A 144,179-nucleotide genomic window follows, 5' to 3' on the forward strand; every position below is an offset into this window, starting at 1 on the left:
CTGAATGGGGAGCACAGAATGGAGGAGAGAATTTGCAGACTGGAAAATTGCAGAAGTCCAGGCATGGCAATGTAAATGGAAGTCAGGATGAGCATGGTATAGAAACTACAGGTGAATAGAAAGGCTTGCAACTATTAGGTGGGTGCAAAAGTAACATGTGGTTTTGCCTTTAAAAGTACTAGATTGAGAGCTTAGGAGAGCCACTGCATAATTTACTGTGACACACAATTCTATTAACAGGCCAGAACAACAAGAGAAAACCAGGACACTCCCACGGAAACTCAGATGTATGGTCACCGTGGATATGGGGTTCAAAGCACAGGAAGAGTCCAGGTGGATTTCGGGTTTGGTCAGCTCCTGGAAAACTTAAGTCCAGCCTACTTGGAAATAGAACAGTGCTCTCATACACTCCGTATGATATGACACAGGATCACAGGGTGTGATCAATCACCTAACTAGGTATTACTGTCTTTTTGTTTAGCCCTTTTTTTTTTGCTTTAGTTAATAAGTTAATAAGACTCAAATGTGAAGTATTAGCACTGTAATACCCCAGACTCCAGACTCTTACCAAAAGTAGTTTCAGAGTTTCCCAAACTATATTCTGAAAAATACTGCTGAAATGATGTGATGATTCAAAAATATATTCTCAAATTTTTTGGCATTCTTCCCATTAAGAGAAGCAGTCTAATTCGGGGGTCCCCAGCCCCGGGCTATGGACCATTACTGGCCTGTAGCTTGTTAGAAATAGGCTGCAGAGCAGGAGGTGAGCTGTGGGTGAGTGAGCACTACCACCTGAGCTGCACCTGCTATTTAAGACTCTAACGTAGCCACCGATCTTAGCATGGCAGGTCAATTCTCCCTGACAATCACACAGACAGGCCTGCATAGCACCCCGTTACACAAATTTCCCTAGTACTGCCTTAACATCGAGCAAATAGTTAAACCTAGGGAAACCGGTGCCCAGACATCAAAGCTAGAAATGAAACATATGGCCAGTAGGAACCTTGCATGGGCTTCTCCCCTTGCTGGAGCGAGTCAAAATAATAGAAACAGTTTTACATTCCTAATACCAGGACCCGTCTTAGGTCGACAAAATCTGACACAAGTCAAAGTAACAGAGACTGCTGTTTGAATAGATTCATTGGAGAGTCTAAGGCAGCCCTCAGGACCAAGCTGTAAAGGAGATACGATAGAAATAATCACTCCAGTACCACAGCAGACAGGCCTTGAAGGCAATGGAGCCCTTTTAATCGAACTTAGCATTTTTTTTTTTTTTTGCTTCTTACCTTCTACTTGAAACAAAATTAGTTACCAATAGACTTAGGCAAATGCTATACTGCAGGTAGGCACATAATCCCAACCTACATAAGCACTAACACAATTATGACACTTTGAGTTGGTCTGGTGGAATTATCTCCAGCCTTCTCCCTGTGTCTGGTTACAGTGGTTAATTTCCTTCTTTCCTAGTTTGTCTGCTTCTCGTTATTGGGCCTTGAGAAAATGCAGCTGAATCTGGCTTGGTTCAGGGAAGAACAGGAGTGTGAACCCTACTGTGAACTGTGCATGCGAAGGATCTAGGTTGTAGGCTCCTTATGAGAATCTAATGCCTGAAGTGGAAAAGTTTTATCCCAGAACTGTGCCCCCCACCTCCATGCCCCTGTTCCCCAGTGGAAAAATTGTCTTCCATGAAAGTGGTCTCTGGTACCAAAAAGGTTGGGAACCATTGGTCTAATTCCTCCTCCCTTCAGTGTGAACAAGAACAAGACTTAGTGTCTTGTTTCTAATGAATAGTATGTCGTGAGAATGAAACTGCAGAGCTTTTGTTTTGTTTTGTTTGAGACAGATTCTTGCTCTGTTGCCCATGCTGGAGTTCAGTGGTGCTATCTCAGCTCACTGCAACCTCCACCTCCTGGGTTCAGGCAATTCGCGATTCTCCTGCCTCAGCCTCCAGAGTAGCTGGGACTATAGGTGCATGCCACCACACCCAGCTAAGTTTTGTATTTTTAGTAGAGACTGGAATTCACCATGTTGGCTAGGATGGTCTCAATTTTTTGACCTCGTGATCTGCCCGCCTTGGCCTCCTCCCAAATTGCTGTAATTACAGGCCACTGTGCCTGGCTGACCCTGCATGGCTTTTGAGGGTAGAATATAAAAGACAACACAATTTCCACCTGGTCTGTCTTGGGACACTTGCCCTTAGAACTCAGATGCCAGGGTCTAAGGAGAGCCGAGGCCACATGGAGCGCTTTTGTGAGGGTGGCCCAGATGGTGCCTGGTTTGGCTTGGGTCCCAGGTAGCAGCCGCAGTAACCACCAGACATATGAGATGTTTCCAGACCCAACTACTAACTAATGACAATTGCATGAGAGGATCTAGGCAAGAAAGTCCTGGCTATACCCAGGCACATTCTGGAACTGTGGGAGATATAATACTCATAAATGTTTGTTTGATGAGTATTAAAGTGTGTGTGGTGGTTTGACCAGCTGTCATAAAGAATTAGAACAGATAGTAAACATTTTTCCACCAGAAATAGTTCTATGATCAAATATCTTCTGAAAATTCTATGTATTATTTTGGCATGTCACCAGGCAAGGTAACTGTCAACTGAAAAAATCATGATCTATAAATTTGGAAAGAAGACTTTATTTCTTGTCAAGAATTACAGCCTGCAAGGTGACCCTTCTGATAGGCCAGGAAGCGTAGCCTCCAGCAGAGACCCAAAGGCAGGCACTCTGAAGAAGGAGCTGGAACAGGGATTTGTGCTGAATAGGTTGGCCAAATATTCAGATTCAACAGCCTATAGGAGGAGTCATTAATATCCACGAAGGGGATCCTGCTGCGTGTGTATTGAATTACCTACCTCCCGTGTTCACTCTACAGTACAGACTTAACATTTAAATATATAATGTTACAATTAGGACCTACACATCACAAGGTGAAGCAAGGATATTATAAGTGCTCAACCTCTGTAAACTGGCTAGAGACAGTCCACGGTTGGTAATCATCTTATCAGAGGAAAGTGACTGAAATCACTCTCTTGTCTCATCAAAGCCCCTGGTGGAACAGGGGCTTATGAGTCAGGGTCTGATGGTTGGTGAGTTGCAAATGTTTTGATAATGCTTATCTCAAGGCTAGTGCTCCCTTAGCTGCTAGAGAAAAAGGAAAAACTTGTAGCAGTTACAACACAGTTTATTATTTAAGCGTAGAGGTACAGGATGTGACCCTTGCCTACGTGAGCTTAGGTCTTGTTTATAATTTAGTATCTTATTGCCACAAAGAGTCCATTCCGTCAGTCTTATAATCTCTATTTTAGCATTAATGCTGGTCAGTTGTTACGTCTAAGGCAAAAGGCTTAGACAACAAAGTGTGTCTGACCTTCCATCCCATTGTGACATAGGTTTTAAGGTTTCTCTGAGGTTCTCTTGGCCAACAGGGGATCTGTTCAGTCAGCTGTGGGGTTTAGCATTTTAGTTTTCAAAACACATTAAAGTTTCTGAGAATTTGTCATTGCTTAAATGGTGCTTTCAGTGACACCATCCTCCCCCACCCCTTGCCTTTTTTGGTAGCAATAACTCTTAATGTCTCAAAAATCACAATGTTTCACTCAGCACTGTGAAAATACTTAGAAACACTCTCTGTTTCAATGTGGTGTTGTACATTGTTTCTAGAATATCTCATTAGGGGCTAAGTTTATGATTTTGTGTGCATTGCTATCTTTCTAATTTTGCCAAAATAGATCCTCTGCAACTTAAATAAGAGGTTTTGATCCAAGCCACCAAACATCCTATCTGGACAGTAAAAACCTTTAAGAATGGGCTTGAGCTGAGCTAGACAGAACCCAGGAGTGATAGCACGGATTATTAGGCTTCGATGCAATAAAACTCAGGCCTCTAGTTAGCCTGAGCTCAAATGTTCTACCTGGAGGTCTCCTGAATATCTAATTCTCATGTAGAAGACAACGTTTGCTGAGGTGTCATCTGAAGTTCACCAAAAGTAAACCCTACAATTCTGCAACACAATAGATCAACAGTAAGGAGTACAGAACTGTGATTAATATGCATGTAGGGCTTTTGAAGAAAACATGAGTGTGATACACGATTGGCTCTGACGTCAGGCTTTGACAAGAAGTGATAAAGGAAAGTGTAAGTTGATCATGACTCACTTGGTAATCTGGTTCCAACCACTCCCTCCTGTGTACAAACATGGCAAGCTCTATCCTTCTTTCCTATCCAGAAATGGTGGGAACAGATGGCTTTGGAGAAATTTGTTTTGTAAGAGGAACTTCTGAATTGTCCAGCATGATATTTTTTTTTCTTTTAACATGAGCCTTAGCTCCAAACAGGCTTACTAGAGGCCAATCTTCTATCACATTGTTGGGAGATGCCACCTTCTCTCTGACTACACTAACAAATCTCTGGCCTTGGCCCTGGTACATTTCTGCCTAAATTTCACAAATGAGAAAAGCTATAACTGGAGCAGAGGTTTGTAGCAAAACAAAACAAAATAAAACCAAAATAATACAATTAAGAGACAGAACTGAGTTGATTTCCTGTTTTGGCATTAACTGGTAGTGGAAGTTTTTTCAAAAGTAACTTGGCCTCACTGATTTCGGGTTTCTTATTAGGAAAATGTGTGGGTTTGGCTCAGAGGTTAAGAATTCTTCTCACCTAACTGGTTATTCTGCAGCTCAAATCTCTGGCACATTCGGCAGCATCTCTGCTGGAGTCAATGGTGGTGTGCTGTAGAAAGCAGGTCTTTTTTTCATAACATCTATCTATACCTTCTCTGGTTCTGTCATCTTCCTTTTTTCCACCTATTTCAAAAAATCTTACACATGAAATGACCACACATTATTAGTGAACTTTGCCTCAAACAGCATCTCTAGCCTTCTCACCCCATGTAGTTTTCATTTGTTCTAAATGCTAACTACCCTTAAACTGTACATTCCGTCTCCTTATTTCCTGGTTGACTCTTCCCTCTCAGCCCTCAATCTTGTCTCCAAGTCACTGGCAATCAGTAAACTGTTCTCTTGTGTCTTCAACCAGCTTCTTCCCCTCTAAGCACAGTTTATTCTTATGAGAAGTCGTTCTTTCCAGGACAGAAAGACCAATTCAAGCCTCAAATGAAAATGTTGCCTGTCATCTGCCATCTTCTCCCATATATGTGCTACTGAATGTTTTATTTTCCAGTATTTTGGTTGCCAGTTCTTGACTGCAAAATTCACAGAGAATGTTCTGCACTTGAGCAGGGTTTATGAGATAACTGAATTCTCATGCTTACTTTGTTTTTTGCTATGTGTTCTTCTGCAAGGGATTGCTGTGTGGCTTATGCAAATTCATTCATTAGTAGAACCTGCCCCTCAGTCTTATGGTATCCTCATATTGTAAATTAGCTCTGTTCTTACCTTGCTCTACTTTTTTCTAAACTGTACACATTAGGAGCTTATGTGAACTTCACTGGCCATCAGAGAAATGCAAATCAAAACCACAGTGAGATACCATCTCACACCAGTTAGAATGGCAATCATTCAAAAGTCAGGAAACAACAGGTGCTGGAGAGGATGTGGAGAAATAGGAACACTTTTACACTGTTGGTGGGATTGTAAACTAGTTCAACCATTATGGAAAACAGTATGGCGATTCCTCAAGGATCTAGAACTAGAAGTACCATATGACCCAGCCATCCCATTACTGGGTATATACCCAAAGGATTATAAATCATGCTGCTATGAAGACACATGCACACGTATGTTTATTGCAACACTATTCACAATAGCAAAGACTTGGAATCAACCCAAATGTCCATCAGTGACAGACTGGATTAAGAAAATGTAGCACATATACACCATGGAATACTATGCAGCCATAAAAAAGGATGAGTTTGTGTCCTTTGTAGGGACATGGATGCAGCTGGAAACCATCATTCTCAGCAAACTATCGCAAGAACAGAAAACCAAACACCGCGTGTTCTCACTCATAGGTGGGAACTGAACAATGAGATCACTTGGACTCGGGAAGGGGAATATCACACACCGGGGCCTATCACGGGGAGTGGGGAGTGGGGAGGGATTGCATTGGGAGTTATACCTGATGTAAATGACGAGTTGATGGGTGCAGCACACCAACATGGCACAAGTATACATATGTAACAAACCTGCACGTTATGCACATGTACCCTAGAACTTAAAGTATTAAAAAAAAAAAATCTGGGGTGTGTGTATGTGTGTGTGTGTGTGTGTGTGTGTGTGTGTCAGAAAGAGAGGAAGAGAGAGAATATATGTGTGTTTTGGGTGTTTGGTTTTGCCATCTCCCTGCAGAGAGGAAGGTAATGAATAATCATTTATAGTATAAGTGGATAAAATTGGTTAAAAGATGTGAAGATTAGTGAGGTTATAGCAAGTATCATTTTCTATTAATAAATAGAACAGGGAAACATACCTACTAATTCACTTTACTTACCTAAAAAAGCCAAAGTTTTAAAAAATTCAACAGTATTTTTCTGTAACTTCTATTGTTCAAGGTTTAAGATTTGGAAAATTCCAAAAGAAATATGGAATGTTTACTTATGGGTTTAAAACGTAAGCAAAATAAATCCTGGCTTCTGGAAAATATTACTATGTGAAGAATTAGTTGATTTCAAATTCTCAGACAATTCTGTTAATTCTCAGTGGATGGTGACTGTGTGAACACACTGTACTCAGCGGGGTTAGATTTACCAACAAGAAAGACATTATTAGTTGCAGTACATTGTGCTGTCCACTTTGGCAAGAGTGAAATGAATTTATTACTAACTTACAGCACTGCTGTTTTGCATGTAGATCCCAGTAAAGAACCCAGCTAACCAAGACTGCAATCCAATTTGCCAGTATCAATAAAAATTGACTGAAAAAAAAATTCTCTTCTGAATTAAAAAAAATATTTTCAAGGGGACTATTTGCTTCTATTAATATATGTTAAGGGTCAAGGAAAATCATGCCCTCTGCATAAGAAAATGTGTATAGATAACCTGAGAAAATGATTCACGATGTAAGTGACATATATAAAAAATTGAGCTAATTTACCCTTTCTTCAGCAGTGGCATCCTTAGGAATACCTGTGAAAATATCATTTCATTACCATTTTTTAAATCTTTGCCAATTTGATGGATGAAAAATATGATTTATATTTTACATTTCAATCTTTAAGCAATCTGGAATGAGTGGATATAATATTTCAAGTTTACGTTTTTCTTTTCCATACATACCTATTAATTACTAAGCCTGCTAATTAATATCATGTTTTGAGCAATCTCGGCTCACTGCAATCTCCACCTCCCAGGTTCACGCTATTCTCCTGCCTCAGCCTCCTGAGTAGCTGGGACTACAGGCACCCGCCACTGCGCCCAACTAATTTTTTGTATTTTTAGTAGAGATGGGGTTATACCATGTTAGCCAGGATGGTCTCGATCTCCTGACCTCGTGATCTGCCTGCCTCGGCCTCCCAAAGTGCTGGAATTACAGGCTTGAGCCACTGCGCCCAGCCAGAAATTAAAAACTTTTGAAACTTTATTTCAAAGCTGGAGAATTTCAAGTGACAAGCAGGCCAAGAATGAAACCATTTCCGAATGGCTTGGGAAGTGATAAGAAAAATGCAACTCATTATCAAGGAACTGAGAGAGAAGCGTTTTCTATAGGATTGTATGGACATTGTTATCACTCAGGACGGTGACAGGAAGTGGGGATTAGAATAGGAAACTTGTGAAATGAGCAGTAAATCCTGGATGAATAGGGAGAAGTAGCTTGGAGGTTAAGCAAATGTAGAAGAGTGCCTAATAGAAAAACAGGTGCTTGCACACATGTAAAAAGTATAACAATAGAAGTGGGAAACTGAGAGAAACCAAACACTGGATCCTAGGCTTGTCGTTCTTATAAAGTGGTAGAATGAGGGTTGTCTACTAAAAGCCTGCAGGTGCATGTTATCCTTGGTGTACCCAAACAAGGTGAAATCATGCTAAAAGTGAGGCATGTATGGTAAACAAAGGAACAGTCCTTTCAGAAAGCACAGTGAAACATCTAGAAGAGAGAGCCATGGTGTGATGACAAATTCCCACAGGAAGCACAGGGAAATACTGAGGTAAAAGTATAGGAAAAGATCGATCAAAGTAGTTTCTATTTTGAAAGCTGATGAAGGCTGGCAGACTCTTGAGAGAAAAAGGTATAGTCCTAGGAGGAAATTCTTGGAAAAATAAGAGCACAGAAGTTGGAAGGTGGGAGTTTTATCTCCTCTATGCAGATCACAGAACCTTGCAGAAGCTCTCAAATGTCTACAACAAGCATTTCCTAATTATCCATTGCCCAGAGTTGCTTGGCATACCATACCTAGTGGGTACACTCTAGAAGGTATTATTATGGGAAAGTATTTATCAGAAACAGCGACATCTTGTGAACAGGCCCAGAGCAACAGAGTAAGTAGAACGAAACATGAACCACACGTTCCAAGAAGCTCCAGGGGTGCTCTCCATTGTTACTGCTTGTCCTTAGGAAATAAGGAAATAAGTCAGGGCAGGGAGTAAGGACATCTACAGCAGGGAAGCTGATCAGGAGAAATACTGGTCTGCAGAAGAAACATAGTCTAGAGATGTAAACAATTCGTCATGAAATTACTGACGCAGAGACCTAGAGAAATACATCAGTTTACCTGCCAAACCTTGTAAAGGGCCCAAGAGCGCTGTTATTCATGTTCTCAACTGTATTGATTAATAGTTCTCAATTCATTTTAGCAAACAATAAAAAGTGAGTCTAAGTGAGTGTACTTTTTTTTTTTTTTTTTTTACACCAGATGTTAAAATCGATCACGAAGCTACAAAATTTAAAGGTCTTCTACAGGCATAGTAATAGACAGATCAGTAGAGCAGAAGAGAAAGTCCAGAAATGCACCAAAATATACCTAAATATTTAATGTATGATAAGCTTATAGTTTCATATTAGAGGAGAAAGTTTAGAGGACTTAAAACATGATATTAATTAGCAGGCTTAGTAAACTAGGTATGTACGGAAAAGAAAAATATAAACTTAGAATATTCTATCTACTCATTCCAGATTATTTAAAGATTGAAATGTAAAATATAAATATAAATCATATTTTTCATCCATCAAATTGGCAAAGATTTAAAAAATGGTAATGAAATGGTATTTTCAAAGGTATTCCTAAGGATGCCAGTGCTGAAGAAAGGATAAATTAGCTCAATTTTTTATATATGTCACTTACATCATGAATCATTTTCTCAGGTTATCTATACACATTTTCTTATGCAGAGGGCATGATTTTCCTTGACCTTTAATGTATATTAACAGAAAAAAATAGCCCCCTTGAAAATATTTTTTTAATTCAGAAGAGAATTTTTTTTATTATTTTTTTCTTTATTTTACTTTAAGTTCTGGGATACAGAGAGGGAGAAGAGCGGTGATTTTCCCATTCTTGGAAAAAATATTTGCACAGCCATTTTCATCATTTCTTCCTCTATCACATCTTAAGTGGTAGAAAGGGGAAAAGGAGAATATGTTCAACTATAAGTGGAATGTTGTATCCAAAAAAACCTCATTCCCATAGGAAGCAAAGGGAAATGAATAGTTTGTATGCATCAGGGCTCTCCAGAGAAACAGAATCAACAGGGTGTGTGTGTGTTTGTGTGCATGTGTGTGTGTGTGGGTGTATGTATGTGTATGTGTGTGTGTGTGTATATATATATTTCTCACATATATATCTCTTTCCTATACATATGAAAGAGATTTACTTTAAGCACTTGGCTCACATAATTGTGGAAGCTTGGTAAATCAATATTTTGTTTTCCCTGGAGAACCAGAGAAGAGCTGCAGCTCAAGTCCAGAGGTGGTCTGCAGGCTAACTTCCTTCTTGTTCAGGTGAGGTCAGTGTTTGTTGTACTAAGGCCTTCAACTGATTGGTGAGGCCCACCTGTATTATGAAGTGCAATCTGATTTACTCATAGTCCTCTCATTTAAATGTTAATCTCATAAAAATATCTTCTCAGAAATGACCAAGAATAAGATCTGACCAAATATATGGACCTTCTGGCTCAGTCAAGTTGACATATAAAATTACCATCTACCTAATGCATATGGGGCTTAATGCCTGGATGTGGTTGATAGGTGCAGCAAAGCACTATGGTACATTTATACCTATGCAACAAACCTGCATATTATGTATACGTATCCCAGAACTTAAAGTAAAATAAAAATAATTCAATGCCAAAAAGGAAAACAAAATTAACCATCACATATTTATATGTTAAAATTCCAAATCTTAATTTCTTCAAACTCTTCTCTCTCAGTTAAATGACACTCCACTGAATTTATTTTCTCTCTTTTTAAGCTGTTCTCACAAATAACTTCCTTCTCGACCTATCCCCATCTGCTTAATACTAAATTAACAAAATACGAATATTTGAATGGTTGTCATTCATACACATTGTGCATAAATAATCACCCATTTTTAAGAGGATGGGTTAACAACTTTCTTTGCTTGCAAATTGAGAGAGAGATCAGAATTTCCCGGTCTTGTATTTTGATTCTCTCAGCTGAGCACCTCTTATCAATCCAGAAGCACATGACGAGAGCAGGTAAGATTGTAGAATGACTCATTCCTAAAGAGATCAACATGTTGAATATATTCTTGTCAGTGTTCTCCTACATTGCTTATTTAAAAGTGAGGATAGTGCTGTCAGTCTCAGAATCTGTTGGTCCTCGCTTGTAAGATTTTATCTGATCAAAAGATGAAGAATCAGTATATATGTGTGTGTGTATATGCACACACATATATACACACATATATATAATTTTCTGAATATACATAGTAGGTTCATATCTATATATACACATATATATTTTTATGTTTGATATATAGTACATTTGAGAGTATATATGCGTGTGTGTATATGTACAAATATATGCAAAATATATGTAAATATATATAGTACATCTGGGAGTTTGTATATATACACACATACATATACACACATATATATGTGTGTGCACGCACGCGTGTGTGTGTGTGTATATATATATGAATTTACATACTCCCAGATGTTTAAAGTACATTTTAATCCACTTGTGATACCTTTGGGCATTATTGTTCATGTGGGTGTCCATTACTTTGTAAAGTGGATCCAGGATTTTCTACCCAAAAAAGCTGATCCTCTTTGTCCTACAAAGGATCCACTGAAGGGCCTTCTTAGTTATGCAGAGGTAGTATGGTGAGCAGTCTTATCTGCTTTTATTTGCCCTGTTGGCTGGGGAAGGATTCCCATCCTAGGGTTATGGAGATGCTGAACACATGTTGCCTGGTCCGAGACAGATAAGGTTGACAAATGCTCATGTCACATACACTCATGGCTCAAGGAAGAGGACACTGCATGCCCTAAAGGCCACATGAGGAACATAAGTACAGGGAACAGGGAACAACCAGGGCTGTGGGAAGCAGGCTTTCTAATTAGTATCAAAGGGGTGAGGTGCTCTCTGGTTCCTGTGGGAGTATGTGATTGCCTTATATGAGTAATTCTGTAGCTGGCAGGGAACTGAAGCTCACTACTCAGGGTTAAGCAGGAACTTTGCCTAGTCCCTGCGATAAGGAGAGTTGTTTGACTAGTGGACATTATCCATGGGAGAAAGGTGAGGAGCAAGATTGGTGGTGAAGCCATTCCAGGCCCTACCAGTTTTCCCCAGATGTCATGTCATACATAACACTGAACCTTAATTTTAGTCCTTATATCTCATCATGCCAGTGGGGAGTGTGGGGAGAAGAAAGAAAACGTAGAAGAATTATAAAGATGGGTGGTCTCTATCCTCATTCTACTTGGAAGGCAGATTGTTCTGCCAAGCCCTGTCTGCTTGTTAAGTGCATCAAATTCTGCAAATGGTGCATCCGCTGACTGTCCACAATATATTAACATCTCTGCTGATTACCTATTGCTTTAAAACTTAGATATTGTACGATGAGAGGATGGGCTGTTTCATGTTACAAAGGACCTAATAGCATGTAGCATGTCTTAAATACACAGCTAGTAATTCAGGGCCTGAGAGGTTATTAACTCGTTATAAAATAGCAACCTAAGCAAGAGGGTAGAAACTTATGTAAATATAGTACCTGAAAGGTGATAACAAAATCTCTTGGCTTTCTTTTGTGGAAATGTATTTACTAATCTCAAAAGCAAATAGCTTTATTTTCTTTGTGCAACACTATCTACTTACCACAGGTGGGAACATAGCAAGTTAGACTACGACACCCTAATAGCTTTTTTCCCCCTCCTCTTCTAAGACTCAGCAGTTCATGACTTGTGGTTCTGAGGCTCTACTTGTTTTTGAAGAGTGATCCTCTTTCAATTATTAATTTAGTGTGCAAATATTTAGTAGCTACTATTTTCTAATCACTGTATTTGTGTCTTGGGGATTTAATGATGAATAACACATATATCTTTAAAAGAATCTTGGTTTAGAGGAGAAAAAGCTTGTTTTGTTAAATTTGGAAAATATTTATTTTTCATGCTTATTTTTACATAATTGTTAAGTTATAAAAGTGATACCAACCACTGCTTAAAAATTTATAAAAGTGATACCAACCACTACTTAAAAATTAAGAAATACAGAAAGAGAGGAGATAAAAATACTTATCTTCTTACCACACACACATGCACACGTCTCTAAATATTTTGGATTTCTTTTTCTGTTTTTGGTTTTTATTCTTAATGAATTCTTGATGTTTTTATTTAGTTTTGATCATTTTTCATATAACCGTATTACTTCATTTTTACCCTAACAGTATAAGGTAAACATTTTCTATAATATAAAAATTCATTATAATGCTAATTTTACATTATGGTTCAGTATTTTATTGAGCAAACAAGCATGAAACATTTACGTACCCATGTTCTTATTTTGGGACATTTAGTTTTGCTTTTATCCTGTTTCAATAATATAATTAATATCTTGATACATTCTACATTTCAGACAATTTCTTTAGAATGATTCTCAATGGTTGAAGTATTGTTTAATATATAAGAAAATATTTTAAAATCTTGTATTTGACACTGACCAGTCTGTTTTTCTCTTGGAGGTTACTCTCCAACTCTAAGTTTGCACTTTTATCTGTTTTGCTAAACTCAACAGAGGTACGGAAGAAATCAGATACATTTTCAGCACATATACAATATATGTAGTGAGCAGATAGAAGGAATGTGGTCAGTCATGTTAAAGTCCAATTTCCTGAAACCCCACCAAACATGTATTAAAAGCATCACCAAAGCATTCACTCAGTGCCAATTCTGTGCAGGTCATTTCTAGGTACTGGGAAACAAATACAGTGCCTTGGCACTACATGACTGTGGTCTGCCTTTGGGTTGAAGGAGTGGTACTTTTCTGTCCATTCCAGGAGCAATTGTAAGAACACAGCTGTTAGTCACTAATATTTTAACCGAATAAAAACATATGTTGAAGATCCCACACCCAGTGGCCCCCAAATTTGTCACACGTGATCAGAAAATGTCTATTGTCTTTGATATTTCCATGATATTTCCTTCTCAGCGTTATGGTGAAGATTGATATGTGCTAATATAAACCATCTGGCACATTCCAGCTGCCCAGTGAACATGTGATCCTGTCTTCTTTTGCCCTTACCAAGACTGTGCACCCCCTGACCTGAGGCTGGGGCTCAGTAGGTGTCATCCTTTTTCTCTCATTCCCAGCCTTCAATAAAAAAACCATTTACTCTTCTTGCTATATGGCCTTCTTTGAAATAATCCAACTGGCAAGCAGAAAGAAGGGAAAATTCTGGGCTGAAAAGAGGTGTTTGTGAAGTTCTTTGGAAAAGATATAATCTTTCACATGTACAGCCCTTCTTCTCCCCTAAGTGAATAGAGCACCTGGGAGCATAGCTATTTTGTTTCTGGGAGTAAAAGAGAGTTACAGTGAAGTCCTTCCGGTGCTTCAGTAGTAAATCCCCTTGTGTGGAGTTCAAGAGACTGTTTCTCCCACTCAAAACCACAGGACTACATGGAAATTGAACAACCTGCTCCTGAATAACTCCTGGGTAAATAATGAAAATAAGGCGGAAATCAAGAAGTTCTTTGAAACCAATGAGAATAAAGAGACAGTATACCAAAATTTCTGTGATGCAGCTAAAGCAGTGTTAAGAGGAAATTTAAAGCATGAAATGCCCACATCAGAAAGCTAGAAAGATCTCAAATTGACATCCTAGCATAACAACTAAAAGAACTAGAGAAGCAAGCAAGCAAATCCAAAAGCTACCAGAAGATAAGAAATAACTAAGATCAGAGCAGAACTGAAGGAGATAGAGACACAAAAAACCCTTCAAAAACTCAGTGAATCTAGAGCTGGTTTTTTGAAAAAAACAAGCAAACAAAAAATTGGTAGAACGCGAGCTAGAATAATCAAGAAGAAAAGAAAGAAGAATCAAATAGACACAATAAAAGACGATAAAAGGGATATCACCACTGACCCCACAGAAATACAAACAACCACCAGAGAATACTATAAACAACTGTATGTGACAAACTAGAAAATCAAGAAAAAAATGGATAAATTCCTGGACACATACACCCTATGAAGACTAAACCAGGAAGAAGTCGAATCCCTGAATAGACCGATAACAAGGTCTGAAATTGAGGTAGTAAGAAATAGCTTACCAACCAAAAAAAGCCCAGGACCACATGGATTTACAACTGAATTCTACCAGGGGCACAAAGAGGAGCTGGTACCATTTCTTCTGAAACTATTCCAAACAATTGAAAAGGAGGGACTTCTCCCTAACTCATTTTATGAGGCCAGCATCATCCTGATACCAAAGCCTAGCAGAGATACAACAAGAAAAGAAAACTTCAGGCCAATATCCCTGATGAACATCAATGTAAAAATCCTCAGTAAAACACCAGCAAACCAAATCCAGCAGCACATCAAAAAGTTTATCCACCACGATCAAATCAGCTTCATCCCTGGGATGCAAGGCTGGTTCAACATATGCAAATCAGTAAACATAATTATCGCATAAACAGAACTAATGACAAAAAACACAATTATCTCGATAAATTCAGAAAAAGCCTTGATAAAATTCAACATCCCTTCATGTTAAAACCTTTCCATAAACTATGTATTAATGGAACATATCTCAAAATAGTAAGAGCCATTTATGACAAACCTACTGAATGGGCAAAAACTGGAAGCATTCCCTTTGAAAACCGGTGTAGGCAAGGACGCCCTCTCTCACCACTCCTATTCAACATAGTATTGGATGTTCTAGCCAGGGCAATCAGGCAAGAGAAAGAAATAAAGGGTATTCAAGTAGGAAAAGAGGAAGTCAAATTGTCTCTGTTTGCAGATGACATGATCCTATATCTAGAAAACCCAATCATCTCAGCCAAAAAGCTTCTTAAGCTGAGAAGCAACTTCAGCAAAGTCTCAGGATACAGAATACATGTGCAAAATTTACAAGCATTCCTATACACCACCGATAGGCAAGCAGAGAGCCAAATCATGTATGAACTTCCATTCACAATTGCTACAAAGAGAATAAAATACCTAGGAATACCGTTAACAAGGGATGTAAAGGACCTCTTCAAGGACAAACTAGTACTTGTAGTTCAGAGGAAATGATAGAGGACACAAACAAATGGAAAAACATTCCATGCTTGTGGATAGGAAGAATCAATATCATGAAAATGGCCATATTGCCCAAAGTAATTTATAGATTCATTGCTATTCCCATTAAACTACCATTGACGTTCTTCACAGAATTAGAAAAAACTACTTTAAAATTCATATAGAACCAAAAGAGAGCCCACACAGCCAAGACAATCCTACGCAAAAAGAATAAAGCTGGAGACATCATGCTAAATGACTTCAAACTATACTACAAGGCTGCAGTAACCAAAAGAGCATGGTACTGGTACCAAAACAGACACATAGACCAATAGAACAGAATAGAGATCTCAGAAATAGGATCACACATCTACAGCCATCCAATCTTCAACAAATCTGACAAAAATAAACAATGGGAAAGGAGTCCCTATTTAATAAATGGTGCTGGGAAAACTGTCTAGCCATATGCAGAACATTGAAACTGGACCCCTTCTTTACATCTTATACAAAAATTAACCCAGGATGGATTAAATACTTAAATGTAAAACCCAAAACTGTAAAAGCCCTAGAAGAAAATCTAGGCAATACCATTCAGGACATAGGCACGGAAAAAGATTTCATGAGAAAAACATCAAAAGCAACGTCAATAAAAGCAAAAATTGACAAATGGGACCTAATTAAAGCACTTCTGCACAGCAAAAGAAACTATCATCAGAGTGAACAGACAACCTATACAACGGAATAAAAATTTTGCAACTTATCTGACAAAGGTCTAATATCCAGAATCTACAAGGAACTTAAACAAATTCACAAGAAAAAAATAAGCAAGCCAATTAAAATTGGGCAAAAGACATGAACTGACACCTCTCAAAAGGAGAAACTTATGTTGCCAACAAATATGTAAAAAGTCTCAACATCACTGTTCGTTAGAGAAATGCAAATCAAAACCACAATGAGATACTATCTCATGCCAGTTAGACTGGAAATTATTAAGATGTCAAAAATCAGCAGATGCTGGTGAGGCTGTGGAGAAATAGGAATGCTTTTATACTGTTGGTGGGAATGTAAATTTGTTCAACAATTGTGGAAGACAGTGAGGCAATTTCTCAAGGATCTTGAACCAGAAATACTATTTGATCCAGCAATCCTGTTACTGGGCATATACCCAAAGGAATGTAAATCATTCTATTATAAAGATACAGATATGTGTATGTTTATTACAACACTATTCACAACAGCAAAAACATGGAATCAACCCAAATGCCCATTAATAGTAGACTGGATAAAGAAAATGTGGGACATATACACCAATGAATACTATGCAGCCATAAAAAGGAATGAGATCATGTCCTTTGCAGGGAAATGGATGGAGCTGGAAGCCATTATCCTCAGCAAACTAACATAGGAACAGAGAACCAAACACTGCATGTTCTCACTCATAAGTGGGAGCTAAACAATGAAAACACATAGGCACAGGGAGGTGAACAACACACACTGGAGCCTGTTGGGGGGACAGGGAGGGAGAGCATCAGGATAAATAACTAATGCATGTGGGGCTGTGGGACTGTGGGACTTAATACCTAGGTGATGGGTTGATAGGTGCAGCAGACCACCATGGCACACATGTACATATATAACAAACCTGCAAATCCTACACATGTACCCTGGAACTTAAATTAAAAAAAGACAGTTTCTCATTCATATAAATTGATGGTTAGTAATTACTCTTCAAAGTATTTTAAGCTCTTGAATATAATAAATATCCAGAGAACACAGCATTACAATTATGTTTATGATACCTATTTTTTAAAAATAGATCTCCATCCTGAATTCCAAACATGTTTTTTCTAATTAATTACTGAATATTCTGCCTGAATGTAACATGTCCCAAACTAAACTCACGCATTTTTTTCCCTTACCTGCTCTCTTGTGTGAATCTCCACTCTAAGGGAACAAGGCAATTATCTAACTCAGATTCCTACACAAAGATCAGAGAATTAAGCCATAAGCAAACGTTGGCATCTCTACTGCCTAAATATGTCCCTAACCTGAGCACTGACCTCCATTTTCACTGCTACCTCACTGACCCATTGTTTTTTGGATGTGTTTTAGCAGCTTCTGAATTGGTCTCTCTTCTTCCACTCTGTATTTCTGTCTCTGTGGATAAATTTTAGAAATGTACTGAAGTTCCACCAAGGGTGTTCCATTGCACTTGAAATAAGCCAGTTTCAGGCTCAACATTCTTACCCCCTTTCCCCACATCTCCCACTGACTCTTCTCCTTCAGTCGCTCCAGCCACCTGGATTCGCTTTTTGTTCTTGGACATGTTGAGTGTGCTTCAGCCTCAACCTTTTGCATTTTCTGTTCCCTCTACCTGAAATGCTCTTCCCTCATGTTTTTTCATGTTTAGGTTCTCATCATTTAGAGCCCACAACATCTGTTATCTCCCAAAAGAGGAATAAGGAGCCCCAGCTCTCCTTCCTTCCTACCCCTTCTTGTTGGTCTTTAAGATAAAGCAATTAAAAATATTCATCTTCCTCACTGTATCTCTGAGCCATCTGAGAAAGCAGGCAAGGAAAATAAAGACTAAAACATCCCCCTTGTAATTGTTAATGCTGGATACGACCAAAATGTGGTTTATAACTTTGGACTAGCATGTTTGCTAGCACTGGTCCCCAGAATTCAGTGGGCTCATCTACCTTTCCCAGGAATTTCATGGGGCTGGCTCTGTTCCACACGAGGACAGCTCTTCACTGCGCCCCTGGACACTTAAAGATGGAGAAGCAGAACACACATGTGCTCCCAAGAGAAGGAGAAGAGGAAGAAGCCAGGTAGATGGGTCCCTCTACTTGCCTTGGCAATATAAGGCAAAGGTCAGAAAGGGGCTAGGAGGTTATGCTACTGGGTAGTCTTCCCATGGCAGGAAACAGTGGGAATGAGCAATGGATGTTTGTTCAGAACTTGTCACCTAGTTTTATTTTTTTCATAGCATTGATTTTGCTCACGTTCCCATTCCAATTAGATTCTCATCTCCAAGCAAGTATACATTTTGATCTCTGTGTTCAAAGCCTAATCCCTAAAACCTATTCCAGTAGTTGGCACATAGCAGACACTACATATTTAATGAATAAACTCTTTTTTATTTTAGCACCCCCATATCTAATTAATAACTGTATCTCTCCAATATACTTAATAAATATTTCTCAAACCTCTCCCCTTCTTTCCATCCCTATTGTTTCTACTTAAATTCAGACTCCTGCTTTCTTTCATTTTCACTTACAACTGGTTTCTGTTCTCTGATCTAATCAGACTTTAGAGTCATTCTCTACACTGCTGCCAATGTAATTGTTCTAAGATTTAAATCTGATTTTACACCATTCCATACTTCCTTTTGCAACACTCATACCTTGTAGTATTATTTCTGAAATACTATCCTAAATATATTTATATTTTTATACACATATACATATATACATACAATTATATGTGATGATGGACCACTATCATAAGAGCAATCCATTGATGACTGAAATGTCATTTATGTGGCACATACCTATGTATAATAGAAAGAGGGTTTAATCCAGGAGGCAGAGGTTACAGTGACCTGAGATCATGCCAACGCACTCCAGCCTGGGCAACAGAGCAAGACCATCCCCCAAAAAAGAGAGGGTTTATATATATTTATGTGTGCATATGTGTGTATATTTATGTGTGTGTATATATACACACATAAATGTATATAGTTATGTACCACATAAATGACATTTCAGTCATTGATAGATTGCACATATGATGTGGTCCTATAAGATTTCAATATTGTATATAATTTCTACACTTAGATATTATTTAGTTTCGTGATACTTACCATTGTATTACAACTGCCTACAGTATACAGTACAGTAACATGCTATACAGGTTTGTAGCCTAGGAGGAATAGGCTACACCATACAGCCTAGGTGTGTGGTAGTCTATAACATCTAGCTTTGTGTAAGTATACTGTAACACAAACCAACGAAATCATCTAATGACACATTTCTCAGACTGTATCCCCATTAAGTGATCCATGACTGTTCATGTGTGTATAATCAGTCAATAGTAATGATATGTATATATGCATACATTATTCCTGTGTATAATTTATTATATACATATAGAACATTATTGAATGTTTTAGCACAGGTTTTGAGTGCTGCCTTATGCTTTTTCTCATTCTATTGTACTCCTCTTCATGTATTATATGTTTTTTCACTCATGTGGCTCTTCTTTCTGCCATTTATATTTTATATTCTGGCAAAGAGTTTGACAAGTCATGACAATTAAAGATGTCAACGATAATGCTGTATTTATCACAAAGAAACAAAGGGGAAAATTAAGCTGACTGTCCAAATTCTACTTTTACGCTTGCTTAATACATCTTTGATGAAATAACCAGGGAAGCAGAAAATAAAATTCATTTAGAGATTGGTATAAATTCTTTGACAGTAAAGGGAATTATAAATGTAACTCTGGGCTATGAAGAATGATAAAAAATTATGAGAATGATAACTGGAACAAACTGTGATCAAAGGCAAATAACGACTACAAGAGAATTGAAAAGACCTGAAGAACAAGTGCCAATTTAAAATTCCACATGGATCAGTGTGCAGACTGTCATCATTCACAATTTCCAGTGCACTCCCCTCCTCAAGAGGCAAGCAGGAAAGTTATACTCCCTCTCATTCGATCCCATCAGTGGTGCCCATTCACCAAAGGGTCAAAGTCAAGCATGAACTCTTAACGCTTAGCAGGGTATCTTCCCATTCTCCCAGGCATTCTTTGCTCCAACAGTTCCAAACACTACCAGCCATAAACTAATGTGCTATATCGTCCTTACTTATTCTCATAATTAATTCTTTTTTTCCAACTTTTATTTTAGATTCAAGGAGGTACATATCCATTTGTTACATGGATATATTGCGTGATGCTGAGGTTTGGGATACAAATAATCCCACCACCTGGGTACTCAGCATGGTATCCAATAGCTAGGTTTTCAGCCCTTTCCCCTCTTCCCTCCCTTCTCCAGCAGTCCCCAGTGCCTATTATTATCATCTTTATGTCCGTGAGTACCCAACGTTTAGCTCCCATGTATAATTGAAAACATGCAGTATTTGATTTTCTCCTTCTGCATTAGTTCACTAAGGGTAATGGCCTCTAGGTGATCCATGTTGCTGCAAAGAACACAATTTAATTCTTTCTTGTAGCTACATGGTATTCCATGGTATGTATGTACCACATTTTATTCATCCATTCCACCATTGATGGGCACCTAGCTTGATTCCACGTCATTGCTCTTGTGGATAGTACTATGATGAACATACGAGTGCATGTGTCTTCTTGGTAGAATAATTATTCTTTTGGCTATATATCCAGTAAAAGGATTGTTGGGTCAAATGACAGTTCTATTCTAATTTCTTTGAGAAATCTCCAAACTGCTTTCCAGACTGGCTGAACTAATTTACATTCCTACCAACATTGTCTGAGTGTTTCCTTTTCTATGCAGCCTCACCAGTGTTCGTCATTTTTTGACTTTTTAATAAGAGCAATTTTGGCTGGTGTGAGATGGTATCTCATTTTTTAAAATTTGTAGTCTGATAATTATGTTAGGCACTTTTTCACATGTTTGTTAACTGCTTGTATGTCTTCTTTGGAGAAGTGTCTGCTCATTTGACTTTTTTGTTTTTGTTTGTTTTGAGACAGAGTCTCGCTCTGTGACCCAGGCAGGAGTGCAGTGATGCAATCTTGGTTCACTGCAACCTCCTCCTCTGGGTTCAAGTGATTCTCCTGCCTCAGCCTCCCAAGTAGCTGGGACTACAGGTGCCTACCACACGTGGCTAATTTTTGTATTTTTAATAGAGATGAGGTTTCACCATGTTGGCCAGGCTGGTCTCAAACCTCTGACTTCAGGTGATCCACCCGCCTCGGCCTCCCAGAGTGCTAGGATTACAGGCATGAACCACTGTACCTGGCCTTTTGCTCAGTTTTTCAATGAGGCTATTTGTTTCTTGCTTGTTCAATTGTTTAAATTCCTTATAGATTCTGGATATTAAAAGACTTTTGTCAGCTGTGTAGTTTGCTCATATTTTCACCGGTTATGCAGGTTGTTGGTTTTCTCTGCTGATAGTTTTTTTTTTTTTTGCTGTACAGAAGCTCTTTAATTTAATTAGGTCCCACTTGTCCATTTTTGTTTTCATTACAATTGCTTTTGAGGACTTAAGTCATAACTTGTTTCCTAGGGCCAATGTCCAGAATGTCATTTCCTAGGTTTTCTTCTAGGATTGTCATAGTTTGAGGTCTTATGTTTAAATCTTTAATCCATCTTGAGTTAATTTTTGTATATGGTATAAGGTAGTGGTCCAGTTTTATTCTTCTGCATATGGCTAGCAAGCTGTCCCAGCACCATTTATGAAATAGGGAGTCCTTTTCCCAGGACTCCTGCCTCCAGAATGCGCTCCCTGCCCTGTTTGGTGTAGACCTCTGATTTCTATTGATAAATCTATTGTAACACTAAACACCTTGTGATATTGTGATCATTTATAGGTGGTACTCACTTTGTGCAATTTTATAGTAATTGAACTTTTCTCATATTGTGAACATCTCAATGAAAGTGATTGTGTTTTTTGTTTGAGACAGTGTCTTGCTCTGTTGCCCAGGCTGGAGTGTGGTGGTGCAATCTCAGCTCACTGCAGCCTGTGCCTCCTAGGTTCAAGCAATCAGTCAATTCTCCTACCTCAGCCTCCTGAGTAACTGGATTACAGGTGCCTGCCACCACACCCAGCTAATTTTTTAATTTTTAGTAGAGGTGGGGTTTCACCATGTTGGGCAGGCTGGTCTCAAATTCTGATCTCAGGTAATCCGTCAGCCTCAGCCTCCCAAAGTGCTGGGATTACAGGCGTGAGCCACCACACCTGGCCATGATTGTGTTTTTTTAACTGCAATGTCAGTGTCTGACACATAATAGCTATAAGTAAAATTACATTGAATTGATGGAGGAAAAACATGTAATAATTAAAAAGTTGAAGTGTCCTTTATGTTCCCTGGGAAAGATAAAGCAATGGAACTTGGGTTGAAAAGGCAAGAAATCCATGAATCACAATCCTGATGGTTAAAATGCTCAATAACTAGACTAAAAAATTCCCTTGTGGTTTTTAGTTGATGACTTTATGATCATTTGGAGATATCAATCATCACTGCAATCTCTGTAGTATGAGAATGTGTTTCAGAATCTGTAAAATGATGTGTGATTTTAGTGGAGTAGGACAACATTTTGTAGTAATAACTGGTCCTCGGTGTTATTTCTATTCCTTAAGAATTTCTTTTTTTTTTTTTTTTTTTTTTTGAGACGGAGTCTGGCTCTGTCGCCCAGGCTGGAGTGCAGTGGCGCGATCTCGGCTCACTGCAAGCTCCGCCTCCCGGGTTCACGCCATTCTCCTGCCTCAGCCTCCCATAGTTATTTTTATTCTCCCAGAATTGTATCAATAGAAATAAGACTGGGAGTATAAGTCAGCTAAGCCAAGGGAAAGCATTAGAGTATATGACTAAGAGCCCAGACAACACATAGCTCAGATTCCACTTCTACCACTTACTGAATAGGTGACTTTATCTGCTTAATCTTCTTAATCTATACAATGAGGACAACCGAGTCTTAATCATTTGAATTTTGCCTTTAAAACCTCAATTTTTCACCTGAAAAATGAATGTAAATGCCTAATACATATCATAAGGACTAATAAAATAACAAGTACAGTAGATTTAGGAGAGTACCTGTATTAGTCCATTTTCACACTATTATGAAGAAATATCTGAGACAGGGTAACTTATAAAGAAAAAGAGATTTCATGCACTCACAGTTTAACATGGCTGGGGAAGACTCACACTCATGGTAGAAGGTGAAGGAGGAACAAAGATACATCTTACATGGAGGCAGGCAGAGAGAGCCTGAGCAGGGGAACTGCCCTTTATAAAATCATTGGATCTTATGAGACTTACTCACTATCACAAGTGCAGTGTGGGAAAAGCCCACCCCTTGATTCAATTATCTCCCACTGGGTCCCTCCCACAACACACGGGGATTATGGGAGCTACAATTCAGGATGAGATTTGAGTGGGGACACAACCAAACCCTATCAGTACCTAAAACTTAATAAGCAGCTCAACTGATTAGTTATTTTATTGGTTATAAATATGATTTTTGGACATGCCCAATTTAGCCTTACTACCACCAGTGACAGATCCTAAAATTGTATCATTTGGGTCTTGACTCCTTTTTCCACACTCTTGTTGTCAGTTATGATACAAATACCCCCAGGGATCTAAAAATTCTTGTGCTTATATTGTCAGACATTCTTATTTCAGGATAGTTGAAGCTTCCTGAGAGTACCCTTGTGTGAGAATAGAACATAAAGGAAAAGAGAATGCTATATAGTAATTAGGTTGAATTAGGAATTGCTTTACATAACCACATTATGTATGTGGGGGAAAAATAACATTCTTAATAACTTTTTTCCTACAATTTTACATATGTAAAATATATTTAAACATATATATTTATATATTGTATCCATATATCCATAATGTAAATCAATGTCTGGCATATTTTTCAAGACTGATTAATGCCGTTGCCTATTTCCTTGTAGCTTATCTGGCTATAATAATATGTTGGAAATGTACTACTTTGGAGTGGGGAGTATGGAGAAGGAGAGTGAAACAATAGTTCAGATCAAGGAATCTTACAGCCAGGAGGCAGCCAGCACTTCCTCCTGCTGTCCCATTGTTGCAGGACCACAGCTTCGAGGTTGTGCAACACCTTTAGTAAACACTTCCTGAATCAGAGTCAAGAATGAACCAGGGAGTTTCATTCTGTCTCACTGGAGAGGAGGCAGGGACAGACCCAGCAGCGCCCATCTGAGCGAGAAGAGCAGACACTGTGCTCCTGGAATCACCCAGCATGTTGCAAGCTCTCCTGACAGTCAGTCTCCTCCTCTCTCCTGTTCCAGGTACGTGTTTAGCTCTTTTTCAGGTTCTATTGAATGCATTAGCGAACTTTTCATCATCTCCTAATAGTTTTATTGTATAAACTATTTTGACTTTTTTCTTTTTCTCAACCAATTTTACTAACTAGTTGGGCTGGTTTTAACCTGTTGTTTGGGGGCTGTGAGTGATATAAAGACAATGTTAAAAAGAGGCAACAAGAGGTCTTGAACCAATATGTATGCATCTCATCTGAGAATATATAGAAATAAAATGGACAATTTCATACAGCACAATTTAAATAATGAATATGAGTTCTGGCTGAAAAAGTGGAATTAATAAAACCCAGCTTGTCATTTAAAGAATGGTAAAGATGTGGCAGATTTGACTATTACTGTGTACAAGGCTTAGGAAAATACCTGCTATTATTATGGGAGCCAGTTTGGCTCTTTCTGCTTGAGTGTATATTTTTGTATTTATTCATTATTAGCAATAATAAATGTGACTAACTGGAAGTAATTAACTATCTTTTTTAAATTTATAAGGTATTATGATATTATGTAACAAAACAATATTGCTATTAAGCTTAACTTGATAATTTACTTTTATTTTGCTGGTTATATCAAACATTTAAAAATTTGAAATGAGAAAAATACTACCCTCCCAACAAGAAATTGTGTCTAGCAAGTCTCTCAATTGCTGGTAAATTCTCTAATTAGATTTTGGTTAAATTAGATTGGGTATCGTGATTCTTCAGCTTATTTCTATTTCCAGAGCTTATTTAACTCAGCACATGAACTGCAGTGCCTCGAATTCCTCCCCAGTAAACCTGTTTGTGGGTCTTAGAATGTTTGCTGGGACCTGGGGATGGGAACAGATTATCAGCTAGAGGTATGGGGCTTAGGGAGGGAAAACTTTCCCTTGTCCATGCACCCTCTTAGTACTTTGTTGCTAAAAATGATTTTCCTGCTTCTGACTTGTTTTCGATTTGTTTTCAAGACTTATAAAAATTTCATCTAACCTAATATCTTTAATTATCTGATTATTTTCCATTTCTGTATATTTTTGCTTCTATATTTTTGTTTGCACTCACTTTTAATATGTACCTATATCTGAACTGAACCTTTTATCACTGTGCAGTGATCCTCTTCATCTCTAATGCCTTTTGCTTTGATATCTATTTTGTCTGATGTGAACGTGTTACACCAGCTTTCTTTTGGTAAAATGAGCCTGAAATATTAAAAAAAATAAAACTGATGTCAGGCATTTAATATTGACCTGAAATTCCTACTTTTTGAGTCAAACTTAATAGAAATATTTTTTCTCTCCATTCTCCAAGACTGCTATCACCAACAGCTTTTCGGGAACCCGCTCTTAGCTGAAATACAAGAACTGCTTGGGCACTAGCTTTGTTGAAGAGCATAAAGATCAAGCTGGGCCGGGCGTGATGGCTCAAGCCTGTAATCCCAGCACTTTGGGAGGCCGAGATGGGCAGATCACGAGGTCAGGAGATCGAGACCATCCTGGCTAACACGGTGAAACCCCGTCTCTACTAAAAATACAAAAAATTAGCCGGACGTCGTGGCGGGCGCCTGTAGTCCCAGCTCCTCGGGAGGCTGAAGCAGAAGAATGGCGCGAACCCGGGAGGCGGAGCTTGCAGTGAGCGGAGATCGGGCCACTGCACTCCAGCCTGGGCCACAGAGCGAGACTCCGTCTCAAAAAAAAAAAAAAAAAAAAAAAAAAAAAAAAAAAAAGATCAAGCTGGATCCATTAACAGATTCGCATGACTAACACTGGGTCCCATGCACATTACAACCCTTCTGTGCAATTGGGCACACCAATCGGTTCTGCTGCCCTGACGGTGCCTGTACAACATGGCACCAAGAGACGCAGCTTCCTCTGATGTCACGCCTAGAAGTGTGACGCCACCCCTCCTTTAACTTCCAGCTTGCATTTTTAAGGGAGTCTTTTTTGCCACTGAACTATCCCTGTTATGATTCCCATTTGGGTGGCCTTTCTAGTCAGAATCTAAGAAGTAAAGCAATTTTCATTTCCCACCTCTTCCTCTTTGTTCTCTGCCCCTATCATCAAAGCAATAAATATATGCCCCTCTGACCACGACTTCTACCCAATTCCCAAACGGTTGACATAAAAGAAGGAGATGTAAAATAAGGCCGGTTGTGTGTAGTGAACTTCACAATCCCCTGAGAAAAAATGACTTACGGGATTTCATCCTACAAAAAGGAAAAGCAAATATTTAAAAGGATGTGACAGGTGTTTGCGGGGTGAAGATGTAAATGAGTGCATCAATATAGGAGAAAGGTCTTTACCTTATTACAGTAGAATACCCGGGGGTACAGCAATTTTGAAATTATTTTATTTCAAACTACCAGTTATTCCTTGCCTTTATAAGGTGACTAGAAGACTGAAAAGGATATATACAATTTAATCAAAATAGCCAAAATAATAGACTTAATTGAAATGCAGTTTTTTCCTTTTGTTTGTACTCACTTTTAATGCATGAAGTTTAAAACCACAAGATGGATTGATGAGATACAGAGAATCCCAGAACGTAAGTCAATATCCTTGTGTAAACCCTAATTCAGCATTTAATGTGATGTGTTCAGTTTGGAAAGAAGACATTTCTTTGAACAGTTTCAAACACATTTGAACAAAAATGAAAATGTCGATATTACATACTAATGTTCCCATTTTCAAAATGACCCCAAACACATGAACAAATAATGAAGCAATCCAGACTAATGTTGATCATATTAATGTTGTTAATGAGCTTTGGTTTTTCTAAAACTCAAAACAGTCAAAAATAATTATCCAATCTAAACCAAAATAACAGTTTTCTTTTTCCTGATCTGGTTTTGCTATTCAAGACTAATCCAACATGTGAGTTCTGTGGGAGAGAGAAGGCAAGTATTAAAATGAATTAATAGAAACATATTGTGTTACACCCTGGATTTGTGTAATCCCTGGATGGCAGTTGGTTGTGTTTGTTCCTCAGGCTTCAAAATAATTAACATGATGTTATTCAGTGGGGATGAGACTGCACCATCTCCATTAAACTTGAAGGCGGATGAGCTAAACAATATTAGGTTTACAATGGCTGTGTAATTTCTTGTATTCCAGATCTCATTATTTCAGGGACTTCTAGGTTTCCGGAAAATGAGAGCCTTTAAGAGAAATTCCATTTGGTTTCTTTAGAGAATATATGGAGTGGCAAGAGTTTGGAAGGAGCTGGAATTCCATTCACTTCAAACTGAAGAGATTGAGAGGTTGCCAAAGACTTTTAAAAGAAATGCTGTGGGTTTTTGTTGTTGTTGTTGTTGATTTTGTTTTGCTTTGCTTTGTCTTTGATTTCCATTTGGAAGTGGTTCATCCACCAAAAAGTTAGTAAGAAATTTTATAACTAACTTACATATTTTGAGCCCATAGTCAAGAGCTAGTTTGTAATTTCTGATTTCATGAAACATTAGGATTCAGATACTAACTAGAAGCATAGAGGTCAGTGTGCATGTGAGAGAAAATTTGTGTTGGCTAGATGGGCCTGTTTTCCTTCTCACCATTTCTGAATGGTGTTGAGAAGGAAACACTTCATTTTCTGCTTTTATACAAAAAATCAGGAACACAACTATTATTTTATTCTACGAAGGCAGCTTGGACTAGTATTTCCTGTTAGAATCATGTGTGTTCTAATATAGCATTTTAAAAGATTTGTGTTGGCTGCAACATTGGTGAAATTTGGCTTTGCTAACTCTATCTTTAACAAGACTACTCGCATTGATTAGCTACTGTAATCTACTAGGCAGCATGTTGGTGCCTTATGGTATGCTTGTTTTGTGTCCCTAAATTAAGGAGGCAGCAGGGAATTGTGTCAATACCATCAGTTAATTTCTGGCAGGAGTAATTTTCTTACCTCTTGGCATCTTACAGTTTCAAAATAATTACAAAAATTAGAAAAATTTTAACTCAGAAAAAGAATCATCAATTTAATATTTATTTAGGTTTTCGAACTTATGTTTCAAAATTTTTTATAATTGATGTTATTCTTTTCCTTTACCAAAAGTTAATTTAATAGAAATCAAAGATGCCCAGGGATTACCTCTGTGAGAGCAAGAAATGAGGAACTGAAGAACCTCGTGATGTTGTTCTTGAAGTGTGACAATGTAATGAGGTTTATTTTATCACAATGGATCAGAATTCAGCTATCCTAATGATCACTGACTCTTCAAAGAGGTTATAGGGGATTCTGTATTTATTTGCATAAATCATAAACCACTTGAACTGGCTTTAGAAACCATTTATTCGGCCTCCTTTTTTCAAAATATTTAAAGACTCAAACCAAATAAAAAAATAAGGTACTGTCAGTGCCATGCCTTTAAGTAATTTTGATATTTTTTAGAGTAACTCTTAAGCCACTGAGAGAAAAGATAGTTCATTACTTTAACACTCTTTTTGACTCAAAGAGTTCTTAGCTGGTTTAAACCCTTTTTCTGTTCTTCAAAGTTAAATACAAGTGACTCTTCAGTCATTAAATGAAATAAAGCCATTCTCAAATGATTAACAATAATAACACTAGTTTTTGAAAGTTTATACTTTAGTTTCTGAAGAAAACTTTAAACAATGTTTTGCTCTGTGATAAATGACTGGAGTAAAAGCACAGCCCTCCTAGGTAAGCAGTAAGTAATACTTAAGTGCTTCAGTTATGTTTGTTAAAAGATCAACCACAGTAACATAAATGTATCTCACCATAGAACTTTAAGATTTGAGTACTCTGAGCTAGGGTTACCTTTAGAGACCCTCCTAGTCCTTACTCAGAGAAGAGAACAAAACCTTTTCAGTTCCAGTCTTAGAAAGTTGTAGAGTTAGGCCCCATTCTGTTACTGCAGTCCACATTTTGGTTAAGCCTGTAGCCACCTTTAGCAGTTAAGGAGCAGATCTATTGACCTCATGCAGAACAGAGACTAGACCACATGGGCAAATCAAAAAGAAAATAGAAAATCTAATGTTAGCTTTGACAAAATTGAATCTCTCTCTAAAATGAGTTCCAGGCCGGGTGCCGTGGCTCATGCCTATAATCCCAGCAGTTTGGGAGGCCAAGCCAGGAGAACTGCTACAGCCCGGGAGTTCAAGACCAGCCTGGGCAACATAGCGAGACCTCTTCTCTAATAGAAAAAAAAAATAGCCAGGCATGGTGGTGCACACCTGCAGTCCCAGCTACTCTGGAGGCTGAGGTGGAAGGATGGCTTGAGCCCAGGAGGTTGAGGCTGCAGTGAGCCGTGTTTGTGCCACTGTACTCCAGCTTGGTGACAGAGTAAGACCTTGTCTCAACAAAATAAAAAATAAAAAAAAAAAAAGACTTCTAAAGACAACATGGAGAGGAGCATTTAAGATGCAGACAGGTTGGATCAAATCACTTTTCAATTCTCTTTCAGTATGACTTGCAGGCTCAAAAAAGGCCTTCCAGGCCAGTGATTCTGTTTGAATTATCTGCTTCTCTAATTTTCATTTTTTAAATGTTTTGTATGCAAAACATTAAGGTTTTTCTGCATTGCTTTTGCCAGCTCATTCTATGAACCTAGTATTGGAGCCTTTTCTTACTGTGACATAGTTTTATTTCACTAGTATAAAACATTGCTGTTTTCAAATCCAAGAAAAATAGAATTAAAATTGTGTACATTAGTTATTTTTTTCTAACCTTGTATGGTTTCCAGTGCTTTAATGCAATTTTTCTGGGACTGATTAGTTTCTCAGAGGATTACTTTCGCTTCTGTCTTTTTTGTTTTTTTTTTTTTTTGGCTGGGCTGTTGCTATTTCCCTGCACTGCAGGGATCAAAGATAATGAGAAGTGGCAAAATCCAAAAGAAATACTTTCTCTAAATACGGTAACACTTGTAAACTTTTAATGGGGGACGTATCTGAAGATACAGGTTAAAGTAAAATGTTAAGAGGAAAGAGTAGCCTTCTGAGGTTGTCGCTCTCTGCTGGTGTCAGCCCATTAATAACTCTGACATTCGTCACTTCAGGCTTCTGTGTGTGGTATCGTTCATTGGGAATGCAGTAAGGATGGCCATTACTGGCCAGCCTACTTCAGTTCTACCTGGATAAGTCTTTTTCTTTTTTCTCAGTAAGTGCTATAAAAGAACTCCCTGGGGTGAAGAAGTATGAAGTGGTTTATCCTATAAGACTTCATCCACTACATAAAAGAGAGGTCAAAGAGCCAGAGCAACAGGTACAGCTTTTGATTTATCAAAGAATCTTGATTTGAGATATATATATATGTATATATACACACACACATACACATATATATACATTATATATATATCTATGATAGATGAGATTTATATGTGTGTGTTTATATATGTGCATGTGTGTGTGTGTGCCTGTGTGTGTCAAGTGGAATTTGTGATGTTTTCAGCAATTACACCTTGGAGTTAAATAACAATGATTATATTTGTATTTCTTTTTGACCTTTTAAAAAATCTTTACTATAACCCGAAGTTATATTATTAACCTCATTCTACAAATCAAGTTTCTGAGAAGTGAAAGAAACTGTCCAAGGTAACAAAGAGAGGAAATTTAAATATTTTTGAGACAGAGTCTCATTCTGTCACCTAGGCTGGAGTGCAGTGATGCAATCTCAGCTCACTGCAAGCTCCGCCTCTCGGGTTCACACCATTCTCCTGCCTCAGCCTTGAGTAGCTGGGACTACAGTGGCCCGCCACCATGCCCGGCTAATTTTTTTGTATTTTTAGTTGAGATGAGGTTTCACTCTGTTAGCCAGGATGGTCTTGATCTCCTGACCTTGTGATCCGCCCGTCTCGGCCTCCCAAAGTGCTGGGATTACAGGCGTGAGCTACCGCCTGGCCGTAAATTTAATATTTTATGATGATTTATTCTATGTACTTCCAAAGAAAATTGGATTCTTTCTTTCTATCTATCTATCTATCTATCTATCTATCTATCTATCTATCTATCCATCCATCCATCCATCCATCCATCCATCCATCCATCCATCCATCCATCCATCCATCCATCCTTCTAAACACAACTATGACAATTGAAACAGAAATAGGAAACAAAATACAGCAAGTGAATGCATGTATACACGCACATTAACATGGAATTTATCTGTCTTTTCTGAACAGACTCTTTTTAATGTTTGTACATTTCTTACTGCAAATGAAACAACATATTCTCAGTCAACATTCACTCAATAAACATTTATTAATTCTAAGAAAAGCTAAAACATGATTCATTCAATTATAACAATGTTATAATTACCTGCACTCTTAAGTCTTCTGGGAGCCAGGAAGATACAGATAAATGGGACACAAATAATAGTTTACAGAAATACTCTGAAATCCAGCACACTCGGTGCACATATTCCCTCACTGTATGCGATTTTCCATAGCATTTCTTCTAAAGCAAATTTATGACAACAGAACCTGTATTTGACCCCATTTCCTAAAATAATTATCAACCAAATGGTTTCACTAAATTCAGATGGAACCCAAATGCATTGGATTCCCCTTCAATATGACTTTCAAGTGCCTTCTGAGAGTTTCTTTAAAATGTCAGACACCTTTTTTCCTGTAGTGCATTATGCTTATTATCTGGGTGACAAAGTAATCTGTACACGAAACCCCCATGACATGCGATTTACCCATATCACAAACTGGCACAGGTATCCCCTGAATCTAAAATAAAAGTTGGAAAAAAAATAACGATTTTTAATATATCTTCATATTTAGTCCTTTCAACAACCATATAACATAAGTGTATTTTTACAGTATTTTATTTCTAAGTGGAGAGGTAGGGGCTCAGAAAATTTAAGTACCCTGCCTAGGAGCACATAGCTTTTATGTTTTAGAGCTTGGATTCAAACCTGTTTGACTCCAAATGACAACTTTATGTGTTAGTATTTTGTGGCTGCCTATCCAAGCAGCCAAATTGATTTAATATGTGGGAGAGTCTGTATGTTCTCCTGAGAGCCTCTGTGGCATCAATAGAGGCTTTCTGGCCATTAAGGTAGCTCAGGTTCTGTTACACTGAAGTCTAAGAATCAGTCTGTAACCCTGAGACACTGACCAGTTTGTTGTATCATTTACTGTTAAAAATAAGAGACTCGTCAGTTGAATTTTTTTCTAATAACTTTTTATCTTTTTTGAAATTCTGTTTTAGGTTCTGGTATACATGTGCAGGATGTGCAGGTTTGTTACATAGATAAATGTGTGCCATGGTGGTTTGCTGCATCAATCAACCCATCACCTAGGTATTAAGCTCAGCATGCATTAGCTATTTCTCCTGATGCTTTCCCTTGCCCCGCCCCCTACCACACCTCAGAGTATGTTGTTCCCCTCCCTGTGTCCATGTGTTCTCATTGTTCAGCTCTGAATTGTGAGAACATGCAGTGTTTGGTTTTCTGTTCCTGTGTTGGTTCGCTGTGGATAATGGCTTCCAACTCCATTCATGTGCCTGCAAAGGACACGATCCTGTTCCTTTTTATGGTTGCATAGTATTCCGTGGTGTATATGTGCCACATTTTCTGTATCCAGTCTCTCACTGATGGGCATTTGGGTTGATTCCATGTCATTGTTACTGTAAATAGTACTGCAGTTAACATGTGCATGCATGTATCTTTGTAATAGAATGATTTATATTCCTTTGGGTATATACCCAGTAATGGGATTGCTGGGTCAAGTGGTATTTCTGGTTCTAGGTTTTGAGGAATTGCTACACTGTCTTCCACAATGATTGAACCAGCCTTGCATCTATTGTTTCTTGACTTTTTAATAATCACCATTCTAACTGGCATGAGACGGTATCTCATTGTGGTTTTGATTTGCATTTCTCTACAGATCAGTGATGTTGAGCTTTTTTCATATGTTTGTTAGCTGCATGAATGTCTTCTTTTGAGAAGTGTCTGTTCATGTCCTTTGCCCACTTTTTAATAGGGTTGTTTTTCTTGTAAATTTAAGTTCCTTGTGGATTCTGAATATTTGACCTTTCTCAGATCGATAGATTGTAAAAAATTTCTCTCATTCTGCAGGTTGTCTGTTCACTCTGATGATAATTTCTTTTGCTGTATAGAAGTTCCTTAGTTTTATTAGATCCTGTTTGTCAATTTTTGCTTTTGTTGCAATTGCTTTTGACAATTTGTCGTGAAATTTTTGCCTGTGCTTATGTCGTGAATGGTATTGCCTAGATTTTCTTCTAGGGTTTACATTTAAGTTTTTAATTTATCTTGAGTTAATTTTTGTATAAAGTGGAACAAAGGGGTCCAGTTTCAATTTTCTGCATGTGGCTAGCCAGTTCTCCCAGCACCATTTATTAAATATGAAATATTTTTTTCCCATTGCTTGCTTTTGTAAGGTTTGTCAAAGATCAGAGGATTATAGATGTGTGGTCTTATTTCTGACCTCTCTATTCAATTCCATTGGTCTGTGTGTCTGTTTTGTACCTGTACCATGCTGTTTTGGTTACCGTAGCCTTGTAGTATACCTTGAAGTCTGGTAGTATAATGCCTCCAGCTTTGTTCTTTTTGCTTAAGATTGTCTTGGCTATACAGGCTCTTTTGTGGTTCCATATGAATTTTAAAGTAATTTTTTCTAATTCTGTGAAGGATGTCAATGGTAGTTTTAGGGAAATAGCGTTGATTCTCTAAATTACTGTGGGTAGTATGGCTATCTTCACAGTATTGATTCTTCGTATCCATGAACATGGAATGTTTTTCCATTTGTTTGCATCCTTTCTGATTTCCTTAAGCAGTCGTGTGTGTTCTCCTTGAAGAGGTCGTTCACTTCTCTTGTTAGCCATCAGCTCGAATTTCACAGGTTCACCTGTATTTTCTGTGTCATCAACCTTTTGCTACTAAACCAGTGATTGTGTCCTTGTGGAAATTTATACTAATTATCTACTCTTTATGTGTTTTTGACTCACAGTAAACAACACTTCCGAGAAAAGCCAACATTTACTTACACACGCGCACACACCACCCTTTTTTCACTGAACATTTTGAGGAAAATTTAAACACAGGTGAACTATTTTTAATCAGAGCTGTAAAATGATTTCCTCACAACTGAAAAAATAAATTTGAGCTTTGAATAATATACTTTGATTAGCAAAAGCCACAGACTAGTTACTGGCTCATACTAGATGAAAAATATTAATTTTTGCAATGATTGACTAGGTGGATGAGGTTGATATAATGTGCTTGATATTTATTGTGTTTATATTACTTATCTAGTCCATTACTAGGTTAAACGGCTACATGAACCTTATATTTTCCTGATCCACAGTGCAAGTATATAGGATCTGAATTCAGAGGATTAGTTTGTGTTCACCTGTAAATTTTGTCCATTCTCTCTGTATAAATTTAGACAAACATAAACGTTAAGTTTCTTGTCTTAAAGTAGGGATGATCATGATAATACTTATACAAATATTTTGGGATAATGTATATGAAAAGCAAGGAAGGATCCAAATTTTAACTCCCTATTCAAGATTATGCTATGGGCTGGGTGCATTGGCTCACACCTGTAATCCCAGCACTTTGGGAGATTGAGGCGAGTGGATCACCTGAGGTCGGGAGTTCACGAGCAACCTGGCCAACGTTGTGAAACCCGTCTCTACTAAAAATACAAAAAATTAGCTGGGTGTGGTGGTGGACACCTCTAATTCCAACTACTCAGGAGGCTGAGGCAGGAGACTGGTTGCAACCCAGGAGGCAGAGGTTGCAGTGAGCTGAGATCATGCCATTGCACTCCAACCTCCAACTCCATCTCAAAAAAAAAAAAAGAGAGAGAGAAATTATGTATTATGTTATGGCATGGCCCTGTGTAGACCATCATATTCCATTTCTTATGACTAATTTTCAGTTTTTGTGGCTTCATGTCCCAGTTAATAAACGTTTATTTTAAAATTCTTCTTTTTGACATAAACTGTCAACTTTGGTTTGCTTTTCTTAATAATATTCTTGTTTCTACTTCTATGCTTTTTTAAATGGATTTCTTGCTACTTAAAATACTCTTACTACATTTAGAGTCCCTCCCATTTAGGGGACTCTACATTTAGAGTCTCTTATAGTCCTTGTCAAGCCAACTTGCCATATTCCTATCTACACGAATACGTCCCTATCCTGAAATCGTGCATCAGTCACAGTCAGTATTATAAAGTTTAGCTACTGATTTTAAAAAGAAACGTGTCTGTAGCGATGGTGTGTTCACAAGTGTGTGTGTGTGTGCATGTGTTTCTATGAGAGCAAGTGTAGCCTTCACTTCCGGTTTGAAACTGTCCAGGTAAATTTTTTTAAAGGTTTTTTTTTTTTCCTTTAAATATGTCTATGCCATGTCTCTACTCCTCCTTCACCCTCATCTGCCAATCCTTGTCCTGGAACATAAATACTTGTTTCATTAATACATGTGGGTCCAAATAAATACTTGAAAAGCACATTAATTTTTATCTCTAAAGGAAATAAGATTATTAAAATAAATACCATAGATAATTGAAGAAAAAACTACCTAAATAATTAGAACCTTTTAACGTTTCTTCAAAAGGAAAAACTTTTATTTTTTTAGTTTCATCTGTTACATTTCCAAGTTCTCTCCTGCTCCCTGTGGTTGTAGAGAGTAGAAGAGAATATATTATCAGGCCTGATGAATATAATGGAATAAGCACTGAATGCTTCCACAGCATCTCAGAAATAAATATAACTCTCCCATGTTTACTTTTTAATATCTCAGGTGTCAGGTGACACCTTTGAATTACCCCACAATAACCAGGTGGCTAAACCATTAGCAGTAATTTTTGTTAGGGTTTAATTCCAGCTGTTCACAGGAAGATATCAAACGTCACATGATAGGGTTGCCAGATGAAATACAGAGTACCAGTTAAGTTTGAATTTCAGACAAACAGTAAAAATCTTTTTGTATAAATATGTCCTACACCACTTTGGGAGGCCAAGGCAGGCAGATCATGAGATCAGGAGTTCGAGACTAGTCTGACCAACAAGGTAAAACCCTGACTCTACTGAAAATACACACAAAAAATTAGCTGGGTGTGGTGGTGCGTACCTGTAATCCCAGCTTCTCAGGAGGCTGAGGCAGGAGAATTACTTGAACCCTGGGAGGCAGAGGTTGCAGTGAGCTGAGATCATGCCACTGCACTCCAGCCTGGGTGAGAGAGTGAGTCTCTCTCTCTCCTTCTCCCTCTCCTCCTCCGCCCCCCGCCCCCCACCGTGTGTGTGTGTGTGTGTGTGTGTGTGTGTGTGTGTGTGTGTGTGTATATCCCACACAACATTTCTGATATAATTGTAAAGAAGCATTCCAACAGAATGAATCTAATTTTCCCAGCTAGTGCATTTGCATCTCTTTTTCTTAGTCACTGATTTCTACTTTCCATTCTTTCTCCTATCTTCTAAACTCCTCCATGTGCAGGATTGTCACATTTAGCAAATAGAAATATAGGATGCCCAGTTAAATTTAAATTTCAAGTAAACAACAAATATTTCATTAGTATGTCACAATGGTCATAGGGGGCACATGTATTTATAAAGTATTATATGTATTAACAAAAATATTCTGTTTATCTGACATTCACATTTAACTGGCATCCTGTATTTTACCTGGCAATCCTATCCTGTGGCTTTTGATATCACCCTGTGAACATCCAGAACTAAACCCTAGCAATCTCTCCATGATTCCAGATTCTGTCCTATCCACGACCTAAGGCTTCTAATGCTGCTGCATGCCTCATATCTCAATCCTGCCCTGTTGGGGTTATTGGGTTCTGCCATATGATACTTGTTTTACAAACATAGACTAAAGAAGTTAGTGACATCTTTGTTTGCCACACAACAAATATATGATTTCCATTGGCATAGACTCTTCTATAGTCTCTCAGGCACACCTTACGACTAATAAGAACGCTGTCTTCCAGGTATAAGCCAAGTTCTTGGGAGTTATCTTTACAGTTTCTGTGTTGAGACTATTGGTCTTCCCTGTGCAAATACTTGATTAGCAAATACTACTTGAAACAATCCACAATTCATAGTGCAGTTGACCACCCTTATGATCAAGGGGATCTCTGTATCCCATCCCATAAAAGCTTCATAGGCCTCACCCTAGATTAAGTGCTTCACTTCTCAAGACAATGAACAGATGGAGGACTTTTGTAGTTATCATTATACAACTGTGCCCTGTGTTGTCTTATTATACAACCAGAGAACTGAGGCACTGGCTTTACCTGTCAGCTATGCCAGGGGTGTGACACCATCTTTCTGACTTGATCACACATGCCACATCTCTTAATATTTCAGCTAGACTGAAATAATCCTTTGTAAAAAGTTTTGGGGGCTGGGGGTAAAGAACAAGGTAGAACTTTGAATATTTTATTCATAATTATATTCACGATTGTATTTATACGAATGATATAAGGACTAAATAAGTATGTGTTAAATGACCAATGAATAAGTAAACTAATGGACAAATGAATAAATGTTTATGACTGGAACATATTACCCATAAACCTCCCTAGAGACATATTTAACATATACTCTGTGAAAGTCCCTGATGCTGGGAACTTACATTCTAAAGACAGTAACTATTCTTCATAGAATTCAGCATCCAGATTGTACATGTTCTTGGAGGCCCAAACCATCTTGGTATTGGCCCATGTCATAAAAGAAAATATCTTACAGCACAATTCTTCCCTCAGATTGAGAACTCTTTCAGGCCCATTAGCTGATTTAGCAGGGTTTTTAGAGCTCATGGATTCACTGAGAGTTTTGAATAACTGTTATATTACTAGAATTAAGAATCTCTCTGTCTTCTAGGGCTTCTCTTGATATTTCCTGTGTGCCCATTGACATGTCCTTGAACTTACAGATTTGCCCCATCCCAGGACCATCCAGAACTGTGGCTTTCACAATCCACCCTCTAAGTAGGACCCATGACATTATTTTTAGAGAAAATTTGGATCTATATGTTTCTGTGGCTAGCTAGTCTTCCTCAGTAAAACCGAAATCATTTCCTTCTAGTGAGTACTCTCCAAATCAAGGTGCACCTTACTTCTCTTGATGCATACTTCCGAACCCACAGAGTACACAACTAGAACAACACTTCTTATCCTCAAACCTTGCTCTCCACAAGGGAACTCGCTTTCAAAATATTATTATTATATTACCCAGTGTACTCTCTTTCATAGAGGCTCTGGCTTTCTTCCTTGATCTTTCCTTCCATCCATAATCTTTATGCCAGTGTTGACCAAAACTCCACTCCAAAAGCATTTATTCTTTTCTAAAACAACCTTCAGCTAAAGTTTTAGTAACTAAATCTACTAAAAATCCATTGCTGAACAGGAAGCAGATATCTGGAAGGCCATTTCTGGTAGAAGACCATATTTGGTATCGTTCTCGTAGCTTCATTCTAGCTAGCCTTTCTTAAACCTGAACAATAAGAGGTTATGACTACTCTGCATAACTTTTATTTTCAATGCCCTGTCTCTTTCCAGTTCCCGTCGTCCATGAAAATAAGCTGAGTCCATCAACCTCTACTTATCTAGGCCCACATTGGGGGATATTTATAGCCTGGGATTATTGACAGCAGAACAGACCTCAACAACTGAGGATTTAAGGAAAGTATGGACTGTAACAATTGACTTTGGAGAGGGCTAAATCCCAGAACAGTACTCATGATCTGATGACTCTAACATGCATTGTCCCTCTATGAGCTCAGATACCATACTGGCCAGAAGGGGAGGGAGAGAAGGAAGGCTTGACCTTAGGTGCAACACAGCAGAAGAAACAGAACTCAGTCTATAATATATGTTTCTCAACCACCTTTTGTCTACCATATTTAGATATCTTTAATGACAGTAACGAGGCACTTCCTAATAACTTTTTAGATATTGAGTGCAACCACAGCTAATAACCCTGTTTTATAGACGTAAGTCAGAACTTAGTACCCCAAAACATCTTCTTTAAAAGAATTCTGTGTAGTCCTCAACAGCTCTCCTTATATACCAATATCCAAGTTTAAAATAATTCTCCTTCTACATGGTTGACTTGAGGTAATATTTCTTCCTCCTAAATACCTGGGACTGTGGTTTCTTCTTGATGGTTCTTCCTCACATTACAGTATATATTCCTGTTATGTTTCTCACAGTTTATGTTCCACTTAGTCTTGAGAAGACCTCAAGACCAAAAATCATGAGATGTGATAGAAGTTTTTAGGCGTCTGTGTACACTATTCATTCTAATCAGATAACTTCACTTTCTCACTTCACCTGGGTAATTTATGTGTCATCTTAAACATTATTTCCTCAGAAAAGCCTTTCCTGGCCTTAAGATGTTAGACATCCTACTATATACATCCATCATCATGCACATAACTCACGTCAGTGTCTGTCTTTTCACAAGATTATAAGCTCTCTGACAGTAGGTAGCAATTTTTCTTGCTTAGAGTCGAATTTTCAAAACCAAGCAGTATCTTACAAAGAAACAGCACTCGCTCAAACGATATTTGTAAAATGCAAGGATGGATGGATGGAAGGATGGATGGATAAAAGGCTCTCAGAAAATTTGTTTATTTAGTTGCCAGAGTTGTTTGATCTGTTAAAAGGGGAATAGGCAAGCATTTGGTATTACACTGCTAAAAAGCAGATATTGCTTGCTAATGACTACACAGATAGAAGTATAATATTCAAGTGAATATTTGTGTATGTTTTTAATTACAAGTAAATGTTTGTATATTTTTGCAGGAACAATTTGAAACTGAATTAAAGTATAAAATGACAGTTAATGGAAAAATTGCGGTGCTTTATTTGAAAAAAAACAAGTAAGTACGTTTATCTGTGATATTATCCTCAGCAAGAGAAAGGCAGCATATGGAGAGTGTGCCGAGTCTGTTGCTGCTTATGGCTGGCACAAACCTGGACTAATCAGCTTTTGCTCTCGAATGACTTAAGAAGTTCACTGGACTTAGCAATCAGCACAAGTAACCACAACATTTTTGTCTTTCTCTAGGAACCTCCTTGCACCAGGCTACACAGAAACATATTATAATTCCACTGGAAAGGAGATCACCACAAGCCCACAAATTATGGTATAACAGAGTCTCTTCAATGCTTTAATAGGGGTTTTACCCAGAGCCCTAAAGGTAGTGTCCTTGCTAGGCAAATAATAGAAGTGAAACTGCGTCTATAACATTAGTGCTTTTTTCAGCAGTAGCCCTTACCCAATTGATCTTCCACTCTTCTTTTTTTAAAAATATATTTTAACAAGAGCAAAACAATTTCTTGGCAACTCTGGTAAGTTTTTCCAGCCTTTAAGGACTCCTATAGGAGGGTGGGTAGAATGAGCATGAAGAGTTACATACCTCTGATGCTCTCAATCAATTTCTATCATTTCTCTGGATTTGTGGTCTCTTCAACCAAGACTGTTTCCTCAATGGCAATTGCAGAATTGTTTTTCTTTAACAGTTTCTCTTGACTCCTATTCATAGCCCATCTTTTCTTAGAGTGAGCAGATGACAGTGTGTAGCCATGTGAGGCGTCATGCACCATTACCTCTTTTTCTGAGCTCCATTTTCCATGGGAAGCCCTTCAAGCATTGTTCTCTGTAGCAATAATACCAGAGTTAACATGGGCCAACACCTCATCTGTCCCAAACTGGAAAGGTCCTTCATGGAACACCCACACGAAAAAATGTTAAGAAGGGCATTTTGCTCCAAATGCAGGCAAGAAATATGCTGATCCAACTAATCTGATGGAACACTTCAGATAAATCAAGAAAGAAAAAACAAAAACCCAATGTGAATAACCCGTCCTTTGGAAAAAGGCTTGTAGATCTTTGCTAGAAAAAAGTTAATGAGAAATCAGCCAAAAGGAAAAATGAGTGCCCAGTGTTTTAGGAGCTCAGGTTTTAAACTTACATATCCAAGTTTATTCCATCTAAATATTATTGACATTCATCCTACTTAGTCAACACTGACAGTTAATACCTTGTAAACATTTTGGGATCGTTGACTGACATTAGCAATTTCAATTTATATGAAAGCTTTTAATTGTTTTTTAAAAGTCTCTGAGTGTACTGTTGTTCAGCAGAATATGGTTTGAAAGTATTTAAAGTATTTAAAATCCTGTTTCAAGATTTCAAATGTGGCTTTAGCAGTGGCACTAACATTCACATGTACTTCTCTTTACAAAACCCCTTTTCCTTTAGGATGATTGTTACTATCAAGGACATATCATTAATGAAAAGGATTCTGACGCTAGCATCAGCACATGTAGGGGTCTAAGGTAAGACTTCAGGAATGTTTTGCATGCACCTGTGATTGTGGTATTTATGTATATATCTAACCAACCAGATGAGTCCCAAATATCATTAATTTTCATGTAGTTGCATATGAATCATAAGGGCCATAAATGTTGAAATTTGAAGCAACACTGCTTCTCTTGATAGTGGTTTGTAAATTACATATCTGAATTGCTTTCAAAGATATTTTTGTTAGCTTATTTTTAAAATACAGGATTTTGAGTCCCAGTTTTGGAGTCAGAATCTTTCGGGAATGGGAGCTGCTCTCTCTTCTCGCTCCTCACTTTATTTTACTTATTAACTTAGATGGAGTCTTGCTCTGTCACCAGGCTGGAGTATAGTGGTGCGATTTCAGCTCACTGCAATCTCAGCCTCCGGGGTTCAAGCAATTCTTCTGCCTCAGGCTCTCGAATAGCTGGGATTACAGATGCCAGCCACCACACCTGGCTAGTTTTGTATTTTTAGTAGAGACAGAATTTCACCATATTGGCCAGGTTAGTCTTGAACTCCTGACCTCAAGTGGTCCGCCCGCCTCAGCCTCCCAAAGTGCTGGAATTACAGGTGTGAGTCACCACCCCCAGACTCCCTCCCCACTTTAAGCTCTCTCTCTAGACTGTCTTATCTGTGTTATGACATATGTTTCTATCTGTTAATGATATGCTATGCATCTGTCTATAGTAAGGTGGCTCTTCTGATGTCCAGACTTGATTATCTAATTTTCTTTTTCATATTTTCAGTTGGATATCTTAAAGAAATCTCAATTTCAGTGTGCCTTAAACCAAACTAATGATTGTCTCTTGAGTCTGGTACAGTTTCCATGTCTCTGTCTTAATCAGTGGTATAATCAAATAATCACTTGCCCAGTTCAGAAACCTAAATTCCTTGAGGTTTGCTTGCCCCTCAGCCCTGCAATTTCAATCCCTTACCAAGTCTTGTTGATTCTATCCTCTGAACGCTTTCTGAAATTGTTCATTCTGTCTCTACTGCAATATCCTAGTCCATCTACCATGATTCCTTATGCAGACCATTGCAATAATTCATCTTCTCATATCATCTTCTCAATTCATGCATCTCATGGACATGAGATGAATAGCATATCATTAACAGACAGAAACATATGTCATAACCACAGATAAGACAATCTAGAGAGGGAGCTTAAAGTGGGGAGGGAGTCTGGGGGTGGTGGCTCACACCTGTAATTCCAGCACTTTGGGAGGCTGAGGTGGGCGGACCACTTGAGGTCTTGCCATTATCTAGTTTTATGTACACTTAATTCAGTCTATTATATTCTCTTGTACTTTTTCTTCACATCAATTATTATAATTATATATAAGTACTTACTATATAGTTATATATATTCTGTAATTATTTGATACATATCCATCTTCCTCATTTGAACATAAGCTCCATAAGAAAAGAGACCATATCTTTATTTTTGCTGTCTACCCTTAGGTCCAATGCCTAATGAATAATGGGTACTCAGTGAATATTGGTTGAATGAATCCTAGTTCAAGGTTTTAGCAGAGAAAATTAGGAAGTTGATAATATTCATTTGTCATGTGCTTTACATGTTCTCACATTCAATCTTTACTATCACAATATTAGGAAGGTGTCAGGACAAATAAAAGTGAGAAACGGAGGCTTGTGAGTTTAAAAAATTTTCCCAATGTGTCACAGTGAATGAGTTATAAAGCCAGTATTTTAACAGTTATCTATAAAACTCTAAAGTCTCTTTCATTTTAAGGGTACCTTTAAAACAAGTATAGCATTAAAATTGGAAGGATGCTGGATCAAGTGTCAGGAAATATTCATTCTAGTGCCAGAACTGATAATGGTTGGTTGCACGATATTGCAGCAGTCACTTCTCCCTAATATGTCTTACTTCCTTGTAGAAAATAAGTTTAGATAATCTCCAAGGTATCTTCAGCTGTAAGTTTTTCTGTATTTTATTGCCATGAGCTGAAATTGTTTTTGACATTGACTAGGAATTTTAAAGGTCCTCTTTTGGATCTTATGAATCTGTATGAACCTAATGCAGTAATACTTTGTTAAGAAACCAGAACTCTGTTTTTTTCAGGGGCTACTTCAGTCAGGGGAATCAAAGATACTTTATTGAACCTTTAAGCCCCATACATCGGGATGGACAGGAGCATGCACTCTTCAAGTATGACTCCGATGAAAAGAATTATGACAGCACCTGTGGGACGGATGGTGTGTTGTGGGCCCATGATTTGCAGAACATTGCCCGACCTGCCACCAGACTAGTAGTATGTGTAACTTCATTTTTATTTGAAATGCTTTCATGTATTCTGCCTTGGTTTCCAGAATTAGCAGTGCAATTTATTGAAACTATAGTCATTTTCGAAATTAGTAAGTTATAGAGACACTAATCCTTAAATATTGCTAGACATTAATGATTCATTTAACAAATAGTTAGGAATCAACTATTTTCTTTTTTTTGAGATGGAGTTTCACTCTTGTAGCTCAGGCTGGAATGCAATGGTGTGATCTCAACTCACTGCAACCTCCACCTCCTGGGTTCGAGTGATTCTCCTGCCTCAGCCTCCTGAGTAGCTGGGATTACAGGCATGTGCCACCATGCCTGGCTAATTTTTAGTAGAGATGGGGTTTCACCATGTTGGTCAGGCTGGTCTCAAATTCCCGACCTCAGGTGATCCACCTGTCTCAGCCTCCCAGAGTGCTGGGATTACAGGCGTGAGCCACCGCACTTGGCTGGAATCAACTACTATTTTCAGCAATGTACAAAGGTTAAAACTAAGTGTAAAATGTAACTGCCCTCTAGAAGCAGGAACCTGTCACAGTATTCCCTGTAGCCTATAATACACCACAAAGACATAAAGTATTATTATTAATTTGCTCTTTATTTTAGCCAAAAAGCTATGAAGCGATTATTATTATTTTGAAATAAAACATCCTCCTGTCATCATAAATTCATTCAACAAATCTCTCTTAAAGTGCTGTCACAGGTGCTGGAGGGATAGAAATAAGCAAGATAGACATAGAATTTGGCTATAGGAACTTAGAATATCATTTTATGTGTGGAATTCTGCTTCTAGTCATAGGAGAAAAATGAATATAGTGTTGTGTTTTAGTCTGTAGAGTACATATCAAAATATCTTTGTTGACATTAGTTTTATTTCCTTGTTGATACTACTTTTATTTCCAATATTTATTTCAAATCCAATCATTTCTTTTAAATGTTCTCAGAGTCTGTGAGCACAGGGCATAATTGGTCTAAATAAAATTTCTAGTCAGTTTAATTTTCTGTAGGTTTAAATTCTACCAGCAAGTTCAGTGGTAAAGGTAAATATGTAGTCAAACCCAGAATACGCCAATACTTTTAAGTGCTCTGTAGATCACACATATCTCTAGTATGAAACTTAAAAACCAAGTGAGTCAAAAATAATGATACCCATAATAATTTGTTAAGAAATATATAATATATGTATATTATGACATTAAAAGTATAAATTGTCAGGGGGAAGATAAAAGTCTAGAGTTTGTATACATGACTGAAGTTGTTATTGGTATAAGATACTCCATTACAACTATAAGGTGTTTTATGTAAACCTCATGGTAAATACAAAAAAAAAAAAAAAAAAAAAAAAAAAAAACTACAGCAGATACAAATGATAAATAGAAAAGAATAAAAATGCAGCACTACAGAAAAATGACCAAATCACAAAGATAAACAAGGGAGGAAGAAATAAAAAAAAATAAACCTATAAAACAAAATGGCAGTAGTAGATCCTTTCCTATAAATAATTACTAGGAATATAAATGGATTAATTTTTCCAATCAAAAGATAAAGAGTGCCTGAATGGCTGAAAAAAGATCTAACTATATGCTGCCTCCAAGAGACACTTTTAAGCTTTAAAGACATACACTGGCTGAAAGAAAAAGAAAGAAGAACATATTCCATGCAAATGGTAACAAAATAGACAAACTCTTAGGTAGACTAAGAGAAAGAGAGAGAAAACTCAAATATATAAAATCAGAAATGAAAGCGGAGATTTTACAAAAGATGTCTCAGAAATAAAAAGATCTTAAAGGACAATATGAAAAATTATTTGTCAATAAATTTGATAGCCTAGAGAAAATAGATGAATTCCTAGAAAAATACAACCTATAAGGGTTGAATCAGAAAGAAGTAGAAAGCCTGAACAGACCAATAACAAAGAGATTGACATAGTAATTAAAAACCTTTCAACAAGGAAAACCTAGGACTAGATGACTCTAGAGCTGAAAAGTATCAGACATTCAAAGAAGAATTATTACCAATAATTTTTAAAATTTTCAAAAAAATAGAGATGGAAGGTGTACTTAATATTTTTTACAAGCCCAGCATTACCTTTATACCAAGCCAAGACATAGACACCAAAGAAAGGAAAACTACAGGCCAATAATTCTGAGAAACATTGAGATAAAAATTTTCAATAAAATATTAGCAAATCAAATTCAACAACACATCCAAAAGATTATACATCATAATCAAATTGGATTTATTCTTGGCATACTGACAACATACACAACTTGATCAATGTAATATATCAATCATATCAACAGACTGAAAGACAAAAAATACATGATCATATCAATTGGTGAAAAGGCATTAAACGAAGTTCAACATGCTGTCTTGATTAAAAGTTTAGGCAGTTAAATAATGGTGTGGAGTTAATGGTTCTTGATCTGAGAGTTTAGACATAGAAGAAAAGTTCCTCAACATCATAAAGGCCATTTATTTATTTGTTTATATATTTTAACAGTCAAATATGCCTTATTTTATTAACACACAATGTTACCAATTCTCTTGATTTAGGATATTTGTAAACATTCTATAGCAGCTAGTTTCCCAAAACTAAATCAAAGTTGATAGTTTATAATCAGAAAACTTTTTTACATGCCAGTTACATTTCAGAGATTTTGTCATTCTTATATTCTTCTTTCTTCATGGAAGTAAGTGCTCACTCAAATATGTGGGTCTTCTTCTGAAATTCGTTGAATATGTAACTTTTGTCCTTCGCTTAGTTGGAATTCGAGTTTTGATAAGAAAGGTGTGGTTAAGTGCACATAATCATAGGCTTTCAGCAACCACACAAATGTCGATAGTGTACAATGCAGTTGTTGATGATTAAACCATAATGAATATTTAAGAACACTTTTGCATTATTTTATTTGAAGCTGGAATGATGTGAAACTCTAAAATATGTCTCAGCCCAAGCAATAAGGTTTACCTGCCCACTCTTCTTTCTATTTTTTAAATTAAAAGCCATTTATGAAAAGCCACTGATAACATCATAAGCAATCAGAAAGGAGAAATAGAAAGCCATTCTTCTGGTACCAGGCAAGGATGCCTACTTTTACCACTTCTGTTAAACATGTACCAGAAGTACTATCAAGAGCATTTAGAAAAGCAAAGGAAACAAACGTTCAACTTGGAAAGGAAGAACTAAAATTACCTCTATTTGCAGATGAAATGATTCTACCTATAGAAAACCCTAATGATTCCACCGAAAGCCCATTAACACCAATAAATAAATTCAATAAAGTTGCAGGATATAAAATCAACATACACAATCTGTGACATTTCTATCCACAAAACAACCTAGTCAAAAATGAAATCAAGAACACCATTCCATTTATAACATAAGTAATACTTGGGAATAAATTTTACTAAGGAGGTGAAAGACCTGTACACCGAAGGCTATGAAACATTGATGAAGGAAATAGAAGAAAATGCAAATAAATGAATATTCCATGCTCATGAATTAGAAGAATATTGTTAAAATATTCATACTACCTAAAGCAATATGTAGATTCAATGCAATCCTTATAAAAACCCCAATTACAGTATTTACAGAAATAAGAAAAAATCATAAAATTTGTATGGAACCACAAAATATTCCAAATAGTCAAAGGAATTCTGAGAAAAAAAAAGACATCATACTACCTGATTTAAAGTTATATTACAAAGATATAGTAATTGAAACAGTATAATGGCATAAAAGCAGACACCTACACCAGTGGATCAGAATCGCAAGCTCAGAAATAAATCCAAACATATACGGTCAATTAATTTTCAACAAGGGCACCAAAAAGACACACTGGGGAAAGGATAGTCTCTTCAATAAATAGTGCTGGGAAAACTAGATATCCACATGCAAAATTATGAAATCGAATCCTTTTCTTATACCATAACTAAAAATCAAATCAAAATGAGTAAGAAACCTAAATGTAATATCTTAAACCATAAGACTCCTAGAAGAAAATAGAGAGGAAAAGCTGTTTGACATTAACCTTAACAATGACTTCTTAGATATCATACCTAAAAGCTAAGGTTATAAAAGTAAAAATGTAAAAAAAAAAAGAGACTATATCAAACGAAAAAGCTTCTGCACAGCAAATAAAAGAAACAAAATGAAAAGGAATCTAAAAAAAGTGGGGGAATGAGTGTCAAATATATAGAGGTAGAGAATAAAACAGTGGTTACCAGGGTCTAGGTAGGGACAGGAAATGGGGAGATACAGGTATAAGGATACCAAGTAGCCAATGTGCTGGGTGAAGCAGTTGAAAGATCTAGCGTACAATATGAGGACTGTTAAGGACAAACTATAGACAATTAACAGAGTTTAATTGAACAAAGAATGGTTTGAGAATCCAGCAGCCCTCAGAACCAGAAGAGGTTCAGAGCAACTCCGTGCTACTCGATGGTTGGAGAGGATTTATGGACAGAAAAATGACGTACAGAAAATGTATTAAGGTACAGAAACAGCTGCATTGGTTACAACTTGGTGTTTGCCTTATTTGAACATGGTTTGAAGAGTTGGCCACCTTTGATTGGCCAGAACTTGGTGAAACTCCTAGCTATATGAATATCGACTCCTGGGTTTGCTTGTACAGGCCTCTTATCCGTCTGTCTCCATTCCTTGGGTAACTATGTGGAAAGAGCCTTGCTTTCGAGACATTTTATCGTTTTGACTTTCCTCTACCTCAGGAGTGCTATTCCTTCTCATTTCCTTTCTGTCACCCTTGCTCTGATTGACTGGTAAATATTAGAGAACCTCACATAACTCAATCCTGGATCTTTTTCTTTATCTACACATTCTTCCTAGGTAATCTCACCCTGTCCTGTGCCTTATTTAAATAGGAACTGTGCACCAATGGCCATCAGATGTGTATCTCTAGCCTGTGCCCCTCTCCTAAAGGCCAGACTGTTATAATTATCTTTTTAATATATCTACTCAAACATCTGATATCACAAACCTAAAATATGTCCCAAAAAGAACTACAAATTTCTAAACCACAAACAAAACCTACTCCTCTCTTTTTCTCCCCATTTTACTTAACACTACCACCACTCATCATTTGTTCAAGTTTGGATCTAGAAATTATCCTTGATTCTCTTTTTCTTCATCCCTCCTTACATGGTATCCACAAGCAAGTGCCTCCAACATATTTCAGATCTTTTACTTTGCTCCCTTTTCTGACTATGCCAAGGTACCATCTCATAATAACCATGACAACAGCCTCTGCCTGACCTGCCCATCCCAGTTCAGCAGAATCCACACTCCACACAATCCAGTGCTATTTTTATTGTAAATCACATCACATCCCTTTTCTGTTCAAAGCCCTCTGATGTCTTCCCATAGCATTTAGTATAAAAGTCACACAACTGACCACGGGTCACAAAACCCTGTATGATTGTCGTCCCATCAACCTCTCTGGTCTCTTCCTACTCTTTACTCCCCATCTCTCGGTGACCTGCCCCATTATGTTATACAGAACACAAGCATTTTTTTTCCTATGCTCTAAATATGCCAATACTTTTCACCTTAGAGTCTATTTACTAATTTTTTTTTCTCTGCTGGAATTGTCTTCCAATTTATCTTTCCTTGCCTGGCTTCTCATTTTCCTAATACATCTGCTAGACGACCAGCTCTTTAGATAATTTCACCTATTCTGAAATAACTACCTAGTAACTCAGTATCACATGCCCACTTTAATCCTCCACATAGCACTGGCCACCATCTGATATGTTTATGTTTGTCTCTTGTAAGCTTTATCAGCAGATAGACCATGTTGATTTCACTACTGCATTTGCAGTTCCCAGAGCACTCTCAGTGTATTGTAAGTGCTAATAAATATTTTGTTCCCATGGAGGGCAGGAAGTAAGTACATGTCTCATGTCTCATGTCTCATTAGATAACATCTAAAAGTCTATCTTCAGGAATTTGTTCTTTGTAATTGAACTTTAGTTACCTACTAAAAGATGTGCACTTCCAGAAATGCAATCTAATAAACTTTGGTGAGCTATTATTTAGTAGGAATAATCTATTGGTCGCTTTTCAATGAGACAATCCACTATGTAACTTTTCTTTTCTTTTTCTTTTTTTTTTTTTTTTTGAGATAGAGTCTCACTCTATCGCCCAGGCTGGAGTGCAGTGGTGTGATCTTGGCTCACTGCAAGCTCCGTCTCCCCAGTTCACACCATTCTCCTGCCTTAGCCTCCGAAGTAGCTGGGACTACAGGTGCCCGCCACCACACCCGACTAATTTTTTGTATTTTTAGTAGAGACGGAGTTTCACCGTGTTAGCCAGGATGGTCTTGATCTGACCTCGTGATCCACCCGCCTCGGCCTCCCAAAGTGCTGGGATTACAGGCGTGAGCCACCACACCTAGCCTTTTTTTGTTTGTTTGTTTTTGTTTTTGAGATAGAGAGAGGAACAGAACATTGTTAAGTTTGAAACATGGGAAGGAGAGAAGAGAAAAAAGTAGACTAGAAACAATGGTGTCTCTGCATTGCACCATTGATAAAGGAGCAGGTATTTCACCAGGATATGAATTAAAGGCTACAAAACAAAACAAAACAAAACTAACTAAAAACACTAGGAGGATGCCAAAGGCAAAGTTCCTCTATTTTGTGTCAGGATGCTGAAGAAGTCTACTGTTCAAAACAACAGAAAGACTTTGGTTTTATTTCTAGCTCCCCTACTAGTAACATAATTTAGACCCCTTGATAAAATGAAGAAGTCAGACCAGAATATTACTGGGGTCCCTTCACCTCCAAATTTATGAGCCTTGTTGGTAGATAATCCTGCCTGTTGAATTGGTGTTAAAATGCTAATATTGTCTGCCTTTACTCCAGATATAAACCAACTGCTTATAAAATTACAGATATCAAATAATATAAGAACTTTTGCAGAAAAAGATGTTGTATCAGTAATTCTCCTCTTTATATTTCAGAAATTGAATGATGGGAAGGTTCAGAAACATGAGAAATACATAGAATATTATTTGGTCCTGGATAATGGTGAGGTAATTGTATGAGATAAATGTGCTGTCTTCCAAAACTCCCATTCATATATATTTATTTATTATGTGAGACATTAAATATCTGGATGAGACTTAAAGAATCATGCATATGAGCTATGGTTACATACTTTTCTAAAACCATGAAATTTGACATTTGTAATTAAGTTGATATGATTTCTTCTTTTCAGAGCTATCAAGGCAATTGATACGATATGCATAAATTGTTGGGACTTATAATACTATTTTCTTATTGACTTAAGAGCACCTAACTAGGTTTCCAATTATATTCTTCTGTTATTTTGTCTTTTGTTGTTAAATCATTTGTAAGTTAAAATTTATTCTCATTAGGGAGTCAATATAAAAGCTTACTTGGTCACAATGAAAGCTTAGTGAATGGAATCCTCTGAAAAGGCAAATCTTTGGTGACAGTCACTGTTTATCTTCTACTTTAAGACTGCATTTTCATATACTGGGTTTTCTAAATTTAAAATGCACATGTGTATGAAAATATAAGTCAACTATTAGCTCAGACCCTAAGCTTTGGCCTTACTTATTGTGCTTAATTCATGTACTGTTCATATACATATCTCTTAAATTAATAAGGTATTCCTTTTGCTAATTCTGCACAGCTTAGAAAACTATAGAATTTAAGTGAAAATACATTTGGAATAATTCTTTAGAGCTTTAAACTGAGCTAGTACTTCAGAAAACATCATATTCACTCCCAAAGTGCTTTAATGTAGCTAGATGAATAGGAATTTGATTCTAACTTTTAATTAACTCTAATAACTAATTTTAATTGAAATCAATAATAAGTAATATAAGAGAAGATACCTTTTTAACCTTCCAAGTATATTAATTTTTATCAATGCCCATATTTTTTCTTAATTTTTCTTTTAGTTTAAAAAGTACAATGAGAATCAAGATGAGATCAGAAAGAGGGTGTTTGAGATGGCTAATTATGTCAACATGGTAAGACATATTTTATTACCTGCAGTTTTAAACAGTTTGCTGGGAGATGTCTTTGGGTTTTTCAGTGAACGCACCTGAAGCAGGGAAGCAAAGTCAAGACACTTGAGACCAGTGTGGCTGACTGGCTCCCGAAGGATGACCACGACTTTTGCTACACAGGTGAACATGAATATTAATACCACAAACCAACACTTCTTATTTACCTGCTGCACTATTCTCAGGTATAAGAAGACATAAAAACTGGTTTTACGTGGGTGCATTGTGTTTTCCAAAAATCCACTAAGAAAATGCTGAAGACCAAATCCCGACAGAAAGCTGATCCAGAGGGGAAAAATAATTTTAAAAATGCAAAGCACTGTCACAGTAGCATATTTCATAAACAATTATCTCATGTAATCCCCAGAACAATCCTAAATGTTACTAAAGCCTAATGTATAGCTAAGGAATCATATTCTCAGAAACAAAGTAACTCACCTAAGATCACGAAGTGAGAAAAGGATACCATGAGGTTTGAATATAGATTTGTCAGATTTCCAAACCCATTTGAGTCATACGACTGTTGACTGTGTTCTTTAGACATGATTGAGTTATCTAATTTCCAAAATATTTTTAAAATGATTTTACAACCTTTAAGTACTAATTCTTAGTTTTCTGTTTGTTGGATATATAGTTGGCATACTTATTTTGAAATTAATGAGTCTCTTTGTGGTATTCTATAAATGCTCTAAAGATAATTTTTTGTTGTACAATATAATGCTGTAATATACTTATTTTGATATGCATATGCATAGTGAAGTGATTACCAATATATATGAAATAAATATGTTACCAATATATATGAAGTCAATATATATGAAATAAAAGAAGTAATAAATTTCCTTCTTACACTGATGGGAATGATTTGTGGAGGGCTAAACATTGATAATGCAGGAAAGACAGAAGAATTGTTGGAATAATCTTGATGGGGGCAGAAATAAGAGATTTAGTACGTACGTGGAGAAACTGGTCTTAGACTCAGAGGTTGTTCATTTATATAGTAGATGGGGAGGCGCAGGATGTTTGGACAAGAATAGGTGAGGGGATAGGCCAACGGTGGGAGCTTGCGGATGTTCTCTTCAGATTGCTCTTATACTCTCAGTGCATGTGGAGCAAGGACAACTGTGAAAGTCAGATTTAAAGGAAATGTTAGAATTACCAAGAAAAGAAGTATAAAAAAAGTGTGCAGAAAGTTGCGTGTGAATGGAATTTGGAAATACAGCAGTTTTGCTGGAAAGCGTTAAGGACTACTTGAGGTTGGTAGTCACAGCTTTAAAGTGAGAGCAATCAGGGTCAGGTGCAGTGGCTCATGCCTGTAATCCCAGAGCTTTGGGAGGCTGAGGTGGGCGGATCACGAGGTCAAGAGATCGAGATCATCCTGGCTAACATGGTGAAACCCTGTCTCTACCAAAAAAAAAAAAAAAAAAAAAAAAATTAGCCGGGCGTGGTGGTGGGTACCTGTAGTCCCAGCTACTCGGGAGGTTGAGGCAGGAGAATGGCATGAACCCGGGAGGCAGAGCTTGCAGTGAGCCAAGATTGCACCACTGCACTCCAGCCTAGGAGCCAGAGCAAGACTCCGTCTTAAAAAAAAAAAAAAAAAAAAAAAAAGGAGAGCAATCAGAACAATGTGTTTTCCCCTGGTTCAAGGGCAGAAGGAGGAGAGGTTTAGAGGCAAGTTGCTTTAACCAGGATTGGAGTTTTGTCAGGTGAGTAAAATTAAGCAAGAAAGGAACAAGGAAGTTAAGGAAGTTGAGGGAATAATCAAGTGAAGGATGATAACATGGCTGGATTTTAACTTCACTCTCAGTAACTGCATTCCTTAATGCTTTTCTTGTTTTCCAACCTACCTTTTTTTAAGAAGTATTTAAGTTTCTTAGCAGAAAGTTGCTGGTGAGAATGTCACTGTGCACTTTTAGAAACTATAGTAGTAATTTAAGCTTTTATCTTTAGAGTAAGCATATTGTCTCATAAGCTTAACTCATTATTTCTAAAGTTTATCCCATATGCATTGTGGATTATTTGGTTAAATTCATGTTTAAGATTAGATGACCATTGGGTCATTCTGAAAATACATAAAATGGGTGGCTCAAAAATGACAGCAATTTATAGCTCACAGTTCTGGGGGCTAGGAAGTCCAAATCAAGTTCCATCAAGATTTGGTTTCTGGTGAAGATTGTCTTCCTGGCTTGGAGACAGCTGCCTTCTCACTGTGCCTTTATATGGTGGAAGGGACAAAGCAATTCTCTGGGGATCTCTTTTTTAAGGGCACTAATCTCATTCATGAGGGCTCCACTCTCGTAACCTAATCACCTCCCAAAGGCCCCACCTCCTAACACACCATCACCTTGGGGGTTAGGATTTCAACACATGAATTTTGGGGGACACAAACATTCAAACTATAGCAACTACTTAGCTTATTGTAAATGCATCGATGTACATTTGATCATATTGTGTTACTACTTTAATGCCTAAACCGGCACTGAGCAAACTTTGCTAATTCTGAAATATTCTCACTCTGAGAGCACTGAAAAACATATAGGCAATTGAAGCCATAGTAATGGGCCACTGACACAAAATTGTAGTATTTCTTAAGAGCACAAACAGGAATATTTTGTCTTAACAGGGCCTTTTCTACACCACCCCACCCCCCCAAAAAAATAAATTTACAGACCTGAACTATCTTAGGGTATCTGTCTTTTGTTTTGAATGGGAGTTTTAGTGTCTACAAAATAGTCAATACATTCTGTTTCACCAATGTGCTTGGAAATAAGGTTTTTATACTGCTGTGATGAATGTTTAAAAATACAAAATACATTGAAAATGTTTAATATGATATCACCATTATAAGTAATTGCTTTGCCATTTATTTTCTTTGGACAGCTTTATAAAAAACTCAATACTCATGTGGCCTTAGTTGGTATGGAAATCTGGACTGACGAGGATAAGATAAACATAACCCCAAATGCAAGCTTCACCTTGGAAAATTTTTCTAAATGGAGGGGGAGTGTTCTCCCAAGAAGAAAGCGTCATGATATTGCTCAGTTAATCACGTATGTACAGATTTTCCCCCATTGCACACTATGTGGTATTTGGTGGACGCTTTTCTGAACCTTGGCAAAGTGAGGTGTACACATAGGGGAGTAGACATTTATAGAGCACTTACTTGGATTATATGTCAAATATGCTCTTATTTTGGATCCAAGTATTTTCTTTTTTCAAAAAAAAAAAGCAATGATTCATAAAAAGTTTGTTTTTATTGGGTATACAGGAAGAAAAGACAAGTTTATATAATGGAAAGATAGTTTTTGATTCAGTGTTTAATTAAAGAACTGATTGGCTTTAGGCTCAAGTTAGAAGAAACCTCTAAGATATTATTAGAAGAAAAAATAAGTATTATATTCTAACCCCACATCTTCACTCATTTATTTCCTGCTGAAATATCCAGTTAACAACAATAGGGGAAATAAATTTAATGGCTATAAATTATATGAGACTGGAGGGTGTGCCTCAAAACGGTCAAGAAAATGCTGCTGGTAGCTGGATAATATTTAGTTGAAATCAGATAGAAGGAAGCAGTAAGGATTGACTTGAAGTTACTGGAGAGTCTATTATCTAAGAAAACCATGAATTTCATGGGAAATCAGTGAACTATGTCCACCAGAATTACTTAATATTCCTGTGCTGGTCATCTGTTACTGCATGACAAACGAGCTTGACTTTCTGGGCTTGAAATAAGGCTTCTTCACTTACATAATTGGCATGTGGGCTCATTTGGCTGGAACAGTGAGTCTGGTTGGTCATGTTTCTGTCTATATCCCCTTTCATGTGCCCAGCTTGAGCTTCCCTTCAATATGGCTATCTTAGAGTAGGTGGACTTCTTACTAGGTGTCTAGTTTTTCTCGGACTAAGCATTTCAAGAAGGCACAAGATGATGCATCAAGGTTTTTTATGACCTAACTACAAAAGTCACAGGGTGTCATTACTGGTATATTATCTTAATCAAGGGTAAGTTGTAGGGCCAATCCAGATTCAAGGGGAAGGCACTACTCAGGCTGAGAATACTGCAAGGCTGGTTCATTGGGGGGTCACCTTTGGGAAGTAGCCTACACAATTTCTTAATTTGGAAAGGTGAGTTTTAGACTCAAGAGCCCATTCTTTGTGGAGGGGTTTAGTGATTTTCCAAGGTCTCATAGCTGGTAAGTAATAAGGGAGCCAGACAAATTACTGAACACTCCATCACTGTACAGTAATAGTGTAGAAGCTTAAAAATAATAGACGAGATGATAAATGTATAGGTAAAAATAAACAATGATACAATGTCAAGAATCAGAAAAAAATGAAAACAGAAAGGAAATATTTGTTCTTCCAGTTATGCAATTAATGTCTTACCATTTACCAAACAAATTAACAAAAGATACCTATACTTAGGTATAAGTAGTTAAAAAAATTAGAGTCCAAATATACTCTGTTCACTTAAAAGATAAACCAAAATATATAACTCCAAAATGAAGGAAATGTTTTTGCAAATGAGCAAGTGGGGAGAACTGAAACCACAAAAATGTAGAATGAAGTATAAATAACTTTGTGATATAATTTTAAAAGAGATTACAGGTATCATAAACCTTTTAAGTATGTATAATGTAACATATATTTTCAAAATAAATATCTGAAATCAGACTAAATGGATAAAATCTGCAGGGAATGAAAAATTGAGAAGTTTTCTCATTTATTTTACACAGCAGAATCGATACTTTCTATTTTTAATATTGTTTTATGGAAAATACAGGTTCAATTTCCCATGTAAATGCATCTACTAAGGAAATTAAAAACCTGATGCAAATTTGGCAAATTTCCAGAGACAATTAAGGGCCAGGATCTTGTACAGATAGGAAAAAAAAAACTAAAAGGAACGAGTATGAAATTATTGAAGATTTATAGAAAAATTAAGAGGAACCAATAAAGCAAATTAAAATTACTAAAGGGTGCTGACGAGTTGATGGGTGCAGCACACCAACATGGCACAAGTATACATATGTAACAAACCTGCATGTTATGCACATGTACCCTAGAACTTAAAGTATAATAATAAAAAAATTAAAAAAAAGAAAAAAACATATTATCTATGTAAGTGCAAATGATTCAAACCCCTCTCTAGTATAAAAATTATTTGAATAATATAAATGATCACTAATACAAATGCTTTCAAAATGGGCCCAATCCCTAAACCTACTGTACTAAAACAGTGCTAATGTAAAACAAAAGTACGTGATATAAAAATATGAGTAAAATATAAATAAAAACAAAGCCTGTGTGCTAATGCTAATATCAAAACAAGATGTATATGGAGAAATACTTATTAGGACCAAAAATAGCCTTTCTTTTTTCTTCACAAGGGATACATATCACAATGAAAAGTGTTATAATCAGAAATGATAGAAAATATTCAACATAATTCTATCTAGGTGTTTGGATTTTAAGTGACACAAAAGCCATTCTACAGAAAAATGCCTTATGCAAATTCAAAAACTGAAGAAAAACATTGAGTGATGGTTCACAGTGAGTTTTTCTGGTAACCATTTACGGTTTTGGATGAATTGTCTATAAAAATAGAGCTTAGCATTATAATTTTTTATATCAATTTCTTCCTTTCTTGCAGAGCAACAGAATTTGCTGGAATGACTGTGGGTCTTGCATTTATGTCTACAATGTGTTCTCCTTATCATTCAGTTGGTGTTGTTCAGGTCTGTATGACGATAAACTGTTGGTACTATGATTTACTTTTACCAAATGCTTTAAAAAAATCTATAGAGAAGATCATGATAGTTTTTCTCCTTTAGTCTGTTAACATGGTAAATAATATTGATTGAATTTCAAATGTTGAACTAATTTTGCGTTCCAGGGTAAACTCAACATAGTGATGATGCATTATCTTTTTAATATATTGTTTAGCATGAAGTTTTTGGCTAAAAACTCTCAATAAACTAGGTATTGAAGGAACATATCTCAGAATAATAGCTATTTATGATAAACTGACAGCCAATATCATACTGAATGGGCAAAAGGTAGAAGCATTCCTTTTGAAAACCAGCACAAGACAAGGATGCCCTTTCTCACCACACCTATTCAACATAGTATTGGGAGTTCTGGCCAGGGCAATCAGGTAAGAGAAAGAAAGAAAGGGTATTCAAATAAAAAGACAGGAAGTCAAATTGGATCTGTTTGCAGATGACATGATTGTATAATTAGAAAACCCCATCGTATCAACCAAAAATATCCTTAAGCTGATAAGCAACTCCAGCAGTGTCAGGATACAAAATCAATGTGCAAAAATCACAAGCATTCCTATGCACCAGTAACAGACAGAGAGCCAAATCACAAGTGAACTCCTATTCACAATTAGTAAAAACAGAATAAAATACCGAGGAATATAACTTACAAGGGATATGAAGGACCTCTTCAAGGAGAACTACAAACCACTGTTCAAAGAAATAAGAAAGGACACTAACGAATGGAAAAATATTCCATGCTCATGGATAGGAAGAATCAATATCATGAAAATGGCCATACTGCCCAAAGTAATTTATAGATTCAGTGCTATACCCATCATACCATTGACTTTCTTCACAGAATCGGAAAAACCTACTTTAAATTTCATATGAAACCAAAAAAGAACCTGCATAGCCAAGACAATCCTAAGGATAAAGTACAAAGCTGGAGGCATAACACTATCTGACTTCAAACTATACTACAAGGCTACACAGTAACCAAAACAGCATGGTACTGGTACCAAAACAGATATACAGACCAATGGAACAGAATAGAAGCCTCGGAATAACACCACACATCTAGAACCATCTGATCTTTGACAAAACAGACAAAAACAAGCAGTGGAGAAAGGATTCTCTATTTAATAAATGGTGCTGGGAAAAGCGTACAGATTTTTTAAGAGTATGCCTCTCTTTCTTCCCATCTATTGTGCTATTGTTATCATATGTTTAACTTTATATCACATAAATACACAATACATTATTAATTTTGTTTTAGATATCCATCTTTGATTGCAATTTAAAATTAAAATATTTTTCATTTGTACAACAAACCCCCATGACACAGTTTACCTAAGTAATGATCCTGCACTTGTACCTGTGAACTTATAATAGAAGTTTAAAAAAAGTTTTATATTTACCATCACTTTATTGCATTTCCAGGACTCTTTACTTCTCTATAAAAGTCCAAATTTCTATCTAGTACATATTTTTTCCTTTCAAGGGAATTTTTTAAAAACATTCCTTATAATACAGTAAATTCTTTCAGTTTTGTTTGTCTAAGAAAGGCTTTATCTTACTTTCATTTTGAATATATTTTCACAGACTTTTTGGATGTCCTGTAACCCCAACTTACCGGTGGATTCAAGGGAAGTTATAGTTATCTATCTGCCTTATCCTTGTTAGTGTAAGAATAATGTTCTTTCCAGCTTTCTACATCCTAGATAGAAATGGAATTAACATACTTTTTACTTACTATCTTTTGAGTCTCGGTTTGTGATAGGCTTCATGGATATACCGAGGAAGTAAAATACATATTTTCAAATTTGAAATAGCTTGCCATAAAGTTGGAAGAGAAACTGGCCTACCTAAAGCAATAGTTCTAACATATAGTAGGTAGCTTAATACTACTTAATGGAAGTGAAAACCATGCTAGGAATTCATAAGAGGTGATTGTTGATGAATATTAACATAGTCAGGAAAGGTTGCATTAAGATGGACCTCAGCCTGTAATCCCAGCACTTTCGGAGGCCGAGGCAGGTGGATTACCTGAGGTCAGGAGTTCAAGACCAGCCTGGCCAACATGGTTAAACCCTGTCTCTACTGAAAATACAAAAAAATTAGCTGGACATGGTGGCTGGTGCCTGTAATTTCAGCTACTCAAAAGGCTGAGGCAGGAGAATCACTTGAATCCAGGAGGCGGAGGTTGCAGTGAGCAGAGATTGCACCATTGCACTCCAGTCTAGGCAACAAGAGTGAGACACAGTCTCAGGAAAAAAAAAAAAAAAAAAAAAAAAAAGGACCTCAAAGGGTAGGTAGGATTTAGAGTGGGGCAAGAGAGAATGGAGATCATTCGAGGGCAAAAATCATTTAAGTTAGGAAAACCATTATTTAAAGAAATAAACCATAATTTGAAAGGAGCTTCAGATAGGCCTCTAAACACATTTTTTCTTGGGCTTTTTGGCTTGCGTTTTTCCCATTTGGAGAGCTCTATATTTCTATATAGGAGGGTTTACCATGTTCATCTCAAAAGAATGAAAGAATATACAGTGTGTAGGTATCAACTTCCCAATTTACACAGCTGTTCCTTGTTTGCCACTCTTGTACTGTTCCTCATCAAACTCTACATTTAGTTCTTTGAGATGAAGTAGATAAGAGAATCAGACTTCTGTAGGTGGATGTTACTGGCAGATTCTTGTCTCCTCAATAGGACATTTTACCCTGCAATGGTTCTCCTGCATTGTTTTATTGCTCCTGGACAATTTATAGCTGCAAGCTCTAATTTATCTGCAAGCTTGGAGTTGAGTCCAAGCACCTCAAACCAGAAACAATCTGGTGATCAAGTTGGCTATAGGCTGATTTCATGCAATGGGCAAGTTTTTAAATGACTGATGTCTACTCTTGGCAATTACGGAATTGAGAAAGATACAAATAGAGCTAAAGTGCTAGGCTGACAAACAATTTTAGATCCCTAATGGCCAAATGCATCAAAGACTTCTAAAAGGCAAGCCAAAGAGGTAAGGGAGATATATCACTTTTAAAAAGTTCTTATTTCTTATTGTTGATGAAAATTTGCCATCTTTCTTGGAAGGAAAACTGGAACAACTTCCTTCATTATAGGAACCTACTCAAAGAGCAAAGGGCAGACTGTATATGCTGTGATGGGCATTCAGTTCCGTTTAGTACTGTGTGTGTGTGTGTGTGTGTGTGAGAGAGAGAGAGAGAAAGAGAGAGAGAGAGATGGCGAGTGAAGTATAATTTCAGTCGAAAATCAGAGAATCTTTTTCTTCTTTCATACCCTTAGGACCATAGTGACAATCTTCTTAGAGTTGCAGGGACAATGGCACATGAAATGGGCCACAACTTTGGAATGTTTCATGACAACTATTCTTGCAAGTGTCCTTCTACAATATGTGTGATGGACAAAGCACTGAGGTGAGGCTCATCTGGGCTCTGGGGACATGCTATGTAGCCCTGGTTTTGATCCACCATGGGCTGTACTACTTTAGGTCATCTTCAACAACGTGTTCAAGTTTTTGAGTCATTAAATAAATGTGCATTTGTGCCAAGCCACCTCATCTATATGTAATGTTTTTTAATAACTCAGACATAATTTAAACATATTGTCTCTTTGCTGTTGGGGCAATTCATCATTTTATCCTCATCTATACAAGACCTGGCTTCAGAAAAATCATTAGCATTTATCAGATTTTCCATGAATTCAGAATAGATGGTGGTCAGAAAAGAGTTCTAGAATAAAACTCTAATTAAAGAAGAAACTGCTCATAGGACAATGAGGACAGTCTATGAAAAGACATCACACATTCCTACCCTGAATTAGGCAAAATTTTTAGGCAATCTTATCTTTTAAAATCTCACCATCTTTTTTATATATTCATGTCCTCTTTTCTATACATACAACTCACTCTATAAACTCTATTTCCTCTTTTCTATTTTCATTTCCTCCCTCAGCCCACTCAAGCTAGGGTCATTCTCCAAAGCCCCTGCACGAAACAGCATATGGCTGCATGCCAGTTACAGAGCTTATGTTACCTCTCCCCTCTATTACAGCAGTTGTAAACCTCATCTTTATCTGTATAATGAAGAGATCCTATCAGTAGGAATTCCTCTAAAGGAAAGTGAATTCTGAGACATGTAAATACATATTTTGGTACCTTTAGGTCTTTACAACACCCAAATGATCTAAGATTATCTGGAGAAGTCAGAGACGTATTTGTTTTATTAAAAGTGGCCTGGATGCTATACTTTGAAATGTGACTATATTTTCTCATGAAATTGGAGGTGTTTGTGTCCACCCAGGTAGGTTAATTCAGGCATGCAAATGAGCTTACAATCTGGCAGTTGGTCAGTGGATTGGATTTTATCTTTTGGGGCAGGGTGTGGGTGTAATTGTGCCTAATGTCAGATACTGCTTCCCACATTTTAAGCATGACTATATTCCAGTTTTTCTTTCCTTATCTTCACAGCTTCTATATACCCACAGACTTCAGTTCCTGCAGCCGTGTCAGCTATGACAAGTTTTTTGAAGATAAATTATCGAATTGCCTCTTTAATGCTCCATTGCCTACAGATATCATATCCACTCCAATTTGTGGGAACCAGATGGTGGAAATGGGAGAGGACTGTGACTGTGGGACATCTGAGGTATGACCAATCACTTTCTAAAAGGATATAGTTGTTTTTCAATTGCTAAGAAGATAAACTATAAAATAATGCGTGGCCCACTATAACATTGTAGGTTTTTTGGGTAGTTTTGGGTATGTCCATTTGTAGGTATTTTCCAGGAAAATCTTTCTGACAACGAACCCTGAACTGCTGAACAGACCTTACTATTTTCTCTCCCAGGGTTCTATATTCATTCCTTTTTATAAGGACTATTTACTAACATGGGCTTTGTATCCTCCTCCCTCCCTTTCTAGGTGAAATACTTGAAGTTCCCTATGTGACTATGACTTACCCTGTATTACTTTAGACAGAGCACTATGAGTGCTCAGAGTACAAAGAGCTTGCTGGTTCAAGGTCACTGGGCTGGCAAATGGAGGAGCCAAGAACTGATATCAAATGTATCTGTTTTCAGCTCTGAAACACAAGACCACCCAGCACAGGGATCTGGTGCATCCCTTACTGCTTTGGGACTCAGGAGTTATTACCATCAGAAGTTCTGTGCTGACCCTCTTCAAAGGGCAGCTGGGATTTTGAATGGGACCTCTGCTTCCCTGTTATTAGTGCTTAATATAAGTAATGCATCAAGCCTTCAGAGTATTGGCTTTCAGTAACTTTGAAATATGATTATATATTTAATTATGTATTTATTCAATCTATGAGAAAAAGTAGTCTGTCCTGATTGATGACTGTATTTGAACTAAGGGCCAGAGTTTTAACCCTAAAATGTTGTAACTCTAAAACTCTCAATCTTCTATGGGAATCTAGACAGCTGCAGGGAACAGTTTTGAGGTAGGAGTTTCTCCAATACTTTTTGCAGGTAGGATTCTGACACAAAGCAGAGAGACTAAGACAAAGTATTTGCATCAAGCACAGTTGAATTAAATATTAAAGTTTGATAAAGAGCTATATCTTTAGCTTTTCAGTAGATATCCTAGCAATTGGATCTACTGTTAGATATGTACATAACTGATGAGTTGAAGGAATTATATTCTACAATTAGACAAATCTTATTGTAAGAACTGTGTTTTTTCTTCATGTTTTACCAAAAAGAATAGATCTTTCCTTAGTATTATTGGAGACCGAGGAAACTAGTTAATAGAAAAGTGACATAAGTGGAATTCAGATAAACCATAAGCCATCAGTTGCTCCAAAATTTCAGGGTTTCTAATTTTTTAATCTTTATTTTTGAAAAAGTCATATTTAGACTCCACGAAAGTAACATATGCCTGATGACTGTATTGTGTTACAAATTGTGCTGAACTGGGACCAAAAAGTAATGTTGCATTTACATTTGTTTCTCATATTTCTTAGGAGTGTACCAATATTTGCTGTGATGCTAAGACATGTAAAATCAAAGCAGGTTTTCAATGTACATCAGGAGAATGTTGTGAAAAATGCCAAGTAAGATTATTTTATTCTATTTTAATAATTATTACATTTTTTGTACATTAACATCTCAGTGATTATGTTAACCAAAACAAGCAATGCAATATTTTTCTTTAAATAAAATGATATATTTACTATATACGAAGCACTTACTTAGTGTTCTACATCCATGGCCTATTGAATCTTCCAATGATCCTTCATAGTAGATATTATTTCATTTTGGTTTTGAGAATAAAATGCAGAGTAGAAAATGACCAAAATAATATGGCCACTATTTGTTATAGCCTGGATAAACCTGAGAACATTATGCTAAGTGAAATAAGCCAGCATAAAAAGACAAAGACTGCATACTGATCTCACTTATATGTGGAGTCCAAAAATGTTGAATACATGCATAGTAGAATGGTGTTTACTAAGGGCAAGGAGGCTCGGGAAATGGGGAGATGATGGTCAAAAGGGACAAAGTTATAGTTGTTTAGCATGAGTAAGGTTAAAGACATAATGTACAACATGACTATAGGCACAGGTACAACGTGACCATGTTGTATATTAATAATTTGCTAACAGAGTAGATTTTAAGTGTTCTCACCACACACACACACACACACACACACACACACACACACACACACACACACACACCCCTATGTAAGAGACCAATACATCAATGTTTGACTGTAGTAATCATTTCTTTCTAAAATTCTTTTTAAAGTTTTGTGGGCACATAGTAGGTGTACATATGTAGTAAGCATTTCACTATGTACATATATGTTAAAACATCATGTACACCTTAAATATAGACAACAAAAAAATGTAAAAACAAACGTGGCCACTGTTGAGTGGGATAACCCCAAGTGTGACCATCTCCAAAGCCACAGCTAGTTACTCCTACCTGCTGCTGTTTCTCATGCTTCATGGCTTTCTCAGGTCAAATCTCACAAAACTGATTGTATCTCCCGTTAACAATGTGTGTGATGGAAGAAGTTTTATTCTGAGTAGTGTGGAGGTGTCCCTATCTTCAATCTTTGAAGTCACTTCAGGGTGAAATTCTACTAAATAAGACATGTCATGTTCTCTGTGGTGCTTTTCTGAATTGTCCTTCAAGTTTAGTATTTAACTTTCTATTGTTGCATATCCTTTTACATTGTGACGGTGTGTTTGTTTCCATAGTTAGATTGACTCCTAAGGCCAGAAGACTGATTCACTTTCACCTAGCACAGAATTTTATACATTTTAAATGATCTGTAACTGCAGCATGGATGTGTAGATGGCATACCAGGTTATAAGGAATGCTTGGTGTAATTTTGTTTTTAATGTTGGAGAGAGAGGAAAGAAGTCCAAAAGGAAGTAAATTTGAGAACTTAAGCAGTACTCAAAGAATGTTTAGTAAATGCTGTTTGTTAGATTATGGTACATAAAAAAGTATCCAGTTTCTTACTATTTATTTAGAGCAATGATATACATATATGAAACATATGAAAATATAATGTGTGGTTCAATGGCCATGTAGATAGCATAATGATATATTAAACTTTTTTGTACAGTCTCACTTGATTTTCACAATGGCCCTGTAAAGTAGATGTTGGATGGGGACAGGGATTTTCAGAGAGATTAAATCCATTTTCCAAAGTTCAGCACTCAGACACGCACAGAGCCAAGATTCAAATTCCTATCCTCTAAATCTGAATTCAAGGCTCTTCCCAAGCACATGAAAACAGGAGCAACAATTTGTATTGAAGATGTCAGAGGAGACTTGGTGGGAAAGGGGCTTTCAACTGGACTTAAAGTATTTTGGACAAAAGAGATTTAGACATAAAACAACAACAACAAAAAAAGAATTTCCAAATGAGGACACAGAAACAGCAAAGACATAAGAGGAGATACAAGCATGGTTTGTCTGGTATCTAGTAAGGAATGGTCTGGCTGGAGCCATGGGTTGAATTTGGAGGATCTCACATGCTTGCATTGAAATTTGGATTTGATCCCATCACTGGCATTAAGATATTCAAAGTTATTTGATGCAGTAAAAAACCTGCTCCTGTTAGAAAGGAAAAAACAAACAAACAAACAAACATACATGCTTTCTCAGTTTTGCAGGAATGGCAGAATGTTTCACTAACATTTCTCTGAGCAAATAAGAGTAAGATTTGCAGTATCTGATTACAATCGAGTTAATACAGCAAGGGAATATGTGGTTATTTCTCCCTCATGATATGTCATTCTATGAAAGAAGTGAGTTGAAAGGAACCAGCTGAACTTACAATAAAAGGAATTAAGGATTAGGAAACTCGAGGCCTGGGAAAGCCCGAGTCTGCTGATCTGGTGTTTGTAAACTTATCTCCTTGAATACCGAAGACCCACTTCACCAGTACATCTCTGAAGTTGCAGATTTAAATCTCCTTGGAGTTCCTGATAGAGATGCATTCAACCAAGGGAGAAATAACTCCCTTCCTTATATCTAAGTTGTTGCCTGTTTTTTTTTGTCCCTGTACTTTTCTACATTATGTTTCTTTGGTGTTTTTGGTATAAATTCAGAAATATTGATTGCTTAAAATCTTAGGGCATTAACCAATATTAATAGAAGTGATATAGCAGATGATGGCTTTAATTTATAATGACGATGTAAGCTTCAGCGAAATGACACTTCAAACTACTATGCCCAAAAAGTCCAAATGGAAAAATCTTTGTGTTAATTTGAGGTATCAGGGTAAAGCAGGTAGGGAAAACAAAAAGCCTTCTATTTTTGTTTTTCTACAGTTTAAAAAGGCTGGGATGGTGTGCAGACCAGCAAAAGATGAGTGTGACCTGCCTGAAATGTGTGACGGTAAATCTGGTAATTGTCCTGATGATAGATTCCGTGCCAATGGCTTCCCTTGCCATCACGGGAAGGGCTACTGCTTGATGGGGGCATGCCCCACACTGCAGGAGCAGTGCACTGAGCTGTGGGGACCAGGTAGGAAGACAAATCTTTTTTTTTTTGCATGTGCGAAAGATAACAAATTTCAGATGACAGTGTTTAACCATGGCCAAAGGACCATTCTGCCCTATCCTTCTTAGAAACTTCGAACTCAAAATCATGGAAAGGTTTTAAGATTTGAGGTTGGTTTTAGGGTTGCTAGATTTAGCAAATAAAAATAAGGATGGACCAGTTAAATTTTAACTTCAAATTAACAGCCAAGCTTTTTGTCTTAGCATCAGTTTATCCCATGGAATATTTCAGGTATGCTCCTACTAAAATAAATTATTTGTGTATCTGAAATTCAAACTAAACTGGGTGTCTTTTTTTTTTTTTTAAATCTGGCAAACCCTAACTAAGATCATGAACCCTTGGAAATCTGTGTGTGTGTGTGTGTGTGTGTGTGTGTGTGTGTGTGTGCACGCGCGCAGGTGTGGCAGAAGCACTGGGGGATGGGATAGAAATAAGGAAAGGTGGAAAAAGGAAAAGAAGAACTCTGGAAATGCAGAAAGGCAATACAGAATAGTGAAAGTTCTTAAATGGTCACTTTGTCCATAACACCAAAATTTTAGAGACCATATTCTCTAATTTCACCAAGAAGAAAACTTGGAAAAATAAAAGATTAGAGAGATATCTGAAAATTTAAACAGCAATTTATATAGTATTAAATAACTTTATTAGAAAGGCAATTTTAGATCATATAAGTGATCTAGCTTATATGTGAAACCTAAAAAAGTTGAACGCATAGAAGTAGAAGGTGGAAGGCTGGTTTCCAGGGGGTGACAGGGAGGAGGGGAGGAGGGGAGGAGGTGGGGAGATGTTGGTCAGAGGATACAAAATTTAAGTCGAAAACAGCAAGTTTTTAAAAACCAGTTATTTGGACTTTCTGGATGTGATGTGTATTGTGTACATGTATGTAATTTCCATACCCCCTTCCTAATACAGTTTCAGATTTCTACTTAAATGACTGAAACAGTATTTATTAAAATAGAGAAAATCTACATATTCCTAAAATTATTTGAAAGGGGTCATCGCATACCAGAAACTTTTCGTAATTCTTGAAAATACAGCTAAAACAAGATTGAGAAAATCAACAAAAATTCCTGACTTACAATGCACTGTGAAAACAAGAAACCTGGGAAATAAATAGACAAGACCCTAGAAAAACCTCCCTGTAAACTTCTGTCTTTGGCTACAGTGGGTTGAGACACAATTTGAGGAGCAAAGCTCAATGCTGTTAGTACGTCAGCAAGCTCACTGGTGTCCCGGAACCAGGCCTCAGCAATCCTGCCTCCAGTTCATGGATGTGCAAGGTTAAAAAGGTGGAAACAAAATTGACTGTTGGTTAAGAGGCTCATGTTTCCTTGGCTAACTTCAGTATATGGCAAAAACCAGGAGAAAGAAAATCTTTAGCACAGAGGTGAAGTTCTGAGCTTCGCCTTTATTATCTTGTAGTAAATATTAACTGCAAACAATATTAACTGTTACCCTCCTTTTTCGGACTTTACGATTAGTCTCCTCAGCAAATCTGTAAACTTCCTGGAACAGGGACATTGTCTACATTGTTCACAGTTGTATTCCCAGTGCCTCCCAGCACAGTAACTGGCTTTAGTAAAAAGCTCAAAATTGTCTATTGAATATATTTATCTGATCATGAAATGGAGTAGACCTCTTAAGTCATACTTTTAAATACAGCCATTACAAGAGGCCAGAGAAAACAATTTGCCTAAATAAAATTCCAAATTTTATAATTCACAGAGGATTACCCATTTATTCTAAATAAATCTGGGAAGTTTGAAAAGTCTTGCAACTTAGTAAGTAATTTAAAAATCATTCTTTTTGGCATCAAATCATTCCCACAAATCAATTGTAGTTCCAAGTATTGAAAATGTGGCTAAGGCATGAGCAGACAATTCATCATGAAGAAGAAATACAAATGTGCCATAAAATTAAAACCATTTTAACTCATTAGCAATATACAAAACCTAAATGAAAACAAGTTAATCTTCTACATTTGCTAATTGGCAAAAGTTTGCTACAGATGTTAATGTTCAGTGTCAGTGAAAACATAATCAAACAACTCCCCTCCTACACTGCTGGTAAATATACGAATTAGCATCATCTTTACCGAGAGAAAAATGCATGCACAAAATCTAAAAATAGTTGTTTTTTACTCTTTCTCCTAGCAATTGCACTCAAATATTTACGACGATTTTTCAGCCAGCATTTTTAATGATAGTAATTGAAAAACATCTCAAAATCCAAAATATACGGATTAAATAAAGTGTATTATTTCAATACAATTCTTGCTGCTGTGGTGCTTTAGAAAATTTAATGCCTGGGGAAAGGACAGCTGTATTGTTAATGGGCAAGAAGTTACAAAACAGCATGATGCCAAATATATGAATGATACAGTCTACAATATTAGCAGCAATAACTTTGAAGTCTCAGATTAGGAATTTAATGCTTTTCCCTGATTATTCATAACTAATGATTCTTCTGTGTAGATATTGTATAAATATCTACACAGTAGATATTAAAATGAATACATTTTACTAAGATACAAATAATAAAAAAGGCAACAAAACTCATTTTATCTTGCACACTGAAACACGGAATTCATTTAAAATGTTTTGAGTTTACAAGTCATCATAGTAGGTTTAAAAGTATTTCTTAAAAACAATTCAGTATCTTCATAGGTGTCTGCTTATTTTAACTTAGTTTGCTGTTTGTCAAAGGCTAGACTCAAAATTTCCAAACGTTTAAGACAGAATTACTTATTGTTATTGAAGAGGGGGCACCTCAGCACCAAGAAGGAACATAGGTCTCTGTGACTCGACATGATTCTGTTTCCTTATTGATAAATTGAGAATGGCAATAAGCATGGCTAGTATTTGTCAACCATGTACTGCTGATCAGGCCCTGTTCTCAGTGACTCACCTGTATTAAGTGATTTAATCTTCAAAACACCTCTGAGGTAGGTACTGTTATATGTAATGTGTATATATACATTTTATATATGTGTAAATATATTAAATATATATATATATATTCACATATAAATTCTACACCATTTTACAGATGAGAAAACTCAGGGGTTAAGACATTTGCCCATGTTCACACAATTACTCAGTCTTGCTTAAAGCCTGAGCTCTTAACTAACATGTTTTGTCTGATAGAGATCTAAGGAAGATTACCTGAGACATGAAATATGTGATGATGCCTATTTTTGTACTTGGCACATAGTAGGAGTTTTTTGTGGAGTAACAGATTACTTAAAAGATTATTTGTAATTCCAGCCAGCTCATTTGATACCAGATTACTACACCCATGTTTCTAGGAGTGGTCAATGGAATTATGCTAAAATAGTATTTTTTTCTTGCTTTATATTTTATAAATCCCTTGCCAGCACTGAATTTTAAAAATCTCTTTTCTTTTCAAATATCTCTGGAACCTCAAAAATCGATTTTCTTTTCCCTACTGACTGATCCTGGTCCCAGGAACTAAGATTGCAGATCAGTCATGTTACAACAGGAATGAAGGTGGGTCAAAGTACGGGTACTGTCGCAGAGTGGACGACACACTCATTCCCTGCAAAACAAAGTAAGTGGCCTTGTCTGAACCTTCCTGCTTCACAGACTAGAGCAATGGTGCACTTCCAGCTGCACATTCTAATTTATTCCAGTTAAAGGGAAAGCGCATTTGGCCATCAATCATTTGACATTTATTGAGTAACTACTATGTGCCATGATGTGGGCTAGGTACTGAGTCTGAAAAGAAATGAGAAATGGCTTCTTTCTTCAAGTATCTCATGGTGAGTGCTTCAGATGACACCAAACACAGTCATTGTTGGGTAGAATGAATGGTTGATGATGGAACAGGCAACGATGAATGGGTCTGGTTGGAAATTTGTCCAGGGATTTCCCAGTATAAATCAGATGCTTTCTCAATCTCACGTTTCTCCTTGTAAGATTCAGAGTAGAAATATTTATCTCCCCAGAGGAATAACGGATGCAGTGCTTGAACAGTTTTAAATTGTCAGTAGAATTACATAAAGAAAAAATACAATAAGAAAATATTTTCTTATTGACAATTCATGTGAAGAGTTTGTTAGTTTTAGTACTGATTATCTGGGAAAATACTATAGAATAGCACACCAGATGAACGTGAGACTTTTCTATGGTTTATTTTTAATTTGGCAATTTTAAGGTGGCTTTTAAAATTCAATTATAGTAAACTCTTTGTACCTGCTCCAAATTTGACACATGCAGAGTAATTTATAACAAGAGATTGCACAAGATCAACATTTCCCAAAATTTGTCTATTGGACATGAATTTGCTGAATGACAGATATTACCAAACTGCTTTGGATATAGAGTTATCTCTTGGGAGAATCTGTTCCTAAAGAACAATCATTTTCTGTGGTCTTGTGGTCTCTTCTCTATAGGAAATCAGGGCAGATTCAGAAGAGGAAATTATGTAAAAGGCAGTATGTGAGGGCCAGAGGAAGAGCAACTGTAGGTGGTGAATGGGAAGAGAGTGGGCCTCGCCATCTTTCCTCTGCACACACCATTGTCCCATATAACTCTCTGAGTGAGCATTAGTTTCTGCAGCTAGTGGCTCAAGCAGCTCCTTCACCCTACAAACTGCCATCCTAGTCACTTCACAGTAGTCATTGGCTATAGTGAAGGGTTAGCCTGAAATTCCCTGTGCTCTAAAGCCATCCTTTATGGCTTTACCTAAATGATTCAAGAAAAACACACTGTTGCGTTTAGAGAGAATATATGCCTTTCTCCTCTGCTCAAACATGTTTTCTACAGCCAAGAGATATCAAAAAATCTGATGCCATCACTTTCAGGATACTTTTTCACAGCCCTCTTCTGAATTTTGCATAAAGCAATTGACTTCAATATTATTGTCTTTTAGTCCCGTTGGCAGTAAATGAATGGCTTGATTGAGTGTTGAGCAGTTTAATCTGCACCTTCAGGGAGACAGTTCTTTTAGTAACTCCACTTGATGCCTTGCAGTATCAAGGGAAGCTCAGCTTTGTTCCGACAGAATTATAGTGGAGACATGGGCTTTCTTTTGGTGGAATTATTCTGCAGCCAGTTGTACAAATAAATGAGTAAACGATCTGAAACAAGATAGAAATTGATGTCTCAGACGCCTCCATGATGTTAGGAACCCATGTTTTATCTCTAGCTCCATCATCCACATGACCTTCATTTCCAAGTGTTTCTCTAGGCCTCTGATGGCTTCTCCAGCTATCATACTCCAATCAGCAAAAATGAGAAAATGTTGAGAAACAGAAGATAATTCCTCATTTAAGGCCACCTTCTAGAATTTGTGCTTAAGATTGTTTTCTTCTCATGCGCCAGCACTTAGGCAACTGGCAAAAATTAGGTGTACAGGCATCTGGGTAATGCTGTTTATTTGAGCAATAATGTATTGTGCTAATGTTCAGGCATCCTGTTACTGAGAAATAAGGGAAAATGAGTGTAAAGTACAACTAAAAGTCTCAGCTACAGGGAAAAATACATCGGTTAAGTATCCATAGTCCTAGAGCTGATTTGCATTTATATAAAACTGCAGTTTGAATCCTGCAATAAATTTTGGCTTTTTCCTCAGTGACACCATGTGTGGGAAGTTGTTCTGTCAAGGTGGGTCAGATAATTTGCCCTGGAAAGGACGGATAGTGACTTTCCTGACATGTAAAACATTTGATCCTGAAGACACAAGTGAAGAAATAGGCATGGTGGCCAATGGAACTAAATGTGGCCATAACAAGGTAAGTTGACATTGTGGCTTTCACTCAAAATAGTGTTTCTTACTTTGATGTGTTTTGTTGTTTTGCCCCTTGGTTATTCACTACGTGCCTTGTTTCCCAATTTTGGGGTTCACCATGCCATAATAGAACCCACAGAGTTTGAATTTGGAACACAGAAGTGAAAATGGTGCAGAACCTAGTAAATAGCAGGAATAAGCACATCGACATTAACATTCTCAAACCCTATGGTGAAATTTGGAAATTGACTCTCATAGTCATGATTTCAAGAAGAGTATCATATTGTCATGTGGATAACACATGGTAGCATCCGTTTAACTTTCATAGACAAAGTCTGAAAACTCACTGAAAGTGCCAGTGTATGTGATACTGGGCTTCATTTAACAGACCTGTATATCATTAATAATATAATGAACTTATCTCAAGTACAAGTACTGTTTAGCCAGGGCCAACCAACTCATGAACTTTGACAATGAGGAGGTTTGTCTCTCCTAAGAGATTAGAATTACCCTATTTATCTCACTAAGATATCCACATGACCAAAGAATTCCCCTGATTTTTCACTGTGGTAAAGCCAGTCCTAAAAACATATCTTATTTACTTAAGCTGATTTCGCTATTCAAAGGTAAATTTATTCAATGGTGAGTCCAAAATTATCTTAGTGGTTCAGTGTGGGTATTGCTCATACAGTTTTAAAAAGTAAATATGAAAAAGTGAATGAGATTGATGTGGTCTCTGAGCCCTTGGAGCTGAAAATAAAAATTTAGCAAAGTTTATTGATGTTAAAATATTAGGTCTTCCCTATAAGAAGTACCCACAATATTTAAATTTATCCTTACCCCAATTTTTCCTGAAATATATGCCAGCATCAAGGGCAAGGAATTTTACATAAAATATAATCTTTAATTGGGTTTTCCAGGTTTCAAATGCAAATTTCCTTATATTTTCTAGTGCTGAAGACTTTAAAGACATTGAGACGTTATCACATGACCTGGCACGAGTGTTGCGGTGCTTGGGTGTTAAGGGAGGACGGTACTGGGACTAGGGCAGAATTGAGGTGTTTCAGGGTCCCCTGGTATTAAGATCATCTCATTATTGCTTATCCCTGAACTTCTTGCATAGTCATTGCTTCTGGAATATAGAGTTGTTTGGATTTATTAAAAATACATAAATGCTTAGATGATTTTATCAACGTTTTTGGGTTGGTTTAAGAGGATAATGTAAGCAACAGAGCCCATCTCTATTTCCCTTCCTCTGCACCAGCCTCCTGGCAGAGCCACCTTAAACAATATCTGCTAGCCTCTTCACACAGACCTCAACTTTCTCATCTACATGCAGAGAGGATGAAGCTTCATGTTTTCTACATCACTTTCAGGTTTGCATTAATGCAGAATGTGTGGATATTGAGAAAGCCTACAAATCAACCAATTGCTCATCTAAATGCAAAGGACATGCTGTAAGTTCTGGAAATATGTTTCCCTAAGCTCTCTGACTCTTATGACATTCTAGGTCAGTCATAAGAAAGCTAAAGGAATGTTTTCAGCATTAAATGATGAGAATTACTAAGTTTATCCAAGCCTTCAGTAGCATGGTTCAAGGAGAAATTTCTTCTGAGAATCATTCATGAAATGCCTGTCATTCATTCATACTTTACGTAGATAGATGGAAGCCTGGAGATTGGGGTTATTCCTTTTTCAGCATGAACTTTATTATGGATGATTAGGGATTTGAGTTTGCGGTCAGTCTAGCGGGGACAGTAACAGGATCATTGCTACCCTAGGCGTGTGACCATGAGCTCCAGTGTCAATGTGAGGAAGGATGGAGCCCTCCTGACTGCGATGACTCCTCAGTGGTCTTCTGTAGGTAACATTACACATCTAACCTGAGAAAATTGCTCTCCTCTTCCAAGCCTTTATTTTGTATTACATGAGATTTCATTGCCTCTTTTCTCTTTTCTTGAGATTTCTGTTCTGTAGACATTGAATCCACAATATTTATCCCCCAAATCTCCTTAACACATTTTAATTATATTTTCCATGTCTTTGTTTTCACTGCACATGCAAAAAAATTTCTGCAACTTTTATATTTGTAATGTTATTTTACTTTCACACATTTTCTTACTTTAGGACTGTTCCATTTTCATAGCAGCCTCAATGGAAAAGTATAATATCCTTATAAAACTCTCTAAGAATATGATTATTTTTGTACATTCAGTTCTATTCTTTGAATTATCTGTTTCTTTTGAGTTGGTTTGTTCTGTTCTGTCACCATGTCACTTATATTCTGTTGTATTACTTTTCTTCAGGATATGTGATCCTTAGTTGAAGGTGGAATTGGTAGACCTGGATTAGTTCACATGGGATTTCTCTGCATTTGTGTGTGCTGTTGTACCTACTGATATTTTTCTTGATGGGGGAATCTGGCTGGGAGCTCTATGGGCAGGTAGGTAGGTCTGCCTATGGCTCTTTAGGGTGGGAAGGAGCCACAGTGGGGACCCACCTCCAGTTGTTATGATGAGGAACATTTTACCCTGAGGAGGGAGCTCATTTCCTGAGAGAGCTGCTTTTCCTCATCATCTTCTCCTTGACCCTCCCTTCTCTGTCTGATATATAGCGTACGAATCTAGAGGAAGCCTCTATCCTCCTTTTGGTGTTCCTGCATCCTCTGTTGGCAGAAACAGAGAAATTCTTAGGATTTTGATCTCAGGTTATGAGCTCAACTTGTTCTATAAACACAGGAGATGAGGTAGACCTGAGTGAGATATGTCCCAAATTCAGATTGTTAGACTTTCCAAGACAGAACATTTATTTCTGATGTTTAGGCTATATTTATTCTGTTTTCATCCACATAAATCCCTTAACTTCCTATCTTTAAGATTTTTAAAATTATTTTTTCTCATGTCCTATGATTTTATTATATACACATGTATTTGTCATGTATTTTGAAAGGAGCATGAGCACAATCAACTATTTTAATTAGAAAACTCTTTAATGGTTTCAATGCTCACTAAAAATCCTTTTGAACTATGACTTTGACTGCTTTATTTTGATATATCTATTGATTTGCTAAGTCACCTCTATGAGTAATTTCTTCGTGTTGTAACAATGCATCCACATAAAACTTTCTAAGTTGTATTTATGAGAATGTATTTGTTGCCAAATATTTTTAATATTTTAATTAATATTCTATATCATAGCATGCATAGCAGGTTTGATTGAATTTGATTTTTTAAATCACAAGTTTGCATTCATGACTATTAAAGTAGATGCTTATATTTAATGTCAAAAAAAAAGCCTGATTTTTTGTTGATGTTAAATAACATCCCTTTAAAAAGTCGTTAGGTTTGTTTTGGCTTAAATGCTTTTAGAATTACTACTTAATCAAAACAAATCATTATTTTATTCCTGGGTGATGTTCTCTTTCCATTATCATGTTACCTAGTGAGTTTCTTCAAACTGAGGATTTTTTTTTTTTCTTCAGTTTAAGAAATATTTCTATTGTTTTAGGTTTTAAAATTTGTTTCAGTTTTCTGGTTTCTGAATCAGAAATGTAAATTATTTATACAAAATATCTCTACTGTGTGATCCCCATATTATATTCCACATTGGGTCATTTTTCTTGTTAATTCTGGGAAAGTTTTTCAAGATTATTCTCTGTATCATAATATAAACTTTTTAGCAATGTTAATTCTCTTGTTACTCATAGTGACATTTAAAAGTATTCAGTGGCATTTTTACGTCTCTTTGAAAGATTTTTTTATCCCAGTTGGTTTTGTTTCATAACTAGTTTTTTTGCAGTCTATATTTTAATTGCATTAAGAGTACCCCAAATTTGATTCCTTATATTTTCTGAAAGTATATATTTTATGTATACTTCTACTTCTATGTGTTATTTTATACCTAATCTTTTGATTCGACTGACGCTTTTTCTTCTTTAGTTATAATCCAATAAGGTTGAATTAATTCTGATAAGCACCGTTAAAAAGTATTTCTCAAAATTTTTAACTTGGAGGACTAGTGATACAAATTTACAGTATATTACATGAAATTTGTATTTCAGCAGGATGAAGAGGTAGCTGGAGAAGTTCAAAATACATACAGTGGAAGCTTGTCTCAACTTACTGTTTGTTGAAACCACTGTATCAGAAATCAACTTTATCCCCCAAGCCTTGTTTTTTTTTCAGGGCATTGTGTTAGTGGGTTCGGTGCGCTTTCAGTGCTATTTCTTATCTAACAGTCAAGAAAAGCCTCAGATAGACTGAGGAACATTTCCTAGTTCAGAAGTGTCCTTGTACCAAGAAGACAGACCCTAGAGGATAACAATTTTTACTATAGCTAGGGTCCTAAATCTAAATTTGAATGGGAAAAAATTACATTTTTATTTTCATTAAATTCTAAAGTTTAGAATTTTCTACAATTATGGGAATGTATGGCTTATAAACCATAATACTATTAGCAATATTCCATGACTTTGTCACCAATATAAATTATAAATACTTCAATATCTCATTGCAGTTGTTGGATGTATCTCCAATTACCACATAAGTATCATTTGTTTGAAATTTTGGTAGTTACTGATCCACTGTTAGAACTTATTATTTCAGAGGTTAATAAACACATACTTTACTATATCATGAATTGTTTTATAATACTTTGACAACTGTATCCCACCATCAATAGCTTCCTTTAAATCTTGTGCCTTTTATGAATGAATTTAGAAACACTCAGAAAAGGGGTTTATAGACTTTATCAGATTGCCAAAATGATTTGCAGCATAACAAAGGTTAAGAGCACTGCCCTACAACATGACCATACACAGCCATTGGCTTTCAAGATTATTAACACCATCTTTTTGTTTGTAAAATATAATAAACATGTAAATATAAAGGCAAACCTGATGATTACAAAATGAACATTCATGTAATATAATAAGGGCCAAGAAATAGACCCAGACATCTGCTTTCCTGCCTCTTTTCAGTATGAACTCCTCTCTTTCTCTAAGGGTTGGCCATTCATCTGTCTTTGATCATAATCATTTTGTTACTTTTCTTTGTAGTTTTGTTTCCTAAATACACATCCTTAAACAACAACTTTTGGTTATATAATTCCATGTATATAAAGTTTGTAAACACAGGAAACACAGCTTCCCTCACTATCAACATCTGTCACCAGAGAGGTACATTTGTTACGTCCATAAACATACCCAGACACATCATTATCACCAAGCCTTTAAAGTTTGTATGTATGAAATTTTTCTATGCTCATTTTCTTCTTTTTCTCTACCTTATGCTTTCAATATCATCCATTCTAGTGACTGGATTAAGGAAGTCCACTAGTTCTCTTTCAAGTTTCTAAGAATTCTATCAAATACTTCCTTATTTATTAAAATGTTTTCCCCTTTATTAGTACTGTCAAATAAATCAATTGGTTTGTGAATATTTATCTAACTTTGCAACCTTTGAATAAACCTAACTTAGAAATAGTATCTTTTTTATATATTGAAGGATGTTTACTTTTATTTTATACTCTTGGGTGATATTGGACTGTGATTTTTTCATATTGAAAAAATTGCTGAATTTTGGTATCAATGTTATGCTAGTCACATAAAGTGTATTAGAGAGTGTTCGTTTATATTCTCTGGAAGAATTTGTATTTTTTTTGCTCTTAGTTTATATTCATGGTTCATAATTGGACTGTGTTTTTTCATACATGTGTTCTGTAGTATTCTCCAGATATTATGTATAAAGTTTATTAATTGTCTAATATATAAATTAATCCTAACATTGTTTGTTTGTTCTACCAATTACTGTGCTAGGAGTGTTAAAATACCCCCACTGTAACTGTGAATTTGATTACTACTTCTGGCTCTATCAACACTTTTATACTTTGAGAGCATATTATTACGTACATACAAGTTTAGGGTGTTGCATCTTCCAAATTAATGAACAGCGTATCATTATGAAATGGTTGTGTGTCTATCTAATACACTTCTTACCTTTGAGAATCTACAGTTCCTGGAGACCATAGAGCTGTAACGTATTTCTTTTGGTCTGTATTTGCACTGGAGTAACATTTTTCCCTATTTTTATTTTTATCCTTTCTGAATCATGCTTTAAATCTGTCTTTGTTTTATTAAAGAAAGCATGCACATATATTTTTTAGTAGTACTCACATCTTTGGTTTTTGTTTAACTGAGGTACATAGTCCCTTTAAATTAAATGTAATTACTGATACACTTGGGTATAAATCCACAATTATATAGTTTCTATTTGTTTTTCCTGTTTATGTTCCCTTTTCTCTCCTTTCTTATACTTATTGATTCTATTATTTTGATGTTATGCATTTCTTTTATATTTTAATGATTATCCTGAAACTTCCCACTTCATTTGCTTTAAAAAAAAAAAAATTTCTTTCGTAGAGCAGTTTTAGGTTCACAGCAAAATTGAAGTACAGATAGTTGGCATATACCCGGCACCTCCCGCTCCTGAACAGCTTTCTTAACCATCAACATCCCCCACTCCCGTGGAGTATTTGTTGATGGTAACAAATATTCCATAAACCTACATTGACACATCATTATCACCTCAAGTCCACAGTTTACATTAGGGTTTGCTATTGGTTCATTTGCCTTTCATTTCTTTCTGCATTTCTGAACTTCTACCTAGGATTATTTTCTTTTCCGTCTCTCTGGGTTCTTGACCACTCACTAATCTCTACAAAGTAATTTTTTCTAACTTTTAAGTACTTCTATACTTTTAGGAAGCTTTTGTTTGCAAAAAATTTAAAGATATTTTTAATGGGCAGGTTGGTCTCAATTTCCTAATCCACCATTACCAGAAACAAGAAGAGGCTGCACTTACTCTTCAGTGATTTCTATCTTCACCTGCAAACCTTCTATCTTCACCTGCAAAACCGTTATTATACTTTCATCTGTCTTATGCCCCAACTTTAGTTAGCTCTTTTCAAGTTCGGTGTGTTTGTAAAGTACTGCCAAATTCCCATTTATTTCTCTGCTAATATGTCATTCTTCTGAAAATACAATTCTGACATTTGTGCAAGTAAGTGTGTATTTTTCATTCTGAATATATCTACATGATAACAGAATGCTTCATGTTTTATTTTCCTTTGACTTTTTGGATTGGAATCTTGTGGAGGGTGGAGAGTAGTGAATATTTGAACTAAAGTCATTGTCTTACCTAGAATTCTGCTTCCGATGTGTCTACCTCTATTTACATGTGTGTGTGCTCAAACTTGTGAGCTTTTCTTGCATTTATACAAATATTCACCTTGCTATTGGTTTGCTAATTTCTGTAAAAAGAGAATGGTAACTGTTGGCATTACTCTTCAATCTTTTACTTCCCGGTCTCTTGTGGCTTCCAATTATTGTGAGAGAAATGAACAGTTGAGAGCAAAAGATTGAAGTTATATGCATTATTTAAATTTGTCATTAAAAGAAAAAACACCACGAGGGCCCAGGAATATTTGTTTAAAGCATTTCCTCATTCTCAAGGTCACATAACTTCCTGTCTGTAATTCCACTGTAGACCAACATCAGTGAAACACTCAATTATTTGTGTATCAGTTCTCTTAGTCACACCTCAGCTTCTTATTTACTACTGACAGGAATGTATTTTCAAAGTTTTAGTTTCTTTTTCTCTGTTTTATTCCAAGACTGCTTTTCAAAAATGTTTCATTTCTTTTTTGCCATCTTCCTTACTGTATATTCTCTTCTAATCTCCCAGCTCATTTTCCAATTGTTACAAACATTATCCCTTCTAAGTATTCTCAATATTATGATTTTTAAAACTTATTTCATGTTAAATGTTTCCTATAGATTTCATGTATATTTCTTCTATCTAAATATTAATGTAATTGCCTAATCAAAATACATTTTCATTTTACTGGCTGTGGCAATTTATGCTCATTAGAGAAAAGGGTAGCTGGAATGTGTGCAAAGTAAAGAAACAAGGACTAGTGTGATGTGCAGATGCGTGTTTCTGTAGTTCTCAGCGGGTCCCTGTTCTCTGCTGCAGACTTCTCCATTGTGGTTGCGGTGCTGTTCCCAGTGGCTGTCATTTCTCTGGTGGTTGCTATAGTAATCCGCCAACAGAGCTCCAGAGAAAAGCAGAAGAAAGATCAGAGGTGATCCTTTATCTTATCTTGCTGTAGGGACTCTTTGACCCTTATTTTACTTTAAATTCAATGTATAACCTACCCTTTCAAATTGAATTGGTTTACTTCTAATATTCAGAAATACATGCAGATACAGTCTTTTTGGACCAGAAGCTGAGTTTCCCTTTAACTGGGAAATTCTTCACATCTAGAAATGTTTTTCCTTCTGTTAGTCACCATATTTATAATTAATAATAAGATATATTAACTCTCATAATGATGGATTTTTGAATTTATTATAAAAATACCTAGCATTAATTGATCACTATATGATAAGCACTGTGCTAAGCACCGCCCCCCTCCCCTTTTTTTTTGTTTTTTGACATGGAGTCTCCCTCTGTGGCCCGGGCTGGAGTGCAATGCCGCGATCTCAGCTCACTGCAACCTCCGCCTCCCAGGTTCAAGCACTTCTCCTATCTCAGCCCCCTGAGTAGCTGGGATTACAGGTGTGTACCACCACACCGGGCTAATTTTTGTATTTTTAGTAGAGACAGGGTCTCACCATGTTGGCCAAGCTGGTCTTGAACTCCTGAACTCAAATGATCCACCCACTTTGGCTTCCCTAAGTGCCAGGATTACAGGTGTGAGTCTCCACACCCAGGCCTGTGCTAAGCCCTTTTATATCTATTATCTCATTTAAATGTCACAAGAACTTCATAAAGTGGTTATTAGTTTCATTTTACAGATGAAGAGTGTTTTACGTTAACCCTAACACAATTGTGCAAGGTTAGGAACTTCACATTTTGATGGATGTAGAAACAAGCTCAGAGAGATTAGCAAACATGCTTTCAAGTCTTGCAGAGTAAGTGGTGGAGCCTGGGTTGGTCTCACAAATGTGATTCTGGTACCACAGTGTTTTTGGGGTTTTTTTTAGTATTTTTAAAGAAAGAATGATTTATTTTCCCATGATGAGTTTAATATTGAATATGACATTAACAAAACAATTTAGATAAATTTGGATTCAACACTATCATTTTTAGAAGTCAGGATCTGTAGAGAACAAAAAGAAAATGAATAGTGATTATGAATGACAGGGCAATGAAGGAGGCTGATAGGGAAGTAAAAACTGAAAAATGACCCAGAGAGCAGATAAAAACCCAGGCAACAGGCAAGAAAGACACATTGGGAAAAAGAAGCTGGGAATCATCTACTGAGTTTCCCTGTCATGCTGATGGAGCTGCTAAGTCAATTGATACCACATGTTTCTCTCTTACAGGCCACTATCTACCACTGGTACCAGGCCACACAAGCAGAAGAGGAAACCCCAGATGGTAAAGGCGGTTCAACCACAAGAGGTGAACTATATAGTTTGGGCTGTGATGACCATGGCCGCACTTTGCGTTTCTCTCACACTCTTATCCTGACTACCTATCCTTTCTACCCAGCAGTGTTTTGCAATTCCACATTCAGAAGTGTCTCCTTTGCCTTTTATTAAATGCAAAAGAGAGTCCCTAAAATGCAGAGCTGCTTTGCTGGGGTTCATGAAATGCAAACAGAATAAGGAGAACAAAAAGGGACATAGCAGATGTCTGTCTGTCCCTGTCTCTCTGTCTCTGCCTCTTTCTTTCTCACACACACACACTCCCTCTTGCTCTGACTCTAGGTTATTTCTTTGCAAATTGACTAATAGATCCAAAAATATGTATGTCTGTATGATAATACATGTAATATTTATAACCCAAATGTCCTACTCATGTCCTGTAAATTTAAAGATTTTAGCTGAAGTTGGTTAATGATAACATTGGTAATCCTTTTTTGATGACAACTTTTCATTACAGCTCTGGGAAATACTTCTATGGAATACACCAGCTGGACCACTGTGGTTTTCTATCTGGTCTCTTGGTGTCAGCTTAGTTCCAAGCTTCCATGCCTTGAAAAGTCTGCTTCCTTAAAAACTGTGCTTATGAAACTAATGGTTCATTTTAAAAGATTCATTCTTCTTTTCAGATGAGTCAGATGAAGCTCCATGTGTATGATCTGCCAGTAGAAGGCAATGAGCCCCCAGCCTCTTTTGTGAGTTTGCAACTTCTCTTAAATATCACCCTAGTTCAATCTCCAGGAAATATCGGTGAAAGTCATAGCCCACAACACTTCATTATTTCTTCAGGACAATATTGAAATCTATGTGAAAATTAATATAAAATACAAATTCTTCTGCAAAATAGTTTGAAAATATAAAATGTGAACATGTACGCCACTCCATGCCAACTTGTGACAAGAAGAGGACTAATCTGGTTAATAGAGTACCACTGTTTTCATCAGCTCAGGCTGCTGTAACTAAATCATCATAGACTGAGTGGCTTAAACAACAGATATTTACTTCTCACATTCTGGAGACTGGGAAGTCCAAGTTCAAGGAGCTGGCAGATCCGGTGTCTGGTGAAGCAGCCTTCTGGCTTGTAGACAGCTGTCTTTTTGTTGTATCCTCACATAGCAGAGGGAGAACATCTCTCTTGTGCCTCTTCTTATAAGGGCATTAATCCTATCACGAGAGCTACACCCTCATGACCTCATTACTTCCAACAGGCCTCACCGCCAAATACCATCATTCTGGGGATTAGGGTTTCAACATACGAAATTGTGGGGTGACACAAAGATACAGTTTATAGCAGTCATCTTCATCAGATACCTACTGGCATTGGACTTAGGTCTCAATTGTGTGTGCAACTAAATGAAAGCAATCAAACTCGTATGTTTACAATATTCTCATGGGTGGGGTCACGGCTTCTCCATTTCTGAAAATGATATAAGCCTTTTCATGCGCACCTATTTTCAGGACCCAATCTTTGAATTTAATTTTTTTATCCTTTTACTAGCTAATTTCAAAGCCAGATTTTTCACCACCTCCAATTCCTGCACCTAGATCATCTTCTTTCCTTGTAAGTATCAGGTAGTCACTGGTGAATTTTTAATGTCTCTTCTGCTCATTGTGAATGCTGTCTCCAAATGCATGGGTTATTTATCAGGATGTGTGCTCTTGAGGTTCACTGGAGATATCACAGCACATTTGTCCCAGGGATATCTAAAAAAGCAAGGCCCACTTACTGTCTATAAATTAGTATGGGTATTGATGTTTCATTATAAAAGCGTTACTGTTATGTAATTATTGAGAAATGATAAATAGCTCTGCTGTGTGAGGTAAAATGTCTCCTTCAAAGATTCATTTCTAGATGCTTATTTAAGAGGAGATAAAATTGTATTATGTGATATTTTACATTATATATATATTATAGATAGAATAAGGTCTATTATTAGTCATAGTTTTCTGTAGGAGGTAGGGTATGAAAAACAGGTGATATAGAGGCCAATCTGGAATGAAAGTCAGGTGCTCATGAAGTAAAAATTGCAGTACATTTACTCCTTAAATGGCTCCTGACCATGTTTCTTGTACTTGGTATTCTGCTGTGGGTAAATAAGAAAGACCAAAATTTAAGGTTTTTATCTTTCAAGGAATTTCACATTTTTAGTGAGAAAACAAGTCATGTAAAAATGGAGTACTTGATTCCTCAACTGTTACTTGTAGTATCACCCAAGATGAGTGACACTGACAAGAAAAATATGGTGAGGAGAAATTCAGTGGGTTCGGAGTGGTTAAAGTAGGATGAATATTCATTGATTGAGTAGTTGGAATTTGAACTGGACCCTGAAAGTTGGGGAGAATTTAAATGAGTGAAGAAGAGGTAAGAAATAATTTCATTAAGGAAATAAATATAGCCAAGATGGGACAAGCATAGCATTTCTAATGACATACCATTTTTATAATTAATGTAGCATAAAGATACAAAAGCACTTCCCTCTACTCTTTTCAAGGATAAGTGAACATCTACACCTAAGGTGAGAGATCTATAGCCAAATTATCTTCTTGTATTATCTCCTACTATCAAGAAGAGAAGGCCCACCTGTCTTTTTAGAAAAAATTTACTAAGAACAGTATCTGTATGATTTGGAGATGGGTGCTGACATGAATGTCTTCCTTCTGAGTATGGCCAACAATTAAAAAGAGAGAAATTAGAAGGGCCTCAGCTAGAAAGCTATGTAGACACCAATATTATTTATTTTCTCAGAAATATTCCGTAAGGATGAACATGAGAAGAAACCTTCTATAGAGTTAGTATCCTATAACTCTACCAAATATGGAGAAGGTCCCCTACACCTTCTCCATATTATGCTAATTACCAGATAGATATTTAGAACTTCATGTGGTGTTTTTCTCACTCCCTTCCTATCCTCTCTCGTTTCTGCTTCATTTTTGCTGTATCAAGTGACCTATGAAATAGAAACTGACTTCAGATAATTAATTTTAATTTCTTCATAGTTCAGTTTCATAATAAATATCTAAATTTTTGAAGAAAGTTGATCATTTAAAAGTTCTGTCTTTTTTAGGACTCAAATCCAAAAGCATGAGGCAACAGCTAAGCAAGAACTGATGGCTCAATTATCAACTTGGAAAACTGGAAAATCTGGATGGCAGAGAAATACACTTATTTTTCACTAGTATTTGCTCTTGACTCAAGAAGGTTAATATTTTCTGATTCGTGTTAGACTTTGAAGAGACTAAAGAGAATTTTCAAGAGGGGCATATGCCTGAGAACCTTTGCATGAGTTTAAAAATTTCAATTATCCATTCTTGTAAGAAGGAAAATGATTGTAAAGAAATATCTGGGAAGTTAAAATCTTTAATAGGAATTGATTCTCTAATGAAAACAAAACATAAAAACATTACACTAATCTTGGAGGAATAAGAAAAATTGTACATCCATTAAATGAGTAGCAACATCTTGATTGCTTTAACCATTAACTTGTCAAATTAGAATCTCAGCTAAGAAAATGATGTAAACGTTCTGTTTTGTGGATCTCTTTCCTACATTAGCTTCTGAAATAATTATTAGCTATACCATTTGAGGTTTTCTACAATTTAGTAAAACTATGAATTAAAAAATGTTTTATCATATATATTTGTATAATTAATTACTGGCATGGTTAAAGTGGTTTTCACTTTTTAAATGGAGAAAATTTTAGTTAAATTAATCGATAAACCAGAAGTTGCAAACTGGTGACCTGTAGGCCATGTTTGCACTGCAAATATATTTTATTTGGTCTGAATGACATTGGACACATAGTACTTTTAAATGTTTTGAATGTGTTGCTAATATTTAAAAATTGAGAGATCTTGCATAAACATCCAGATTCTCAGCGTTGTCAGATGTAATCAAAAAGTAATCCGATGCTTTGTCAACAATAGAATTACATTGCCCATAGCAACCGTCAGCTTAGTTGATGGGTAACATAGCAAACACTATTGGTTGCCTACCAAATAATCCCCTTCCTTCCTTGCTTTTAGAACCCTAATTTTGTTCACCTGCCCACTTCTAGGAAAAAATATCTCCATTTCATGGATAAATACCTGTCACTTTAAGTCAATTATAATAACCTCATTTTTTCCTTGCTAGTAGTTGACTTGGAGATGATTTTACTCCCCCCCCCATGCCCTTTTTTTTCTCAATAAGACAAGAGAGGAATTTGTTAGGACATTTCTGGCAAATTTTTCCAGATATGGGCATCTGAATACTCTACCTGGTATTGCTGCACTCCACACTGTGATTATGAAGGCTGAAGAAGATAGATAGAGCAGAAAGATGAAAAGAATAAAACCTGGCCTTTCAATGATGTCATTGAATTGGTAGATTAATGACTGCTGGAGTCACCTCACACTTTCTTGGTACTCCTTGTTATATGAGCCATAAATTTTCCTTGTTGTTTAGGCCATTTGAGTTGGATTTTCTCTCATTTTTCAACAGAGATCATCCTAACTGGTAAAGTAGTTATTTCCATAATCAGGGAACATGTTTTAGTTCGTCTTCACAGCTACAGTTTTTCTTGTATTTGTCTGCTTCACCAATTTCCATCACTCACCTCGTCCCCACAGGCCTGTCTCTTCATGAGGAACTTTATGGTTCATTTACCCTTGCAGTATGAGGTTCTAGATGAGTTCACTCTGGCCTCAAAAGTGAATCTCAATCCTCAGGAAATCAAGAATCCACTGATCAAATCACTGTCAAGGATAGAGGTTTTCTTTCCATGTGGCATTTGCACAAGAACAACTTAAAAAGTAGAGCTTTATCTGCCCTGTGATGTTTCAGAAGACTCTCCCCTGACCCGGAAATAAATCCCTATTTCCTGGAAAGCCATTGTGTACTTGTGACCAACTTATGAGCCTTTTCTGTGTGTGTGTGTGTGTGTTTAACACCTGTCCCCAGTAATCGATTCATATAATCCTTTTTTATACTGATGGAATGGAAATCTTAAACCTGTGAATCCTCAACAAGCCATGTACTATAACCCAAGCAAAAACTAAACCATACACTCTCAAGCAGTGGCATGTGAACATTCCTGCAAGTTCCTAAATGATGTCACCAGGTCTCTGATGCAGATACACAATTCCTTTTTGAAGAGAAATAATGCAGTACAATGACAGGAAAACCGGTATTTTATCATGGAACTGTGAATCCAAGTCCTACAATGTTTCCCTTTCAGCTGAACTGCAGAGGAGTTTAGAACAGACTTTGATTTCACAATACTGTTTCCACACTTACAGCCATAACTTTCTAACTTTAAGGGAATTCTGCTTATTTGACATTTAGCCACCTCAGATATGCCACCGAATGTGTTTTTATCATTATTTTTACCTTCTCTACTTTAAAACAGTAACATTATTAGGTTAAATTGTGAAATTGTGTTTTTATCCAGTTACTCTAAGACTAAGATACCATAGTGTTTGTCTACTTATTAAAACTCACCAAATTGCTGCTTTTATATGGGCTTTGGGAATGCTTTTAGCTTTTTAAAAAAATAATGAAGTATGCATGGAAAAAAAGCAAATTTTAGTTGTTTGCAATCAGAATATGGAAAGGGTTATTATTATAATTAAGATTTTACTATTCACATTGGAAATCACTACTATGTGTTAAGGAATTGAAGGTGGCTTCTGGCTAGCAGCCATTAAGAAAATGAGCCCCTGAGTTCAATGACCCATAAATGAAGTTAAGTCTGCCAACAACCACTGAATAAGCTTGGAATTAGGTTCCTTCCCAGTTGAATCTTGACTTCAGCCTTGTGAGACACCCTGAAGTAGAGGATGCAGCTGAATTTTGTCCAGATTACACACCCACAGAAACCGTATGATAATTAATATGAGTTGTTTTATTTAAGTTGTTATGGTTTGGAGATATTTGTTATGCAGCAATAGACAGCTGACACAAGGAAGTAGAGAACAAACATTTTGTATGAGTCTGTTTTCACATGGCTATAAAGAATACCACCTGAGACTGGGTAACTTATAAAGAAAGGAGGATTAATTGACTCACAGTTCCACATGGCTGAGGAGGCCTCAGGAAACTTACAATCATGATGAAAGAGGAAGCAGGAACATCTTACATGGTGGAAGATGTGTGTGAAGGAGGCACTGTCAAACACTTATAAAGCCATCAGATCTCTTGAGAATTTACTATCACGACAACAACATGGGGGAAACCACCCCCATGATCCAATCACCTCCCACCAGGTCCCTCCCTCAACATGTGGAGATTATAGCAATTAAAAAAATGAGATTTGGGGGGATGGGCACAGAGCCAAGCCATATCATGTTTCAAATGGTCCAGACAGGTTTAGGTATAATTAACTGTATTTAATAGGCTTTCATCACTGCAAAACTTTTTTTCCTTTCTGTGTCTCTAGTCTTTTCCATTTGTTCTCCCTTCTTTACTAGCACCGAGGATTCACTTGAAATCTCTGATAGCTAGTATTCTCATTTATCACATTCTTTCTCACTTTGTATTTCCTTGGTATTTTGGGATAATTCCTTAAGTTTATCTTCCAAATTACTGGTTTTTATGTTCTGTACTGTCAGTCCTCCTGTTCACTAATTTCAAAATTTATAGTTGTTTCTCTTGTTTACTTAATAACATTCTCTTCTTTCCTATCAGTTTAATTTTATAAAGGCTAACCAATTAACTGTTTTTAACTTCCATTTCCAGATATCATTTTAAAAATTAAAGCAAAATGTGTATAAACCTTATTACTGCTTCCCAGAGTAAATGTTTTTCAGAAGTACATGCTTTCTCAGCCACTTGACTAGTATGTTCCCCATCATTCAAAGACACCCTTATTTCTTAAGTGTTATATTGCTATTTTTCAGTTGGTGCATCCAATATTATTAATATCAGGCTTTTAATATTCTTTCATTATATGTCTTTGTTCATAGAATCCATCTCTTGAGCGTAAGTTAAATAATATGCATGCACTAGTATCTGAATGTAATATGGAACAATATGGAAATGGTTGGGGTGATAAGCAAGTCTTGCATATTCTTTTCTTCTCAATTTTTTTCTCTCTCCAAAGTGGGCCAATGCAAGACTGGCATAGCTGTGTGGAGATACTGAGATCCACCTTGTCAGGGAAGATCCTAACTCAGGAAAAAGCACCTCTAACAAAATCTGTAGCCACATTGGTACATTTGCCCTTGAATTCACCTTGTCTCTTTTGCGGCTTCCATAAAAAGGCCTTCGCTTGACAATGTTAGACACTTTTTAGCAACTAGGCCTGGGTAGTCTGCTACAATGCCCAACACTAATACAACATCACTATTACTGTTAGCAGTATGCTAAGCGAATACTATTGTTATAAAACATTCCTAAGCATGAAAATTATGGTATATAATTTATTGTGAAGGCAACTTCTTGTGAACATTGAACTGTTTATCTCCTTCACCTCATATTAAAGTCCATACTCTTGGGATATATCTGACATCTCAATATTAAATGACTAAGATGACTAAGTTGTTTATGTTGCTCCCACCTCACACAAAGTTAAAACTATTTGTTACTTTAAATAGTTTGACAATGTTATTTTAAAATCTGGACAAATCACAAATGTAAAATACTTATTTAATTTTCTTCTATGAAAAGATGTATGCTTGGTCAGGCTCGGTGGCTGACGCCTATAATCCCAGCACTTTGGGAGGATCACGAGGGTCAGGAGTTCGAGACCAGCCTGGCCAAGTTGGTGACACCTTGTCTCTACTAAAAATACAAAAATTAGCCAAGCAGGATGGCAGGCACCTGTAAATCCCAGCTACTCAAGAGGCTGAGGCAGGAGAATCACTTGAACCCAGGGTACGGAGGTTTCAGTGAGCCAAGATCGTGCCACTGCATTCTAGCCTTGGTGACAGAGCAAGACACCATCCCCAAACCCCCCCCCCCCAAAAAAAAATGAACAAAGCTGGAGGCATCACATTACCTGACTTCAAATGATACTGCAAGGCTACAGTAACCAAAACAGCATGGTACTGGTACCAAAACAGAGAGATAGACCAATGGAACAGAACAGAGGCCTCAGAAACAACACCAGACATCTACAACCATCTGAACTTTGACAAACCTGACAAAAACAAGCAATGTGTAAAGGATTCCCTATTTAATAAATGGTGTTGGAAAAATTGGCTAGTCATTGCAGAAAACTAAAACTGGACCGCTTCCTTACACCTTATACAAAAATTAACTCAAGATGGATCAAAGACTTAAACGTAAGATCTAAAACCATAAAAACCCCAGAAGTAAACCTAGGCAATACCATTCAGGATGTAGGCAAGGGAAAAGACTTCATGACTAAAACACCAAAAGTAATGGCAACAGAAGCCAACATTGACAAATGGAATCTAATTAAACTAAAGAGCTTCTGTACAGCAAAAGAAACTATCATCAGAGTGAACAGGCAGCCTACAAAATGGGAGAAAAATTTTGCAATCTATCCATCTGACAAAGGGCTAACATCCAGAATCTACAAAGAACTTAAATTTACAAGAAAAAAAAAATCCCATCAAAAAGTAGGTGAAGGATATGAACAGTCACTTCTCAAAAGAAGACATTTATGCAGCCAACAAAACATGAAAAAAAGCTCATCACTGGTCATTTGAGAAATGCAAATTAAAAACACAATGAGATACCATCTCATGCCAGTTAGAATGGCGATCATTAAACAGTCAGGAAACAACAGATGCTGGAGAGGATGTGGAGAAATAGGAATGCTTTTACACTGTTGGTGGGATTGTAAATTAGTTTAACCATTGTGAAAGACAGTGTGGCGATTCACTAAGGTTCTAGAACCAGAAATACCATTTGACCAAGCAATCCCATTACTGGGTATATACCCAAAGGATTGTAAATCATTCTACTCTAAAGACACATGCACACGTATGTTTATTGTGGCATTGTTCACAAAGCAAAGACTTAGAACCAACCCAAATGCTCATGAATGATACATTGGATAAAGAAACTGTGGCACATATACACCATGAAATACTATACAGCCATAAAAAGGGATGAGTTCATGTCCTTTGCAGGGACATGGAAACCATCATTCTCAGCAAACTAACACAGGAACAGAAAACCAAACACTGCATATTCTCACTCATAAGTAGGAGTTGAACAATGAGAGAACACACAGACCCAGGGAGGTGAACATCACATACCGGGGCCTGTTGGAGAGTGGGAGGGTAGGGAAGGGATAGCATTATGAGAAATACCTAATGTAGTTGATGGGTGGGTGGGTGGTTGCAGCCAACCACCACGGCACATGTATACCTATAGTAATGAACTTTCATGTTCTGCACATGTATCCCAGAACTGAAAGTAAAATTTAAAAAAAATTTAAAAATGATATATGCTTAATGTAGAAAAGTTGGGATACAAGTGAAAGTACTAACAAAAATTTTTCCTCATCTCACCAAGTATGATTTCTATTAACACTTAGAAATATGACTTTTTCCTCTCTTTTATGTCTGGTATATAATTAATATTTATGCTATTTGTATTACTTTTAATTTTGTTAGTAATATGACACAAATATATAAGAGATTATGCAGCCATCAATACTATTTTATGAATGAATAATGCTTTACTTAATATCTGATTCAACAATGAAGTCCGTTCTCCAAAATGTTTATGGCTAAAATAATGCAGTGATGAACAATGGTGTATATACCATCTTCAGGCAGTTCTCTGTATCACAGTTTGGGTTCTTCAGCAAGCAGAATCTGAGATGGATTTTAGCATGTAGGAAGTTTATTATGGAATGCTTTCAGGTCAGGTCCCGTATTTGTTTAATGGAATGGGAGAAAGCAGGATTAGGCTGGAGGAGTTGGGAATGAGGCTGCCTCAAAGAAGGCTTTAGCTGGCCCACCCAGCCCTAAACCTGGGTAATCCTTCAGAATGCAGCCAAGTTGAGGTAAAAGGGAAAAGCTTTTACTCCCTCATGTCAACTAGTCACAGGTACAAATTGCTCTCGAAAGAGCTGTGACTTTGGGCAAGATGACTGTATTTAGTGAAAGCATTTTCAAAGGCAAGTTAATGGCTGTCTGCAGGTAGCACAGCCAACAATTGGGAGATAAGTTCTTCTGTGCTTAATGGGGACCTGTGCAGCCCCAAACAAGGCTTTTTTTTTTTTTTTTTTTTTTTTTTTTGGAGTCTGGGTTTCATTGCATTGCTCAGGCTGGTCTCCAACTCCTAGACTCAATAATCCTCCTGCCTCAGCCTTCCAAGTCACTGAGATTACAGGTGTGATCCACCACACCAAACATCTATTACTTCTTAATTCCTTTGGATAGCACTCTATGTTGGTTAGCTCCCTGGAAGTTTTCCAACTTTTTTGCTACACTTTGCAAAAATTTTTCTCTAGTAGGCATATATGAATTTAAATTTCCATTAGTAATTTATGAAACTGTTTCTACATAGGCAGATATTAAGAATGAGAATGCCTATCTTAACACCTTTCCTTGCTTACAGGATTCCCACATTGCACATCTTGGAGATATAACTCCTTTGCTATTTGTAGTGGCAACTGGAAGTATTCTGCATGTTGTTACCAGATTCTTTTTTTTTTCTCCTGGAGACAGGGTCTTGCTTTCTTGCCCCAGGTTGGAGTAGAGTGGCATGATCTTGGCTCACTGTGACTTCAACCTCCCAGGCTCAAGCAATCCTCCCACCTCAGCCTCCAAAGTAGCTGAACCATAGGCTTGTGCCACCACACTCTAATCTTTGTATTTATTGTAGAGAAGGGGTCTTGCCATGTTGCCCAGGCTGGTCTCGAACTCCGGGGTTCAAGTGTTCTGCCTGCCTTGGATTCCCAAAGTACTGGGATTCCAGGCTTGAGCCACAGCACCTGGCCAACCCTCTTTTGCACCTATGACATAGTTATGGCCAAGGATCTAACTTTCAGATGCCCCCTCCCAGAACTTTGAATCAGAAGTATGTAATATAAAGCAGAAATTACAGAGAATTATCTTTGGTGATGCAGAATGTCATAATAAGGCTGAGTTCCTCAGGAAGTCTTGAGACTAGCTCCAGTTGCTGGTTCAAGGCTGATGTGATGCAAAGAGTATTAGCAGTGTCAGTTAAGTGACAGTGGCAAGGGTGAGAGAGACATTCTGTATTATTCAGCTCCACAATACAGGCTGGAATTCCTAATTGCATAGCTACCAAGTTTGGTTCTCCAGTCCTCATATTGAGTCCTTCAGCTACCTAAATTTTTTTTTAACTCAAATATTGTACTTTATTGTGGTAAAATATACATGATGTTGAATTTATCATTTTAACCAGTCTTAAGTATACAATTTCAGTGACATAAGTACATTCACTGTACTGTTCAACCACCACTACCATCTATTTCCAGGACCCATTCCTCATTCCAAACAGAAACTCTATACCCACTAAACAATAATTCCCTATTACATTTTCCCCTCAAACTCTGGTAACCTCTATTCCACTTTTTGTCTCCGAATTTGTCTATTCTAGGTAGCTCCTATCAATGGAATTATACAGTATTTTTCCATCTATGTGTCTGGCTTATTTCACTTGGCATCATGTCTTCAAGTTTCATCCATATTATAGCATGTATCAGCATTTCATTTATTTTTAAGGCTAAATAACCTAGTAATCTTTTAATCTATTTTCTACTTGAGATGGCTGGACATAATTTCCATTGCTCCACATCATCATTCGAATTCACATTGTTTTTCTCCTGCTTTATACTTTTTAAATTTACACTTTTTTGATAGCAAACCTGTTTTAAAATTGATAATGATACATACTTTATTCCTAGTACTTTAGAACCTCATTTAAATCAGTTATTGTCCCTCTCTTCTTCATGAGAACCACATCCATTGTTTCTTTCTTGTTCTTAGTTGACCAAGCACAGGCCTCGGGCTCAATGTTGAAATCTTAGCTGTGCAATCCTGATGGGAACAACAATTTAAGGAAGTTCAGAAATGTATCTAAATGAAAAATAAAATGATGATGATATGACTAGAGATAACGGTCCCCTCCTGATGTCCCAATAGCTTTTGAGAAAGCAGGCATCAGCTGCTAAACCGCAAAAGTTGTTGCATTGCTAGTAGAGAAGACTCCAATTCACAGGCCAAGTGCTGTGTCTCAGCAGATAATTCTGTTCCCTTGTACATCAATATGTGTTGCAAATTGGCCTAGATCTCTCTAACTGCTGTGCAATAGCTCTCTGAGATTCGTGGGTCTCTTGAGACATGTTGTAACTATAGTTGAAATGGAGCGTGCAGGAGCCAGTTCCTGGCAAGACTCCATCAGTTCTTTTGTGCCCATGGCAGGGCTGAGTAGATCCACTGGAAAGCTACAGTCTCAGATAGGAAATAAGGGAAGAAAAATGTAGCAGAAATATAAAGACAAGAGAATAAGAGATAGAAAAGTCAGTTTATGGTACAGGAGGGTAAGCCACACACAGAAAATGAAACATAGATAGTCCTCCTGGCTCTGCCAAAAACTAGTTCTTTAGCTTTATTCAAATAATTTCAATTTGTTGAGCATCTGTACATTTACTCCCCTATAAAATGAAATTAAAAATGTATGACTTACCAATATTCAAAGAGGATATTTTTTTTCTTCAGACAGAATTTCACTCTTGTTGCCCAGGCTGGAGTGCAATGGCGTGATCTCAGCTCACTGCAACCTCCGCCTCCTGGGTTCAAGCAATTCTCCTGCCTCAGCCTCCCGAGTAGCTGGGATTACAGGCATGCACCACCACACCTGGCTAATTTTTTGTGTCTTTAGTAGAGAGGGTTTCACCATGTTGGCCAGGCTGGTCTCGAACTCCTGACCTCCGGATCCCCCACCCCGGCCTCCCAAAGTGCTGGGATTACAGGCATGAGCCACTGCGCCCTGCCCCAAAGAGGATTTTCTAAGAAACATGTAAGGGGAACATGAAAATATAAAGAGAAAAGAGGGAAATGTCCATCATCTAGAAAGGTAAGTAACATGTATCCGTCAGTGCCTACCTGAAGAAGGATTCCATTGTTGGGCTTGTCAGCACCAAGACACTCCCTGAACAGTCTATTGTGTCATATGTCTCTGAGCAGAAAGTAAGGTTTGGGGAAAGAATTACTTGCTGTTTGAGCAGAAAGTAAGGTTCGGGGAAAGAATTATTTGCTGTTTGTATATATTTCATTGGTGAGTACATATTTCGTTGGTGAGTACATATTTCGTTGGTGAGTACATATTTCGTTGGTGAGTACATATTTCGTTGGTGAGTACATATTTCGTTGGTGAGTACATATTTCATTGGTGAGTTTTTGAGACAACGTCTCTCTCTGTTGCCCAGGCTGAGGTGCAGCAGCATGATCATGACTCGCTGCAGCCTCGACCTTCCGGGCTCAAGTGATCCTTTCACCTCAGCCTCCAGAGTAGCTGCAACTATGGGCATGCACCACTACACCTGGATAATTTTAAAATATTTTTTAGTGACAGGGTCTCCCTATGTTTCCCAGGCTGGTCTCAAGTTCCTGGGCTAAAGTCATCCTCCTGTCTCAGCCTCCCCAAGTGCTGAGATTACAGGCATGAGCTGCTGTGCCCAGCCGAGTCTTTTTTCCTTGGTCTTTTATTCTCCCTCTGACATGCTTTTAGAGTTTTCTCCGTAATCCTATTCAGTTTTCTCATCTTACATTAAGTTGAATCTCAGTCAGAACTTCTGGGCCAAATAAAATACTGTCATAGATCCGAGGCTGCATTGTGCAAAGACCCTGGATTCATATTTTGGGGAAATTAATATGGATTGAAGTTATATAACTTTTAGAAAATAAAATCATAGCCAATTTCAAATTTGATTATTTCTTAAAGAAAGGATATCATAAGGTAATAACAAAAGTACACAGTAGCACATTCTGATTTATGCAAGTTTGTGTGTATTTTTGTATGTTTGTATGTGTGCGTGTATAATATCACTTAACATTTGTGACAGTGTTGCACAGGAATCTTACTTCCTTCCACACAACCACACTGCCTGCAGGAAAACTATTTTGCACAGAGAAGCACATTTAATACTATATTATTAAGTATGAGAATTCTACTTTATCTCCAGCAACAAATTCTTCTAGGCAGTGTTTCCAATGAAAGTATCTGAAATTGCAGTCGAATCTTTTTAAAATTTTTTCATTTCCAACTATTATTTTAACGTCAGAGGTACATGTGCAGGATGTACAGGTTTGTAACATAGGTAATTAAACAGGTGCCATGGTGGTGTGCTGCACAAATCATTCCATCACCCAGGTATTAAGGTCAACATCTATTAGCAATTCTTTCTGATCCTCTCCCTCCTCCCAAACCCCTCTGACAGGCCCCAGTGTTTGTTGTTTCCCTGCATATGTCCATTTGTTCTCATCATTTAGCTCCCACTTATAAGTGAGAACATGCCATACTTGGTTTTCTGTTTCTGGCTTAGTTTGCTAAAAATAATGTCCTCCAGTTCCATCCATGTCACTGCAAAAGACATGATCTCATTTCTTTTTATGACTGCATAGTATTCCGTGTCGCTTATGTACCACATTTTCTTTATCCAGTCTATCACTGATGGGCATTTGGGTTGATTCCATGTCTTTGCTATTGTGAAGAGTTCTGCAATGCAGACAGTGGATGTGTCTTTTTTAACGGAACGATTTCTAGTCCTTTGGGTATGTACTTAGTAATGGTAGTAATGGGATTGCTGGGTCGAATGGTATTTCTGCCTCTAGGTCTTTCAGCAATCGTGACACCATCTTTCACAACAGTTGTGCTAATTTATACTCCCACCAATAATGTAAAAGCATTCCTTCTCCAGAGCTTTGCCATCATCCGTTGTTGACTTTTTAGTAATAGCCATTCTGCTGCAGTCAAATCTTATGCCTCTTCATTTTCTACTCCTGAAAATCAGTTCTCATTTTTCCCCTCTTGTTACTAGTGATTAGCAGAGAGCCTGGGAAATAAGTACTCAATAAATCAGCTAACAAAAGTCTTCCATCAAGATTCTGAGTTGAATACATTGTGTAATTTACACTTATCTGGTTGTTTTAATTCTGTAATACAAACATTTACAAAGTCTCTATTTACTAAGTGGACACTGGAGCTAGAAAGATTAACCTCTTTCCCTGCTGTCCAGGGATTCACATCCTAGCTCTAGAGACTGACATAAATACAGAAATAAAATAATCACTAAAATAAATTGCTAAAATGTGAGTACAAGAAAGCACAGAGTAAATGTTTACCAAGAGAAGGCATGAGAAGTTTCTCAGAGGTGTCATTTAAATCTTGAACTCTGCAATTTATCAGACCTATAAAGGAAAAAGAGAAAATTCTTCTAGAAAATAATGGAGTTAAATAACAGCCTTGCAAAGTCATGATTCCAGAAGGGCTATGACATGTTCAGGAAACTGTAAGCAGATCATCAGGACTATAGAAAACCAAAAATTGTTATTTTTGAATATGTTTAGGTATTTATATATACATCATGTTTCATCAAAGGTACATACATATTTGTACATACACAAATTCAGGAGATTTAGAAAAGTATAACATCCCCAAAAAATGAACATTTAAGAACATTAGAAAGCAAGAAAGTTCTAGAAACCATAAAGCCATGGGTCAGATGAGACTTGTGAAATATAAAATATACAGCCCTACGTGTTTGATAAATATGAGCTCCACACTATCTAAGAATAAAACAGTAAACAAGAGAAGTAAACAGGACTTATATGAGACTCACAGTGTCTATAAAGAACAAACATAACATCATGGAAGACAGCAAAACCACATAAACAAAACAAAATCAGCCAAGTGAATAAAAATTAATGGATAAGACTGAGCATAGCTCTTTCTAAGACCTAAAATTTGCACTCAGGATGGTGTTACTGTTGTATCCAACTAGAGAACCTGTCTGTACCTTTTGGCTGACTCTCACCCTGGGAGCCCCTCAGTACTTCATGGATACAGTCTCTTGGCTGCCTGCCCTAACCACACTGCAGTCACGCACACAGTCATAAATAAACCCCAGCAGGAAGCAAGACATAGGCTCAAATTAGAACACCCTCTCAACCTTTTCATCAATAACTTTCAGCACTGCTCAGGGTAATGGAATAATGGATATGAGCTGCATATCCTGAATTTGGAAGCCAAGTAATAGCTTGGCTATTCATATCATCACTGAACAAGTACAAGTTATCTTCACCTACTTTTAGAATACTTACAAATTTTTAATATACATCATAGCATCTTTAAATTTTCCTTTGAGGGAATTCAATATCTGAAAACACAGTGGCTTTAGTGACATTGGTTTCATTTTTTTATCACTGCCTAATCATTAATTTTTAAAGATTCTCAGTTGATTATTTGAGGAACTGAATCTATTTTCCTACAGAGTGATTCCTAGGCATATTGGATGATCTTTTCTGGTGACTAAAGTATATATAAGGGTGTTACAATATTTGTTCTCTTACCCTTTATTTTATTTGTAATCAATCCAGCATGGAGTAAAAGAAACAGTAAAGTTACATATATATATATGAAATGAAATATATATATATATTTCATTTTCTAAAAATCATTGTTGAAAGAGTTCATGTAATAATGAATCAACCAACTTATACCAAAAAAGTCTGAACACAGAGGGAAGGAATCGAGACATATTTTAGTAAGTTCTAGAGATGAATCTAATGTGTACTCTTAAGAACCAAAGATTTAATGGAAATATCTCAGCCGTAGTTGGCTACCAACATCTTATCCCTACTATTATCTTAAGAGATTAATTGTATGCTGTAACTGTTGATCTTGATTATTCATGCAAATTAGCATCCAAAATAGCAAAAGTAATTTGATTACAAAAATTCAAATTCACAAATTTATGTTTTAATGTCAACTTTTTATCCAAAGAATTTTCAAATTCTAAACATAGGATATTTAACTGGTGGTACTGCTAAAGCCTCTGACTTTACCTGGAATATAATTATTACGTTTTATTTTTATTACAGCCGTTTTTGGCGAACAGGTGGTGTTTGGTTACATGGATAAGTTCTTCAGTGGTAATTTCTGAGATTTTGATGCACCCGTCACATGAGCAGTGTACACTGTACCCAACATATGGTCTTCTATCCCTCACCCCCCTCCTAACCTCCCCAAGTTTGCCAAGTCCATTATATCATTCCTATGCCTTTGCATCCTCACAGCTTAGCTTCCACTTAGCACAGGGTATTTGATTTTCCATTTCTGGGTGACTTCGCTTAGAATAATGGACTCCAGCTCCATCCAAGTTGCTTTAAAAGACATTAGTCCTTTTTATGATGGAGTAGTATTCCATAGTGTATATATATCCTATTTTCTTTATCCACTCATTGGTTGATGGGTATTTAGGTTGGTTACTTATCTTTTCAATCGTGAGTTGTGTTGCTATAAACGTGCATGTACATGTGCCTTCTTCACAGAATGGCTTCATTTCCTTTGGGTAGATACCCAGTCGTGGGATTGCTGGATCCAGTGGTAGTTCTACAAAGTAAAATGTTTTAAAAAGGCAAATTGGCCAGGCGCCGTGGCTCACGCCTGTAATCCCATCACTTTGGGAGGCCAAGGCGGGCGGATCACCTGAGGCCAGGAGTTCGAGATCAGCCTGACCAACATGGAGAAACCCCGTCTCTACAAAAAATACAAAAAAAAAATTAGCCGGGCATGGTGGTGGACGCCTGTAATTCCAGCTACTCAGGAGGCTGAGGCAGGAGAATCACTTGAACCCGGGAGGCGGAGGTTGCGGTGAGCCCAGATCGTGCCATTGCATTCCAGCCTGAGCAACAAGAGCGAAACTTCGTCTCAAAAAAAAAAAAAAAAAAAAAAAAAAAAAAAAGCAAATCATCTTGAAAAGATCAGCTTGTAAATCATGAATAAAAGAAAATATTCAGGCTTGAGGTTACGATTTCTCTCCTGGTGGTTGCTGAAAAACTTTGTATAAAAATATCAAGCATAAATAAGAAAATGTTCCCGACTGTAGCAGAATCCAAAGCATTTTGGGAGACTCATAATAGGCGCAGCTCTCTGTCCTTTCATTCATTTGAGGTTCATTCCTATGACCATGCACCAAAGTCATGGCTTTTTAAAAATAGACTATATTTTAGAGCAGTTTTAGATACTTAGAAAAAACTTGTATTATATAAATTTGTATGTTTTTCTCCTGTTTATCTGTTTTATATCAATTTAATCTTCAGGACCAGTTGAAAAAACAAACTCTAAAGGGTACAGGTAAAAATTTCACCCTACATTCTGCAGTGTATTTATCAATGTGGTATTAACTTACTGAAAGACATCTTAATTGCATCCAAGTTCTGGCAATTATGGATAAAGCTTGTATAAATATTCCAGTTCAAGTTTTTGTGTGGACGTAAGTTTTCAACTCCTTTTGGTAAATACTAAGTGGTGCTAATGCTGGATTGTTAAGAGTATGTTTCGAGTTTTAAGAAACTGCCCAACTGTCTTCCAAAGTGGCTGTGTCATTTTACTTTTATACCAATAAGAAATGAGTTTCTGTTGCTCCACATCCTTACCAGCATTTGGTGCTATCAGTGTTCTGGATTTTGGCCACTCTAGTAGTGGTATTTCATTACCGTTTCAATTTACAATTCCTAATGACATATGATGTTGAGTATTTTTTGTATGCTTATTTGCTAGACATAGGCTTCTGAAGTAACCCCAGCATCCTTTACTTTGTTGCAACTGGAGATTCTTTCACAAATAGATCCTATAAATACTGACTCAGATGACCTCAAATAACCCCTGCATCAGCAATTTGTGAAACTGTGCAACAGTGTCTCACCACTAAAGCCACAAGAACTGTCAGTTTAGAATTCTGTTTTCTTTTTAAAACACAAAATAGAGAAGTAAAGAAGAAGAAAGGTAGCTAGGCTGATATAACTTAGTTTTATACTGAAAGGGGGGGTTTAATGACCCACTCAACTGAATGATGTAGTTGTAAGTAAATTTAATGATAAAAGAAAACATGTCTATATTTGCCTTGGTTAAAAAGAATTCAATGGTTTAAAGCAAATTGCTCATTTTTCACAGAGGTCTTTTTCTTTAGTCTCAGAAAGTACTGAGAAATGGAAAAAAAAAAAAACCATAGAGGATGTGGGAATGGGAGTGAGTTTAATTTTGGACCCTGGGCTGTGCGGTGCTTTGGATTTGGTCACAAGGCAGTTTAGGGAGTCTGTGAGAGAGAAAGAATGCATTATTGTGCTTCTCTGGCTACTTGCCAACTTTGCCTTGGACACAGTGCTGTGTGCATACCTGCAGAAGCTGGAACTAGTCCTAGTGGACTCTGAGATAAACTTAGGGCAATAGAGAAACCTTGTGCAATGTGGCACCAGAGAAAATGAAACTAACCTCTGGCAGTTGCTTTCTCACTCCACCACCTCTACACCTCCAAAAGGAGTAAGTTTATGTTGTTCACTCTGCTTCTCTAAGGACAAAAGATGAAAATCTGACGAGCTCTATTTCTGGGTGGGGAGTGATTGACTGGTTTTCTGGTCCCCAGGTTTTGACACCTATGAGGAGGATTCATCAACTCCCAGCTCCATAAGCTTTTCCAGTTGATAATATCTGATATGCACTGCCCTCCATATGCATTGCTTAGTAGTATAAGTGAGATTGCTTGCCAGAATAACAGTACATTGAGAAGCACAAACGTTTGAAAAGAAAAATATACTGCATTATAGATTCCAATCTAAGCATAAATATCAAAAGAGAGGGGCCAAAAATAACAATACACATATTAGCAGGCATAATAGACATTTGAAATATGAAACCATAAGAAAAAACAAAAATGAATTAAGGAACATTTCAGGTATAAAAAATGGAATAGTTGAAATACAGGATAAAATAGGTAAAATGAATAATAGAATAGATAGAACTGAGGAACAAATTAGCAAACAGAAAAGATCAAATAGAGAAAATATTCAAGAAGAAAAGAAAAATTAGCAAAGAAATTTTTTAAATAAGAAAAAGTAAAAATTACTTTTTCAAGGTAGAAGTAGAAATGCTAAAATTAAAATATGAATTCTACAAAAATTGATATTTCCAAAAAATGGACATAAGGAAATACTTGAATAATGGAGATAATTTATTTAGACTTGAGAAAAAAAAAAAAAAAAAAAACAGGGCAAGCCAAAGAAGAGAAAAGGAAAAACAAGGCACAAAACAACAACCCTGGCCTCCAAGAACATCATGGCACTATAAAAATGTCTGGTTCAACAGATTAGAAATCATTCTACTATAAAGACACATGTACACATATGTTTATTGTGGCACTGTTCACAATAGCAAAGAATTGGACCCAACCAAAATGCCCATCACTGATAGACTGGATAAAGAAAATGTGGCACATATACACCATGGAATACTATGCAGCCCTGAAAAAGGATGAGTTCATGTCCTCTGCAGAAACATGGATGAAGCTGGAAACCATTCTCAGCAAACACAAGACCAGAAAACCAAACACCGCATGTTCTCACCCATAAGTGGGAGTTGAACAATGAGAACACATGCACAAAGTGGGGGGAACAATGCACAGTGGGGCCTGTCAGGGGGTCGGGGGCTGGGGAGGGATAGCATTAGGAGAAATAGCTAATGTAGATGACGGGTTGATGGGTGCAGCAAACTACCATGGCACGTGTATACCTATGTAACAAACTTGCACGTTCTGCACATGTACCCCAGAACTTCAAGTATTATTTTAAAAAAAGATCAAAAACAAAGAAAAAATTCTATAATTCTAAGTGAAATGGATTATAACATAGAAACAAAGGAAGAACCCATGATCTCAGAATTTTTGAAGCAGGAATAGATTCAAGAATAAAATAAAATAGTAAAATATTGAAGGAAAGGAACTTAGACTCTAGGATTTTACATCCAAATTGTCACTCAGTTATAAGGGTTTAGTTAAAAAATATGCTCAGGAATACAGGGTTACAGAAACATAACTATGTAAAGAACCATTGGAAAAGTATTTTGGATAAATTAACAAATTAGAAGAAAGATAATTTACAATATGCTGCAAGAGACATATGAAACATAACCAAATACCTCAATAAAATTATGTATCTAAATAAAATTATTTAAACCAAATAAAACCAGAAATTACATCCATAATTACTCTGAGTTGAAAGCCTAGATCAGTTCTGTGCAATAGAACTTTCTGTGATGAAACTATTCTGTGTCTTCACTGTTCCATATGGTAGCCGCTAATCACACAGCTACCAAGGTTGAAATGTGGCTTCTGTAACTGAGAAACAAAATATTTAAATTGTATTTAATTTTAGTTATCTAAATCTTAATAGCCACATAGGATTAATGGCTACTTTTCAGGCATTATAGGTCTCAATAATATCAATATGTTGTAGGGCTTGGGGAAAAGTAAGGGATCTGAAGCATGGTGGGTAAGTTATAAGGCAAAGATTGATGGACTAGATAAAATACAGACACACATTATTTCTAAATAATACATCTAACAGAATTTCTTGCAAAGACTGAAAATGAATGGCTAGCAATAGACATATCCGCTCATGTAGGCACCTAATTATCAAATACACATACTTTACAGTGGAAAGCATCATTAGGGATGGAGGAGGTAAGTGACAGAGTCACTGTATAATTTTAAAAGGTACAATTTGCAAAGACAATATAGGGTTTTACATATCTTTATAACTAATAAATTTATAAAATTAGGATAAGTTGATATTATCCACCTTCATTGTGTCAGATTCAACATTTCCTTTTTGGTTGTGAATAGTGCAAATAGGCAAAAAGCTAGGCAGAATATACAGTTGAGCTGAACAATAGAATTGTCAACCGAGATCTACTGTACATATGCACCCAACAAGAAAAAAATCTATAAAAGTATTACAGTATATAATCAAAAATGCAATAAAAGAATTAAAAATACCAAGAATATTTTAATAACACAAGGAGGCAGGGAAGAAAAAGACAAATAGAAAATAATGCAATAAAAGGAGAGAGATAAGAAAAAAAATTCAAAAAAGGAGAGATAAAAAGCAAAATAGCATATCCCTTCATCATACCAATAATTACATAAAGCACAAATAAGCAAATCAACTAAAATAAAGACACATTTTAGAAACAGTTTTAAAAAGACTGGGTTAAACCCTAAGAAAAATATATTGTGTTAATGTAAAGATAAAATTGAATGTAAAAAGACATACCATGCAAATATTAGAAGAAAGCTGATGTGACTATAGGAATACCACAAAAAGTAGATTTTAGTAAAAAAAATATATATTAAAAATAAATATATTTTATGTATTTGTTAGAGACTATATATATATATATACACACACACACACACACATAGATAGATAGAGAGAGAGAGAGAGAGAGAGCTGGAAAAATAGCAGCATTTCCTACTAATTAATTCATCATGAAGACATGATAATTCCAAATGTTATATACTTGGTAATAAAACTTAAAAAGCTAGGGGCCTAGCTAGTTCCCTCCAGTCCTTTTATAAAAGCACTAATCAATTCCGGAGTGCTCCATCCTCATGACCTAATCACTTTTTAAAGGCGACACCTTTTAATAACATTGCATTAGCTATTGCATTTTAACATAAAGTTTGGAAGGGATGCAAACATTCAAACCAAAGCATGCATTCATTATTTAAAAACACTTCAGAAAAAAATAGGAATGGAAGGGAACTTTCTAAACTCGATAAAGAACATTGACCAAAAACCTACAGTTAATATTAAATCTAATGATAAAAGATTGAAAGCTTTTCTCTTAAAACTGGGAACAAGGCAAGGACATTTGCTCTCAACACTTTTATTCAACAATGGGCTGGAAGTTTTAGCCAGTGCAACGAGATAAGAAAAGCAGGCGGTCAGGGGTGGGGAGGGGTGGAAAGCAACTATATGATAAAAGATGAAATAAAACTCTCCTGTTTGCAGATGACATGATGGTCTATTTAGAAAATCCGAAAGAATCTACCACAAAAATCCTAGAGCCAGTAAGTGAAGTCAGGTTACAGATTACAAGATGAATACAGAAAAATAAATTATATTTCTCTATATTAGTAATGAATATAAGAAAACCGAAATGAAAAATTCAATGCCATTTACAATTTTTTTTAAAAATTAAATACTCAGATGTAAACCTAACAAAATATATACAGGATGTATAACCCTGAAAACTACAAAATGCTGATAAAGTAAATCAAAGAAGATTTAAATAAATGGGAAAACATTCCCTGTTCGTGGTTTAGAAGACTAAACATAGTAAAGATGTCAATTCTTTGCAAATTAATATATATGTTTAGCACAATTCCTATAAAATCTCATCAGGAATTTTTCTGCATACAGATAACACTATTCTAAAATTTACATGAAATGCATAGGATCTAATATAGCTAAAACAATCTTGAAAAGAACACAGTGAGAAGCATCAGTTCACTTGATTTTAAGACATTATGTATATATACAGTAATCTAGTTGTAATGTATTGATGGAGGAATAGACATATAAATAAATGAAACCAATTAGACAACTCAGACATAGCCACATGCAAACACATCTGATTTTGAAAAAAGAGCAAAAGCATTTCAATAGCGAAGAAATTTTCAAGTAGTGCTGGAGTGAATAAACATTTATAAGCAAAAAGGAAAACAAACCCCAATTTGAACTTCACAACTTATACAACAATTAGCTCAAAATTGACTAGGGACTTAAATATAAAATATAAAACTATAAACTCAGAAAAATACATAGAAAAAAACTTCAAAATCTGGAGTAAGGCAAAGAGTTCTTAGATTTAAAAGCAAGTATACCATCTATCAAAGAAAAAATTGATAAACTAGACTTCATCAAAATTAAGAACATTTATTCTGTAAAAATCTGTTAAGAGAATGAAAAGACAAGCTACAGCCTAGGAGAAAATGTTTGCAAGCCACATAACTGACAAAGGACGAGTATCTAGCATAAACAAAGACTCACGACACAGCAGTAAAAAAGATAATCCAATTAGAACACTGGAAAAAGACAAAGAGACATTTCAATGAAGAAGATACATGGATGGAAAATAAGCACATGCACAAAATCGTGGTCAAATTTAAACCACAATGAAAAATCCTAAACACCAGACAGAATGGCTAAAATGAAAAATAGTGACAACATTGAAAATAAGCAAAGATGCAGAGAAACTGGATCATCCATATGTCACTGGTGAAAATGGTAAAATGGTACAGATTCTCTGAAAAATGGTTGGCAATTTCTCAAAACAAACAAACAAACAAAAACAAATACAACTAACATGATGCTGAAATTACACTGCTGGGTGTTTATCCTGGAGAAATGAACAATCCCAAAAACTTACATACTGTATGGTTCCACATACATAACATTTTTAAATGACAAGAGTGTAGAAATGGAGTAGATTAGTCATTGTCAGGGGTTGAGGAGGATGCAGGGTGGGTGGAAGTGGCTGTGGCTATAAAAGGTCAACAGGAGGCATCCTTGTGGTGATGGAATTATTTTGTATTGTAACTGTACCAATGTCAATGTTTCGATTGTGGTATTGTACTAGGGTTTTGCAAGATGTTACCACTGGGAAAAATGAGTAAAGGGTATATGAAATCTCTCCATATTACATCTTACGCTGCATATGCAAGTATAGTTATTTCAATATAAAAAATTTAAAAACGCATTAAAACTGACTCAAGAAATTCTAATTCCCCTATATATGTATCTACAAATTGAATTTTAATTAAAAATCTTCTCACAAATAAAATTCTTGCTCACATGGTTTCACTGATAAATCCTATTCAAAATTAATGAAGAAACTATCAGAATAAAACAATATCCTAAAGACTTAAACATAAGACCCCAAACCCTAAAAATCCTAGAAGAAAACCTAAGCAGTACAATTCAGGACATAGGCATGGGCAAAGACTTCATGTCTAAAACACCAAAAGCAATGGCAACAAAAGCCAAAATTGACAAATGGGATCTAATTAAACTAAAGAGCTTCTGCACAGCAAAAGAAACTATCATCAGAGTGAACAGGCAACCTACAAAATGGGAGAAAATTTTTGCAGTCTACACATTTGACAAAGGGCTAACACCCAGAATCTAAAAGAACTTAAATTTACAAGGAAAAAAAACCAACCCCCATCAAAAAGCGGGCAAAGGAAATGAACAGACACTTCTCAAAAGAAGACATTTATGCAGCTAACAAACATGATAAAAAGCTCATCATCACTAGTCATTAGAGAAATGCAAATCAAACCACAATGAGATACCATCTCACACCAGTTAGAATGGTGATCATTAAAAAGTCAGGAAACAGATGCTGGAGAGGATGTAGAGAAATAGGATCACTTTTACACTGTTGGTGGGAGTGTAAATTAGTTCAACCATGTGGAAGACAGTGTGGTGATTCCTCAAGGATCTAGAGCCAGAAATACCATTTGATCCAGCAATCCCATTACTGGGTATGTACCCAAAGGATTATAAATCAACCTACTATAAAGACACATGCACATGTATGTTTATTGCGGCACTATTCACAATAGTAAAGACTTGGAACCAACCCAAATGTCCATAAATGATAGGCTAAAGAAAATGTGGCACATATACACCATGGAATACTATGCAGCCATAAAAAATGAATTCATGTCCTTTGTAGGGACATGGGTGAAGCTGGAAATCATCATTCTCAGCAAAGTAACACAGGAACAGAAAACCAAACACTGCATGTTCTCACTCATAAGTGGGAGTTGAACAATGAGAGTACATGGACATGGGGAAGGGAACATCACACATTGGGGCCTGTCGGGGAGGGGGGTGCAGCTAGGGGAGGGATAGCATTAGGAGAAATACCTAATGTAGGTGACAGGCTGATGGGTACAGCAAACCACCACGGCACATGTATACCTTTGTAACAAAATTGCATGTTCTGCACATGTACCCCAGAACTTAAAGTATAATAAAAAAAGAATATCCTAAAGAAATTCTTTTAGAATATGGAAGAATAGGACTCTATGCAGTTTGTTTTATAAGATCAACATAATTTTGCTATATCACAATCTTAAAAAGGCATTACAAGAAAAGTAAATTGTAAGAAAACATCTCTAATGAATATGGGTACAAAACTCCCTAAGAAAACACTACATATTTATGTACATATACATCATATATATACATACACACATACATAAATCTTATTCATTCTAGAAGATTTTCAACGTAAACTATCATGCCACCTGTAAAAAGCAAGTCTCACTACTCCTTTTCAACATGTATGCTTATTTATTTGCCCTTTTATACTTCTAGAACCAGTAGAACAAATATTTGTAAAATATGTTCAAAATTTCATCAACAAATAAGTTATTGTAAGTTTTATTTTGCCCTTTTTAGATTAAGAAGTTCCCCTTCTATTGGCAATTTGTTGAGTTTTTGTGAAAAATGTTGGATTTTTTTCTTTTGGAACTTATTGAAATGGTTCTATGGTTTTTCTCCTTTATTCTGTCAATAAGGTAAATTATGGTCTTTGCAATTAACAAACAATCTTGCATTCTTGAAATAAACTCCACTTAATCAAGATTGTGTTTGTTGTATTGCTATATGCTATCAATAAATAATGGAGAAATAATTTTATTTACAATACCATCGAAAAGCAAAAAATATTTCAAAATACATTTGATGAAATTTGTCCAAGTCCTCTATTTTAAAAAGCACAAACCATCAATGAGACAAATATTTAAAAAGACCTAAGCAGAGAAATACACGCTTATGCATCAGAATACCAATACAGTTAGAATATCAATTATTACCAATTTGACTGAATGATTCGATGCAATCCCAATCAAAATCCTAGTAAGCTCTTTACTGGGACTTAATAGGTTGAATTCAAAATTGGTATGAAAATGTAACAGACCCAGAAGAGCTAAAACAAACTTTTAAATAAGAATCATGGATTACATACACTACTTGATTTTAAGTGTTTTGTTGTTTTAAATAAAACTACAGTTATCAAGACAGTGTGATATTGATGAAAAAAAGGGGAAACAGACCTACAGAGATCAACTGATTTCTAATAAAGTCACTAAGTAAATCAATGAGTTACTTATGATTTTTTTAAAGTCACACAACTGTATGAATATATGAAAAAACAAAGGAAGAAATATCAAAAAATTAAAGACAAGGTAATTTTATAATAGTATCAGAAATTATCAAGTAACTAGCAATAAATATGAAATAGTCAACTGATGGAACATGCGAGATGTACTGTATTACTTAAAATATTTGTTTTAAGTAATTCCTAAGATACTAATCTTACGAAGGGGTTAAAACATTGTGCTTCTTCCAGGAATAAATCTAAATATATACAAATTCCAAATGATATATACTTGTAAAAATTTGCTATAGTGAAAGCAACAGCTCAACTGAATAGTGGTTCCTGGAAATTTTCTTTTCCCCCAGAATGGAGATTTCCTAACAGCCTATTATTTAAAATGCAGCCATAACTAGTGAGATATATTTTCTCAGCTTCATGTATTTATTCAAAAAAGTGCACAAAATATACAATGGTACAGCTCAATGAATAATCACCAAGTATATATCCCATGTAGATACCAGTCCAATCAGCAAATATAACATTAAGAGTGTGCCCTAGAAGACAGCATATCTCTTTGCAGTCAATGTAATCTCTCCTTCCCAAAGGAAACCACTACCTGATATCTAAAACCTTAGATCAATTTTACCAGTTTAGGACTGTATTTCGGTGAAATCATAACCTTTTTCAAAATGTATTTGTAATATTTGTGTGATTCTGCATGTAGTAGATCACACATTTTCACTGCTATCTAGAATTTCACTGTGTGGCTATACCAAAATATACTTTACTTTTGGCAAGCAGTTAATCTCAAGGTATATCACTTTAACCCAATCTGGATTGAGTTAATCAGAAGCTAGTTTTCAATTTTGTTAAGGTCTAGAGTATTTCTGACTTGCCTTAACTGGGCAACTAGGGTTGAGAGTGTAGACTCTCCTTGGTCTCAAACTATTCTTAGGAAATGTATTGGACCCATCCTCCTTCTTGAGAGATCCTTCATTCCAGTTTTTGTCTTTGTAGCACTGTGAGGCTCAGAGAACTCTGCTGGGATTTTTTTTTTTTGGGGGGGGGGATTATTTATTTATTATTTTTTTATTATTATACTTTAAGTTCTAGGGTACATGTGCATAACGTGCAGGTTTGTTACATATGTATACTTGTGCCATGTTGGCGTGCTGCACCCATCAACTCGTCAGCACCCATCAACTAGTCATTTATGTCAGGTATAACTCCCAATGCAATCCCTCCCCTCTTCACCCTCCCCGTGATAGGCCCCGGTGTATGATGTTCCCCTTCCTGAGTCCAAGTGATCTCATTGTTCAGTTCCCACCTATGAGTGAGAACATGCGGTGTTTGGTTTTCTGTTCTTGTGATAGTTTGCTGAGAATGATAGTTTCCAGCTGCATCCATGTCCCTACAAAGGACACAAACTCATCCTTTTTCATGGCTGCATAGTATTCCATGGTGTATATGTGCCATATTTTCTTAATCCAATCTGTCACTGATGGACATTTGGGTTGATTCCAAGTCTTTGCTATTGTGAATAGTGCTGCAATAAACATACGCGTGCATGTGTCTTTATAGCAGCATGATTTATAATCCTTTGGGTATATACCCAGTAATGGGATGGCTGGGTCATATGGTACTTCTGGTTCTACATCCTTGAGGAATCGCCATACTGTTTTCCATAATGGTTGAACTAGTTTACAACCCCACCAACAGTGTAAAAGTGTTCCTATTTCTCCACATCCTCTCCAGCACCTGTTGTTTCCTGACTTTTGAATGATTGCCATTCTAACTGGTGTGAGATGGTATCTCATTGTGGTTTTGATTTGCATTTCTCTGATGGCCAGTGATGATGAGCATTTTTTCATGTCTGTTGGCTGTATGAATGTCTTCTTTTGAGAACTGTCTGTTCATATCCTTTGCCCACTTTTTGATGGGGTTGTTTGTCTTTTTCTTGTAAATTTGTTTGAGTTCTTTGTAGGTTCTGGATATTAGCCCTTTGTCAGATGAGTAGCTTCAGAGAGAATAAAATACCTAGGAATCCAACTTACAAGGGATGTAAAGGACCTCTTCAAGGAGAACTACAAACCACTGCTCAGTGAAATAAAAGAGGACACAAACAAATGGAAGAACATACCATGCTCATGGATAGGAAGAATCAATATCGTGAAAATGGCCATACTGCCCAAAATAATTTATAGATTCAATGCCATCCACATCAAGCTACCAATAAGTTTCTTCACAGAATTGGAAAAAACTGCTTTAAAGTTCATGTGGAACCAAAAAAGAGCCCGCATTGCCAAGACAATCCTAAGTCAAAAGAACAAAGCTGGAGGCATCACGCTACCTGACTTCAAACTATACTACAAGGCTACAGTAACCAAAACAGCATGGTACTGGTACCAAAACAGAGATATAGACCAATGGAACAGAACAGAGTCCTCAGAAATAATACCACACATCTACAGCCATTTGATCTTTGACAAACCTCAGAAAAACAAGAAATGGGGAAAGGATTCCCTATTTAATAAATGGTGCTGGGAAAATTGGCTAGCCATAAGTAGAAAGCTGAAACTGGATCCTTTCCTTACTCGTTATACGAAAATTAATTCAAAATGGATTAGAGACTTAAATGTTAGACCTAATACCATAAAAACCCTAGAAGAAAACCTAGGTAATACCATTCAGGACATAGGCATGGGCAAGGACTTCATGTCTAAAACACCAAAAGCAACGGCAACAAAAGCCAAAATTGACAAATGGGATCTAATTAAACTAAAGAGCTTCTGCACAGCAAAAGAAACTACCATCAGAGTGAACAGGCAACTTACAGAATGGGAGAAAATTTTTGCAATCTACTCATCTGCTCAGATTCTTAACCTCTTAATTGGAACACAAGAAGTGCTAAATGCCTAGAGGGAAATTTGGGAGGAATGTCAAGCTCATGCCATGTACTTCCTTCCTTTCTGGGACCTTGATCTCTCAACCACTTTTTGCCTTTACAATTCTCACCTTTCTAATATTATATGTATGTATTTTATTTATATATTATATAAAAATAATATTTGTAAATATAAATTATATTATATATTTTATATATTATATACATAATTATATATTAAATATACATTATATATACAACCTATGTACACTATACATATAAAATGTTAGAAAAAATGTGATAATTATAAAGGCAAAAAGATAATGTGTTATACATATATGTATTTTTTTCTAGCTCATCAAGATATCATTAGTGAAAGATTTCACTGAACTCCATAGCTAAAAGTATAATTTATGTGCATAAAGTTGTATCTTTATTTTTGCTCTGAATATAACACTAAGTTTTTGCTATGTTACTTCAAAGTCTTAGCAGTTATAATTTTAAGGTAAAAATGTCCATAATTAGAAAAAAATAGAAAAACTGGATGTACTGACATTATATGGGTCAGCAAAATTGGTAGGATCCAGGCAAGATATTTAAACATGTTTTTGTTTAAATATGTTTTAAATAGGGTTGTAATAAACATAAAATGTTTGAATGCATGCAAGCCACTTAGAACAATGCCTGGCTATGTAATTGTCAGCTAATATTACTATTAACACAGCTTTCTCCAGTAGGGATTCCTGGTGGGTTTGGACAAGCTCAAATTGGAAAAAAAATATCTCATTAGATAATTCCAATACACTGATAGACCACCGAGGTAGGGAACATGACCCCTCCCCCAATGTCAGTCATAAGCAAATAGGGATTCCTGAGTATCAAAGGAGTTCAGAGCATGGACACCACTATGTTACTTCTCATCTCGAACTTCTGACTCTTACACTCTCATATCCTTGAGATAGCCTTCTTTGAAGCAGTTGAAGCCATCCTAGAGATCTCCCACAGTAAAATATTTGAAATTCTTTATCAAGCACGTCTTTTCCCACCTTAATGACTTTGGAGAAATCTATTACATTTCTGGGTGATTTGAAGTATAATACATCACCTAACCTCTGAGTCATCTATAAAATGGGAACCAAAATCTTTGAACCGACTGCTTATATCTATTGTTATATGACCAAAGAAAATCATGTATGCAAAAGTTGTTACTTGTGCAAGATATTACCATAATTTTTGTCCATGTTGTTCTATTTTCATTTGTAGTTAGACAACATTTAAACATCTGCCCCAAATCAAAGATATGTTATTATGCAACATTCCAAAATGTTAAGTTGCAAGCATTATGGGAATAAAATTCTCGGTAATCAGGATGTTGGTTGTGATTTCTTAGTTTTAGGATCATAAATTAAATCCTATGTTTAGTCAATCCTTAAATATTGTCTTCATAAGGCTCTGTATATATTCTATTTCTCATTCCCTCCAGATGCACTGGGTAAACAATTTCTTCACTGTTATTCCCACAGTTTTGATTTATAAGCTGATATTCAACTATCTAATAAACAGCATCTGTATCTTATGCAGAGTTTAGTTTTCAAATTTTTTATGGTGTTCATATATTCAATGAATATCTTAAACATCTATTACCATCATGGTGCTGTGGTCCTGAAGGGTGCCCCAGGATATATATTTCCTGTTTTTAATGAATTAACAAACTGCAACTTCCATCAAGACGCCAAATTGGAAGACTTATATAGTGGCTCAAGCTGAACCTTAGAAGTCATTCTGGATTCCTGTGTCTCTTCCAACTGTGAGTGGCTACATACAATCAATCAGCAAGTCTGACACTTTTATAAGCTAAGTAGTGCTCAAATATGTACCTTCTTTAAGATCATTTGTTCCCCCATAACTTGGCCCCTGCATATATTACAAGTTTTATATCACATACCTATTACTTTATTATACTTTAAGTTCTGGGGTACATGTTCAGAACGTGCAGTTTTGTTACATAGGTATACACATGCCATGGTGGTTTGCTGCACCCATCAACCCGTCACCTATATAAGGTATTTCTCCTAATGCTATCCCTCCCCTAACTCCCCATCCCCCAACAGGCCCCGGTCAGGCCCCAGTGTGTGATACTCCCCTCCCTGTGTCCATGTGTTCTCATTGTTCAGCTCCCACTTATATGAATGAGAACATGTGGTGTCTGGTTTTCTTTTCTTTTGTTAGAGAATGATGGTTTCCAGCTTCATGCATGTCCCTGCAAAGGATATGAACTCACCCTCTTCTTATGGCTGCATAGTATTCCATGGTGTATATGTGCCACATTTTCTTTATCCAGTCTATCATTGGTGGACATTTGGTTTGATTCCTTTATGTTATGTTCAAGTCATGAGGAACATACGCTTCAACAAACACCATGATTTTCTATACACTCATGGCTTTGCTCATAGTACCAGCTCTACTATTCCTTTTCTAGTTATTATCTGATTATCTCCACCTATCAAGTGATATGTCCCTTCTAAAATCCATCTCAACACAATACACAAACACCAATCATAATACTTCATATTTGTACAGACTACCTGTTTGTGGCTGTCTCCATTATTAGACTTTATTGCAGAAATATCTGAATAGCAAGGATAGTGTCAGAATCATCTTAGAATTCTTAGAAATGTAGTAGTAATGTATTAGAAACAACTTTAATATGATTTCAATATTCAACTGCCCTAGCACTACTACTTATATAATTCCATTGAATAGCCAGAAAGCAAAATTGTCCACAGCAACAATGGTCACCGAAAGATAGCAAAATTTCACCCAGTAGTGAGATTGCTGGATCAAATGGCAGTTCTACTTTTAGTTCTCTATGGAATCTCCACACTGTTTTCCATAGCAGCTGTACTAGTCTGCATTCCAACCAGCAGTGTAGAAGTGTTCCCTTTCACTGCATCCACACCAACATCATCTATGATTTTTTGATAATGGCTATTTTTGTGGGAGTAAGGTGGTATTTCATTGTGTATTGCATGTTTATAGCAGCATAATTTGCAGTTGCAAAAATGTGGAACCAGCCCAAATGCTCATCATTCAACGAGTGGATAAAGAAACTGTGGTATGTGTGTATGCATGTGTATGTGTATATATACACATATACATATATACACACACACCACACATATGGTATATATGTATGCATGTATAACATATATATACACCATGTATATACCATATATGTATGACACAATACTACTCATTCATAAAAAACAATGAATTAATGGCATTTGCAACAACCTGGATGGGATTGGAGACTATTATTCTAAGTGAGGTAACTCAGGAATGAAAAACTAAACATTGTACGTTCTCACTCATGAGTGGGAGCTAAGCTATGAGGATGTAAAAGCATAAGAATGATACAGTGGACTTTCGGGACTCGGGGGGAAAAGAATGGGAAGTGAGTGAGGAATAAAAGAATGGGAAGTGAGTGAGGAATAAAAGACTGCAAATTGGGTTCAGTGTATACTGCTCAGGTGATGGGTGCAACAAAATCTCACAAATCACCACTAAAGAACTCAGTCAAGTAACCAAATACCACCTGTTCCCCAAAAACCTATGGAAATAATAAAAACGAATATGCTTAATGAAGAATTAAAAAGAAACAATAACTGATGCTAAAAGGACCTGTGAGCAAAGAAGTTGGTACACATGAATAATTTCAAACATCTGTAGAAAACACAAAAATAGTGAGTAACATGGGGGTCAAAATCATAACAAACTGAAATACTTGACAACTTCCAAGGTGGCAAAGAGTAAGGCACTGATAAGAGTTCACCATTGCAGGATTCTTTTATTATTTGATAGAGACATAATTAGAATTATACTTTGTTAAAATATTCAAGGCGGATCACAAAGGATATAAGAAGAATGCTTATCTTCTGGACCAGAAAGAGAAATGCAAAATAAGAGAAAATGCTACTATTTTAAAGGAAGCTAGAACAGCAACAAAATGAAGAATAGACATAGAGAGGGGATTTTTAGACTTCCTCTTAGATGCTAAGAAACTCCCAGATGTATCAGTGGAAAGTAAGTTCAGCAGTTAGAAGGTATGGGTTTTTAGATTGGGAAAATTCTATACATAATAATTTAATTTGGCCCTAACTTTCTGAAAAGCACTGAGTCAATGTTTATCAATAATCTCAAGTTGATTCAACCTTTTTAGCTAAATAGCACTTCTAGACATTTATCCTGAAGTCGCCAGAAATTCTATTAAAGAAATACACACAACCACACATTACATGGACACTCAACACAAACGTATGCACAAAATATGATAGTCATTAAAATTACGTCTTAATATTCAATGTCATGAGAATGCTTAATGCTAATGTTATAGTGCCTTGAAAAAATAAGTTTCTTAAACCCTTTGCTCAATAAGGTTAGCTTTCCTTTTCTCCATAAAAAGATGAAAATACATTATAAAAATGTTAACAGAAGTTATTTCTTGATGTCAGATCATTGGCAATCAACTTTTTTCCCCATAATAAACTTGTGACATTATGATCATGAAAATCTACCATATTTGTCAGAGAAACATTGTTATTTTATAAGGTAGAACTCAAAAAGTACACCTGAAACATATTTCATAGGTTGTAGAGTTTGGTCAAGGATAGCACTGTCAAGGTTATTTACATTTTTTGTACATTTCTTATACATGCACATTTCTTTACAATTTTACATGCATGTGCACATGTGTGTGCAAATGCATTTGAATTTTATAAGAATCTTGAGGTAGTTAATATTATCAGCATCCCCTGTTGACTCATAAGGAGACTGAACATTTGAGAGATTTGCAGTATCTTGGTTTGTAGGACTTTGCCTGGTGCTTTTTAGATTGTGTTCACTGTGACAGTTTCTCGAAATATGTACAGAATGCTGATATATGTCCTAAATATGCGGATTTCTATAAAGATACTGAACAGCAATCGTGATGGTCCAGTTTGGCGAGTATGTAGATATGCACGCGAGCACCTCAGTCTCAGTTCACACATTCCCACTGCTATAGGAGCACCAAGGGCAAACAGTGTCCAGATGTGAGTCCTTAACGAGCTATAACCACAGCCGTAAATATCTCTCAAAGATGAGGAACATTCTCATGATGTTGACACTGCAATTTTTTGACAATTTCCCAACCCTCTTAAGAAACATTCCCCAATCTCACACAAAAAGTGGGAGTTTTCATTTTCTTGTTCAACTTCTAAAGAGAAATTGGGGAAGATAAAACTGGACACTGGGGAGACCACAACTTCATGCTGTGTGGGACCTCCCAGCTACCTGCAGTAGCCACCATGTCTTGGGTCCTGCTGCCTGTACTCTGGCTCATTGTTCAAACTCAAGGTAAGTACCATTACAGCAGCATTTTACGTAAAAGTCAAATTATTTGATGAATGTTTAAAGTGCTTTTTTTTAAAAAAAAAAAAAAAAAGGCATCTGTTTTTATGGTCAAAAGATCACTACTATTTGCATTTTGGTATATTTTCTACCTCTCTGCAAAAGCAAACTATATATACATATGTGTGTGTATCTTTTTGAGTGAAGATATTTTAAACCACTATATGAAACATGCATTCTAAAATTTGTCCTATTTCCTCCAATTGTTATATATTTTAACAAATAAATTTTATGTCTGCACAGTATTTTCCAAAATAGAGGAACAAAAAGCTACATGTTGTTCCATTCATTATGTCTTTTCTCTAGTAAATAAAGTTTTATTAACATCTTCATGAATCACGGCTGTTTAAAAATCTGCACTTTGGGATATTTCCTTGAGAAAAATTCTTAAAAGCAGAATGACAGGGTCAGAATTAGTAGTTCTGGAAAGGAAATCCCTTTTGTCTTTGAGATTGATTATTGATAGATGAACCAATTTGATGACACTCTATACACACCCTAAAAATAATTTTCAAGTCACTGGTTATTGTACTAGTGATCACATAATAAGCATGTTAAAAGTCAAGCTGTAAACTTGCACATTTCCATGTTAAACATATTTGTGCTAAACCCTGTATTGAAACAGGTAAAGTACATAGTTGAGGAGTTATCCAAACTCCCCACAAAATTCTCACTTGCCTAAAGGTTGCTGAGCAAAAGCTCCACACATATGGCTGGCTCTAGCTTTCATATTCTTTTATATTTCCTCATTGTCCATCACCAATACTATACCCCAAAAAAGGATAAAATAGAGTATTATACTAATAATTATGTGATATATATACATAGCTTACTGAAGTCTTTGCAATTATTCAATCCATATAAATATAAAAGGACAGCCTTACAGTCAACAGTTTGTGATTTGCATAATGATTTGGGAAGGATGTCTCTGGAATTGTATTTCTTATTTAATAACCCTACTAGATCTATTTTCTTTTCTAAAACACACCATCCCAATGACAACACAGAACTAACTTCCTGGCCAAAAATCAAATCCATGTATTTAAGACTTCCTAATCATACCTTTGCTAGGATGAATAACAGGGAAGAGTTTAAAATAGAATGAGGGCTAAATCATATATAATTCCATTATTAAACCAAAATCAGATATATTATAATTGCATTATTAAACAAAAGAAAACATTAATTGACCAACTGAACAACTATGCCTGTGCTGTCTGATGAGAATTGTATCTAAAGTCACACAACATATAATGAAATAGAATTTGATTGAAATGAAAAAAATCATCTACACATCTTTTTCCCCCATTCCTCAGAGGCCTCAAAACAGTCATTGATACATTTCTAGAAAAGTGAAACTTCTTTTTATTACTATTGTATTGTTCTCTCAAAATTCTGCTGAAAAAGTCACTGAAATACTTCTGAATTTGATGAGAGTCTACAATATCCATAGTGCCCAAGCAGCCCTACATTTTTAAATGTTCCTCCCTATTACTTTACATAACCCAATAGTTAACAATAAAAGCTATTATTTTAGAAGATATTCATTAGGTTGCAGTTAATTAGATAATTTTATACCTCGTAATGTTATGTTTACTCACACACAATCTTATCTAGTAAATTATTCTTCTTTCAAGCTCACAACTTTCTGGAACTTCCATAAAATCTTACCATCATTGTGAATAGTACATGAAACAATCATGTTCCAACAAACTTGTACTCATTGAACTGCTAAACAAAATGAACTTCAGCATTACATTTGTTTTGCTTTATGTATATAAAAAACATGCCAGAAGTTTCTGGGGAAAATGGGAGGGATTGTAAGAAGGTTTTACTTTGTGTTCCACCATATTCACCAGTCTACTGCTTCTTGTCCCTATATGATCAGCCTTACCTTCTGCTCCTCTCTCTGACCTATCTGTGCTGGCTTAACACCTCTATTTGTTTTCTAGATCGTATCCCTTCTCATACAAGGACATTGACCTAACATTTTCCCTCCTTCCTACTGTATCTATTCCATATTCCCTATGGAATCATTCCTGTCAGCATATAAATTCTCCCAACTTAAAATGAATATCCTTTTTCTTTCTCTTCTGCCAATTAACGTCCTAAATTTTCTCTCTCCTGCCAAGTGTGTCCCACAGACCCTGGCTGATGGATGAAATGAGTACTCAGACACAGGTATGCAGTGTAAGAGCAGCTAGCTAGAGCTGCCTGGCCCTAGTGGCCAGAGAGCAGCTGTTACGTTTTGCCAGGCCAATTGATTCTGGTTGGCTTGTTGTTCGCACAGCTCATCATATTCTGTCTGCCAGAGGGGGTATTGCCTGGTCTCTAAAGTTGTTTTAGCTAGCACTGACCGGTCCCATGGGGTCATATGGAAGTCTGCTATGGCCTCAATGAATCCTTTCATAAATGGGCTAGCAGCTCTGTTCTCTAATGCTTTTTCTTATTTCTTTAGAAGTGTTGAAAGCAGTGGGTTCATGTACCTGTTTGCCTTGTTGATCTTGCATCACTGGACAGGTCAAGAGTTCCCCTTCTAATTCCACTTGCCTAAGACAGGGTCCCATAACGGTAGTGTATCCCTTGTATTTTTTCCATTTTATTGGGGGAGGGGGCTCAGAGAAAATATTTGTTTCACTCTGTGGTACCTTTACCCAGTAATGGTGGGGCTGAGGGAGGAGGAGGCGGCGGTAAGGTAGATAATGGTTCTTCCTTCCTTCCCTTTTAAGGCTCTTCTGTGTAGAGTGGGGACAAAGCAGCCCTGACTAAGGCCCATAATGTTAAAGATGTTACTGGGACCTGTTGCCCTTGTGCATGATGTTAAGATTTCTCCCCCACTTGTTCCCAGAGCTCTAGGTTTGGCATGCCTTCTTCTGGGAACCATGGGTTATAGAAAGCAACAGTTTGCATTAGGTCCTTTAATTGTGCCTCTGAGACACAGGCTCCACTAGCTTTAAGCAGCTGTTTCAATACTTTTATATACTGTTGCTGTTGAGCTGATAACTTTGTCCCATGATGAAACCCTAGCTTGAAAATCCCCTCAAACTTTGAAATCCCCACCAATCACCAATTACTTACTTTGCAGTCACTCCACTTTCATTCTCGAGGGTTTCATCGCCATCCATTGCAGCATTCCTCACGTGGGGCACCACCTGCCGGGTCTGTCCCGCAGATGCTGGCAGATGGATGAAATGAGTATTCAGACACAGGTATGTACTGTAAGAACAGCGAGGTGACCGCCTGGCTCTGGTGGCCAGAGAGCAGCCCTGAGAAGCTGGAGCTGCTTGCTTTTATTCAGTGCAAGCTCAATGCCGAAAACCTGGAGCAAAAACAACCTGTAGGTAATTAACATTTATTGTTCCCCTTTCAGGGAACGTCAGGTGCGTGGATGATCAAAGGTCAGTTCCAGGTCAACATAAGTAGATGAACCTGTTTAAGAGAAAGCCCCCTATACTCCCTTGTACCTGCTCCTTGCCCTCTGCCTCAGGGTTATAGAACAGCTGCCTTCAGTTATTCTTTCCCGGGGCTCTGCAGAATCTTCTGAACTTTCAGAAGGTTTGCGTCCTTTCCCTATAGTTTTTCCCACCACTCTGACCAATCACTCACATTTCCTTTTGCATAACAAATCTTCAAAGGTGCTGTGTATACACTTTTTCTCTAGTTAGTCTCACCCTATTCTCTTCTATCCTACTTCTACAGAGTTTTCATCTCCAGCACTCCATCAAGACTGCTCTTACGGCTTCAAGGATGTTTAATCCAGTGGTCATTTTGGGGGCATCGTATTCTCATGTTTTTCAACTCTTTCTTTCTCTGCCTTCCTCTCTCTTTCCTTTTCCATGGCCTGAAACACACCATTTCATTTGGTGAACTCCTACCTCACACTGGCCTCCTTTACTGGTTCCTCCTCTTCTCCTCAATTTCCTAATGTTGGAATAGCCCAGGGCTCAGTGCTTGATATTCTTTTCTTTTGTAGCAGTGTTCAGTCATTTGGTGATTTATCTAATCTTTAGCTTTAAGTACCATCCACAAGAGGACAACTCCCAACTTTTTGCTTCCACACTAAAATGTACACTTTATTTCTAACAAACCCACTTAGATGCTGTTCATGGTGGGCAGGTCTATGCAAACCGCCCCAAAGCCCAAGGAAGTTGAGAGGCCAAAGAAAGAGGCTAAAAGATCCAGTTTTTTAGAAAACAAGTCTTAATAAGGGCTTACAAAGATAACTCATGTCTGTGTCCTGAGTGGTGACGAGACAACACAGACAGTGGATCCCTATTCCATTACTCTCCAGATCCAGGGCCTTTATACTGTAGGGGAGGGGTGGTTCAGAAGGGATGTACAGGACAATTGAGGTATGATAGCATCACAGCTGTTTGACCTACAGGCAACATTTATGATAAGTACCTGCTCTTACACAACGAACAATGGATACGCTGGAAATCTTAGAGGGCTCCCAGAACAGGGATTAATCAGAAGCCAGCTTGCCAGATTAGCATCCAAGATGGAGTTGCTTTGGCCTCTACAGATGCCTAGTAGATATCTCAAAACAACATACCCAGAACCTCTCCCACATATCTATTCTTCCTTCACCTTTCCCCAAGTCTGTCAATGGCAATTCTGTTTGCTCAAGGCAAAAATATCGAGTCATCCTTGATTCCTCTCTTTCATGTTCTATATCCAATTCTTCAACAATTCTATTGATTTCACTTTCAAAATATATCTAGTATCTGACCACACCTCACTGCTTCCACTGATACCACTTTCATCTAAGTCACCACCACCTCTCTCTTAGATTATTGCAGTATCCTCCTAAATGATCTCTCTGATTCTACACTTGCCTCTTTGCAGGATATTCTCAACAGATCAGACAGGGCAATCTTATTAAACAAAAGTCAGATTATGTTACTTCTCTGCTCTGAACTCTCCAGTGGCCCCCATTTCACACAGAGTAAAAGCCAAATTTTGTAAGAGTCAATCAGGTCTTGCACAATCTATTCATTTCCATAACCAACCTACTTGCATATTCTATTATTCACTCTTCTCATTCCATTCCAGCTAGATCCCTGTGGTTTCTTAAATGCACTCTCTGTCCAGGATCTCACATTAAAGCCTTATTACTAGCTCTTTCCTCTATCCGGAACTCTTTGTTCCCAAAGAATGATATTGTTCAGTCTCACATCTTCCTGAAGTCTTGGCTTAAAAGTGATCATCTCGATGTGACTATCATTACTTCCCTATTTAAAATTGCAACACTCACCTCTAATCCGGCATTCACAATCTCCTTTACTCTGATATATTTCATCACCATAGCATTTATCATCTTCCAACCTGTAAATAATTTAATTATTCATAATGTATACTTCATATGTATAAATATATGTAATATAACATCATTTCCCAATAGAATGAATTTTATAAGGGCATGGGTCACTATCTATTCTATTATTTCATTTAACCTGACAGCCTCAAACTGTGCTTGGCCTAAAGTCAGCATTCAATACATATTTGTCAAATGAATACTTGAGTTTTAATATAAAAGAAATATCAGAGAAGATAAGTTGCTTACTGTCTAGAAAAGAATGTAATACTTTTACATTATTTTTCTTCTATATAAAAAAATCAAATGTAGTGATCTGACACATCATAGTTAAGAGTATAATATTGACCCAATGTCTCCGTTTTTAAAATATGTTTTTAAGAGGTTGAAATTTCACTCAACCTTGTTTTACTATCATTTTGATATTCATTAAAAATACACTGTTGGGATGGGCACAATGGCTCATGCCTGTAATCCCAGCACTTTAGGAGGCCAAGGCAGTGGATCACGAGGTCAGGAGTTCAAGACCAGCCTAACCAACATGGTGAAACCCCGTTTCTACTAAAAATACAAAAATTAGCCGGGTGTGGTGGTACGCAGCTGTAATCCCAGCTACTCAGGAGGTTGAGGCAGGAGAATTGCTTGAACCCAGGAGGCAGAGGTTGCAGTGAGCTGAGATCGGGCCACTGCATTCCAGCCTGGGCGACAGAGCGAGACTCTGTCTCAAAACAAACAAAACAAAACAACAACACTGTTTGATTTGGGTGGTTTTTGTTGTTGTTGTTGTTGTTTTGATTTTTTACTTTATATATCTTGCAAAGGTTTTTGTCTAAATCACATTGTAATCTACTCTTATAAAGTTTCCCCAAAGACAAATAAGGTAGGTAGAACAAGAAGTGAGGAAGGAAAACAGAGATTTTGAGGGCTCTTCCAAAATTGCATGATTAGTGCTAGCGTTGGGACTAGACATTGTTAAAATTCATTCTCATTCCAAGCGCATGGCTTTTTCCACTAATGGACTCATATTCTCTTTTAATAAAAGATCATTTACTCATACATTTGTAGATTTCCTGTTTTAGTGTGTGATGAATCCTGCTCGGGAGAGTATTGCAGCAGAACTTTGGGAGCTGACTAGGAGGGAATTCTTGCTTTGTGATTTCCTTTCATTTTCTGTATCAGCCAGGTATAAAATCTCCTGTTTTCCCTAAGATCACTCTGTCATACTGAGTGGAAAACTGTCTCTAAGCACAGATACGTATGTATGAAAATGTGAGCATTTAGAAATAAGACTGACCTTATAAGAATGATTGAATAATTAAAAGAAAAAATAGAAAAAGTATGCTGCCATCTTCCTAATAGGGTGCTAAATAATTTTATATATTTTATCTTATTCAAGTTTTACACTAACCTATACCTTAGATAATAAACTGGTACAAAGCTGAAGTGACTTCTATGAGGTTATTTAGCTAGGGCATAAGACCACATCTTTTGGCTCCAAGATAATTTCTATTATTTGTAAACAATGAAAATCTGTCTATGTAATGTAATTTCAAGTACATCAAGAAGAACATTGTGTCCATAAACAATATTTCTCCTTCCTCTCTAAGGCTTTAAAACTCTTCAAAGAGAGGCAAACAAAATCTTTATTTCTTTGAAATCTAAAGTCTTGAGGGAAAATGCTGAGAGAAAAAACATCATGGCTTATTGTCACACTGAGGAATAAAATTACTGCTAGTAGAGTCTTTCCTAAAAGTAAAGTATTATATACAAAGGAAAAATTTTATTTTTAGAGTGTATAGTCAGGAGTTGTGCTTCAGAGGGAAAAGGGTATAAAAAAGAAAAAAAAAAAAGTCTTGGAGGGCATTGAGAGAAAATTTCACGATTTTTAAGAAGACTCTAAAGCAAGAAGGAAATAGATTACTACAGGCAGAATTCTAGGCTCACACAACCCCTGTTCTTAATCCATAACCTGTCCTTTCTGGGTATGGTGGTCCAGCATTTGCATGCACTGAGAGATCATCTGAAGAACTGTTTTGTAATCTTCATGTCTTTTCAGAATGCGGGGAGGGAGAGCAAAAAAAAAAAAAAAAAAAAAAAAAAAAAAAATCCTTGTCATCAAAGCTGAAGTAGGAGAATCAATTTGTTATTCCTAATGTTTGCTCTCTACATAGGAATGTAGTCTTCACTGCCCTTTTAGCAACCCAACAAATGAAAACAAAACACAAGACGACTAAAACCGAAACCTTTAAATCTTTCATGTGAATATTATTTCTCTTTCTGTAGCAATAGCCATAAAGCAAACACCTGAATTAACGCTCCATGAAATAGTTCGTCCTATAAAACTTCACATTTTACACAAAAGAGAGATCGAGAGCAACCAGACAGAAAAGCATGGCAAAGAGGTAAGCAAGGTGAATGACTGTGGTAGATGTTACAATCATCCAAAGAGGCAATAAAAAGCCTTTTCACTAACAGCAGTGATGTTACAGTTACCATCTAATAGTTTCATATTGAAGCCCATGTATACAGCTCCCCTGTGTTCAGGAGACAGCTCACAATTTCTCAGAATGCCGCTATGCTTAAGCAGCAGAGTCAACAACATCACTTGATAAGAAAGGATAAAGCTGCTTAGACATTTCTCTCAGTTTGAGAGTGAGGAGAGAAGTCCAGGAAGGTCAGCCATCTTTAACTGAGATGTTGTTCCTGGACAGCCTCACCACCACCCCTTTTCTCCAGTGAATTGTCTTTTTCCTCAGCCGTTTTGTCAATAGTGAAGAATTAAATTTTGTATCAGTAGTTAACACAATATTTCTACTATTGGTTAAAGATATCAATTATTTGACTATTACATTGTTGCAAGTATTTCCCTCATTTTGTAATTGTTACCTAATTCTTAGTGGGTTGGGAGTTTTTGTTGTTGTTGTTGTTGTTGTTTTTAAGCGTATTTAGTTTAGTTTTAAAGTAAGAAAAATACACACCTTGTTTTGATTCCCTGGCTGGGGGATCCTGACACAGTATACTGTACATTAGGACAAATGAGAAGTCCCTATCTCATGTATTACAGCTAGTTTAATCTATAAGTGTTATTATCACATAATTCTACTTTTTGAAAGTCCATTTTAGTGCATAATGTGTTTTGTCTTACATATTTTGAAAACACCAGAGAACTGATTTTATCCTATATGCAGTTGTAATTGTTCTTCTAATATATACTACATATATCATTACAATTATTTTAGTTATGTTCAGAAATATAAATTGTTTGGTGTAATTAAATGTTTTCAGGAAAGGTATGAACCCGAAGTTCAATATCAGATGATCTTAAATGGAGAAGAAATCATTCTCTCCCTACAAAAATCCAAGTAAGTTGTACCTTCCAAAAGTCTAATCACTGGATTAGGTTATGAAATTGGGGAGCAATCTTTTTCAGGCTCCATTTAGTGTGGTTTGACATAGAACACATGAGGCATTTTGAGCTTTAGATGATATTAGTTTGTGCTAAAAAGGCAGATTTCCTAGGAAATTATATACAAAGTGTAAAACAAAAGGAATGGCATATGTAAATAACTTTCTTCCTTGACCTTCCGGGAACTTACTGAACATCTTTTTCTACTCATATAAACTCAAGACTTTGATGATGCTTTCTATTCTTTTATGAGAATGTATATCCAAGGCTGATTCAAGATGCATGACCTAGAGATAGATTACAGGGGATAGGGTTCCTCCTAGTTTTATAACAGTTAGTAAACTTCTCCCTGAATGCAGTGGGCCTATAAGCATATTTGTGACTCAGCACCCTTCAAAGGTTCTGTAGAGGTTGTGTCCTTGGTGCAGGAAATCTCAAAATGACTGGTTTGAAGACAGGGAATCTACAGATGAGAAGGAGATGAGGGGACTTCCTCCCTCAGATTTAATAGGAAGAACTAACTCTCTGATTTGCTTCAGTAGCAGAGCTCCAATATTGGAAGAGGATTAGTAGGTCAGAACCTTAGCTATTTCTCATTGTAGACACTATCACTTTTTTAGTGCTGAAGTTCAGGAAGTTCTGCCTTTCTTACCACCCAGAGTGGTTCATGCAGCTCTCTGCTCTCTACAGGCATCTCCTGGGGCCAGACTATACTGAAACACTGTACTCACCCAGAGGAGAGGAAATCACCACGAAGCCTGAGAACATGGTAGGGTCCGAATCCTTTGTGAGACTCTTTTGAGTTTTAGATGTTATTAGTTTGTGCTAATGTTAACTAAGATCCCCAAAGGACTCAATTATTTTATAAAATTCATAGGTCCAAGAACAACTTCAAAAAATAATCAAAGGACTTGAAAGCAAGGTGCTCATCTGTGACCAATGAGACAACAGTTTGGAAAATCACATTCAGCTTTTAAAACATAGGAGCAGCAGAAGGCTTCCAAGTGTCACATTTTTGGAAGCAACCAAAAGTCCACTTGTCCCTGGACCATTTTATCCATAGGTTAGAAAAATTCTTCTCTATGGGTACTTAAAACCTCATGTCACTATTTACTATTTTCTGGAGATATATGCATTTATCCTGAGGTCAGCAATGAAATATCAATTATTTAATTAATATTTTTATATCTGATTAAATCATTATCCTGTAGATAATGCCAGGGCCAAATGTCAGACATTAAGAATCATGGCATATAGTATCAGAAAGAGAATACAACAAATCTCAGTCAAGAGATGTTCACGTTCCCAAGCTAGGAGAGTTTCTCAGAGCCATCCTACAAGGTACCCTAAACGTGTATTTCTCTATTAAAAAAAAAAAATAGACTTCTACCACAAAACGGTTCTTTGTTCCCCATGCTCATCAAAACTTATTTCATGAACGTCTGAATTTTTGCTAACACTATCTTCAGCGGACAGTGTCTGATAAATTAATTCATGCTTAATTGTTAATAGCTGATGATACATTAATGAGGAATATTCTCAAGTCTTCTATGAAAAAATGTTTATGTTGACAAGATCTCTTCCAAACAGGGAGAAAAGACCACAGATGGAATTTCAGACCCTGAGGCAGGTCAATTTATTTCGCACTGGAGTTTTTTCGTTACCTTTTTTGGATCACTCCACATAAGTGGCCCCTTAACTTTGCAGATGTGGGCCAGCAATCATGTCTGAATCTCTAGCTGTAGACAAGTAATTTTGAATCTTTGAGGCTGATAATGGGATTCCACTAATAGATCAATTAAAACAGTGATTAAATAAGTTAGTCTGAGGAGCTCAGGAGTGACAGTGTGAAGTATTGAGGATTCCCCAGTCTAGGAAAATAGACGTCTCATTTTACTTATTTGTAATGCACAGTGCCTTTGGGACTCAGGACAGGGAAGCCAAATTCTTGAGCACTGACCCCCAAACCTGAGGACCCACCGGGAGTACTGTAAATCCCTAGAGTATTGGCCACTTCTCAGAGAAAACAACCCCCTTCACTACGAGCCCACCTAAGTTTAACTTCCCTGGACTCTTCCTTAGTGTAAATTAATGTCAGAAAAACAGCTCAGCCACCAAATATACAGAGCTTCCAGTGAAGCAATTCTGAAAACCTCGGAGGTTCTTGCTGTTTGTGTTTCTGAGAATTGCTCTGGCCACAGTCACTACTTGAAGAATTTTTACATATTCAAGACAGTAGCTTTCCTCACAACTGTGATACATGTATTCTCATAGTTCATACATTTTACACACACACACACACACACACACACACACACACACATTTCTGAAGCATAATTTCTTTTTTCCACTCCAGGAACACTGTTACTATAAAGGAAACATCCTAAATGAAAAGAATTCTGTTGCCAGCATTAGTACTTGTCACGGGTTGAGGTAAGAACTACTATCAAAATCATTCAAGATCAAGATGCTTTTTGTTACGCAGAATTAAGGGCTACTAGATATTGTCTTCTTACTATTTTGGTAAATTTTTCATTGCTGAAATGCGGAATATATGTGGTTAAAGTGAAGAACAAAGTATTACCCTGACATTTCATAATCTGCTGCTCTAGGAGAAGTCAGGCCTAGAATGGTAAAACAAGAATGCTACACTGTGGACCTTGATGATATCTGGATCCACTTCCATGTTTGTCCACCCTACTCTCTGAAACAGTTACTTCTTGTTTTCTAAAACATTCTTCCCTGCAATTGTCACAATTGAACTTAATTGTAGAAGTATATGTGTTTCTGTTTACATAGATAATTCTTGCCAATGAGAGAAAGTTTGGAAAGTAAGAAAAAGCACAAATAAGAAAATAACAGGCCAAGCGTGGTGGCTCACACCTGTAATCCCAGCACTTTGGGAGGCCGAGGTGGGTGGATCATGAGGTCAGGAGATCGAGACCATCCTGGCTAACACGGTGAAACCGCGTTTCTACTAAAAATACAAAAAAAAATTAGCCGGGTGTGGTGGCGGGCACCTGTAGTCCCAGCTACTCAGGAGGCTGAGGCAGAAGAATGACATGAACCTGGGAGGTGGAGCTTGCAGTGAGCCAAGATAGCTCCACTGCACTCTAGCCTAGGCGACAGAGCGAGACTCCATCTCAAAACAAAAAAAAAAGAAAAAGAAAATAACAACTACCACAAAAGTTGACCTCTAAGTGATCAGTGTTATTAACATTTTGTCATGTTGGCACCCTTATATACACATATAGACAAATGTATCTTTCACAGCATTGAAATAAAAATATAGAACACATTGTTCTTCCAACATGGCTCATAACACACATGACAAGTTTTTCACATATCATAACATACCTTCAGGAATATAATTTTGAACAGTTATGTTGGATTGTAATATTTTATTATATGGATTCACCTTCTATTTATGAACAAATTATCATACTATTATGATTATAGAAACAGGGATTCTTTAAGCTACTTCTAATCCCAGCATGTTACTCTGGTTGGCCTGTTGATCATTCATGTTCCCCTCTGGCGTTCTTGCTATCTAAACATTCCCTTACTCCATTTTCCATTATAGTCCTAGGATCTGCCATGAAATATTTGTTAAATGAATCAATAAACTATGGAAAAATATTTACCATGGTGCAAATTCCAAATTCTTTGGGGTTGCTTCATCTTTATAATTCTTGTTCAGAATTATCTTGGTAAGTAAGCTAGGCTTCATTTTATATCGACAAATAGTGATTCTAACTTACGTTACCAAAAGTTAGCTGAAAGGTCTAAGAATGACAAGACTATGTGTGAAATTGGGATGGAGGGGCAGACATCAATCCATTCTTGGATGCAAATATGACTCTGTGTGTCAGGAATCCTGAAATACAAGTCTCTATATCTCCCAGAGGATACTTCACACATCATCATCAAAGATACCTGATAAAACCTCTGAAAAGCACAGACGAGAAAGAACATGCCATCTTTACATCTAACCAGGAGGAACAAGACCCAGCTAACTACACATGTGGTGTGAGGAGCACTGGCGGGAAACAAGGCCCAATTCGAATCTCTAGATCACTCAAAAGCCCAGAGGTGAATACAATTCCATTACCTCATCATTTACTTCAATTGTCTCAGCAAAGATAGGCGATATACGACTATTCTTAGAAATGAGTAACATGTGTCAAGTCTATAATTTATTTACTTATTTTTCTATTTATCTTGTATTTTAGGGGAAAAAAATCTCCTTTTAAGCTTTAGAATCTTTTAGGATAAAGACAGTGACTAACAATGTTCTTTTATTCTTTGTAAAGCAAGAAGACTTTCTTCGGGCACAGAAATACATTGATCTCTATTTGGTGCTGGATAATGCCTTTGTGAGTATGAAACACACAGGCCTCTTGGCCAGTTCAGTCACCTTTTAAGTTTACTTATCAAGCAAAAGCAAGCAATAAACTATTTTAGCTAATAATGGGGCATTTGTCCACCTGGGTGTCTTGGCTGTTTACTTGCCTTGCCAGCAATAGTTATTATCTCCTCATCCCCTTTAATATCCATCTGCCACGAACATATTTAGATATTGGCGATATACTTAACACCAGATAGCTACAGGAAATCAACCAAAAAAATTAAAAAGAATGCATTATTAAAATATTACAATACTTCATATCTTAATATAAAATTAAATATATTTAATATAAATATTATGTCAATATAAAATCAACACAAAACTCTATATAACTTAGAAATTATATTGATAGATACAGAGGAAAATACTAGAATCTACATTTCTATCTAGCAAATGTTGCTTTTTAATCAAATTTTAATCACATGATTCTGTTTAAAAACCTTAAAATTGTTAATTTGATTTATTCAACTTAAAATCATAAAATTATAAGAACATTAAAATTTTACATGAATGTCTCACTTTTATCAAAAAACTCTTAACATTTGAAATAGAATTTGCCAGAACACAGTCTTACATTATTTAATTATGGAATGCACAGATGTTCATTGTAGTGAAATGCATAATTTTTCTTAAAATGTGAAATCCTGTATGCCATCAGCTTTCTCAGTGTAATTTGCCATTTCACTATACTTTGTGTTTTGTATTTTACAGTATAAGAACTATAATGAGAATCTAACTCTGATAAGAAGCTTTGTGTTTGATGTGATGAACCTACTCAATGTGGTAAGACATTAGTCATGTAAACCTCGTGTTTCTGCATAGAAGCCTGGAACTTCCCTATGATTTCACCAACAAGAAGTTAAAAAGGTCACAAATGCCTTAAGTTAAACAGTTCAGGGAAATTTTAGCAGAACAAGGATCAACATCAAGGTGAAATTATATGCATTGCAACAAAGACAATTTTTAAAATTTTTACTTTCAAAATGGAAATTCATTACTTACAGTCTGTCACTTTATCCATCACTTGGGGTCAACAAAAGTTCTCAAACACAAAAGGAATCATGAACATTTGTATGAAGATAAATGCTCTTTCTACAGATTTATAACACCATAGATGTTCAAGTGGCCTTGGTAGGTATGGAAATCTGGTCTGACGGTGATAAGATAAAGGTGGTGCCCAGCGGAAGTACCACGTTTAACAACTTCCTGAGATGGCACAGTTCCAACCTGAGGGAAAAGATCCACGACCATGCTCAGCTCCTCAGGTGAGCACATGCTGGCCAGGTGAATGTAGGACGAATGGATCGCTATCCCCAAGGTTCCTTAGCAAGGGTTTCAGCTCCGTAATAGTTCCCTGATCAACCGTCAGAGTGCTTGACATTGTACCACTAGCAATTCACCTGTGAGATTATTGGATCAATAATCAGATGATAGAATGAGCTCTTGGATATAAGATAACCATCTATGGTCATTATAACACGAAGGAATAGAAGTTTTTTGGGGCCTAGTCCATATAAAAAGGCTAGGGCAGTGAGGCAATTCATTAACATGATTAACAAAAGCTAATTGTTACAAAGGCTCAGATTGTGACAGTAGTATCTGTAACTTTCATACAGCGGGATTAGCTTCAACAATCGACGCGTGGGACTGGCAGCTTCAAATTCCTTGTGTTCCCCATCTTCGATTGCTGTTATTGAGGTGTGTAAATTTATAGTAAGCCTCCCTGTGGTTCTGCATCCTCTATGAAGTCCAGCATAACACCTTATATAGAATGAGCAAAATGAACATTTGCTGAATCAATGAATCAAGGTAGAAATGAAACTACTGGTAGGTCATTGCACTGAAGACCCCTTGGATTATGAAACAGAACATCTCCTTACATCAGCCTTGCTAGAGCATGCCATGTCATTCTTTAGTTCATGTTAGAAAACCAGAGTAGGAATATTGGAACAGAAAGGAGATCCAATACCCTCTGTGACCCGGGTTAACACTATTCATCCCCAGTATCTGTGGCCAGAGAGGCCAGACAAGGAAGAAAGGTGCATGCAGATGTCATGTGTCCAAGCACTCCAGTGTCATAGATATCATAGCAATAGGTTTTGGAGACCTCTGATATGGTGCCTATGAGTACTTCCTATGAAGAATGTAATTAATTTAACCATGATTTACTGGTAACTTAGTATCCATTAGTTCAACAAATATTTACTGAATAAAATATATTGTATCCATAGGACCCAATCACTTCCAATGCTCTTTCAACATTTTGCAATACACGGGAGCAAATGGTTCACTAGTTTTCATCTCTTAAGCCATTTTTAAAGACTGCACATTGGCAACAATTGAATAAAAACAGAATAAATAAATGTGTCTACTTTTTTTTTTCCAGGCTAAAAAAAAGAATAGTGTGGCTCTTGTAGCAGTGATGTCACATGAGCTGGGCCATGTCCTTGGTATGCCTGATGTTCCATTCGACACCAAGTGTCCCTCCGGCAGTTGTGTGATGAATCAGTATCTGAGGTGAGACCTCGTCATCCTAGAAGAAGAGAGATGTTTTCCAAATCTTAAAGAATTCGGAAGCAGTCTACAGATGTTGGATGGGCATATTTTTTCCCAAGGGTTGTGTATCCCATTAATTCAACCTCCGGTCTCTTGAGGCACAAATTTTAAAAACTACCAGGGCTCATTCTTTAAGATTTATAAATATGCCAAGATAGAGCTTGCAAGTATGGTGACCTTATAATTTTAACTTAAAATGAGTCTAACTTAAAATGAACCCATAGTTTCTAAAAATATTCATCTCATTATGATGATGACAGGATCGTCTTATACTCCTATCATCAATCAACCAATCATCTATTTTTGCCGATTTATGAATTACCTGTGAATGCCAGGCACTTTGCAAAGACTTTGGGATAGAAAAATAAATCAAACATACTTTGTTCTTGAAATGCTCACAAAGAAGAAAAGAAATATTTCCATACAGCCCAGAAGCCTGCAACTACTTCCTTTCACTGATTCATTATTATTATCTCTTGCCCCTCATTTCTCAATGCAAAATGAGTGGATTATTACAAATGGTGATAGCTGTCACTGCTGTCCTTTAGAACAATACTAAATGGCCACATGGCAATGGAAATCCTTTCAGCTCTATGACTTAGGCTCTAGGAAAAAAATTTCCAAATACCACAGTATGCATGTTCTATCACCTACCACATTTAATACAGTACAGTCCTAAATGGTTGCCAAATTTGGAATTTCCATTGAGGTCGATAATACAGTTAGATAAGCCAGAGTCTCGTGTTTCTTTATCTTCATTCTGTGTTTCATGCAGAAGGCACCACACTGTATATCATATTATTTGAGTTTTCTTCTGATTACAGTTCAAAATTCCCAAAGGATTTCAGTACGTCTTGCCGCGCACATTTTGAAAGATACCTTTTATCTCAGAAACCAAAGTGCCTGCTGCAAGCACCTATTCCTACAAATATAATGACAACACCAGTGTGTGGGAACCACCTTCTGGAAGTGGGAGAAGATTGTGATTGTGGTTCTCCTAAGGTATTATTTATTAGATTTTGACTGGGGCGGAAGAATTATGCAGTTTTCTTTTTGTTTTCCAATATTCTTTCGGAAATTCTTTCTAAAGACAAACTGCGCATCATAGTAAAAAGTAGATTTGCACTTGTGTTTTTGCTACTGAATTTAGTAACCTTTGAAAGGCATCTCAAAAACCAGGACATGATTTTGATGTAATTATATGAAGTTAAATGTAAAGAAGTTAATTGTTAACTATAACATGTCACTTATGATCTTTCCAAAACGTGTATTAGTCAGAAATCCCTAAATGACATAATGTCATAGTTGATCATCTGTTGAACAGGAACAATTAGAGATCTAGAAGTAAGTTCTCCTCAGAGGGAGAGTTGGTCTTTTCTCATCAAGCCAACGTGTAAACCAGGTTGTAAACAAAACAGAGAAGAAAGAGGAAAAGAAAAAATAATCACAAAAATCTGTAGAAAATGGGCTATTAACATAGAACATCCAGAATAAGCACTATGATTCTGTTAATTTCTATAAATCAGACTCTTTCAAGGCATTTGTATACTCTAAACAACGCTGACCACTTGCAATCCCATTGGCTTCTAAAAGATATTTCTGTTGTCATAACAAGTTTCTTTTACTTTTAAGACAAAGACTAAGAATTCTTATTTGAAGATATTGCACATATCAGATAATCTGAAAATTACTTTCATATACACCATCTCTTCTGTTACTCACAAATATACAAAATACTGCCATTGTCCCAATTTAGAGACAAAGTGAGGCTCAGAAAAGTTAACTAGTTTCAAAGATACACAGCTAATCATTGGTGAAGCAGGATGCAGCCCAAGAAGTATCCATTACTTAAGATGGCTCTGTGACAATGAGCATGGTGTCTAAACTCTCTATGCTTCAGTTTATGTATTCAGAAATTTTAGGTGGTTAGATCACATCAGAAGTCTATGCAGCATAACTTAGTCATTTGTGAAGAATATTGTAAACTTTCTGTTAATTATAAAGAAGCACGGAATTTTACAAAAGATTTGATATTTTATAATAAATTAGAGTTATGTTTATCTCATTCTTACTTGCTTAAATTCCTCTATGGTTTCTTGGGTGGAAGACAATTGAAGATACTCAAAACCCTAGGTACTTCTGGTTTCAGCAAGTAAATGGTATGTGTTTACAGAAAGGAAAGGGGGAAAGAAGAAGGAAGAGGCCAAGAGAGGACCATTGTATACAGAATATGTAACATCTAAAATTCTTGAATTATGTCAGTCAACTCCTGTATTATTTTCATATCTTGTTGATATTTTTCTTCTGTAATTGAATAAAACTAGAGAGTTTGGGTTTAGGAACAACTGAATTTCTAAATAACTGTTTTCTTATCCAAAAAGTAGTATATATACTTTATACAGTATTGTTTATTGATTAATCCAATTTCTCATAGATCTGATATGCCAGTTTATTATTCCTAGGTATATAATTAGGAGTTTTTTTCTATTTTAAAAATAAGCTTTCTGTCTACATATTTCTCCCAGGCATGACACTATTTTAAAGATTGTAACTTGATAATGCATTTTAATGTCAAATCTTTTCATTATTTTGTCATTACTGTTGTTATTGCAAACTTGTCCTCAAATACCATTGAGATTTGATGGAAATGCATTAAATTTATATTTAACTTTGAAGGGCACTGATATTTTTACAACATTAAGCATTGTCTTAAAAGACAAGTTGCCTTTAAATTTTCTGAGGAAATTTATATATATAAAGTTCTTCATGGAGTTCCTGCACTTTTGAAAGGCCTTTTAAATTATTTTCATATTTTTCTTTCTGCTGTATGTCATTCTTTTTTTTAGTTTGGACATACACATCATACATCTAGACAAAATTTATTTTTGAAAAATTCTTGAATAATTTTATTTCTCACCTTCTAAGGAGTAGTCTTCATTGCTGATGATATTTTGTTTTCTATTTTTCAATGTCCTTGGTCATTGTCACTGGAATTCGCCTATCAGAGTAATTTAGCTTAAAAAGTAAACTTTCATTGCCATCTTGTACCAGAATTCTATCACCTAGTCTATGGGAAGAAAGTGTTGAACCACCTTTTTCCATTGTGTGTGTGCTTTGAAGGAATGTACCAACCTCTGCTGCGAAGCCCTAAAGTGTAAACTGAAGCCTGGAACTGATTGTGGAGGAGACGCTCCAAACCATACCACGTAAGACCTTTTGCTTTCTTTGTTCCAAAACGTTTTCTCACTTTTATTTCACATTTGAGAAAAATATGCCACTGGGTTCTATAATACACTAACACACAATGTATTTTATATTTTTCAAATGACTCAATTTTGGAGAGGAAAACTAGCAACCATTATGAACATGACGAAGGATTGTGGACAAACACTCATGAAAAGTAGCTACTTTGACCCTTGTGAGATTAGGGCTGCTGGAATCTATGCCAAAACCTGTTTAAATTCCTGTTAGAGAACGATGAGTTTAATACCAACCAAAATGAGAAAAGAAAAGTGTATTTAAAAACAGCCTCAGTTAATGAGCTCGTTTTATTCTTGGTTAGAAGTTGGTAGTTTTAATTTGCAAGGCTGTCAGAAAATCAATAGCATTTAAGAACATGCTATAAAATTTGACAATTTTACTCCATTTAAAGTGTTTCAATGAGTCATAACCTAGGTAGTAGTTCTGTGTCTTATACAATTCTATATGAGTTGGGCTACGGAACCCAATTACTTGGAAAATGGTACTTGTTTCAATGAAAAATAACCTCTAAATATAAAAATGGCAACAAGAAAAATCAAAAATAGGAGAAAGACTCAGGATATATTTTCTTTACTCCCCTTTCCCGAATCTTTTCTGGAATAGAAACTGCAGAAAGAGTATAAAGAAAATAATTGACTCAAGCACCATCAATTATCATTTCATTGGGAATGGATCGGCAAGGTCAAAGATAAGGACCAACGCTTGGTTATTTACCAAGCACCATTTAATGCAGCCTGCGTGGATCATGGAATGATTCCACTCTGCAGGAAATTCTGGAAATTGTGCCCAGGCCAGAAACATAGCATCGCAAAAGAAAAAGAATCATCCAGCAATTTAGTGACTTGGAACCCTAGGTGAACATGCCCCTTACTGTGCAAGATACGCAATTTATACCATGGAAAGAAAATTGGAGGTGTTCTCAGGAAACTAAAATTCTAGTCTTTTCTGCCCCAAACTAGCTGTGGGACTTTAAATGCAGTTAAACTAGATTTTTTTTTCACTCATAAAATACAGCAAATAATATTGTCTCTTAAAATGAATTCTTATTCACATAATTTACATTCTATACATTTTCATTATTGTTATTACATAATATTTTATAACTTGTAGTAACCCTGGCTTCCAAACTTTATTTTTCCTTTAATCAGAGAGTGAATCCAAAAGTCTGCTTCACTGAGATGCTGCCTTGCCAGGACAAGAACCAACAACTCTAACTGTCCCAGGAATCTGGTGAATTTTCACCTGTGTACTTAGACATAATGGTCTTTCACTTGTTATTCTACTTTCTATATTGTTATCAGTCCAGGAAACAGGTAAACAGATGTACTTAGAGACGTTGGCTGTTTGTTTAGGCCTAATCTTTCATTTTTTTTTTTTTTTTAAAGATCATGAATTTGTGACTTAGTTCTGCCCTTTGGAGAACAAAAGAAAGTAGCCTTCCATCAAAGCACCTTAAAATGCACCGCTGAATTATTCAGAGTTAACACTCTAGAATTGTTAAATTACAAGTACTATGCTTTAACGCTTCTTTCATCTTACTAGTATGGCCTATAAAAAAACAATACCACGTGATGGGGGAAGGCTTTGGCAATAGAAAGAAGAATAGAATTCAGGTTTTATGTTATTCCTCTATGTTCACTTTGCCTTGCTCTTGAACGTGCAGTATTTTTCTATCTCATGCCAAGAATGATTAAATGTAAATATTTTTCATTTTATCATTTATATCCTATACACATCTTCTTCATCATTATATATGAAGTTTATTCTGAGAAGTCTACATTGCTTACATTTTAATTGAGCCAGCAAAGAAGGCTTAATGATTTAATGAACCATAATGTCAATAAAAACGCAATTTTTGAGGCTTTTCTGTGTGGTCATTTATGAAACTGAGTATTTTCAAGCTTCTTTGTAGGTTTGTGTTTGGTGTTGAAGCCTCTCACATCACTGGAAAATCGTCGCTCTGGTAATTTAATAATATTGTCACAAATAGCCAAGCAATGCTATATGGATATGAGAAAAGGAGGTCGTGTCATCTTTTCACGCCCAAAATGGCATGATGTGAGGCCAGTCACCAGGAAGACTAGGCTTCTTCCTGAGGTTTCCTTCTCTAAATAATTTTTAACAATTAATGAAAGTTACCTAAATTTCCATAGATGTCTATGCTGGGAGACTAGAAACTCAGACATATTTTTAAAGATTGGGCTTTGAAACCAAGGGCCTCCTGGGATGCACTGCATGCTGGTGTTGGCCGTCTCCCCATTTATGGCCTCGCTGTCATTGATGGGCTGGCACTGCCAGTGTTTCCTGTGAAGCTGTGTGCCAGGTGTGGGTGTCAGCCCAGCTGCGGCCCCAGGATATGCCTTGCCAGGATCTCCACTGCCCACTGGTCTGATACAAATTCCAGCCAGTTCTTCCAAGGAAAAAGGGCTTCTTAGGGCATCCTTTCCACCCCACCCCCAACCCCTGACCTTGTGCTCAGGTAGAGGCTTCCTATAGTAAAACTGATTGAGCTGCAGGGATTAAAATCAGTGGCATGCTGGAGACTTCTAGTACAGGCTTGTGAACATCAACTGTTAAACTTTAAGGAGTATTGTGAGCTGGTTGCTCAACACAGCCACTACTGAAACCCAACCTATATAAATTCATAATTAAATAAATTCTGGTAAAATCAAAGGAAATACTCAAAACATATCACTCCCGGTTCTACTACATTTGACTCATCTATGCTCTATGGTTATTTAGGTCTCTGACACCTCTTCCCTACTCTCTGACCAGTGACACCACGTTGCAATGGTATATGATAGGAGAACTTTAGCACAGAATAGCCAAATGCTACAAATCAAGGTTTGATGTATTGTTTTACTTATTATCTATACTTAAGAAAGTGATGGAGTTTTAATTTAAAAGTAAGTCTTGTTTATAGCAATTAAAATGTGAAAGCATAGAATTTTGAGAGGATATGTTTTCATTATTTGAAAACTATCATGCAACTCAATAGTCACTCACACTTTTAATGAATGAGTGAAAATCTAACAGATATCTTTATTCTTTCAATTTTGCTAATTGATGTAAGCAAAAATATCAACCAAAATGTTGGAACTATACTCATTCATTGCTTGCCACCATAGTGACTAAGAGATAATAGTTCAACAGAAACCAATGAAAGCATTCTGTTAAAATCAGTTGCCTGTTTGGAATTATAGTAATATTGTATTTTAATTATTATTTGAAAACTGCATGCTACATATTATATCACTGAAATTTAGAATAAACACAGGTACTTATATGTACACAACCTCTTTTTCCCCAAAGAGATAGCTTTTTTCCAATCAATAATTATTAATTTTTTAAATTTTTATTTCTATTTTAATAATTTTGGGGTACAGGTAGTTTTGATTACCTAGATAAGTTATCTAGTGATGATTTCTGAGATTCTGGTGCACCCATCACCTGAGCAGTGAACATTGTACCCATATATAGTCCTTTATCCCTCACCCTCCTTCCAACATTTCCCCCCAAGCCCCCAGAGTCTATTATATCATTCTTGTGCCTTTGCATCCTTATAGCTTAGCTCACACGTATAAGTGAGAGCACACAATATTTGGTTTTCCATTTCTGGGTTACTCCACTTAAAAGAATGGCCTCCAACTCCACCCAAGCTGCCGAAAAGACATTATTCCTTTTTATGGCTGAGTAGTATTCCAAAGTGTGTATATACCAAATTTTCTTATTCCACTCATTGGTTGATGGGCATTTAGGTTAGTTCCAAAAAGGGAACACTTTCATACTGCTGGTGGGAATATAAACTAGTATAACCAGTATGAAAAACAGCATGGAGATTCCTTAAAGAATTAAAAGTAGGACTACCAGGGAGTCAGATTTTAAAAATTTACCAGCATACCACAGATTACAGAACCTTAAACATAAATTTTTAAAGTTCCGTATGTAGCTACCTGCTTTAAGGCAGGCACGTGAATGTCATCAGAGTGGTCAGAGAATGCAGTTGGATGGATTATATTAGCCTAGAAATATGATCACCACCCCTTCCCCACTGACTTCCTAGCCAATGAGCAAGTACAGCTGCACAGTGTGGCCCTTCTATCTTTCTTTCAGTGTTTTACCTTAAAAAAAAAAAAAAAAAAATCCCTATTTTGTTTTTGTTTTTGTTTTGAAATTAACTTTGGTTAGTTAGACTTCCTGCAGTCTGTTGAACATGGATTTATAGACATAAATCTCAGAAAAAGGAGTCAGGATTCTGATTATTTCCTGCCTTAAGAGAATACTCTGCCACAATTGCTTGAGACACTATACAGATATGAGAAGGGAGGAAATAGGGTGAATCCTTTCTAATTCTACCTAATAGCATCCAACCACTGAAATCTGGTGTATATTTTGGAGCAGGAGTGAAACCTGACCCCAACTGCTTTTGGTGTCGAAGATCCAAGCCCTTGCCTAACCCTAAATGTCCTACTCAATAAATTTCAATTTTGAAATGATTCCTCACGTGTCATGAAAAGATCCACTTTTCTTTAAGAAAACTGACTTAGACATTTGGGCAATTTTTAAAGGTTGTGCATAATTAACTTATCACCAAATAAATGAAAAGTTTTCTATTGAATTTAGCATGGATCATAGAATTATTTAGGGAAACATAGTCATTTCTTTGATAAAAAGGTAAATACTATTTTTGGAAACTTCCAGAGGATTGGTATGTTGGTAGACGAAACATCTGGATGGTTTGCTTTTGATGGTTGACAATATGCATACAGTTTAACAGTTAAATGCGATGTGACTTTTAACATCTAGCAATTACTTTTCACAGGCATAATTGTTTCCAACCAAAGCAGAAATAAAACACTATTAATTATCTGTTCAATGGATAAGTCTTTCAAAGTATTTTCACATCTTTTATCTAGTTTGATTCTTAATGAAATCAATGAGACATATATGATGATAATCGTTATTATGTAAATTTTATAGGGGCAGAATCTGTGGCCAAAGAGGTTGTTACATGATTTATCTAAGGTTCTATAGAAAACTTACGGCAAACAGAGGCCAGGCATAGTGACTCATGCCTGTAATGCCAGCACTTGGAGAAGCGGAGGCAGAAGAATTGCCTGAGCCCAGGAGTTCAAGACCAGCCTGGGTGACACAGAAAGACCCTGTCTCTATAAAAGATTAAAATATTGACTGTGTGTGATGGTGAGTACCTGTAGTCCCAGATACTTGGGAGGCTGAGGTGGGAGGATCATTTGAGTCGGGAATTTGAGGCTGCAGTGAATTTGGAAGTGCACTCCAGCCTGGGCAACAGAAAGAGACACTGTCAGAAAGAAAGAAAGAAAGAAAGAAAGAAAGAAAGAAAGAAAGAAAGAAAGAAAGAAAGAAAGAAAGAAAGAAAGAGAGAAAGAGAGAAAGAGAGAAAGAGAGAAAGAGAGAAAGAGAGAAAGAGAGAAAGAGAGAAAGAGAGAAAGAGAGAAAGAGAGAAAGAGAGAAAGAGAGAGAGGAAGGAAGGAAGGAAGGAAGGAAGGAAGGAAGGAAGGAAGGAAGGAAGGAAGGAAGGAAGGAAAAAAAAAACCTAGAACACAAATTCAAACAGTCCTAAAGCTATGAATTCTACCACTTATCTTCCATTCTGATGGAATTATCTCTTGAGGTGGATGAATGCCACATATTAAAGCATTCAGAAGCCACTTTATTAGTTGACACATATAAGGTGTCATAAATCATAAGGGAACTGAGGATGATGTTAAAAATGAATGTGAGTTTGAAGCACGAATGCCTGCAGATAGTGCTGAGTAATTTGCTTTCTAAAAACACTGACTGCTCCTTGACCAGATTGCCTCACACTAGGAGTTTACTGTTAAAGTAAAAAATATTTAGCCTTATAATTTACATATAAAATTGAAATGTAGTTAATTGGAAGAAAATTGGGTCCACACAAGGATAAACAAAATTTCCCATTTTTAGTGATTAAAAAACACATATATTGAGTTTCTATAAACAAACAGAAGCACCATATACTGGAAGCTTATTGAACACATACTGTATACTTTAGTAATGTACCTGCATATTATTAAGTAGGAAGTATAGAAGATATCTAAAGAATATTTTTTCTTCCAAACACTTTTTTAAACTTGTATTTTAAGTTCAGGGGTACATGTGCAGGATGTGCAGATTTGTTACATAGAGAAATGTGTGTCATGGGGTTTGTTGCACAATTATTTCATCACCCAGGTATTAAGCTCACTACCCATTAGTTGTTTTTACTAATCCTCTCCCTCCTTCTACCCTCCACCTGCCAATGGCTCCACTGTGTTGTTACCCCCTATGTGTACATGGGTCTCATCATTTAGCTCCCACTTGTAAGTGAGAACATGACATATTTAGTTTTCTGTTCCTGCATTAGTTTGCTAAGGATAATGACCTCCAGCTCCATCCATGTCCCTGCAAAGGACATGATCTTGTTCTTTTTTATGGCTGCATAGTATTCCATGGTATATATGTACCAAATTTCATTTATCCATTCTATCAATGATGAACATTTATGTTGGATCCATCTCTATGCTATTGTGAATAGTGCTGCAATGAATGTACACAAGCATGCATCTTTATAATAGAATGATATATTTTCCTTCGGGTATATACCTAGTAATGGGATTGCTGGGTCAAATGGTATTTCTGCCTTTAGGTCTTTGAGGAATTGCTGCACTGCCTTCCACAATGGCTGAACTAATTTACACTCCCACTAACAGAGTATAAGTGTTCCTTTTCCACCACAACTTTGCCAGAATCTCTGATTTTTTGACTTTTTGATAGTAGCCATTCTGACTAGTGTGAGATGGTATTTCACTGTGATTTTGATTTGCATTTCTCTGATACTGAGTTTTTTTCCCTATGATTGTTGGCCTCATCTATATCTTCCTTTGAGAGGCATCTATTCATGTCTTTTGCCTACTTTTTAATGGACTTGTTTTTTTCTTGTAAATTTGCTGAAGTTCCTTATAGATGCTGGCCATTAGACCTTTGTCCAATGCATGGTTTGTAAAAATCTTCTCCCATTCTGTAGGCTGTCTGTTTACTCTGTTGATAGTTTCTTTTGCTGTGCAGAAGCTCTTTAGTTTAATTAGACCCCATCTGTCTATTTTTGCTTTTGTTGTAATTGCTTTTGACATTTTTGTCAAGAAATCTTTGCCTGTGCCTATATCCGGAATGGTACTGTATAGGTTGTCTTCTAGGGCTTTTATAGTTTTGGGTTTTACATTTAAGTCTTTAATCCATATTGAGTTAAATTTTGTATATGGCATAAGGAAGGGGTCCATTTTCAATTTTCTGCATATGGCTAGCCAGTTATCCCAG

General features: G+C 36.5%; 2 protein-coding genes across 6 annotated transcripts; both read left to right on the plus strand.

Moving 5' to 3' along the window:
* The first annotated feature begins 24,537 nt into the window (after positions 1–24,537).
* Positions 24,538–86,016, plus strand: ADAM28 (ADAM metallopeptidase domain 28). 4 transcript variants are annotated; one of them, XM_065518997.2, is made up of 24 exons: positions 24,538–24,672; positions 27,863–27,933; positions 30,787–30,890; positions 40,421–40,497; positions 40,686–40,764; positions 41,883–41,959; positions 44,053–44,242; positions 51,240–51,311; positions 52,209–52,280; positions 55,197–55,366; positions 57,973–58,057; positions 61,386–61,516; positions 62,569–62,746; positions 64,079–64,168; positions 66,911–67,106; positions 70,610–70,712; positions 72,738–72,897; positions 74,270–74,350; positions 74,675–74,753; positions 80,927–81,035; positions 82,282–82,360; positions 83,013–83,078; positions 83,882–83,944; positions 85,449–86,016. In XM_065518997.2, exons 2-24 carry the CDS (start codon positions 27,870–27,872, stop codon positions 85,467–85,469), a joined length of 2,346 nt encoding a protein of 781 aa, XP_065375069.1. In that variant the 5' UTR covers positions 24,538–24,672; positions 27,863–27,869; the 3' UTR covers positions 85,470–86,016. The 4 variants fall into 4 exon arrangements, 3 of the variants coding, with proteins under 3 accessions (XP_065375069.1, XP_045253982.2, XP_065375070.1); XR_012417159.1 differs by lacking the exon at positions 27,863–27,933 and having other exon boundaries at positions 74,675–74,757; positions 85,449–85,841; XM_045398047.3 differs by lacking the exon at positions 27,863–27,933.
* A 31,660-nt stretch (positions 86,017–117,676) lies between these two features.
* ADAMDEC1 (ADAM like decysin 1) lies at positions 117,677–138,685 on the plus strand. Of its 2 annotated transcripts, XM_065518999.1 has the most exons (15): positions 120,332–120,446; positions 120,961–121,084; positions 125,476–125,594; positions 126,478–126,554; positions 127,289–127,367; positions 128,955–129,031; positions 130,504–130,690; positions 130,912–130,974; positions 131,718–131,789; positions 132,105–132,271; positions 132,623–132,704; positions 133,393–133,523; positions 134,387–134,564; positions 136,683–136,768; positions 137,972–138,685. In XM_065518999.1, exons 4-15 carry the CDS (start codon positions 126,508–126,510, stop codon positions 137,976–137,978), a joined length of 1,176 nt encoding a protein of 391 aa, XP_065375071.1. In that variant the 5' UTR covers positions 120,332–120,446; positions 120,961–121,084; positions 125,476–125,594; positions 126,478–126,507; the 3' UTR covers positions 137,979–138,685. The 2 variants fall into 2 exon arrangements, with proteins under 2 accessions (XP_005562911.3, XP_065375071.1); XM_005562854.3 differs by lacking the exons at positions 120,332–120,446; positions 120,961–121,084 and adding an exon at positions 117,677–117,821.
* Positions 138,686–144,179: the final 5,494 nt, after the last annotated feature.

The sequence above is a fragment of the Macaca fascicularis genome, chromosome 8 (assembly GCF_037993035.2).
Source record: "Macaca fascicularis isolate 582-1 chromosome 8, T2T-MFA8v1.1".
NCBI classification, from domain to species: Eukaryota; Metazoa; Chordata; class Mammalia; order Primates; family Cercopithecidae; genus Macaca; species Macaca fascicularis.

Bases quoted from the DNA above. Each gene is read 5' to 3' on its own strand.
- ADAMDEC1 (XM_005562854.3), top strand. From the start codon at position 117,734: ATGCTGTGTGGGACCTCCCAGCTACCTGCAGTAGCCACCATGTCTTGG. The intron at 130,975-131,717 runs GTGAGTATGAAA...TGTATTTTACAG, and splicing joins TGGTGCTGGATAATGCCTTT to TATAAGAACTATAATGAGAA. The intron at 134,565-136,682 runs GTATTATTTATT...TGTGCTTTGAAG, and splicing joins GTGATTGTGGTTCTCCTAAG to GAATGTACCAACCTCTGCTG.
- ADAM28 (XM_065518997.2), top strand. From the start codon at position 27,870: ATGGAGTGGCAAGAGTTTGGAAGGAGCTGGAATTCCATTCACTTCAAA. The intron at 83,079-83,881 runs GTGAGTTTGCAA...TCCTTTTACTAG, and splicing joins ATGAGCCCCCAGCCTCTTTT to CTAATTTCAAAGCCAGATTT. The intron at 83,945-85,448 runs GTAAGTATCAGG...TGTCTTTTTTAG, and splicing joins CTAGATCATCTTCTTTCCTT to GACTCAAATCCAAAAGCATG.